A 108371-nucleotide genomic window follows, 5' to 3' on the forward strand; every position below is an offset into this window, starting at 1 on the left:
ACCTGGTCGGTGTTGCTTATAGTCAAATTTAATTTGAACCCATGAGCATTCTGGCATTTTCTTGTAAATAGGAAAAGATTGCTTCTATCCCTTTGATACAAATACAAATTAACACATTGTTTATGGTCATATTCACAATCAAATTTGAACAAATGTGGTAGCGAAACATGTTGATGATTTTGTTTCCCCAACAATGATGATGATTTATTGATGGCATTACAACCATTAAAAAAAAAAATGATAGGACCACCTGCAAAAAACTCAAAGGGTAAATTATACTTTACACCGCTGCATTTTACATTAAATCAATTTAATTTTGAAATCATGACAGTGAATTCCTGCATTTCTTATCAAATCTCACTTTGGTCCCTACACATGAAATCGTCATAGTTAACCCCCGGTACTTTTAGTCAAATCTCACTTTGATCACTATATAAGTGTCAATGTATCCTTTTTGTTACTCTATTATTTAAATCTTTAATAGAATGCAGTCATACAATAAAAATCTGACTACGAAAAGAGGATAAGGGAGAAAAATCATCTCTATTTCCTATCAATATACACTTTGTCTCAAAATTTATATCAAATTATGACTGTATTAGGTTAAAACAAAACGCATATTGTGAATGATTAAAAAGATGAATTAGGATTTTACATCAATGTTCATAAAAGTGACACCATTAATCCTTTTTTAGATTTCAAAACCGGGGGTATAGTTGTCCCATTATTAAAATAATTGTAGATATTTAATAATACAACATGGTAGAAAAATACTATGAACCCCAAATAATCTATCAAATATTTTACTAACAAAAATGTTAGAGGTCCCAAAAATTCTACTAAAAGTTTTACCAAATGTCTCACATGGGTGTGGGACCCACATGTGAGACATTTGGTAAAACTTTTAGTAGAATATTTAGGGTTCCTAGCATTACTCTTTTACTAAAACTCTCATATGGGTATAGGGCCCACACAAATCCATATGTGTGTGGGTCCCATACCCATATGAGAGATTTGGTAAAACATTTAGTACATTATTTGGAGTCTCTAGCATTACTCTTCCTACAAAAATAAGTAAAAGTTGATAATTAATGCATTTTTAACCAAACCCAATACTTCATCTCATTTTCATCTGTCATTTGTTGTCTTCTCATGAAAAATGATATTGTGATATTTTTTTATATTAAAATTTATCTTTTTTGGGTAAATTATTGATAAATCTCATTTAGAAGTGTTTTAACCTAAAAAGTCCATGAAAGAATTTTTTAACCCATTTAGTCCCATGTATGTATAGTTTTATTCCATAAAGTCATTTTTCTTGATTTACACTATTTTCTTAGATACTTATGCCCTTATATTTAATTTTGATACCCTTATAAATATTTTTTGAACGGTTAGCAATTTTATTATGTGAACATTCATATTTTAAAATTCACATTGGTAGGAATGTAAAATTGGTCTGTGGGCGGCCCGAAACCCGCCCGCGAGCTGGGGTGGGCCCGGTCCATTAACAATGTAAATATTTACATTGACATGTTAACATTCACATTAATAGGAATGTAAAATTGGCCCGCGTCCCGTGGCGGCGCAAAACCCGCCCTCGCCTCATGGGCGGCCCGGGCGCGGGCTCGGTTCGGCCCGTTGACAATGTGAATATTCACATTGACATGTTAACATTCACATTGATAAGAGTATAAAATTGGCCCGCGGCCCATGGGCGGCCAAAAGCCGGCTCAGCCCGGCCCGTTGGCAATGTGAATATTCACATTAACATGTTAACATTCACATTGATAGGAGTGTAAAATTAGCCCGCGCCCCGTGGCTGCTCGAAACCCGTCCACGGCCCGTGGCGCGGCCCGGGGCGGGCCCGACCCGACCTGTTAACAATGTGAATATTCACATTGACATGTTAACATTCACATTGATAAGAGGTATAAAACTAGCCAGCGGCCCGTTGACAATGTGAATATTCACATTGACATGTTAACATTCACATTGATAAGAGTGTAAAATTGGCCCGCAGTCCGATGCGGGCTTGGCCCGACCCGTGACATTGTGAATATTCACATTGACATGTTAACATTAACATTGATAGGAGTATAAAATTTGCCCGCTGCCCGAAACTTGTCCGCGGCCCGGGGTAGGCCTGGTCCAGCCCGTTGATAATGTGAATATTCACATTAACATGTTAACATGCACATTGATAGGAATGTAGAATTGGCCTGCGGCCCGTGGTCTGCCCGAAACTTGCCCACGGCCCGGGGCAGGCTCGTTTGGGTCCGGGCCCGAGCTGGTGGGTCGAGCCTCAAGTTGGACCGATGGGCCGGGGCCTAGCCTCAGGCTTGGGTCGAGCTTGGGCGGGCCTGGCCATTTTTTCTACCAAAATTTTATTATTTTCCGCAAAAAAAGACACCAGGCCTCGACGCAGGCCGGGCCTCGGACCGAGCCTTGAATGGGCCTTAACCGGGCCGATAGGCCGGGCCGGGCTTCAAAGTGATGGCCCAGGCCTTAGCCTAGGGTCTCGGACTAGGCTCGAGCCCGGGCCCAAACGAGCCTTTTCCGGGCCGCAGGCAGGCTTCGGGCAGCTCACGTTCTTTTTTACTATTCCATTAAGTCCTATTTGAGATAAGAAGACCAAAATACCATTTTCATCTACTTATATTCTATTTAGTCCACATTATTTTCTTATGTTTCAATAAGTCCTATGGGAGACATAATTACCAAAATACCCATAATGTGAATGTTCACATCGTCAATGTGAATGTTCATATCATCAATGCGTAGAGGCCCGGGCCAACCCATATCGAGCCTCGTGGGTGTCCGAAAAAATCCGGCCCGGCCCACGGGCCAAAAACATAGGCCCAGGCCCTAGCCCTGGCACAAGGGTATTCGGGCTTTGGACGAGCCGATGGATTGAGCCTCGGTTCGGGCCGGTGGGCTTGGGCCTAACCTCAAGCTTAGGTCGGGCTTGGGCGGGCCTGGCCATTTTTTTTAATTCTTTTTAATTTTTTCTACCAAAATTTCATTATTTTTCACAAAAAAAAACATTGCGCCTCGGGCGGGCTGGGGCTCGGACCGAGCCTTGAATGGACCTTAAGCAGGCTGATGGACCGGGCCGGGCTTCAACGTGATGGCCTAGGCCCTAGCCTAGGGTCTCGAACATGCTAGGGCCCGGACCCAAACGAGCCTGCCCCGGGCCATAGATGGGCTTCGGGCAGCCCACGGGCCACGGGCCAATTCTATATTCCTATCAATGTGAATGTTAACATGTCAATGTGAATATTCACATTGTGAACGGGCCGGGTCGGACCCGCCCTGGACCGCTGGCCAATTTTATACTCTTATCAATGTGAATGTTAACATGTCAATGTGAATATTCACATTGTCAACAGGCCGGGCTGGGCCCGCTCCGGGCTACCCACGGGCCGTGGGCGGGTTTCGGGCAGCCACGAGGCGCGGGCTAATTTTACGCTCCTATCAATGTGAATGTAACATGTCAATGTGAATATTCACATTGTCAACGGGCCAGGCTGGGCCCGCCCCGGGCTGCAGGCGGGCTTTTGGCCAACCATGAGCCGCATGCCAATTTTATACTTTTATCAATGTAAATGTTAACATGTCAATGTGAATATTCACATTGTCAACGGGCCGGACCGGGCCCGCCCCGAGCCGCCCATGGGTCGTGGTCGGGTTTCGCCCTGCCACGGGACGCGGGCCAATTTTACACTCCTACTAATGTGAATGTTAACATGTCAATGTGAATATTCACATTGTCAATGGGCCGGGCCCGCCCCAATCCGACTTGAATTTTTCCAGGCACCCATGAGGATCGACATGGGCCGGGCCCCTACACATTGACGATATGAACATTCACATTGACGGTGTAAACATTCACATTAAGAGTATTTTGGTAATTATGTCACCCATAGGACTTATTGAAATATAAGAAAATAATGTGAACTAAATGGAACATAAATAGATGAAAAGGGTATTTTGGTCTTCTTATCTCAAATAGGACCTAATAGAATAGTCAAAAAAAATATGAGTTAGATGAAATAAAACTCTTAAAAAGTAAATTTATCAAAAAAAACGCCCTTTATTTTTAATTATTCTTGTGTCTACATATACCTTCACTTGTTTTTGCTTTCTCATTAGTGGAATGATTTCAAATTTATAAGGCTTATTATATATATATATATATATTTTTATTTTTTTTCTAGCGTCAAAAGAGAAAAATGTAATTACACAAACAATTACTTTTCAGTATCACTTTTCTTTAATCTAATTTATTTTAAAATAGTGCTACGCTAATTCAAAAATTAATTTCAAAATATGGAACCTATTAATCTAATGCAATCTGCATATTAAAAACTATTAATGAAAGTTGACACAACTGACAGTCCTTGATAGTTTCTTATTTTGACAATTCTTTTGTAGAAATTTTCTTGAATGGAAAACCATTAGTTACTGTGGGGATATATTTTTGAGTATCAACACGTGGTAATGTGATGCCGACGTGTCAGCCGAGGTGCCACGTGTCCTGGTCGATATGCCGAGGTCATCTCGGTTAGGCCGAGGTTATCTCTGAAGATATCGGAATCCGAGATAATCGGATAAAAGATAAGGGACAAGAGTCCTAGCATGAGAAGAGACTTAGCCAAGATAAAGATAAAATTCTTAGGGGGTTTATTTTATCTCTAAAGGAGTCCAAAGTAAGTACTAAACAGGAATCCATAAAAGACAGGCTTCTATTGGAATTAGGATTGAGGTAATTATAAAAGAGAGGCACCCCATGGGTCTAAAGTACGCAATTTTGTGCTTTGAGCATTGAGTTTAGCATTATATTTGATAGATATACTGACTTGATCGTCGGAGTGCCCCCGGGTGGTCGAAATCACCGCCGAAATCTTCTCTTTCTGTTTCAGGTTAGCTAAGTGTCATCTATTCTGCTAGTGTTCTCTAGCTGAATACTGAGTTGAGCAGTGTGATCGGAAAATCACTCACACAGTTACCATGAAAAAATAAACATAGTATTACAAATACTCTTCATTTGTTTTCTGAAGTTAACAAAATGTTTGTCCTTATTTGTTGATCTGCAATCATAAAAAATATAATATAATATGGTATTCATCATCAAACTTTTTTGTTTCTAAAGGTGAAAAGTTTTGTTACAAAAAAATATTTAGGAATCAATTTATGTCATCACAAGAATAGTCACTAAAAAAATATTTCAGAAAATCAAAAAAGAAACTTATAGTGACAAACTTTTAAAAATGTCACTAATAAATACAAAATAATTGGTCTGAAAAAATTTGTTTTTTTGAGTTAAAATTTTTTGTCTCAAAAATTTACTTTTTGAGATACAAATTATAGTCTAAAAAAGATAATAATTTATCACTAAATATTCAATTTTATGGTTAAAAATATAAAAATAGCACTATTGACCATAATATTTAATTCTTATAAAATATGATTTTATTATTAAATTTTTGTTTCTAAAAATCCTAATTTGGTATAGTGTGTACATAATACATAGTATGAAAAATTATCACATAGGTCCGCCATATATCTTAAATGGTTTCGCCCTTACGATTTTATTAGTTATATACCCACTTTTTCTTTTTTCTTTTTTTCTCCTATATATTACATAAAACAACCACCATTATCTTTTAAACACACAACCTAATTGAAATTCCTAAGAGACAGAAGGGTAAATTACACTTTGCATCCCCGCACTTTATACCAAATCTCACTTTGGCCCTAATACATGAAATTATGATAGCCAACACCCTACACTTCTGGTCAAATCTCACTTTGGTCTCCGCACATGAAATTGTGACAGTCATCCCCTATACTTTTGGTCAAATCTCACTTTAATCCCTATACAAGTGTTAATGTCCCATTTCTGTTACTCAACTGTTTAAATCTTTAACAGAATCTAATCATGTGATAAGAATATGACTACGACATAAGGGTAAGAAAGAAAAATCATCTATATTTTTCACCAATACTCACTTTATCTCAAAATTTACATCAAAATGTGATTGTATTAGGCTAAAATAAAATGCATATTGTGAATAATTAAGAAGATGAATTAGCATTTTGTATAAATTGGAATCATGAAACTCTATTTTTCACGTAACTCTATTTTTTACGGTAACATAATCTTCAGTCTATTCATCTTTCTTTCTCTTTGATTTCTTTGTTGCATTTTTCTATTTCAATAGCTCTACTTTCTTACATTTTCGTCCCAATTTTTACCATACGAACATATATATATTGTATTATATAACTCTCATGTGCTTATCACGCAAGACAAAGTGTATTGATGGGAAACAAAGATGATTTTCCTCTCTTACTCTCATTTCGTAGTCACATTTTTATCACATGACTGGATTTTATTAAAGATTTAAAAATGAAATAACAGAAGAGGGACATTGACACTTGTGTAGGGACCAAAGTGAGATTTGAGTAAAAGTATTGGGGGTTAACTATCACGATTTCATATGTAAGGATTAAAGTAGGATTTGACTAGAAGTGCAGGGTGTTAACTGTCATGATTAGAGACTAAAGTAAGATTTAATACAAAATATAAAGATACAAAGTATAATTTACCCAAGACAAAATAATTCCTCAACTCTATGTGGAAAGTCATTCAAGGTGGTGGTGTTGTTTAAGAATAAGATTCTTAAATAAGAATAAGAATGAATGCATGTATGTATGTGTCTGAGTAATTTTCCGATCACACTGCCCAACTCAATATTCAGCTGGAGAGAACTGGCAGAATAGATGACACCTAGCTAACCTGCAACAGAAAGAGAAGATTCCGGCGGTGGTTCGTCCACCCGGGGGCACTCCGACGATCAAATCAGTATATCTCTTAAAGATAATCAATAGTTCTAGACTTACTGTTCAGAACATAAATTGCGTACCTTAAACCCATGGGAGTGCCTTTCTTTTATAGTTAACTCAATCCTTGTCCCACTAGAAGCCTAGCTTCAATGGACTCTTGCTCATTGCTTATCATGGACTCTCCAAGAGATAACGATAAACTCCCTAAGAGTGTTATCCTTATCCACACTAAAGTCCTTCATCATTCTAGGACTCTTGTCCCTTATCCGCTTATCTCGGATTCCGATATCTTCGGAGATAATCTCGGCCTTGTCGAGATTACCTCGGCGTCATGACCAGGACACGTGGCACGTCGGCGTCACCTTGGCCATGTGTTGGGACTTAGAAAATATATCCCTACAACTGCCCCCTAGGTTCTATTACCTCGGCAATCTGAGGTGATGGAACCTATATCGATACTTCCTGTCAGTACATCGGCGTAAGCCGAGATCATCATCATAGGCCGACATGTCTTCTTAAAGATCAAGATTTCCAAGAACTTTTTCACGCGCATGAGCTGTCATGCATAACAACTCAACTGTTTTAGCCACGCGTCTTTTTCTTACTGGATCGTACTTGATACGCGTCTGTAAATCGAATTTTTCTCACGTGCACCGTCTGGCGCATACATTCTTCTAAGCACATTTATGACTCTTTTGCCGCCGTTTCTGTTTTATCAAAATTTCTTTCCTTCTCCCGTCTTTTCACTTTTCATTGTTTCTGAAATTCTCTCTCTCTCTAGCTTTCCATCTCCTCCATTGTTCTAAGCTTTCAAGCTCTGCTACCACCGTTGTTCTCCTCTTCCGGCGAGACGTTTGCTATTCTTCTCCGCTGCTACCGTTCGTCTGACTTCGGCGAACTCAACACCAGCCTTCCTCTTTCTGGTAAGCCACTGTTTCTCTTGATTTCAGTTTCTTGCTACCTTACTGAAATTTGCCATTTTACCTGCTGTGTTTTGCAATCTTTGTTCATACTTGTGATATTTCATCTTGCATTTTGTATTCTACCATATATTTGAACTTGTTTGCTTCATAATTCTGTTTTTACCCAAATCATCTTTTTGAATATACACTGTTCACACACCAGTTGATTTCTGCCACTATTCCTGGCCTGATACCCTTTGTTCTCTCAATGTTCTTGACAATCCATTTTTGTTCTTGATTCTGAAGTGCGTCCCTATTTTTCTGTTTTCCAGATCTGTGCATCTAATCTTCGTTTCCGTAGATCTAGGTTTGGGATTTGCTTGTAGAACCCTTGATTACTTGGAAAAACTGAAACTATTTCCACAAACTCTTGCCCAACACATACTTTAGGTTGTTGCCGAGGTCCATAAAAACCTTTTAGAAAACACCCCTTCTGAAATCTAACCCCTTTAGTTTAAGTCGATATCATTGGTATGTGGAAACATAGGGTAGACACCCCGACAAAACTAGAATACTTTAGGCGAGAGTTTTCCATCCTTGCCGACATCCATCTGAGGTTGGCTGGGGATGACGACTCCATCATGCCCACTACTGATTCCATGCCCTTTCCTGTCGTAGCCTTCATTGAATGCGGACTTCGGCTTCCACTCAACATCCTTTTCCGCGAGATAATCCACTACAATAAGTTGAACCCAATGCAACTTGCCATCAACTCATACTAAGTTATTAATGGTATCATAGCCTTAGCAAAACAAGAAAACGTTAGGATCACCTTAGTCGATATCCAGTACTGCTACACCATGTATGGCCTCAAAAGAGATACGGGCTATGTTTACTACCTCAAGCCAAGATCTACAGAGTACAAAATCGTAGCCGACCTCCCAGACTCCAACAAGGGAGCTGGAGATGACTACTTTATTACCTCGGGGAACTGGGAGTTCACTCCAGATGAGGACCTCCATCTTTATCCTCTTCCTCGAACCATTTTTGTAGAGGGCAATGGTAAGAGCCCTGCGTCCACACTTATTTGTTTTTCAAAAATTCCAAAGTCTTTAATATTTTATCTGCTTCTAACGTCAGTTTTGCTTGCAGCTCTTCCTCAGCCACCAAAGGGTTTCCGTCAGTCTTTCTTTCCCAGTAAAGACTTAAGGAGACTCTTGGATCTGCCAGTTCTCAAGCAGAAAGCCCCTCTGCTTCTCAACTTTAACCCCACTTATAAGTTTGCTCTCCCCAACGTCCCAAAAAAGAAGAAGAAAAGCCTTTCTCCACCTTCTGCCACAACACCACAAGGCGAGTCCATATCTCGGACAAATCAAGAATTAACCTCTGATCCTGCCGAACAGCCGTCAACCTCGGCTCCATACCTGATCTCGATATCCCAGCGACAACGTCGGCGACGAACAGTTTTTGCTGCTGAAATGGGCCGCCAAAAAGCAGTTGCCAAAGATCTCTTAGCCAGCATCCCATCATCCATTAACGCTCCACCAGCACAGTCTTAGCCCCCTGTTAAACCGAAAAGAATAAAGAAGGCACAACCAAAGGCGAAGGTGACTCAGGTTGACATTGAGGACACGTTGCCGATCTCCAAACTAGCTGAAAGTGACAAGTCCCAGCCTACCATGGAGAAGAGGCGTGCCGAGGCCCAACCATCCGATTCTCCGAAATCAAAGAGGCCGAAGTCATCCTCTGCAACCACCTCGGGGTCCAAAAAACATGATGCCCCCTAGGCCTCCAAAATCACTCTGGAAGATAAGCCAGTTATGGCCAACGATAGCGCCGACGACATTAATGTCGGCGTAGCCCTCAGTACCGCTCCGCTTCTTCCCGGCGATCTCAACCGAAACGCTGAGTTGAGTGAGTATGAAAACTACGCCCTGATGCTACAACACTCCGTTCAAGTAAGTGTCTTTATCTGGAAACTTTTTCTTTCTTTCTGTTCCATACTTGTAATTTTTTCTAACAACTTCTGTTATGTTTTACTTTCAGGCCATCCAGCATGCCCATTCCTTCTCAATACAATCTTTTGAGAATCGGGAAAGGTTGGCTGAGAAGAAGAGGGAGGTCTCCACTCTTCAAAAGACTAATAAGAATTTGCAGTCAAAGATGAAGACCCTGGAAGATCAGGCTGAGGATGCTATCAAAGCTCAACAGGACGCCGAAAAGAAAGCAGGTGCTGTTGAGGCGATAAACAAAGTTCTTCAAGCCCAGCTGAAAGAGGCCGAGGACAAGATGGCCGAGGCCCAAAGGGAATTTCAAGATGCCCTGGCCACCAAAGAGGCAGAGGTCAAGGCCGCTAATGAGAAGGGCTACAATGAAGGAGTGGCCGATGTCACGGCGGATTATAAAAAGCAAGTGAAGCAGGCATGCAACAAGGGTTTTACCCTTGGTTGGATCTCTCTTCTAAAAAAGCTTAAAGTCCCTGCTGACTCGCCCCTTAGGAATGCCGACGCCATTCCTCTTCCATTCCCGCCAACTCCAACTCAAATTGATGACGACTCTGAATCTGAAGAGGAGGTTTTGGTGAGGAAGTCAAAAGATGTTGCTGGGGCCAAGTCTCTTTCTCAAACTGAGCAAGTCCTAGACTTGACTCAAGATGAGGTGGTTGAGGAGGTCCCCAAGGAAGCTGCCCCTGAGGAGGCATCATTGGACGTGCCTCTCGCCGACAAGAGCCTTGATCAGACCCTTCAGGAGATTGATGCTGAGCTTGCGGCCGAGAAGGTGACCGAGATATCCTCCCAGCAATCTTCCGAGATCCAGACCCAGCCTGCTGATGGTGCTGAGGAATCCTAGTTTTGATGTTTTTTCTTTTCCTTTCTTGTACTTTGTTTCTCCTTTCAAAGTAATGTAAACTCATTAAGTTGCCGATGTGCTTTTTAATGAATACAACTTCTTTCTTGAATGCTTGCATTGTTTGTCTTCTTTTTATTGCTTTTTGTATGTCCTTCATCCTTAGAATAATCTGCATATCTTTAATACATACTTTTATCTTGTGCAACCTTCTCGGGGTAACATACCTCGGTTATGACTATTTACTTCGGCAAGTATCCAAGTAGCTTTCTTGGCGTGACCTCGGTTTCAACTTGTAAATTTTTCTCAAATTTCAACAAGTGTGTAACATCTTCTCAGTTTAACTTTAATTTTTAACTTGTAAACTTTTTAAGTTTCAACAAGTGTAAAACATCATATCGGTTTAACTTCAACATGTAACCTTTTCTCAAGTTTCAACAAGTGTAAAACATCATATCGGTTTAACTTCAACATGTAACCTTTTCTCAAGTTTCAACAAGTGTAAAACATCATATCGGTTTAACTTCAACTTGTAAACTTTTCTCAAGGTTCAACAAGTGTTAAACATCATTTCGGTTTTAACTTGTAAACTTTTCTCAAGTTTCAACAAGTGTAAAGCATCATTTCGGTTTAACTTCAACTTGTAAACTTTTCTCAAGTTTCAACAAGTGTTAAACATCATATCGGTTTAACTTCAACTTGTAAACTTTTCTCAAGTTTCAACAAGTGTTAAACATCATTTCGGTTTTAACTTGTAAACTTTTCTCAAGTTTCAACAAGTGTAAAACATCATATCGGTTTAACTTCAACTTGTAAACTTTTCTCAAGTTTCAACAAGTGTTAAACATTATATCGGTTTAACTTCAACTTTTAAACTTTTCTCAAGTTTCAACAAGTGTTAAACATCATATCGGTTTAACTTCAACTTGTAAACTTTTCTTAAATTTCAACAAGTGTTAAACATCATATTTTCTCTCTGCCCCCTAATGTGAACCTAAGTTCCACTTGGGCTCTCATTATGCACGTATTCCGAAACAACGTTATGTATATTCATCAGTCACAAATATAGAAGAATTCTGCGAAAATTTTATTCATTACGTCGGCAAATAACAAGGACAATCTAATGATAGAAAAAACTTTAGATTACAAGTATTCCAGGGTCTTGGCAACTCTTTGCCCTCACTATCTTCTAGCCGATATGCCCCGTTGCCCAATACCGAAGTGATTCTATAGGGTCCTTCCCAGTTTGGGCCAAGCTTGCCCTCATTGGGATCCTTCTTGTTGCAGACAACTTTTCTCAGGACAAGGTCGCCAACTTGGAACTCCCTTCGGTAGACTCTTTTATTATAAGCTTTGGCAAGCTGTTGCTGGTAGGCTGCGAGCTGAATTACAGCTTTCTCTCTTCTTTCTTCTAGTAGGTCCAGATCTCGGGTTAAGAGTACATCATTAGTCCCATTCTCTACTCCCTGGGTTCTGATCCCAGGAATGCCGACTTCAAGCGGAATGACAGCTTTTGTGCCATAGGTCATGGCAAAGGGGGATTCCCCCGTTGATCTTCTCGGCGTAGTCCGATATGCCTAGAGCACATTTGGTAGTTCATCCACCCACTTTCCTTTTGCCGCTTGCAACCTCTTCTTTATCCCATCTAGGATAACTTTGTTGGATGCTTCTGCTTGTCCATTGCTTTGAGAAAAGTTTGGGGTTGAAAAGTAGTTCTTGATCTTGAACTTTGCGCAAAAATTCTTGATTAGCTTGCTGTCAAATTGTTTTCCATTATCGGCAACTATTGCTCTTGAAATTCCAAATCTGGTAATGATGTTCCTCCATAAGAAGTTCTTCACGTCTACTCTCAGATCTTGGCTAGGGGCTCAGTTTTTATCCACTTGGTGAAGTAGTCTGTTGCTACCAGCAGGTACTTCCTTTGTCCAGTTGTTTGGGGCAGTTGCCCAATGAGATCCATGCCCCCATTGGGCAAACAGCCAAGGACTAGATATTGGATCTAGGTCTGCTGCTGGTTGGTGTATCAGTGGTGCAAACCTTTGGCATTTTTTACATTTCTTCACATAGGCTTCTGCATCTTTCTGTATGTAGGGCGACCAATACCCCTGGGTAATGGCCCTGTGGGCAAGTGATCTGCCCCCAGTGTGGCTTCCATAGATTCCTTCATGTATTTCATATAAAAAATCTTCAACTTGTGATGGGTGTACACACCTTAAAAGGGGTCCAGTGAAAGATCTTCTGTAGAGATGTCCTTCTGCTGTTAGACTGAATCTTGCCGACTTCAATCTGATCTTGTGTGCCTCCTTGTGGTCATCTGGCAGCTTTCCTTCTTTTAGAAATACAACAATTGCATCCCTCCAGCTTGGTCCCATATCCACACACATTGCTTCACGCTTTGTGGTCAGTGGTTCAATGCTCGGGCCCGACAAGTATTCGACCATTATAGTCCTTGCTTTTCCAGGTTATATTGTGCTGGCCAGATTGGCTAAGGCATCGGCATGACTGTTATCATCTCGGCTGACCTGATGTAATCGACAATTATGAAACAAAGCTACTAACCTGTTGACTTCCTTTGCGTAGGCTGACATCATTTCATCTCGAGCTGCAAATTCGCCCGTTGTTTGGTTGACTATGAGCTGGGAGTCACAGAAGACTATCACTTCATCTACTTCTGCTGCTACCGCTAGCTTTAGTCCTGCAATCAATGCTTCATATTCTGCTTCATTGTTTGAGGCCTTGAACCCCAATCGAATGGACTGTTCCAACACTTCTCCATCTGGAGATACCAGTACTACTCATGCCCCCGCTCCTTGCCGGTTTGAGCTCCCATCGACAAATAGTCGAAAGGAGTCGCCGATGTAAATACTGCAGGGTCTAAGTTTTTCCTTTTTCCTTTGTTCTGTTGAATTTGGCTGAGCTTTTCTTTGCTTGCTTGGACATCGTTCACCTCGGCTTAATGGAGCCCGATGTTCGATGTATTCTGGTGCGAACTCGGCCACGAACTTGGCCAAAACTTGGCCTTTGATTGTTGTTCTAGGTCTGTACTCCAAGTCATACTGTCCCAAGGCCATTGCCCATTTGGCTATTCTTCCTGTCATGTCTCCTTGTTGTAGTAAAGACTTCAAGGGGTGTTCTGTTAGCACTACAATTTTGTGGGCCTGGAAGTAATGGTTCAGTTTCTTTGAAGCCATTACTAAAGCCAGTGCCAATTTTTCTAAGGGTAAATACCTTGTTTCTGCATCGGCCAAGGTTTTGCTTACATAGTAAACAGCCATTTGCTCTCATTTTTCTTCTTGGATTATCACTGTGCTTACTGCGTGTTCTGAGACTGCTAAGTACAAAAATAACTCCTCCTCAGGTTCTGGGTTTGAAAGAACTAGAGTTGTGGTCAAATACTTCTTCAGATCGGCCAAGGCGGCCTCGCATTTTTCTCTCCATAAGAAATCTGTGGCTTTCTTCACTGAGTTGAAGAAAGGTTTGCACTTGTCTGAGCTTCTACTTATGAACCTGTTCAGGGCTGCGGCCCTTCCAGTCAATATTTGTACCTGTTTTGCCGATATCGGGTTCTGCAATTCCAGGATGGCCTTAATCTGATCTAGGCTGGCCTCAATGCCCCTTCTAGTCACCAGGTATCCTAAAAACTTACCAGATCCCACTCCAAATGCACACTTCGCTGCATTGAGTCGAAGCCGATATGTTTTAAGGATGTCAAAGACTGTTGTAAGGTCGGCCAGATGATCTTTAGGTTCCTTGGTCTTCACGACTATGTCATCGATGTAAACTTCCACCTTTCTGCTAATCAGGTGTTTGAACATGTTGGTTACCAGTCTTTGGTAAGTTGCTCCTGCGGTTTTCAACCCAAAAGGCATCACTCTGTAACAGTACAAACCTTTTGGGATGATAAATGTAGTCTTCTCCTCATTTGGGGGATACATGGCTATCTGATAGTATCCCCTGTAGGCATCCAGGAAGCTCATTCTTCCATGCCCCGAAGTGGCGTCTACCAGCTGATCAATCTTGGGTAGAGGAAAACTGTCCTTGGGACAGGCCTTGTTCAGGCTGGTAAAGTCCATGCAGACCCTCCATTTACCGTTCTTCTTCTTCACCACCATTGTGTTTGATAGCCATGTCGGGTAATTTACCTCTTGAATGGCCCTGGCCTCGAGAAATTTGTCTACTTCTTCCTCCACTGCTTCGACGTGTATCAATGTCGGTCTTCTTGCTCGTTGGATCACTGGTTTTGCTGACCTATCAACATTCAGTTTATGGCAAGTGACCTCGGGGTCAATGCCAGGCATCTCATAAGGTGTCCAAGCAAACACCTCAATATTTGTTCTCAGAAAAGCTTCCAATTCTTTTTCTTCTTCTTCGGTTAAGCCTAAGCCAAGAAGAAAGAAGCATTCTTCATCTCCCTCCTAGACGAGGATTTTCTTCAGTGCTTCTTCACTCTTCTCGGCTAGCTCCTTGCCAACATCCTCTAAGACCTCTACGTCTTCGTCTTCGATCTCTGCCTTCTCTGGTTCTCTTATGTTGCAGGTGGATTTCATTGCTGCCATGGAGCAATTTTTTGCCTGCAGCTGATCTCCTCTGACTTCTTCAATCCCATATTCTATTGGGAACTGCAATAGTTGATGCAAAGTTGATGGAACAGCCCTCATTGTATGCAACCATGGCCTTCTTAAAATGATGTTGTAAGGGGAGGGTGTGTCAATTACGGTGAACTCTGTCGTTATCTTCCTGGTGCCTGCCTACACCTCCAAGCTGGTTATTCCTAGTGGCCATGTCGGCGTTCCATTGAACCCGACCATTGGGCTATTGGATTGCTCCATATCGTCTGGGTGAAGGCCAAGCTCCTTGTAACATCGGACGTACATGATGTCACAAGAGCTGCCTTGGTCAATCAGGATGCGCTTTAGTTGGCATTTCCCAACCTGGAGGGATACTACCAAGGCATCGTTATGCGGATGCTGCACCATCTCAAGGTCGGCTTCAGAAAAGGACACTACTGGTCCTTGGCACTCCTCTGCCCGATGTCTCTTCTCTCCGACTTGGTAGACATGCTGCAGGTCCTTTACCTTCTGGGTTTCCCCCCTAATTTCGTTTTCGTTGACCTTCGAGTGAATTACATTAATTACCCAAGGTCCTCCTGCTTGGGGTTGCTGTGTTAGGGGGAGGTGGAGCTGCTGTCGCCTGAGGCAATTTTGTCTGTTCTTCCCTTGTCCTAGCCTCATCGACAAGGTCTCTCAGATGGCCTTGCCTCACTAGGTCTTCCAAGTGTGTTTTCAGGGCTCTGCAACCCTGAGTCATGTGCTCGTTTTCATTGTGGTAAGCCCAATGCCTCCCGAGGTTTCTTCCTATGAATTCTCCTGGTGCCTTTGTTGGTGTTCTGAAATAGGGTTGATTTCGAATTTGATCCAGGACTTTGTGAATTGGGATTCGGAACACAGTTGTCACTGCCTGTGTAGTCCGCAGTTCTATCTCTTGTTTGCTTGATCCATTGTTACCTCGGCCTCGCTTCGGTGAGTCGTTTCCCTTTTTTTGCTTTCTCTCCTTAGTCCAAGACGTATCTTCTTCGGCTCTGGCATACTTCTCGATTCTTGCCATGAACTTTTCCATACTTTTTGGCAATGTTTTTGCCAAAGATTTTTGTAGTGGACAGTTGTTTTTTAGGCCGTTCTTGAAAGACACGACTGCCACCTCTTGGTTACACTCTGGTATTCGGTTGAACGCCTCATAGTACCTTTTTGCATAGGCCCTAAGGCCTTCTTCCTTACTGATCTTCAGAGCCATTAATGCGTCCACCCTTAATGGCTGCAACTTGTTTGTCACGAACCTGGCCACAAACATCTCAGCCAGGCCTTCCCAGGTCTTCACATTTCCCTTTGGTAGTTTGTGGAACCAATCTGATGCAATCTCTCCAAAAGATGAAGGGAACACTTTACAAAGCAACGGCTCGTTCCCACTATATAATGCCATCGAGTTCAAGTATAACGTGGAAGTTGGGGTCCAACTTACCATCGTAAATTTGGAACCTCGGCATACTGAATCTCTTTGGTGCCTCAAATTTGTCTAGTTCCACCGAGAATGGTGTTCTCGGCTTTTCAGGGGAAGTTACCTTGACATCGGCATTCTGCTGCCTCCTCTTGAGGTAATCTCTCAAGTCTTCTTTGCTCCGTCTAGGGGCTCGGCTGTCTCCTGACTTCTGTCTTTTTAGCATACTACTCTCAGCTTCGTGGTCGGTCCTCTTCGATCTTTCTCCGTGAGTTGTGTCGAAGCAGAGTGCATGTCTCTGAACATGCCGATGTTCTTTGGGGTCTGCCTCTTTGGCGCGGTGCGTCCTCCGCGACTCTTCTCTCATCGATTCTCCTCGTCCGACCTTCCTGGAAGGCCGGCGAGAGTGTTTTTCACTTCTGGTGTGCTAAGGGGCTATTGGGATTGTCTTCTGTCCTCCCTTCTGGGCATTGGCCGCTGGAATTGGTGTGTCCTGCAGCGGGTATGGTGGCTGCATGACATTGTTTTGCATCATAAAATTGACGACCGATTGCAGGTCTGCCAATTTGTTTGCCATCTCTTTTACCTCTTCGTCCCTCCCCAGGCATTTGTCCTTCCATACCTGGAGGTCATCCTCATGGTAGTACCCACTTCGGTCTGGCTGCTTTGGTACGTCGCCATCCTGGCCGACATCTTACCTGCTGTGATTCTGGTCACGAGTTTTTGTGTTGCGGTTGTCTTCTTCGACGTCAAGGTCGATAGGTCTGCCACTCCCAGCAGGAGTGTCGTCCCCAATCTTTTCCTTCTGTCCGTCACTGGCCATCTATTCTCCTTTCTTTCCCACAAACGGCACCAAATTGTGTGAGTGATTTTTCGATCACACTGCCCAACTCAGTATTCAATTGGAGAGAACTGGCAGAATAAATGACACCTAGCTAACCTGCAATAGAAAGAGAAGATTCCAGCGGTGGTTCGTCCACCTGGGGGCACTCCGACAATCAAGTTAGTATATCTCTCAAAGATAATCAATAGTGCTAGACTCACTATTCAGAACATAAATTGCGTACCTTAGACCCATGGGGGTGCCTTTCTTTTATAGTTAACTCAATCCTTGTCCCCACTAGAAGCCTAGCTTCGATGGACTCTTGCTCATTGCTTATCCTGGACTCTTCAAGAGATAAAGATAAACTCCCTAAGAGTGTTATCCTTATCCACACTAAAGTCCTTCGTCATTCTAGGACTCTTGTCCCTTATCCGCTTATTTCAGATTCCGATATCTTCGGAGATAACCTCGGCCTTGCCGAGATTACCTCAGCGTCATGACCAGGACACGTGGCACGTCGACGTCACCTTGGCCACGTGTTAGGACTCAGAAAATATATCCCCACAGTATGTATGTATGTATGTGTGTGTGTGTGATTTTCCGACCACACTGTCAACTCAGTATTCAGATGGAGAGCACCGGCAGAATAGATTAAGCCCGAATGAAGTGCAATAGAAAAAAGAGTTTCCGGCGGTGGCTTGTCCACCCGGGGGCACTCCAACGATCAAGACAGTACTCAATATCTCTCAAAGATAACCAGTAGTGCTTAACTCACTAGACTGAATATCAAAAGCATACCTTAGACCCATGGGGGTGCCTCTCTTTTATAGCCAACATAATCCTAGTCCCAATAGAAGCCTAGCTCTAATAGACTTAGGATTACTGCTAATCTTGGACTCCCAGTAGAATTAGGATAAACTCTCTAAGAGTCTCATCTTTTCCCAAACTGTAGTCTTCTCCCATTCTAGGACTCTTGTCCCTTACCCACTTTATCTCGGATTCTGGTATTGGCGCAGAATACCTCGGCAGTGCCCCAAATATCTCGGCAAACATGATCTGCCCACGTAGCACCTCGGCTAACAACCTCGGCCACGTGGACTACCCAAAAAATATGTCTCCACAATTGCCCCCTAGGTTCTATTACCTCGACAAACTGAGGTGATGAAACCTATATTATCTCTTTCATCTAGCACGTCAGCTAAGCTTGCTTCATCATTTATTGCCGAAGTCAGAACTCGTCGGCTCAATATGACCCAGACCTATAGTCTGTTTTCATCAAGGCTTTGGAACCAACAACCAAATTCGTTCAAGTTTCTCAGCCGAAACTGTTCTTCTAGCCGAGGTATTTGTTTCATTAGATCAAGAACTTCAAGAGTTTTCTTCAAGCTTATGAGCTGGCACGTACAATTTTTCAACCGTTTCTGCCACGCATCTTTCTTCTACTGAGCCGTGTCTGATACGCGTCATTAAGTCGCCTTGTATCTGTGTATTTTATCAAAATCTCTTCACTTTCTCCGTCTTTTTACTTCTGCATCTTCGTTTTTGTTTAAATTTTCTCTTTCAAATCCTCTTTTGCTGCTTTTGCAAAGCTTTCTGCAACCAGTTTCACTCTCCCCTCTAGCGAGGCTTCTGCTGCACTTCCTTACTTACGGCCACCGTCTGATCCCAGCGAACTTTACTTCGGCTTCATTGCTTACTCGTTCACGTCTTTTGATCATTTAACATGTATCTTGATTTTCACCATGTACTGATCATGTACTGTCTTTGTTCCTCGTACTTTTTTGTTACTCAAACAATTTATTCTTCAATGTCAGGCCGAAGTGCCTTCTTTCCTTATCTGCATTTTTTAACTTCTTCTTTCAAGTGCTTTGGATGTTTGACCTCTTCTTAATGCCTTGTATGTTTCCATACTTTGAATACAATTTGCAATGTCTTCAAAATGCACCTTAGTCTTGTGCAACCTTCTCGGGGTGAAACACCTCGGCTTACATCGGTAGGTGCTTAGCTTAATACAACTTTGGTTTTAACTTGTAAATTTTTCTCAAATTTCAACAAGTGTGTAACCTTGGTTTAACTTCAACTTGTAAATTCTCTCAGAATTTCAACAAGTGTTAAACATCATCTCAGTTTAACTTTAACTTGTAAACTTTTCTCAAGTTTCAACAAGTGTTAAACATCATCTCGGTTTAACTTCAACTTGCAAATTCTCTCAGAATTTCAACAAGTGTTAAACATCATCTTGGTTTAACTTCAACTTGCAAATTCTCTCAGAATTTCAACAAGTGTTAAATATCATCTCGGTTTAACTTCAACTTGTAAACTTTTCTCAAGTTTCAACAAGTGTTAAACATCATCTCGGTTTAACTTCAACTTGTAAATTCTCTCAGAATTTTAACAAGTGTTAAACATCATCTCGGTTTAACTTTAACTTGTAAACTTTTCTCAAGTTTCAACAAGTGTTAAACATCATCTCAGTTTAACTCAACTTGTAAATTCTCTCAGAATTTCAACAAGTGTTAAACATCATCTCGGTTTGTGAAATTCCAACTCCCAAGCATCATTCTTCAGTCCTTTGCCCCCTAATGTGAACTTAAGTTCCACTTGGGTTCTCATTAGGCACGTGGCTTTGATCTTGATATTGCTCTATGGGCAGGGGATTTGCCCCCTGCATGGCTTCCACATACTCCTTTGTGGAAAAAAATCTTTAACTTAGGCCAAGCTCTTCTCTTCTCGGACTTAATCATCTAAGCCGAGATCTTGTCTTCTGGGATCTGGGATTCTAGATCTAGAATCTGGGATCTACTCACTTAGGCTAAGCTCTCGTCTTCTCGTGTCCAATATTATCTCGGCTTTGCTTCGGCGAACCATTTCTCTTCTCTTGTTTGGACGCCTTTGTCCCTGGCGTGTCTTTCTCGGCTCTGGCATACTTTTCTATTCTGGCCATCAGCTCCTCCATGCTTTTCAGCAATGTCTTTGCCAGTGATTTTCGAAGCAGGTAGTCATCCTTCAAGTCGTTTTTAAACGACATGACTGCCACCTCTTGGTTGCATCCTAGTATTCGGTTGAATACCTCATAATACCTTTTGGCATATGCCCTAAGGCTTTCATCCTCGCCGATCTTCAAGGCCATTAGGGCGTCCACCCTCAATGGCTGTAGCTTGTTTGTCACGAACCTGGCCACAAACATCTCGGCCAGGCTTTCCTAGGTCTTCACGCTTCCCTTCGGTAGTTTACAAAACCAATCTGATGCAATCTCCCCGAACGATGAGGGGAACACTTTGCAGAGCAACGACTCTTTCCCACTATACAATGCCATTGAGTTTAAGTACAATCCAACGTGGAAGCTGGGGTCTGACTTACCATCGTATATTTGGAACCTCGGTATACTGAATCTCTTCGGCGCCTCAAATTTGTCCAATTCCACTGAGAAGGGTGTTCTCGGCTTATTAGGGGAGGTTACCTCGGTATCAGCATTTTGTCGCTTCCTCTTGAGGTAATCTCTTAAGTCCTCCTTTGTCCGCCTAGGAGCTCGGCTATCTCCTGATTTCAGTCTTTTAGGTGCACTGCTCTCAGCTTCGTTGTGAGCCCTCTTTGACCTTTCTCCATGAGTTGTGTCGAAACACAGCTCCTGCCGTTGAACATGTCGATGTTCTCTGGGGTCTGCTTCCTTGGTGCGATGCGTCCTCCGCGATCCTTTCCTTCTCGACTCTCCTCGCCCGATCTCCCTTGAAGGTCGGTGAGAGTGTCTTTCACTCCTGGTGTGCTGAGGGGCTATTGGGATTGGTTTCTGCCCTTCCTTCTGGGCATTGGCCGTTGAAATCGGCATGTCCTGCAATGACGTTGTTTTGCATCATAAAATTGACGACTGATTGCAGGTCTGCTAACTTGTTTTCCATCTCTTTCACCTCTTCGTCCCTCCGTAGGCATCTATCCTTCCATACCTGGAGGTCGCCCTCATTGTAGTATCCGCTTAGATCTGGTTTCTTTGGCACGTCGCCATCCTGACCGACGTCTTTCTTGCCGTGATTCTGGTTCTGAGTCTCCTCATTGCGACCATCTTCCTCTACGTTTGGGTGTGTTTTCCACTCCCAGCAGGGATTTCGTCCCCAACCTTATCCTTCTGTCCGTCGTTGGCCATCTATTATCCTTTCTTTCCCACAAACGGCGCCAAATTGTGTGTGTGATTTTCCGACCACACTGCCAACTCAGTATTCAGATGGAGAGCAATGGCAAAATAGATTAAGCCTGAACGACCTGCAACAGAAAGAAGAGTTTCCGGCGGTGGTTTGTCTACCCGGGGGCACTTCGACGATCAAGTCAGTACTCAATATCTCTCAAAGATAACCAATAGTGCTTAACTCACTAGACTGAATATCAAAGCATACCTTAGACCCATGGGGGTGCCTCTCTTTTATAGCCAACATAATCCTAGTCCCAATAGAAGCCTAGCTCAAATAGACTTAGGATTACTGGTAATCTTGGACTCCCAGTAGAATTAGGATAAACTCTCTAAGAGTCTCATCTTTTCCCAAACTGTAGTCTTCTCCCATTCTAGGACTCTTATCCCTTATCCGCTTTATCTCGGATTCTGGTATTGCCGCAGAATACCTCGGCAGTGCCCGAAATATCTCGGCAAACATGATCTACCCACGCAGCACCTCGGCTAACAACCTCGGCCACTTGGACTACCCAAAAAATATGTCCCCACAGTATGTGTAGAAACTAGAAAGCCATTTCTCTCTCTTTCTCTCATCAGCACTATAAATTACCATTGCATTTGTGTGTTGTTTGGTAAACAAACAAACCCCTGGTTTTTCATTTTGTATTTTCGTCGCTATCTCTTGTTTCTCATTCCATACTTCTTGGTATTAATTGTTAGATTTGATAGTTCATAAGGTATATTTACATCGCGTTTATTAATATGCGCTTGCAGGGTATATGTTAAGAAAATATTAAATAAATATATTTATATTAATTTATATAGAAAATAACACAATTTTAAAAGTTATCTTAATTAATTATTTTATATTTATAATGAGATCAAAATACTCCTTTTACTTTGCACCCTTCTCCTCCCTTATTTTTTTATGCCTCTTTATTTTCCTTTAAATTTGATGTTTTATACTATTTTTCTAAAAACAAATAAAATTTAGTTTGGTGAAAAAAAAATTAAAAAATCCAATACTAATTATTTTCATATGAATTTTTTTAGAACATAAAATAACATTTAAAAATTAAAATATATATTTATATTTATTTTTTCTAACTAATTTTTTATTTTTTAAAAATAAATTCAAAATACAAATTCTAAAAATTAAAGATTTTGTGTTATGAAAAAAGGGGTACTTATGTCCAAACCAAACCAAACCAACCAAGCCTTAAGTCCCATAATATGAGGTCGGTTACATATATTTTTCTTCTCCACTCGAATCTATTAAAAGCCATTGCGTTAGTCAAATTAAGGATATTCATACATCTATTTACTACACTAGCCCATGTCGCCGCTTCCCCTAACACTTCCATCTACCGTCACAACATTATATCTCTTCACCATTGTCTCTGTTGGTCTTTGTTGTATATGACCAAATCATCTCAATCTATTTTTTCTCAAATTATCTTCTATCGGTACTACTCCAACCCATTCCTGAATATAATCATTCTTAACTTTGTCTTTTTTTAATTTTGTTACACATCTACCTTAACATCCTCATTTCAGTAACACTCATCTTATTTACATGTTATTTCTTAATTGCCCAACATTCTGCTTCATACAACATTGCTGGTCTAATAGCCGTTCTATAAACTTTTCATTTTAGTCTAGTAGATACTCGTTTATTACACAATACCCCAGATGCACTCTTCCACTTAAGCCACCACTCATTAATTCTATAGACCATATCTGCATCAATCTCCCTAACCGTTGTGATAATTGATTCCAAATAGCGAAAATATTCACTCCTACTTAGTTTTTTATTCTCAATCTTCACTTTTCCTCTGCTTTCATTGTTACTGTAACTAAAATTACACTCCATATATTCTATCGTAATTATACTTATCCTAATTCCTTTAAATTAAAGTGTTTCTCTCTGAGTCTCCAATTTAGTGTTCACTATTTTGTATTCTCATCCACTAACATAATATCATCTGCAAAAAGCATACGCCATGGCAATTCATCCTGAATATTTCTCGTCAACTCATCCATAACTAAAGTAAAAAGATAAGGACTTAATATTGATCCTTGGTGTAGCCCTGCAGTAATTGGAAATTCATTTGTCTCTCTAGCCAGCGATCTAATAGTGGTCACAACACCATCATATATGTCCCTAATCACCTCAATGTAACCTTTTGTCACCCTTTCTTCTCTGACACCCACTAGATTATATCCCAAGTATGGCTGGCCATTTTAATCCAATCTATGAGGGCCCGGCCATAACTGCCTGAATGGGGCAGATTTTACCCACTCCAACACTTATGTAGGGCTGGGGCGGGAATCGTCTCCTCTGATCCAAACCCGACCTGATATAACTAATAATATATAAATAAATAATATATATAATTAAATATAAGAAAAGAATATTAAAAGTCTGTGGTTCTGTTTAAATATAAATAAATAATAATCCTAAAAGTCTCACTATTTATATATATGAAAACAAGGAAAATTATTTAGTGTGCAAAGAATTTAAATGGTTCTTAATTTTTTTGGCTATTTGAAATGTGTTTGGATATCCGCGGGCATCGAGTATACGCAGGTATCCACGGGAGCGGGGATGGGGTTGAAAAATTCCATCCATAGCGAGAATGGGGCGAGAACAGAGGTGGAGTTTGTTTGAGAGCGAAGAATGGCAAACTTGCTCCAAACCCGCCTCGTAGCCATCTCTAATCCCGAGGCACTCTATCATATGCCTTCTCAAGATCTATAAAAACCATATAAATGTCTCTTTTCTTTTCTCTATATTGTTCTATTACTCTCCTCAATAGATAGATCGTTTCATTTGTTGACCTACCAAGTACAAACCCAAATTGATTCTCTAACACCTCTGTTATATCTCACAGTCGACGTTCCATCATTTTCTACCACATTTTCATTATATGACACATTAGCTTGATTCCTATATAGTTGTTACAATTCTGTATATCTTCTTTATTTTTATAGATTAGCACTAAAATACTCTTCCTCCACTCCTCTGGCATTTTCTTAGTCAACAGAATCTTGCTAAATAACCTAGTCAACTAAGCAACCCCCTTTCTTACCCAAACATTTCCAATCTTCAACAGGGATATCATCAGGTCTTGAAGCCTTATTCGATTTCATCTTTTTAAGTGCAATCTCCACTTCAAAGTTCCTAATCTTGCGATAGAACATGTAGTCCTGGTTTTCCTTATTACTAGTTGCTCCCTCTCCTTTTGACCTACCTCTATGTTCTTCATTTAACAATTTCTCAAGATAGTTCTTTCATCTCTCCTTAATCTCTTCATCCTTCAGCAACATCTTAGAGTCCTCACTCTTGATGCACTTAACCTGATTAAAATCTCTTATTTTCCTCCCTCTTATCTTAGCAAGTTTGTATATTTTATTTTCTCTCTCCTTACTATCTAGTTTACTGTATAAGTCATCATAGGCATTCAACTTAGTCTCTCTCATTACTTTTTAACCTCCTTATTAGCCAATCTGTAACTCTTAAGGTTTTCCTCAATTGTAACATTCTGCCACTTTTTAAAGCACTCTTTTTTCATCTTTACTACTGCTTGAATCTCCTCCCTCCACTACCAAGAATTTCTCTAGAGTTTGGTCCATTTCCTTTCAACTCTTCAAGAACTTTCCTTGAGATTCTCCTAATACAATTAGCTATCAAATTTCACATAGTGTTAGCATCATCTTCCAAGTCCCAAATACCTTATTTATTTATTCTATTCTTAAATATTCCTAGCTTGGTATTGCCCTTTAAAGCATAAATCTAGTACCAAAATCCTATCTTGAGACATTACGCTCTCTCTAGGAATCACCTTACAGTCGCTACATTTTAGGCGGTCCACTTTTCTTACTAAAAGTAATCTATTTGGCTCTTAATTAACTCACTTTTAAAGGTTATCAAATGCTCTTCTCTCTTCTTATACATAGCATTGACCACTACTAGGTCAAAAACGAACACAAAATCTAAAATACTCTCTTCAGCCTCATTTCTATCACCAAAGCCATACCCACCATGCACCCTCTCATAACTTAGTTTATCTATTCCTATATGGCCGTTGAAGTCTCTACCTATAACTAGGTTCTCTCCTATGGGTATCTCTTGTAATATCTCATCCATTTGTTCCTAAAAATCTCTCTTGGTCTGATCATCTAATCCTACTTGAGGGTTGTATGCACTAATAATGTTCACTATATTCTCTCCAATAACTAGTTTAACTAACATAATCCTATCACCTTTCCTAATGACCGCAACTAACACAATCCTATCACCTTTCTTAATGACCACAACTATATTTTCTACAAGACCCTTAGCAACTATTATTCATAACCTATTCTTGTGTATATCCTTACCACTATAAATAGTTTAAAACAGGTATCCTCTATTTCTTTACGTTTCTCACCCGTCCACTTAGTTTCTTGTATGCAAGCTATATTAACTCTCCTCCTAATCACGACACATACTAACTCCATCGTCTTACCAATTAAAATTCCTACATTTCATGTAGCTAGCTACCCTAAACCTATAGTCTTTGACTAACTTTTTAATCCGCTATCATTCAGAAAAATGTGAAAACCTTTGCCCATTTTTCATCACACCCAAGTATTGATGTGACACCCCTTGCTCATTTTTCGAAACACTAGGAAACAGGTGCAACGTGCCACTTAAGGGGAACAATATAGTATTTAATTTATTCAAACTAGGATTCATTTTCATAAGGGATCTGAGAGGCATTTTTACGTGTTGGCATGCGCATATATATATATATATATATATATTTATCATATTTCTTTTATAGAAGAAGAGTAAATGTATAATTATTTTTCAAATATATGTAAATAAACTAACTCTTTATTGGAGATTTTGGTCATAAAATCAATATGTACAGTTGTAGACATCTCATTTTGACTGGCCTTAAGCCTTGAGTGTTTTATTCCAAGCACTCGATAATGAAAGTTGCAATGTGTAATCTCTTAAATTCCTCACCAAGAAAACCAAAATTCAAGCCTTAATCCCAATTATCCCAACCTATACCTGTTTTCGCCAAAACTATTTTTGACCCTCTTAAAGCCATTTTTCTAAATATTTTGGTTGCGTGGTTCCAAACATTTCTAGAATGTTTTGAGACTCGCATTTTCGAACTCCAAATATTGTCTTTTTCAGTGGACTAAGCAAAGGATAGAGTGAGAGTGAATGAAATGGTGGAATTCTTTGGAAATACTTGTTTTTCCTTTCAAGTTATGCTAGCCTTACGCTATTGATCCAGCGATACATTTTTCTCACTGGCCGTACAACTACTTATGGCTGGATGAAAATGTGGTCGGTTGAATTAATAATGGTATGACCGGCTTTATTATCTGGGTATAGAGTATTTTCAAGAGATTCAACTTCCTTTGCAAGTTTTACACAAATATCTTAGATATTTTTTTATCCAAAAGTCTATATATACACACTTTTTGTTCATTTTCAAGGGTTGACAAAAAAATTTCACGACTAAGAGACTTGTTAGAGAGCCATACACCCCTATCTCATCTTTAACCTCCATTTTACTAGATTATATCCTCCAAACACCACCAAACCTTGGATTTGAGTTTCATACTGAGGATTCTTACGCATACTCAAGAACTTTGCGAGTGCAAGGATATAGTTTGACAACCAAAAAGCTCAATCTCTCTTCAAGAGGTGAACTTTTGAATTATTCTCACATTTTCTCTCTATCTATTCCTTATTAGTCTTTATATTTTTTTGCTATTGTGTTGTAATCATGTGATGGGAACCTTGTGGATGTGGAGCAAGTTAGAAAGTAGCTACCCATCCACAAGTTTGTTTATGTAATCTAATTTCTTTTATTTTGATATACTTTCTCATTACCTTTCTCATCATCCAAGTATATTGGTTCATATGCTTCAATCCATACTCAACTCTGATGAGTAGTTGTAATTGTTACATGGAACTAGCTGGATGATTCTTGAGGTTTGGTGTTGAGAAGGTTGTCAGCTTTTATTTTTGTTGATATCTTCTTGGAAGCAAAGTAAGAGCTTTTGGGTCAAAGGTGTTGAAAGCTCTCTTCTCAATCCATTTTGAGCATGGAAAAGGGTGTAACACCTTTGTTCCATGAGTAAGAAGAGAAGTCTTCAATAACCTTTGATGAATCTCTTACTTTCAAAGCAAGGCTTCTGCCAAGAAATAGTGGCAATCCACTCTCTCAAATTAATAGCATGGATTTGAGTATTAATTTACCCTTATCCACAAAGAGATAAATGTAGGTTTCCATTTATTTCTTGAGCTTGATTTCTTCCAACCTCCATCTCTACTTCATTCAATAAACTATTGTAAATATCCTATTGTATATAGCTTCTTGTGTTGTTAAATGAGGGTTAAGGCTTATCTACCTTTTCCTTGAATGTCTATGTGAAAGGAAGAGGTAAAAAACATAAGCATTCTTTGGAAGGTGTATTGTTATTCTATTTTGGTTATGCTATATAAAACAGAGTTCCCTCGGATCTTTTATCCGGTCAGCCAGGAAAACAATACGGCCAACAAATCTTTCATTCAGCCGACTGACCTTTTCCAGTCAGAACAAAGCAGAACGTGCCAATTTTTAGAGGGTGATCTTCTAGGCATTTGTGGCTTCTGTATTTAGGACTGTGCAAAAATATTGCCCAATCCGCTAAAACCACACCGATCCGTATCAATCCTCACCGCTCTATCCACTAACCGCGCATTAAACTTTAAAATTTGGGTGAATTACACTAACGGTCTCTATAGTTTGGGACTTGTATCACTTTGGTCCCTGACTTTTCAATTGCGACATATTTGACCCTGAATTTTGAATCTTGCTCTAAATAAGGACAATTGAAAACATCATTGCTTAATTTTAAGGGCAAAATCGTCAATTTGATAAAATATAAACTAATTTGACAAAAAAATGTCAAAAAAATATTTTTGAATTTTTAAAAATTATTTCTACCCGTTAAAGATAAAATTATGTAAAATTGATAAATCTTTTAGATATTTATTTTTTTTGTCAAATTAATTTTTATTATGTGTTTGGATGATGATCATGTAATGGGTGGTTGTTTTATTTTCATTAAATTAGTTTGTATTTTTCCAAAAGTCAGATATGGCGTTAAATATATATATATATTATATTAAATATATCGATTACACATTAAAATCTTAACAACCACCCATTACATGATCATCATCCAAACATATAATAAAAATTAATTTGGTAAAAATAAATAAATAAATAAATAAATAAATGTCCAAAAAATTATCAATTTTACATTATTTTATCAAATTGATGATTTTTCCATTGAAATTAAGTAATGATATCTTCAATTGTCCTTATTTGGAACAAATTCAAAATACAGGGTCAAATGTGTTACAATTGAAAAGCGAAGGACCATAGTGATAAAAGCCCCAAACTATAGGAACTGTTAGTGTAATTTTCTTTTAAAATTTATAATCTGTCTTCCAAACCGCATCGCTCCACTATAGTTAATACATATATATTTTTAACTTCCAATGAAATATCAAAGTAAAAATAAGTGTGAGAGAGATTTAAGATGTGAAATTTATTACAAATTAGTAGTTATATATTTGAAACATATTATGTAAAATTAGTTTATGTTATATATATAAAAAAATATTATGCAATGCAAATGTTTGATAATTGATTAGAATATTCTTCAATTCGTCAATCTGCCTAAAACAGCTCAAACCGCAATTTTCACTAATCCACCAATTTGCTATTTGGTTTATAATTTTACTCTCAAACCGTTCGAACTGCACCGCACACACCCCTAGCTGTATTATACTTTACTTTATATTTTGTAATGATTTGTTAGATTCAGCTCAAATTTGGCTGAATCAATTCGTTGTTGTAATAACTTCCAACCCCATGTCTTTCTATTCAATTCATTGTAGTAATAATTTCCAACCCCATATTTTTTTATCCCTTTTATCTTTATGCTTTCCATATTTGATTGATAAACACCATGTTTTATTTATTATATCCATGCCTTGCATATATTTTTCATGCATGCGGATCTGATTCATCTGCATTTGTGGGATTTATCATTTAAAACATGGTTCTATGCATTATCTCATGCCTTGAGATGATTCACATGTCACGTATTAGTAGCTAAGCCTTTAGTTGCATTTTGTGTATGTATTGCATTAGCTATTTGCATATAGGATCATGCATATGTTTATAATATATTGTTTTTGGCTTACCATAGATGAGTACTAGGTAAGCATATCTAATTTTAGCATCCCGATTGTGTATGTCATTTTAGTAGGCACTATTTGACATAAACTAAATAAGTGCACTTATTTAGATAAAATGCACTTATTTGGGTCTATCATCTCTCTACTTTTCTGCACATCTTTTTGTAAAAAGTTAAAAAATATATTTATTTAGATCATTTCAAACAACCCCTATGTCAAGCATTGTACCATGTGGCTACTTGTCTACTTGGAATATCTTCATGAATGCTAGTGGATGAAGGTTGTGTTTCTTAAATTGGGATGATGCTGATTGTTATGTATGTGGGCTCAATTTTCTCCAAGTTGTACATTTATTCAAAATACATGAAATCAAAACATATCAAAATGAGTAATACAATCTAGACTTGGTTGCTTCACATAGTAATGTTAGAATTATTAAAATAATCGAAACATGAGCATATAGTGGTTATAAAACTCATATCATGACTTAGTAAAGGCTGATTCTTTGATCGGGTAAGCGGAGGTGCTCAATTCATTTTTCCCTTTTCATACCTAAGTTTCCAAACTAAGACAATTTGGTTATGACAGACAGTTGCCTTTAGCACGAGTCGCAGGTTTCCTAGTTTTTCCAAAAGATTAGGTGGCGACTTTGAGATCTGGTGATGTAGTCAATTTCTGAAAAATATTTTGCAATAAAATAGATTTTCTATAAAAGTTGCTAAATCTAGACTCTCATTTACGTTTTATATTGCACTTGTGAGACTAGATCAGGAGATTGAGAGTCTGAACCACCGGCCGCGCTCGGGTATCGCTCATAAACATCCTATAACAGTTTACGTACCATTTTTCTGTCTTCTTCATAAAAGAATGTCAACACCAGGTTGAAATTGAAACAAATTAAGGATCATGGGGTAAAATGTTGTAACAATTCTTAGTCGATGAGATAAAGTGATAATGACCAACAGTTAAGACAATAAAATGTAATTTTTCATTGTTAAAAATGATAATGCCACTTATCTTACACTTTTTGTTAATCATATTTGTGTCCATATCGAAAATTACAAACATTAACTACAAACATTAACAATTTAAACCTTAATTTTTCATTACAAATTAATTTTTCTATTACCTTCACCGATCTACAACCATTTTGTCGACTTGTTAAGCTCACCACTTGTGCTTTTTCCTCTTTACTACCCACTCATATCTGATGTCCCCTACGCCATTTTATATCATACTAAAACGTCTCACTCTTTTTCTTGTTTCTCTAATTCCCCACAACCATTTTTCTTATTTGGTGGCCTTTTATTTTTCTCACTACAATTTCTCTTCCTTAGTCCCATTTTTCCATCAGTGGCCCTTATTTTCCACTACAAACCCTTTTACCACTTTTTCATTTTTTCTTGACGTCACAATTTCTTTTCAATCATTCTATTCGATGGTTAATCTCCAAACAAATACTATCTATTCGATATAAAGAAACGGAACATAAGCCATTGACTCAACTTCGATTGTTTGGATCTGACCATTGGATATTGAATCGATGCTATGAAACTGCACATACACTATTGGTTTGGCTTTGATTGTTACGATTTCATTTTTCTGTACACCTTAGATCTAGATGGTTTGCGGTGGTGAGCGAAAAGAGTCACAATGAGAAATAAGGTTTCATGGTAGAGAAAAAGAGCATAAGAAAGGGGATTATAGCAAGAGTCTATTGGTGGAAGAGGATATTAGGAAAATATGTCATAGCGGGAACTTGTCTATAGATAGAAGAGTTGTGGAGAGAGGTGACAACAATGAAAATGAGTTGAGAGAGAAAGTTGCTATGGGAGAGAGACATTGCTAGTAGAAAATGAGGGGATCACTAGAGGTACATAAAGTAACAATAATGATACCTATAATAGCCAAATGTGGTGGTTGAGAATATAATTTGTGTTAAACTTTAAAAGGTTTGGAATCTAATGATAAAGGTATGTTTGGTATCATGGTGTGCATAAGAAGAGAAAATCAAAGTTCATATTTTTGTTAAGGGAGTAACTCAAAATAGGGTGTATAGGGACAAATTTGTGGTATAAATAGAATCACTTTAGGTGCCGTTTGGTAACACTTACGTTTTCAGTTTTCTGTTTATATTTACAAAAATTTAAAAAATTCAAATAAAAACTTGTTTGGTAAAATTTTTGATTTATAAATCAGTGGTCTCAGTTTATAAATTTGGCCAAAAAATGAAAACACAAAAAATGTGTTTCCATTTTGTGTTTTGAGTTTTTTTTTTTTTACCACCCAACACTAGCCACCACCCGCCACCATTTTCCACCACCGTCTTCCGCCACCACCACCCACCCCCACCACCACCTACCACCACCACTCACTACCCACCAGCCACCACCCGTCACCACCACCCACCTGCCACTCACTCGCCACCACCACCACCACCCACCATCCATTTATCATCTACCCGCCACCACCCGCCACCACCACTCACCACCCACCTGCCATTACTATCCACCACCTGCCACCCATCACCACCACCCACCTGCCACCCACCCATCACTACCACCCACCACCCACCTGCCACCACCACCTACCACCCATCACCACCACCCACCACCCACCACCTACCACCACCACCACTACCATCACCCACCACCCACTACCCATTTGCTACCACCCACCACCCGCCACTGTCACCCACCCACCCACTATCACCACCCGTCACCACCCACCGCCACCCACCTGCCACCACCACCCACCACCACCCACCACCCACTCGCTACCACCCTCCACCGTCACCCACCCACCCACCCACCACCACCACCACCACCCGCCAACACCACCACCGGCCACCACCCGCCATCCGCCACCCAACTGCCACCACCACCCGCCACCACCACCACCACCCACCTGTCACCATTACCAGCTATCCACCGCCCACTGTCACCACTTTCCACCACCGTCGTCCGCCGCCACTTGACATTTCTCACTCTTTTTTATATTTTTAAAATTTTTTAAACAATTTGTCAATTACCAAACGCGTTTGTAGTTTATGTTTTTTTAAAAACAAACAAAAAATAAACAAAAGCCAGTTTATAAAATTTTTGTAAATATAAACTGAAAACGTAAACGTTACCAAACACACATAATTTAGGGGCAAAGTGATAGAATTACACTAATTTGAAGGGGGTGAAGTGAATTTTTTTTAATTTTTTCAAAAAAAGGGGTGCAGTTGTCCGTAATCATGAGAACGGTATAGGCGGGACAGAGTGTACAAATATAAGTTCAAAGAGGCTTCACATTTTCTCATTTCCTCTCTCTCTCTCTCTCTCTCTCTCTTCTCCTTCTCTCTCTCTCTGCCGTTGGAGGATGTCGGAGATCCGGTGCTCTCGCGCTTAAAGTTTTCTCTGCATTTCCACCTCCGATCTTCCTCTCTCAGGCCCCAAATCCCCTGAGCTAGCTCTACTTTTCCCCAAAATACTTTCTTTCATTTCCAAATCCTCTCAATTCCCATTCCCAAACCCAGATTTCAAATCCAATCAAATTCTCAATTTTTTTCTCCTTCTTCAATTCCCTTATTAACCCTTTTTTCTTTTAAAGCTCTTTGTCTTTGTTCTGCAATTTCACAGCATTTTTTTTTGGGTGGGTTTGGTTATACAATCAGGGAAGAGGCAGACGAAGAGAGAATTTTGAGGGGGAATTTTTAACTTTTTATTTTTTAATATTTATTTTTCTGCCAGGATTTATAAAATGGGTGTGATTTCGCAAGGTATAATGCCGGTTTGCGATAACCTATGTTTCCTTTGTCCTTCAATTCGTACTAGGTCGCGACATCCTATTAAGCGGTACAAGAAGTTGCTGGCCGATATCTTTCCTCGGTCTCCGGTTAGCTTTTTGTTTAAATTCTCGATATTTTTATTTTATTTAAGAAGGTGTTTGTGTTCATTTGCTAAATTATGAATTGGTGGTGCACTGTGAGCTATCAGTCATCATAATGTGTTTTGCTTTGAATGGGAATTGACATTTACTTTACTTTGTTTTATCGATATAACCCCAAAATGATTTTGAATGTTGTACATTCTAGTGGAATAGATTGTGTAATTAGTTACTAATCCTTTTGGACTATTTTAGTTCTCACCTTGAACATTTTTTCTCTATAATTTGTTTTCAGTATGCCCGGATTGTCATAATGAGGCAAGTTAATTGTTTGGTTTTTTTTTTATTCCACATTTCTTACTCCAACAACAATTAAAATTAGTGTGCAAAATGTCAAATTTATATAGACACCTGTTAAAAGCAGAGTTGCTTTGTTTAGTTAGTTCTACTTTTGATAGCTTAATGTGAATGATAGTTGTAGGCTTGTAGCATAGGATGACAATTTCATGAGTTGTATTTGTATTCTTAGGTAGAAACCTAAACTTATGTCGTGAGGAAGCACATTGACAAATCTAGAAGCCTTTCGGAGCTTATTTTTGGTCGGCCAACATTTATATGGTTGACCAATTAGAAGTCCCGAGATCCAGTCCAGTAAGCTTGGTTCTACCTACCCAACGTTTGGTCGACCAACCTCGATCCGATTTCAAAAAGCTACATTAACTATCTGTTGGAGGTTCATCTGTTTTTACCTCATCACTCCCATTTAGGATTTTCTATTAAAAAAGGCCATTTGAGTGTCTAAACTATTGCTAGAAATCACCAAAAATAAAGATAACAAGATTACAATAAATATAAAATTTTGGTAACAAACAAATTAGGCCAAGACACGAAAATCTCTCTTCCTCTCTCTAAGGAGATTCAAGCCCTCTGCAATTGGCAAAACCCACAAACCAATGTAGTAGAAATTATCTTTTGGCTTGTTCCCTCTAGGATACAACAACCTGACTATTGTGTGGCTCGCACCAATTTTGTACATATGGTTGAGCCCGAAGTTCCACCAAATAAATACCCTTTTTCTTTGCCTAAAAACTCCCAAAATAATATTTTGGCAGTAAAATAGTAATGTAACAAGGACAAGTTTTTCCAGTACTCTCACACACTATCCTAAAGGATGAAAATGCAATATATATAAGGCTTTTAACCAACTCATCCTTTTTAATTGACTCACCCAACTTAATTGACTTATCCAACTGCCTCAAAAGATTTGATGGAAACTAGTTATTTTATTTATAAGGCAGCTTTACCTTCTTTATTCTTAGGCAGTTGGTTTTTTATAGACAAAAAACATTCTCCATGTGCTGGAGAAGTTTAACCCAACTTGGCTTCAAATAATTTTTCTAATTTTTTACTAGCTGCATTTATTACTTTTGTCCACTATTATTTATTGCATGCACACTTGTCAAGCCATCACTAAGAAAAATAATATATTTTATACGAAAGATCATTTTAACCTTAAAATTACACAACACTTCTCTAAAGGTTTAACCATCTTATGTGACTGAGTGAAGGCCTTCATTTCGTCAACACAAGTCTTGGAAGAGCTTGCTCCTTGGGAGTTGTGGAAGTTTTTTAATATACACCAATTTCTGTCACACTTACACTAGTCTCTTATAAAGATATTTTGGGCATAAGGGTTTTGGTATCCTTTTTCCAGTTCATTTTCTAGATTTGTGATAACCTAGTGAAGTGATAGGTTTGTGATTTAGAGGTTGAGGTTTTAGGTGAGCCTGTTGAAAATCTATTGTTGCATTTGTATGGTAGAGGTTGAGGGTGGAACTCTTGAAAATCCTCGAAGAAGTGTTTTAAAGGTTTTGGGTGAACCTATTGAAAACCTGATTTGATGTAGTGCCTGTTGAAAATCTATTGTTGCATTTGTATGGTAGAGGTTGAGGGTGGAACCTCTTGAAAATCCTTGAAGAAGTGTTTTAAAGGTTTTGGGTGAACCTATTGAATATCCGATTTGGTGTAGTGGACTGAAATCCACTAAGGGTCGCTGGTAATGGGTATGGATATAGGCAAGTAGTCAAACCACTATAAAAATTCTTTGTGTTCATCTCTTTACTTTTGCATATTTCATTTCTTGAATGTATATTTGATTTGAGATGATTGTGTTTTAAGGTCTGAATGTACTTAGTTTTGAATACTTATATGTCTTAATTGAATACCAAAGTTTTAATTTGATTGGATAAACGTATTTACCAAAGCAGCACATTAATTTATAGAATTGAATTGAAAAGATTCGAGTGGTGAAACTAAGAGTTGAACAAACTAAGCCACTCGACATAGGTTTAGTTGAAAGATTAAATTGTGAGATATAAAATCATAAGTGTATCTTAATTGTTGAAGGCTCAATTAAAGTTAATTTTAGTCAATTAGAGAAAAGAAATAGAACTCACGAGCAAATTTAAGAGTTGTCCTATTCTCTTCCATCCTTCTCTGGACACTTACACTTGAGAGAACTAATTTTTGGTGCTTTAGTTTTACTATCAAGTGTTTAAAAGGTTGAAGAGGAACTTGATCAGTGAAGTAGGAAAGTAGGTATCCAAAGCTGACCTTATCTTTTATTATGAATTAGGAAGTTCGTGGGTAACATTTCAATGATATGCATTTTTTTCATATCAAATGCTTTTTTCTCCCCTTCAAAACTTCATGTGCTGGACAATATACAGTGAGAAAGCAAAGATGGCAAAAGGTACAAGAAACATATATTAAAAAAACTCTACCACAGGTATACAAGACGAAAGCAACCCTTGACACTTAATTTGCTGATCAAGGAACTTTTTTGGCTGACAGTTCTATAGAAAGATGCATAGTATGTTATTTAGTATTGAGGGCTTATGTGAAAGACAGTTTCCTTAATTTTTTTTTTTAAAAAAAAAAAAAAGAAAAAAAGAAAAGAAAAGAAAGAAAGAAAAATGCATTCACAACATTCAGATCTTCACCTTCATACTCAACGGACTTCCATCTTTGATCAAGAGATGTAAACATAGCAATGTGAGCCACATAGCAACGGATGTGACTGAATTCATCATGTCTCAAAGTCCCTTTTTTCTTTGTGAAAATTTTAATCTGGTGAAGCAATCTCAGAGTCCCTTTTTCCCCCTATGTACTTAACAAAAGTAGTATACTTTGTTCTTATTATCACTACACTACATCAATTGTGCCCAACATTTTGTAGCATAGTTTCGACTAAGCGTATGAAAAATATAATTTGGTAATCTTGGATTCATTGGTCTATTTAAAAAAAAAAAAAATTCTTTCACTTTGTTTTTCAGTTGATTACTGATTCTCTCTTTATGAAGAAGCAATCCCATTATCAGTTCCATGTTTGTTTTTAAATGTAAGTTCATACTTAATGTCTTAGTTTTAGATAGTTTTATTATGATTTTTTTCCTCCTTAAAAGTAAACTTTTCATCTTACCCTGGGAACTGGATATTCACTGTATTAGATAGTTTTATTTTCATAAATTTTCCTCCTTTAATGGATATTCTTATCTTATACTTGAAACTGCATATTCAACATAATGGTGGATTTTTCTCAGTACTTAAATTACTTCATTTTGAGCATCATAACTACTAGGTCATATGTTGATTTAAACATTTAGTTATTATTTATTTATATATTCTAGAAACTTTATTTTTATGGTTTTCAAAAACGCATATTAAATTAATTTAGTTGCTCTATTATTGAATGTTCTCTCTTATATTTTGGCAGGAGGAGGAACCTAATGATCGAAAAATCAGTAAACTATGTGAATATGCTTCAAAAAATCCTCTCCGTATTCCTAAGGTATGAGCTTTTTCGTCTCATCTGATGTTTTGATACCGTAGATCTCTTGCTTGAAGTCATGTTTTACCGTAGAGCTTTTTCTATCATTTTTATTGTAGTTTTGTGCTATTTGAAAAAAATGGAGTCTAAACTCCATTCGGCTCTAGTTCGCCAAACAAATTAAGATCGTTCGGACTTTGGTAGCAGAGCATTTTAAGATTGTTTGGACTTCTAAGGTTGAACGTGACTAACTTAATCAATTTTGGCCCGTTCGGCCAACTAAAGTGGAACAAACTTGATTTGTTTGGGTGTGTCCGGCTGATCAAATAAAGTTCGTTTGGCCCTGGTTGGCTGAACAAAACTTGAAGGTAGAGAAAATAAAGTCCCAAAAGTGTCATTTTTATACTCCAATGGAATGGTTGGAGACTAGTTGCATTGGTGGGAGAGTAACAAAACCTGAACGTAGAAAAAATAAAGTCCCAAAAGTGTCATTTTTCATTCCAAAGGAATGGTTGGAGAGTTGTTGCAGTGGTGGGAGAGTAACAAAACTTGAACGTAGAAAAAATAAAGTCCCAAAAGCATCATTTTTCACTCCAATGGAATGGTTGGAGAGTTGTTGTGGTGGTGGGAGAGTGTGTGAGGGGTGGCAGAGGAGATAGAGAAGGGGCTAGGATGGTGGTTGGAGATGATGGTCGATGTTGGTTAGGGTTTAGAAGATTAGAAATGTAAAGAGAAGAAGAAGGTTAGGGATGAGGTTATTTTTGGAATTATAAGGGGTGTAAAGAGATGAAATAAATTTTTTAAATGTTTTTGAAATGAGTGTCAAAAGAAGAATGGTGTAAATAGAAGCTCCCAAGATTTACAATACCACAACTCCTCTGGTATCGTATATCTTGCCATTTTGGAGGATATGTTATCCATTTGTATATGATATCCAATATCAATTTTATTTTTATTTTTCTTTTTTGCAAACAAGGGATATGTAGCGAAAGGAAAGGAAAGGGACCCAACTCTAGGGAAACTTGGTGGTGGAGGGAAGAGGTCTATGTTACACGGACTCGGGTGCGGGTACGTATCTAGGGGTCGGGTACTTCAAAATTAAAAATTGAGAATACGTGGATATGGATCCAAACGAGGATACGAGTACGGGGATACGTTAAACATTTAATTTTTAAAATATATTTACTATATAAAGATAAGTTAAATAGTTATTTTTTAAATATATTTATTATTTTTATCTTATGTATTACTTTTATTGATAATTTTTTTGATTTATCTATATAATTTTTTTTTTTTACTTTTAATTGACATATATATTATAAATAACAAAAATATAATAAATAAGGAATAAATATTTTTTTTATAAATATTTTTATTTTAATACATATTAATTATTTAATTTATTTTTTAAATAATGTGTTTTTATTAATTTTTTTATTTTATTTTATATTATATATGTATTTTTTTTATTAATATGTATAAATATATAAAATACAAAATATGTGTTATAATATAAGTATTGTGTTATAATATAAGTATTATATATTATATATATTATAAGTATTAACTGGTTCGAGGCGAAAAGGACAGAGGCAGAGAGAGCGGAGGCGAGAAGGCGAGAAGGCGAGAGAGGCGATCTGGTCGAAGAGGCGATCAAGTGAGAGACGCGACTGGTTCGAAGGTCATCAACTGGTTCGACTGGTTCGAAGGTCATCGAAGTCGACTGCTGCGACTGGTTCAAAGGTCATCGAAGTCGACTGGTTTGAAGTCGCCGATCAGGATCCTCTTACCGACCAGGTTTCTTTCTCTTCTCCTTTACTCTTCGTCTTCTTTTCCATGTCGTATCCACTTCTTCCATGTCGTATCCCGTTCGTATCCCGTACCCGTACCTGTGTCGTGTCGTATCGACACGGGTACTTCGCCAAAACTGACGAGTCTGTGTAACGTAGGAAGAGGTTCAAGCAGTAGTGAATGCGAAAAAAGAGTGCTTTAAAAAGTAGTAGAACGATAGAATTGAGAAAAACCTTCAAAGCTATAGATTGGCTAATAAGGAGGTCAAGAAAGTAGTGAAAGAGGCGAAGTTGAAAGTTTATGATGACTTATACATTAGACTAGACAGTAAGGAGGGAGAGAAGAGGGTATACAAACTTGCTAAGATAAGGGAGAGGAAAACAAGAGATTTTAATCAAGTTAAGTGTACCAAGAGTGAGGATTCTAAGGTATTGGTAAAGGATGAAGAGATTAAGGAGAGATGGAAGAACTATTTTGAGAAACTGTTAAATGAGGAACATGGAGGTACATTAATAGGGGAGGAAATAGCCTGTAATAAGCAAAACTAAGACTATAGATTCTATCGTAGGATTAGGAACTTTAAAGTGGAGATTGCACTTAAGAAGATAAAATTAAATAAGGCTTTAGGACCCAATTAGATCCCTATTGAAGCTTGGAAGTGTTTGGGTAAGAAGGGAGTTGCTTGGTTGACTAGGTTGTTTAGCAAGATTTTGTTGACTAGGAACATGCTAGATGAATGGAGGAAGAGTATTTTAGTGCTAATCTGTAAGAATAAAGGAGATGTCCAGAATTGCAACAACTATAGAGGAATCAAGCTAACGTGTCATATAATGAAAGTGTAGGAGAGGGTGATGGAATGTCGATTACGAGATATGTAAGAATTTATGTATTATTGATTGATGTTTATTTGATATCTATTACAATGATTCATGATTCCTATATATAGAAGAGGGTGAGTGTGTAGTAGGTAAGGAGTAGGTGAAGTGGAGGTGGTAGTGGTGTAGTGGGTTAGGTTTAGTGGAGTAGGTGAGGTGGTAGTGGTGTAGTGGGTTAGGTTTAGTGGAGTAGGTTTAAGTGGGTGAAGGTTTAGTGGAGTAGGTGAGGTGGTAGTGGTGTAGTGGGTTAGGTTTAGTGGAGTAGGTTTAAGTGGGTGAAGTAGGTGGAGAGTAGGTGGATTTTAACAGCCCCCCGCAAACTCAAGGGGGATAGGAACTAACCAACTTGAGTTTGGAGAGAGTAACAAAACAAGAAAATACATAAAAATAAAAAAAGATAGGAGACACTGTATGGTCGTGTCAGACCATTGGTGAAGACACTGAAAGGTGGTGTCATAACGTTGTAGAGGACACTGTATGGGGGTGTCATAACGTTGTAGAGGACACTGTATGGTGGTGTCATAACGGTGTAGAGGACACTGGATGGCGGTGTCAGACCGATGTAGAAGACAGTTTATGGGGTCATGTCGGACCGTTGGAGCAGACACTGTTGTGACAGTTGTTGTGACAGTTTACGGAGTCTTGCTGGACCCTTGTAGAAACTAACCGGAATCAATGTCGGGACAGTTTACAGAGTCTTGTCGGACCCTTGTAGAAACTAACCGGAATCAATGTCGGGACAGTTTACAGAGGGGACATTTGCAACACGTGACATTGAAAATTGTATTCGAAAATGATGACATCTCCAACATGAAACGTCTTGGAAGCAGCCCAGGCCTTGTAATCAATATTCCCAATGATGGTTCAACCAGCGGAGTCCCCAACCTTGTACACTGCTGCCATTGAAACCTTCAAGCCAGCAAACATGGCTACCAACAACAGAGCCACAGCTCTACACCCCACACCCAAATCCATGGCTAAGAGAGAGAGAGCAAATCGGGAAAAAAAACAGCAGTGACGAGCAGAAAAGCAGCGCCAGAAACGCCAACGACGACGACGAGTAAGAGTACAACCACGGATATGTGAGAGGCAAGGTGAACGGCGATAGAGGCTAGACGATGATGCGGGTGCCGCCGCCGACATAGCGGAGGAGGGGTGTAAGAAAATGTTGAAGAAGTCAAGGTATGTGTAGAAAATAAGCGGAATAGGTTGAGGTCCGGCGGGCGGCCAAGGCGAGGTTGCCGCCCGCCGGTGAAGCGAGAAATACTAAGGTCTTAACCTTGCTCTGATACCATGTAAGAATTTATGTATTATTGATTGATGTTTATTTGATATCTATTACAATGATTCATGATTCCTATATATAGAAGAGGGTGAGTGTGTAGTAGGTAAGGAGTAGGTGAAGTGGAGGTGGTAGTGGTGTAGTGGGTTAGGTTTAGTGGAGTAGGTGAGGTGGTAGTGGTGTAGTGGGTTAGGTTTAGTGGAGTAGGTTTAAGTGGGTGAAGGTTTAGTGGAGTAGGTGAGGTGGTAGTGGTGTAGTGGGTTAGGTTTAGTGGAGTAGGTTTAAGTGGGTGAAGTAGGTGGAGAGTAGGTGGATTTTAACAAGATATAATAGAGGTGTCAGAAAATCAATTTGGGTTTATACCTGGTAGGTCAGCAATGGAAGCGATCTATCTTTTGAGGAGAGTAATAGAAAAGTATAGAGAAAAGAAAAGAGATATTCATATGGTGTTTATTGATCTTGAAGAAACATATGATAGAGTGTCTCGGGATATAATCTGGTAGGTGTTAGAGAAAAAATGGGTGACAAAAAGTTACATTGATGTGATTAGGGACATGTATGAAAGGGTGGTGACCACTATTAGATTGCTTACTGGAGAGTCAAATGAATTTTCAATTACTGTAGGGTTATTCCAAGGATCTACCTTAAGTTCTTATCTTTTTGCTTTAGTTATGGATAAGTTGACGAGAAATATTTACGATGATGTGTCATGGTGTATGCATTTTGCAGATGATATCGTGTTAGTGGATGAGACTAGAGAAGGAGTTAACACAAAGTTGGAGATTTAGAGAGAAATACATGAATCTAAAGGATTTCGGATAAGCAGAACTAAGACGACATACATGGAGTGTAAATTTAGTAAGAGCAATAATGAAAACAAAGGAGAAGTGAAGATTGTGAAGCAAGAACTATCTAAGAGTGAACATTTTCGTTATTTAGGGTCGATTATCATTACAGCGGGGGAGATTGATGCGGATGTGGTCCATAGAATTAAGGTGGGGTGGCTTAAGTGGCGAAGTGCGTTTGGAGTACTATGCGATAAATGAGTACCCACTAGACTAGAATGAAAGTTCTATAGAATGACTATTAGACGAGCGATATTATATGGGACGGAGTGTTGGGCAATCAAGAAACAACATGTAGATAAGATGAGTGTTGCTAAGATGGATGTGTGGCAAGACTAGAAAAGATAGAATTAAGAATGAGTATATTCGGGAATGGGTAGGAGTAGTATTGATCTACGTTACACGGATTCAAGTGTGGTATCGGGTGCGGGTGCGGGTGCGGGTGCGTTTCTGGGGGTCATAGATCCAAATGTGGATGAGTACGGGGATACGTTAAATAGTTATTTTAAAAATATATTTATTATATAAAGATGAGTTAAATAATTATTTTTTAAATATATTTATTATATGAAGGTGAGTTCAAAAAAGTTGACCCAACAATTTTTTTATAAATAGGATCAAACATATGGATAAGTCATAGAACAACCCATGTTATTGTTGAACAGAGTTTACAAATAGGCTGAAATATTTTATTTATTTATTTGGATCCAACCCATCAGGGTTTATTATGATACAAACCAGCTAATAGGCCTAAGCCTTTTATTTATTTTTTTGGGTCCAGCCCATTATGGTTTATAATATAAATTATTATGATACAAATCACTCAATAGGCCCAAGCTTTCTATTTAATTTTTTGGGTCCAGTCCATTAGGGTTTATAATATTAACTAGCCAATAGGCCTAAGCTTTTTATTTATTTATTTGGTCTAGCCCATTAGGGTTTGATACAAAACAAGCAGCAGCTAGTCAAACCTTCTCCTCTTCGCTTCTCTCTCAAATGCACAGCAGCACAAGATGGAGTCTGTCTCTTCTCTTCTCTCTCACATACACAGCACGATCGAGAAAGATATCGAGGGAGAGAAGGAGATTGTGATAGAGAGAGAAAAGAAGATTGAGAGAGAAAAGGAGATCGAGACAGAGAAGAAGATCGAAAGACACAGATCAAGATCTTGAACCCATACATCAATGTAAGTATCTCAACTTTGTTCCTTTTTGATTAGTTGTGTCTGAGAGAGAAGAGGCAAATTCGACATAGATCCCATACCCGCACCCATGTCGTGTCGTGTCGAAACGGGTACTTCGCCCCAAAGTGTCAAGTCCGTGTAACATAAGTACCGATAGAAGATAAGTTGTGAGAGAATAGATTGAGATGGTTTGGTCATATTCAACGGAGACCAACAGATGTAATAGTGAAGAGATGCGATGTAGTGATGGTGGATAGAAGTGTTAGGGGATGGGGTAGACCTAGATTAACGTTGGCTAGTGTAGTAAAGAGAGATATGAATTTACTTAATTTGACTAACGAAATGGCCTTTGATAGAGCCGCGTGGAGAAGAATGATTTATATAGCTGACCCCATTTGATGGGACTTAAGGCTTGGTTTGATTTGGTTTGGTAAGGGACATGTTGCGCCCAATAGATATCATCCCCAATCCCACTTTCTTTATATGGCTATCAAACAAAACCTATGGGAGACATATACATGTCTAGTACACCATTTGGCCATAATACATTTTACTCCCTTTCTTATGTAGCGCCCATGAGATACATATACATGTCCAGTACATCATTTGGCCATAATACAAAAGGCTATCAAAACTTACATACAATACACAATTGAAAAGTTCAGCCCACACTTTTCCTTAAAACTCAAGTATTAAGGAGAGGGAAACTGGAGCTTTATGACCAGTATAGATGGAGCAACTCCAGGTGATGTGGGACACATTCCAACACCCTCTTGGACCACAACATACAATAGCCGGACAAACGGCACATCAATCACAGGCTCAACCAAGCTCTGATATCAGATTGAAGAATATAATTGAATGGCTTAATCACAATGTATATATATATTGAATTGAGAATGTTACAATTTAGGAAGGTAGAATAACAATAAAATCAAATATAAGAAAACATGCCTAAAATCCTGTAATCACATAATATATGGGATTCACACAATATATGGGATTTCCATATTCCAACATACACTAAGAAGTTTTATGTACATCAAGTCTTGTTCTATGTACACAAAATCTATTCCACAACTTCACTTCCCATAACCTGAAAAGGCTAGCAAATATATGCTTGAGCAACATGCCCAGTGAATAACAAATTCCTCAGAGTAGGTTTGCTGTAGATGTGTCATCAATAGGACAAATATATAGAATACCAATAATACATAAAGCACGATGGTTGAATAGCATAATATTGTTCTCATCATATTAGTATTGAAGATCAGACGGGAACCCGGTGTCGTCCCGGACTCCTAAACATATAGGGTTTCCATTTACATGGTAGAATAGTCACTCAAGGTGAATGGGGAGATTTGTCTCATGTGTATAAGAGACTGATTGAGCTTGTAGTCCATTGGGGTTAAGGAATTCTACAGTGGATAGCATTAGCATATATTAGTTTTCCAAAATAGATTACAAATTGATTTACAATACTTGTTGATAGACATGGAGTTCTAAAGTGCATTGATCAAATAAATTGAGAAGATAACATATATCATTTGCAATTCAAAGAACGACATGGAGTTCTAAAGTGCATTTATCAAATAAATCATTGAGAAGATAACATATATCATTCGCAATTCAAAGAACTTATAAAACCAAGTGTAAATACTAAACTTGAGTGTTAGGTTACTCATCTTGCCTTCTTAATCCTTTTATTCCATCTTATGATCCTACATCAAGTAATGCACCATGCACTGTAATCACATTAAACAATAAAAGTAAGCATAACACAATTCCTACTTTATTATCTTAATTTGAATTTGTCAAATCTATTAAGTCAATGTTGATCCGTACGATGGCCTTTAGGTCCTCATTATAGGTAAATTGGTCCTCTTTCCACATAGTAGGTAAAGTGAAACATGATATAAAGTAAGCCAGTGCTAGAATAGAGCAGATTATTTTATTCTTCTCCAATATGGAGGTATATATAGCTATTCAAGGAAATACATTAAAGGAAAAGACTTACAATTAACTAATACAACTAATCTAATTAACAACTACTATAAATAAACTAAAAAGACAACTATTCCCTACCTGTACACATTTTATCACTCTCCCTCAAATTGGGGCATAGATAGGCATGCTGATAATCCCGTTAGTCAGTTTCTCCTTGATGAAGTGTCTATCCACTTCAACATGTTTAGTACGATCATGTTGAACCTGATTATGTGCAATACTAATAGCAGCCTTGTTGTCATAGTAAAGATTGATTGGTTTCTCAAGATTAAAACCCAATTCTCCCATCAAAGATCTTTAACCACAACAACTCACAAACATCGTGTGACATGGCCCTGTATTCTGCCTCAGCTCTTGACCTAGCCACAACTTTATATTTTTTACTACGCCATGTGACTAAGTTTCTTCCAACACATGTGAAGTATCTAGAAGTAGACTTTCGATCAGTAATTGACCCCGCCCAATCAGCATCTGTATATCCCTGAACATCTAGATGACCATGTTTAGAAAACATTAAACCCTTGCCAGGTGCGGATTTCAAATCCTTGAGGATCCGATGAACAACATCCATATGGGCTTCATTAGGTGAATGCATAAGCTAACTTACCACATTTACAGCATAAGCCAAATTGGGTCGTGTGCGAGATAAGTAAATCAATTTCCCAACTAACCTTTGGTACCTCTCTTTGTTAGCTGGAACTTGATCAGCACTATCATCCCCCAATCTGTGATTTTGCTCAATTGGAGTCTCAATAGGTTGGCAGGCTAGCATTCCAGTTCAGTCAATAGGTCCAAAACGTACTTTCTTTAAGATAGAAAAATACCCTGCTTAGATCGAGCAACTTCAATGCCCAAAAAATACCTTAGGGCACCAAGGTCCTTTATCTCAAACTCTTTTGCAAGATAATCTCGCAGCCTTCTTATTCCTTCTTCATCATTACCTGTAACTACCACATCATCAACATATACAATCAAAGTTGTAAGTTTACTTCTATCAAATTTGAGGAATAGAGTATGATCAGCTTGACTTTGTTTGAATCCATAATTCTTCATAGATTGACTGAACTTGCCGAACCATGCTCGTGGGGACTGTTTTAGCCCATATAAAGATTTGTTCAACTTACAAACCTTCCCAACATCAGAGGCCATAATCAACCCAGGAGGAAGGTCCATATATACTTCTTCCTCCAATTCCCCATGCAAAAAAGCATTCTTCACATCAAATTGCTGCAAGGGTCAATCTAGATTTTGTAACGCCCCCAAATTTGTAAACAATATATTAGATAAGATAAATATACCCATCACATGATCCTTCCTCGATCAACCAACTCCCTCAATTAGTATTTAATTTCATAGTAGTACACCAAAGTGTTCACATGTAATACATATTCAACCTCCTAAAAAGATGAATCCATAGCATGTGTAATTATATAAAAGTAAAAGAAATGAACAACAAAATAGATGCCTCGAGGCCACAAGTTCCAAGGCTTAAGCCTAGTTGCACAAAAAGGTTGTCAAACCCAAACATATTATGCCCTTGGCTTGCAAACAAAATCATACAAAAGGGAGAGCCTCTTGCTCTCAATACACTCCACAACTTCAACTAGGCGGGATCACCACATCTTTTTCTGCACAAATCCACTAGGGGTGAGCACAAAGCCCAGTAGAAATATTTTAACAAAGTATATATGTTTAAGCAATCTCATATACATGAATGCAATGCCATGCCATGTTCTAATGTCAAAGTTTTCCATTTCTTTCGAAATTCATGCAATATTTCATTCAAAGTTCATTTTCTTCATGAAAGTCAAATTTAGACAATGGGGTGGTAAATACAACTCAGGTAATCCCTAGGCTAATGTCTGCTAGTAGTTATAACAAGCACTACCAATTCCCTACTTAACCGGCTTCTAATCGAAAGGCACGTGGTACCTCCTCTGTGTGTGTTTTTGGTCTTTCACCCTGGACACTCAGGCTAACTTAAATAATACTAGTCACACCCCCTAACCAGACTTACCAAACGTATTTATTTCAAAACGTTTTCATTAATAACAGTTGTTTTCTCAAAACAATGAATTAATTTCTGAGTCAAGATCATAAGTGAACAATATACAAGATGATGCAAATGAATGAAATGAGAAATAATTACATATAAATATCTCCTTTGAACAATACCTCCATAACTCTCACATTTGTTCACATTAAGCTTTCATGGTTCAATAGTTCTCAAAATCATGGTAAGGCACGAATCCATGTGACATATGACATTTTCTCATATTCACAATCAACATCCATTTTCAATTTTTCCAAAATCCAAATATATATACACCACATATTACCACATTAGCTAGAGAAACCTGTTGAGTAGATTGATCTACCGGAGAAAGGACATAAGCTTGAGAGTTTGTAGAGGTGTGATGAGCCTGAGGTCCAAGATTGCTCCCTTTTTTTTTAGTTCCCTTCTTTTGAACAAACCACTTTGGATACCCATTCAATTTAAAACATGTTTCTCGCACATGATTGGTACCGTGACAGTAGGTGCACTTCCTATTGCTAGAATTTTTTGACCCAGAAAATACTGATGGAGACTGAGAATTACTAAAAGTCATGTCTGAGCCCATTAGCAGAGATCGAGGAGAAGCACCAGCCAACATAGTAGATCCATCATAAAATTTTCCAGCCATCATAGTAGTCTGATGAAGCTCTTCATGGCGTACAAGAGTGAAAGCATTACGGACATTGGGAAGAGGATCTTGAGCCAAGACTTGACTTTGAACCTGGTCCAAACTAGGATCAAGACCAGCCAAAAAATCATATAAACGATCCTCCTCAATCTCCTTTTCTGGGTGGCAGCATCTGTGGGACACTTCATTGCACTCGGATGAAGGTAGTCCAGTTCTCGCCAAATAAGTTGAAGAGCACCATAGTAATCAGCCACAGACTTACCATTCTGGCATGTCTCATGAGTCTGACATCAGAGTTCATACATGTGTGAAGGATCCTTGCCAACAAAATAGGATTGGGAAACCGCATCCTAAACATCATGAGCAGTAGGGAGATGAAGAAACACAACCCTAACGTTAGAGGTCATTGAATTAAGAAGCCAAGAATTAACCGTGGTATTATCGTCCAACCAAGTAGAGTAAGCAGCATCTGTTTCATCAAGTTTAGGTTTTTTTCCAGTTCAATACTGCATTTTTCCTCTTCCCGTCATATACATCTCCACACTCTGAGACCACGTGGAGTAATTTGAGCCATCCAATTTGTTTGGGGTGATTTGTATAGACATGTTGTCCTGCTGTACAGTCACAGTAGCCGGAGAAGGGGTAGCAACAGATTTTTCGTAGCCCATGTTCAGAGTGAATGGGAAGAATAGCAGTAATTGGCAGAAAGATTGCATAGTAGTGGAGGTAAAGCAATTTCCAGCAACAGTGACAGCGACAAACTTTTCAGACTAGATCGGAGTTGGTTGGGTAATATGTTAGGGTAAAAATCGCTGGAGAAAAAAATGGAGGAAAAGTTTTAGGACCAAAGCTTTGATACCAAGCTTTGATACCATGCTATATAAGGCAATACAGGACAGGAAAAGATTTACAATTAACTAATACAACGAATCTAATTAACAGCTACTATAAATAAACTAAAAGATGACTATTCCCTATCTGTACACATTTGAACAGCTAGGAATGCTTGTAAGATGATAGAATATTGAAATTTAGGGTTTAGCGACAACGGCCAACCTGACATCGGTACACTGTTTTGGTCATAACCCTCTGAATACTTTGAGATTTGTCGTGAGACCAATTCCATTGAAAATTAGACGTCTTAATCTTCAAAACTGTAGTTTGTGGGTTCACTATGGAGTTAATATGGAGTAATGAAATTTCAAAATTGAACCAACTGTTCAGGAAAACAGAATTGCAGATAGCCTTTTTGGGTTCACTTTGGACCAATATCTGTATCTGCTGGGAAATATCCAGACTGCAAGGCCTATACCATCATAATGCCCTATTTACACCTAAAAAATATCCAGACTGCAAGGCCTATACCATCATAATGCCCTATTTACACCTAAAAAATATTAAGTACTCCCAATTTCTCAGTACACTCTGTACAATTATTAGAGTTTTATGTTACTCTCAGTACACTCTATATTTTTTTCCAAATTACCCTTCAAGGTACACCCAAATAAGAACATAGTCACCATGTTTGGACTTACAATGCCAAACAATATTATTTGGTTCGGACTTTCAGATCCGAACATGTTGACCCGAACAACAATGACGTTAAACATGCTGAATATTTGTTTTTACGTAAAAAAAAAAACACAAAAATCAAGAATTGTACTTTGATATTTATGCGAATACTTACCTCCTTTTTGATGGGTTGCTTCAAAAAACAACTTTCATTATTATTCTTATCTATTGTTTGATTTTGTTCAAACTTTGTTCTATTCACAAGGATAAGAAACAATGATGTTGATGATAATGGTGAGTTTTGGTGGGGGTGTGGTTTGGAGTTTTGGAGTGAGGAAGAATATGAAGAGAAAACAATTGAAAGTTGAGGAAGAAGATGGAGAATATGTATATGTGATTAGGGTATACCATGGGGAAAAAATAATAATTTATTTTAGGATTTAATGTGTTGTCCTTATTAGTAAATTTACTTTAGGGTATAATAGGAATTACAATTTCAAAATTTGAGTTGGGTGTACTTAATGGCTTTTTTGGTGTAAATAGAATCCCCCATGAGCTGAGTTTCCAATGAGACAAACGGGCCATGATTTCGGATTTTCTGGTGGGAGTTATGGTCATTTTCCTACAACGTGTCTAAGCTGCCCGCATTATCGAAGTTGAACCCAAAACAAGTAAACATGCTCAAGTCCTATTCTATGGTGTCAAAATAAATATGAAACCCACATTAACAAGTCTCAATGGTCTTAATACACATCAGTACTCAACTTAACTTGGTGGTCAATATCCAATTTAATAAGGGAAATTTAGATCTCAAATTCATCAATTCTACCTAACTCACATCAATTTCAATTTACTTCAATTCATTGATCAAATGTTGTTAAAATTGATGTATAAAGAAATAGAGAATTGTATTATTGATTGATCTATGTTGTGTTTACAATGAGTCCTATATATAGAAGATTAAAGGAGGTAGGTATGTAGTAGGTGGAGTAGTAGGTGAAGTGGGTGGAGTAGGTGTAGTGGTAGGTTTTGATACATTTTAACAGCCCCCGCAAACTCAAGGGGGATAGGAACTAACCAACTTGAGTTTGGAGAGACTAACAAAACAAGAAAATAGACGAATACATAAAATAAAAAAGGATAGGAGACATTGTATGGTCGTGTCAGACCGTTGTAGAAGACACTGGATGGTGGTGTCATAACGGTGTAGAGGACACTGTATGGTGGTGTCATAACGTTGTAGAGGACACTGTATGGGGGTGTCATAACGTTGTAGAGGACACTGTATGGTGGTGTCATAACGGTGTAGAGGACACTGGATGGCGGTGTCAGACTGATGTAGAAGACAGTTTATGGGGTCATGTCGGACCGTTGTAGCAGACAATGTTGTGACAGTTGTTGTGACAGTTTACAGAGTCTTGCTGGACCCTTGTAGAAACTAACCGGAATCAATGTCGGGACAGTTTACTGAGTCTTGTCGGACCCATGAAGGAGCTAACCGGAATCAATGTCGGGACAGTTTACAGAGTCTTGTCGGACCCATGAAGGAGCTAACCGGAATCAATGTCGGGACAGTTTACTGAGTCTTGTCGGACCCATGAAGGAGCTAACCGGAATCAATGTCGGGACAGTTTACAGAGTCTTGTCGGACCCCTAAAAAGTCGCACCCTCAAAAGGTGTGCCCAATCTTTCAAAAGGCGTGCCATCAAAAGGCGTGCCCTAATCCATAAAAAGGCGTGCCATCAAAAGGCGAGCCCAAGTCATAAAAAGATGTGCCGGACATGATGGCGAGGCGCGTCACCACATTGGCTTGCGCACCCGTTTTGTCGTCTGGCGTCAAGTGGCGCATGATGCGCGTGTCTGCCTTTTCGTCATGGTCTTTATAAACCGAAGCGGAGGCTGAGGCTGAGGCAGAAAACCTGCTAAAAAACTCTGAAAAAACTTCTTCGTTGTCTGAGAGAGAAACTCTGTAATACTCTGTAACAACTGTTGCCCAGAAAATGGCCTCTTCTTCCCGTAGTCTGCTCACCCTCTTTCCAGACCTTAACGAGTCAACAAGAGAGACAACTGGTGTGGCGGCCCGTGAACCTCAACCAAACACCTCTGGTTTTGCTCCGTTGAACTTTTCGATGCGGTCGGTGGAGCAAAAAATGGCAGTACAAACAGATATTGAAGCCAATCAGTATACATTGAAGTCATGTGTGGAAACCATGACTGCGGTCACAAACTTGTCGCACCGGCTGCAGAGTAGGACAAATGAGGTGCAACAGTTAAACGCCCAACTGGCTCTGCTCCAACGCATGTATAAGGATGCGCGAGCAGAGATAAGTGTGCTAAAGGCAGAAAACAAGGAGCTGAAGCGGAAGGCCACCGTGATGTTTCGATTTGGAGGTCCGTCATATGCTGCAGTGGAGGAGCAGGGTGGAGTGATCGTGCCCAGTGGAGTGGGAAACACGGAGGCAACACCGTTAAGGGCCGCCCAGGACGGAGGTAAGAAGAAGAAACCGGCGGCAGAGTAGAGAAGAAAAATCCCGCCTGTGGATGTGGTTGTTTGGTTTGTTGTGTTTTGTGTGGTCGTTGTTTTTTGTTTTTTTTTTTGTTTTTTTTTTGTGTGTAAAATTGTGATCGGGGTTGATCCCTGAGATGAATAAAATATGGGTTGTTGTGCAAATTTGTAAATTGTGTTGGTTTTTTTTTTTTTTTTAACATGGTGATGATGAATATAGAAGGATGAATAAAAAGAATAAAGGTGGGAGTAGGGAACAGGGCGAATCAAGAGCACCAATGAAAAAAAAATAAAGTTTGGGCGGCGGATGGTTTTTTTTTTTTTTTTTTTTTCCGTGAAAGAGCGCTTGTTGTTTTTTGTTTTTTTTTTTTTTGTTGTGTATCCAGAAGTTGCAGATGTACATATGAATTATCTAATGGCTTTTATAATAAAAAATAAAGTTTGGTTTTAAAGTAAGGGAAATAGTAAAGTGGGGCTAGTGGAAAAAAAAAAAGGGACAAGAGAGAGAGAGTTTTTGTGATAAAATAAAAAAAGAAAGTTCGGTGGTGTGGATCTATGCAGACCTACTTACTGTGGGCGGTGGATTGGGTAGCTATAATAAAAGAAAGTTGAGTGGGGTTGGTAGGTGATAAAAAAAAGAAAAGCTGGGTCTGGTTGTGAGTTCTGTGTGCACTCCTACCACAGAAACCGTGCATATGGAGCTCTTGAGCTTTTCTCCCTGTAAAGTCTCCCTCAATGCAAAGAGTGCATCCTTGAGTAGATCTTCCCGTGTAGAGCTTATGAAGCTTTCAAACCTGCGTTCCAAGTATGTCTTAGCTGCTTGTGAGTGGGACCCAATGGCAAAAGCTTGGTATTCGAAATAGTTTCCACTTGGGCAATTGTAGTAGAGGTGAGCCCCAGATTCATCCAAGCCAGCGACCAGCAAACCAACCCCATACGGCCGTTTCCATGAGCGCTGGGTACAAACCTGGGCTTTGTCAGCGAGCTGAACGACGAGGCGGCCAACGGGGAGAGGAGACTCGTAAGTGTAGCTGTAATTGATGCACTCGGATCGCATATACCGGGACAGAACACGGCTGTCGGCGTCGTTTGAGTGGCAAGTAGTGGGTTCGGCCAAGTAGAGATCGTATGGGAGGTCGTGTTTGGGGGTCTTGGTTTGAAGGATGAGGCTCGGAGAGGAAGCTCGGGAGAGGTGCATTTTTGTGAACATGGGTTCGGTGGTTATGGTGCGCCAGAGCTAGCAGACGCAGCGGACTAGGTTGAGGTCCGGCGGGCAGCTAAGGTGAGGTTGCCGCCCGCCGGGGAAGCGAAAATATTTGGTTCTAAACCTGCTCTGATACCATGTTAAAATTGATGTATAAAGAAATAGAGAATTGTATTATTGATTGATCTATGTTGTGTTTACAATGAGTCCTATATATAGAAGATTAAAGGAGGTAGGTATGTAGTAGGTGGAGTAGTAGGTGGCTATGAAGTATATGCCAAGTAGAGAAGATTTGTGGAAAAGAAATGTAAGAAAAGGACTTGCAAAGTTTGAAGTCTGTTTGATAGCATTTTCCCTTTGATGGTTATTTATGTTGGAGATAAGATTATATTATTAAAGATATTAGAAGATATGGAAGATATCAGAATATATGGAGAGCCCTTTATTTGCACTTATCAAGATTGTTTGTATCTTTTACTTATTTCATTTCCTTAACTGAAGGGATTTGATTGTATTTCCCACTCTATATATATGGTGTATCATGTAAACAAGAGTATCAAGTTAAGTGAATGAAAATGTAGCCCATAGGGCTTTGTGTGTGTGGTGGACATAGGCCAAGATTGGTTGAACCATGTTAAACCTTTGTATTCTTTCTGTAATGCTCACAAATGATTTAATTTAAGTCATTACTTAAAACATGGTTAAACTAAAAGCTTGTCATAATCATAATGACATCATACCCAAAGGTCCTCTTTCTCATTGAACTAAGGTTTCAAAATATGTTCATCTATTAAATACATAGACCATTCCATAGTTCAAATAGCTAGAGGATAAATAAAAAAAATAAATGCCTTAATGGCTTACAATTAAACAAGGCATAGCCTTGTGCAACAAAATGGACTCTCGGTCCCAAAACATATACGCTCGGAGCTTCCACACATTACATTCAAGAGATATCTTGCTCCATCAACAAAAGAATGTATTCCCCTCCTTGTCACTGAGGTGGTGGCACCTCACCAATCCTTGAAAGTTGTCAGGTAAGAATGAGCTAGATGCGCAGTAGAAATACTTTTAACAGAGTATCTAATTATTCAAAGATCCATATAGCACCATCACAACCCAAAATATATTTAGTTCAACTCATAATATTACCCAAAAAGAGAAAACATGAATTCATAGGGCTTGTTTGGTTTGTTTTTGGGAGAGTTGTTTTTGAAAAAAAATTTGGAGAGAGAGTTTAGAAATTTTTTTGGTTTGTTTGGTTGTATATTTTGGGAGAGTTATTTTTTTGGGAGTTTGGGATGATTTGATATTTTGGGAGAATTTGAGTAGATGTGTGTGAGAGAAAAAGTGTTCTAGAAGGAGAGAGGAGAGAGAAAAAGTGATTGATTGATGTGTAAGAGAGAGAAAGTGATTTTGGAAATTTTTTGAGAAAAACTCAAACCAAACAATTTTTTAGAAATTTTTTTCTAAAACTCATCTCCCAAATGCAAACCAAACATACCCATAGTTTTTAGAAATTTCACAACTTCAACACTTGGGGGGTAAATACACAATGGAGTCCTAATCCTTGTAACTCAAACATTAAGTTATAGCATCAATGTCATAATAGCATCACATAAACATCCTCAAAATAAAGAGATAGAATATTAAAAATAATCCTACCTCAAGTTTCATGACTAAGAAGGCTAGATGATCAATTAACTCTTTGCGAAATCCCAATCCAATCGGTAGGAAGCTTGGTCCTAACTCAACCTTCAACTTTTGCAACCAATGGGTTTGTGAATCTAAGTAGAAATGGAGATTTCTAGAGAGAAAAAGCTAAGGTTTTCAGAGCTAGAGAGGGAGGGAGAAGAGAGAAAAGAAAAAAGTGGGAGAAATGATCTAAAAAGTGACTTTTTAAGTTGCTGAAATCGCGCAGACCGCTCGAGTAGTGATTGAGGTCTCTTAGTATCTCTGCCTATAAGACGAGATATTGGAACTCCTCATCTTCGCTCAAGTGACCACTTGTTCACTCGAGCGGTCCCTCGGCCTGCAAAACAACTACTGGGAGCACCTCATCTCTGATTGAGTGGTCACTTGAAACAAATTGTCACGCTTTCAATTCTCTTTTTTGTCTTTACTATCTCTCCATATTCAATCTTATTGCCTTATTAAAAAATTCAACTATTTACTTACAATTTAATGATTGGAGACAAGCATCATGTCATTATCTTGCAAAGTGATTTATTTGGTTAGTCAGATGACTTTAATGAAGTATATACATTTTTTTTTTGTTCCTTTCCTGTTTTGCTTGATTGCTATATTAATTGAGTTTCATAATCTTATTATCAGATCACAAGTTCTCTTGAGCAAAGGTGTTACAAAGACTTGAGAAGCGAGAACTTCCATTCTGTAAAAGTTGTTTTGTGTATATACAGGAAGTTGTTAATATCTTGTAGGGAGCAAATGTGAGTTCTTTCTTTTGGTATCAAACAAGTGTTTATGACCATTTTTGGGGTATTTTTCCTTATAATTTCCTGGAATATTGCAATTATAGTAAAAATTTCATACTTACATCATTAGCTGTCCTGTTATCTTTATAAGCCATTGAACACCAGCATTTTAGGAGATAATAATATGTTTGTCACAATGGTCTCTGCAGAAGCATTCTATTGAATACTTTCCTCTTCTTAAATTAACTTCAATAATCACAAATTTATAAGCTGCTGTGAACTGTTAGAGCTGAGTTGTATTCTAAACCTCAATGCTTGTTATATTTATTTTAGCACTGTACTTTAGCATGTTAGCTTTACTAAATTGAAATGCCTGCAAACTTTAAAAACTTCCCGCAGAGGAAACGATAGAACTAAAAGTCAAGTCACAATTCAATCTAAAACTTTCATACATAAGTGCATTGCTAGATCATTTATAAAACCCAATCAGGTTTCTGGTTGTGCAAATCGACCTGTTTTACTAGGAATCCAATTTATGCAGGTTGGATCGGGTAACTTGGGTTTTTAGTTTACCTAGAAGGGCCAGAACCCAAGGTATGACATACCTTACTCAAGCTGAAATAGCCAGGCCTCCAAGTCAACCCCACCAAACCTGAATTCCTTTTATTTTATTGTGCTGCTCAGATTAATCCATGGCTCAATTGGATTCAACCAGTTTGGGTCGGGTTGAATTATTTGGGTCCATTTATCTTCTCTATTGGACCTCAAAGAGTTGCGAACTCCAGATCCAACTAAAATTTTGCACTGGTGTAAGACAATCATTACCTACACTCATAAAAAAGAAATTGGAATAATACTATTGAGCAAGATACATACAGTTTAGAGTTTGACTTTGAGGGTTCCCCCATGGGTAACCTTTAGAATGTCCCAAGCATTCTTAGTAGTTTCACAATTAGAAATCTTCCTAAATCCACTTGGTGTGATAGTAGAATATTGCATTAAGTGCCATAGAGTTCCAACCAAAATTTTCAAAGTCAGTTTATCCCATTCATTAGCAAGTTTAGGTTTTTGTTCACCACTAAGGTCTGAATCCAAAGGAGGTCTATATCCAGTTTCAACAGAACACCAAATATGTTAATGAATATACATCAAGAAAGCTCTCATATGTTCAGAACACCAAATATGCCAGCTTTCCACTACGTATATTTACAACAATCAAATAAAGGGGGTCTCAACACAAAACCACCTTCTCTAGGCATGTCCATTTCCATTGACATGGTTAATAAGATATACTTAGGTTATTACACCAAAATGAGCAATAGAAGCTCCGATACCAATTTGAAAAGGTTGAGGTGGGCACGTTTTTGTGCCTAAAGGGTGATAATGTATCACTAGTAGAAGAAGAAGAATGAAGAAGGAACAAAGACTAAACTGGGGATCACAATTCTGTATCAAATATTTCAATCTCATATTTTGTAAGATCAATTCTCAAGAAGCATCATATGCTTCTTCCAAGAACATTAACTGGTTCAATTATTTTTACAATTCTCCCACTACGTTGAGATACTAGTGCATCATAAGATAAATCATTGACAGTTACAGGTGCATCATATATAGTGATAAGAACCTTTACGTGAAACTGCAACATTCATGAACAATAATGTAGATTACATATATCCTAGAGTTTCCGGTGCATCACGTAATCATAAATCAGAAAACAATATTTAAATACCATCTGTCTTGATGTATCAACTCTTATTCACTTTGAATATCCAATAGAATAATATACTTCCACTCGTGTCTCCGACCTATCCATTTTTTTCTTTTAGCACGAATGCTAGACACCTTCAATGTTGTGGACTAGGCTATCACCCAAATTACAACTCCCCAAGTGTCTTAGAGAGAGATTTAATTGGATACAAACTAGTATGTTAATAACTGTTTATAGGATATATAGACAAGACAAAATACATTATCCTCGACACTACTATTCCAAGTAATGTATTCCATCTCATAATTTCACCATAATTGGGATTATCCTAGTGCAGTCATTTAAGAAAGAATTTCATACGTTTCAAAATAGTCCAAGAACTCACAAGAGAGATATTCCACTCCTCGATCCAATTGAAGGTTCTTTAGGTTATTACTCAATTGTTTCTCCACATCCACCCATGTTATAACAAATAGGTATAACCATTTGAGTAGACACCACTAAAAGTAATGAAATACTCAAAACCATTGTTGTTAAATTGTGAATCGAATTGTGAATCATTTTGCTAAAATAGTGATCGTGAATCATAAGATTCACTTTATTTAGCATAATATATAATTTTATATCTGTATATGTACATATAAAAATACATATATAGTGTTTAAAATTATATAAATACGAGTATAACTAAATTTTATATAAATGTATACATATAAAAACATGTATATCAATATAATTAGTTGATCTCATTTTTTGTTTTGTTATAACGACTCTGTTTTATGCATTATGCAAATAGAATTGAATTGCTTGTATTGTAGTGAATAGTAATAAATCACAATGAATTGTAGTGAATTGCAATTGAATTGTAGTGAATTGCAATTGAATCGTAATATTCACTAATTTAAGATTCAATTGCACGAAACGTATCGTTTTGCTTGAAACTTGTATCCAATTGTATGAATCGAATCATGAATCATAAAATTCTAACAACCATTCTCAAATCGCCACTAACATGATGTTCAAAGAATCTAAGTACATCTCATTTACTAATTCTCTATGGCTCAATGGCTCTAATGCTCTTTAGTAAATAAAAGCCTATGTGTCATTGTACCCTCTAAACAGGATGCAAGCTTCTGGCCTTCTTTAGTATGGTGACCTTGCTCAGTGCTATCCAAAAAAAGATGAGACATTTATTGTTAGCAATCAATCCTATTTAGATAACAATGACTGATATTGTGATATATGGAAATCAGGACAGGAATATGTGACTGTATCAATGCTTATACTGGGATTTCAGGTTGCTTATCTTGATAGTGTGGAGTGATGTTTTAAAAAAAATATTGATAGCAACATTTGGCAATCTAAAACTTGATACACTACCCTCTTATGATTTGAGCAACTTTGGGTTTGTCCTGGATGTGCAATAATTGGAATTTTGAAATTAGAGGGATCAATTTCATGAAGTTACAGAATTCACTAGCAACAGTTTTCAGCCAGAATATAAGGAACAAATTGGAAAAATCTACCCAAAAATATATAAAAATAAAATTGCAAGAGATATAAGTAATTAATTGAAAAGATACCATGTGGTAATTTAAAATCATCAAGGATTTGTGAATCTCATCCCATTTATCTGAGCTTGTCAGGGATTTTTTGTTTGAATTATTTTCACATTGGGTCAGAAGCACTTGATGAAAAAGTCATGTTTATTGGGAAGAAAAATTGGATAATTTTGCTGCAAGACTGTCACTGGAACTTTGTATCTCCATTTTCCTTCTTTCAGTTTATTGTATTTTATTTTATAAAAATTATGTTAACAAGATTTTTTTTACTTAGGATTGAGCATAGTGTCCCAGTAACTTGAAAATGGATTTATTTTATTTTATTTTTTGCAAATTATATTGAGTATTCGACCACTAAATTATGTGGATATGTTACCACCAGAACAGTATCAGAAATGGCTTATTTATATTGAAGAACAAGGACTTGAAAGCTTGGGAAATTGTTACTTATTGAAGTTTTTCTGGTGCATTTTACGTATAGCAACATTTGTGAAGTATTCATTTCATTATTTACGTATGGAATTCCTCATCAGTAAGAATATGTGCCAGGCCATTGTTTGCAAGTAGCTTGCTCAGCATCATACAAATTATGTTGGACCAAACAAGGCATGATGAAATGCGCATTATTGGATGCGAAGCTCTTTTTGAGTTCGTAAATAATCAGGTGGGAGCTATTGGTTTCTTCTCTCCGTTCCTTTTGGATCATCAAATTTTTTTTTTTTTTTTTTTTTTTTTCGGTGGAAGCACTGCCTTGTAGTTAAGATGTTGTCAACCTTGCAAGATTATTTGCATCAACCAGTATGCTTATGTAGTATCATTGTACTGTGCAGCGGGATGGTACTTACATGTTTAACTTAGAAGGCTTGATTCCAAAACTTTGTCTTCTAGCTCAAGAAATGGGGGAGGAGGATGACAGGGTGAAGTATTTGCGTTCTGCTGGGCTTCAAGCTCTTTCCTCAATGGTGATGTGCCCTCATTGCTCGTTGTTATGTTTCGAATTGTTTGATATTTTATCTTTCCATGTCCCTCATTGCTCGTAGTTATGTTAAGTGAATTGTTTGATAGTTTGTCTTTCCATGTCAGTCTACATATTTATTGGATTTGGTTTTTGAATATTGACATGCACTTTAGGTGCTGCATCATTAGGCCTGCAAATAAGCCAAGCCACGCCGAGCTGTGCTTTGCTGTGCTCAAGCTTGACTTGTTTGCTTATCGAGCTCGAGCTCAACTCCATAACTAACTGGGCTCGAGCTCGACTCGGCTCATTAATATTAATGAAACTAGAGCTCGGCTCGGCTCGTTAAGATTTTTTAAATAAAAAATATTATTTATATTATTTAATATATAAATAATGTATTTATACTATTATTTATATATATTTATATTTATTGTACAATTTTAATAAAGATAAACAAGCCGAGCTTGACAAGCCAAGTTTATTCGAGCTCTAGCTTGGCTCGTTTACTAAACGAGCCTAATATTCTCGTGCTCGAACTCGAACTCGACTTGTTTAAACGAGCCGAGCTGAGCCGAAACCCTTAACAAGTCAAGCCAAGCCTGTTCGTGAACAGTTTGGTTCATTTGCAACCCTATGCATCATACATTATGCCAAGTTAGTGTTTCTTGAATTTGATCAAACATTGCCAGCTTCTTCTATGGGCATGTGCAGCTAGACTATTACTTGAAAACAATTTTATCAAAAAAATTGGTGGGAACATGATAGGATCTTGAGCTTTGATATCAATGGTTGCTTGAATCACTATTTGATTTGTGTTGTTGAATCATAAATTGAGTGAATCGTATAGTTTAGCTGTGATTCACTACAATTCATTGCGATTAACTATGATTTGCTACAATTCACTGCAATTCACTATGATTGAGTTTTATTTACATAATGCATGAAACAATGTTTTTTTTGCAAAATAAATAGACAGATCACGTAGTTATATTGATATACGTGGTTTTTTATTATATATATAAATTGATATTTAAACATATATATATTTATATATATATATACATATTTAATATTAAATATTATGATAAATGAAGTGAATCTTATGAATCACAATTCACTATTTTAGAAAAACGATTGACAATTCGATTCGTGATATGACAACAGTGTTGATACCAAACTGATGTAGGACATCTTTAGGAAACCTGCCCTAAGGTTGCCTACAATTGGAATTGTGGTGGGTTTTGGTTTGTAAAGCTTCTTGGGTTAGGGTTCTAAGAGAGAAGAAAGTTTCTAGGGTTTGGAGATGAGAAGTGTGAGATTTTGTTTGATTTTCAAAAGTGGTAGCTTGCTGAATTTTCAGAACATAGGCTATTTAAGGGCCTAAAGAGTGAGTATTTTATAGAAATGATAGAGAGCTCTAAACAATGAGCTCTAAAGCCAGCTCTAATGAGCTGGCAGTGAAGGAAAAAAAAAAAAAAAAAGGCCAAAACATTACATCAATGGGTGGGTTCCACTGATTAGAGCTCCCTCAGAGCTCATTGTTTAGAGCTCTGAAACATTTTTCTTTAGGATTGTAATGGTTAAATTGAAGGCCAACAGGAGAAGGGATTAGGGTTGATTTTTGCAAGATTTAGGGTTTTGAGGCTAAATAGTGCGCCTTTTGAAGGTTGTGAATAGTCGCCTGGAAATATTAACTTGAGTAAGAGGCCAAAGAAGAAAAAAATTAAGAAGAAAAGAGAAGGAAAGAGGTGCTTCACCCTTGCATGGGTTAGGCAAATTCACATAAACACAATCTTGAATTCTCATAATATCAACTCTATTGAATCATTGAGATTACACATATTTATAGGCTAAAGACGCTCCTACTTCTAGGACTATGACTCAAATTTAGAAACTAAGAATATTTGGGAATTTTTTTTTGGGTGAATAATATTTAGGAACTACAAATATTCTAGAGCAACTATGACTATGACTTCTAATTCTACTCCAACTACGCTATGAATTCAAATTAGGAAACTTTGTCCCTTTCAACCTCTAAGACTATTCTAGAAATAACAAAACTCATATATAATGACCCATTAAATAACTTGATCCAAAAAAAAAAAAAAAAACCTATGAGCAACTCCTATAGTTGATGGCCAACAAATTATGAAATTACTAAAACACCATTAAATACTAAAACTTGATTTAATGATTTTTTTTTTCAAGCAACATACTGAGTTAAAATAAAAACAAATAAATACTCAAAATTGTTCAAAAAATTCACTCCATCATGCCATAAACATTCTCTATGTGAAATTCTAGATTTGCCTTATTCTTTTTTCCATGCTCTTCATCACATTCTTGACATTCTAACTCTTTAGACTAGGCTCAAGTTTAATCAAATTTTTACTACGTACTTGATGGTAAGGGATTATTTTGCAATTAATAGCAAGAAATTAAGCTTAGAGTTCCTCTTTTTTTTCTTCTTGCCTCTCTTTTCTTCTTCCCATTTCTCTAGTTTCTCTCTCTCTCTCTCTAGGAATTTTGGTAAACCCCCAAATGGGAGACCTTTGTGTTTTTCTTTTACAATTTGTATAATTTTCCATGTAAAATTGGTCTGTGAAAAATTTACACTTGTCTTTGTATGATTATGTAGGAATTAGTTAGCATGAGAAGTATTTTAATAAGCATGAGGTGTCGTTGTCCTTAGTAGTTCACATATTTGCAACCATGTAATTCCTGACATGTCCTACACTTGCCAACATGTCTCACTGTAACGCCCTAAGTTTTATTACCCGAATAACATTAAAGTCCATATTAAAGTCCATTTTCAAAACATAAATGCGGAAGCAGAATAAAAATGAATAAACAATTCATATCCTCTCTTGTATATACAGTGATGAAACATTCGATACAATAAATTACAAATGCCTTTAGGCTTACATTGAAGAAAAATAAACAAAAGGGATTTACCCTCTATACATAACATTGGCATCCTGCCTACAAATAATAGGCCTTGTGGCCAACAATAAGAAGATCTCTACTCCAAAGACATCTCTCAAGCCTGCACTTGAAAAATATTCAACGTGTGATGAACATATAATCTAGTAGGAATCCCAATGACTCTAAGCAATAGTATCCTATAGATAGATATGATCATAAATGCTCCAAGTCATAGATACGTAAGTAGTGTTGACTTTTATATCCAAAATATACATACATACGTGTTAAAATTGATGTATTATTGATTGATATATTGATATATTTACATTGATTCCTATATATAGGAGAGGGTGAGTGTGTAGTAGGTGAGGAGTAGGTGGAGAGTAGGTGAGTGTGTGGTAGGTGTGTAGTAGGTGGATTTTAACAGCCCCCCTCAAACTCAAGGGGGATAGAAACTAACCAACTTGAGTTTGGAGAGAGTAACAAAACAAGAAATAGACTAATACATAAAATAAAAGAGGATAGGAGACACTGTATGGTCGTGTCAGACCGTTGGTGAAGACACTGTATGGTGGTGTCATAACGGCGTAGAGGACACTGTATGGTGGTGTCGTAACGGTGTAGAGGACACTGTATGGTGGTGTCAGACCGTTGTAGAGGATAAAGTCTGGACAGTTGACGAGGTCACACCGGACCGATGTAGAAGCTAACCAGAATCAATGTCGGGACAGTTTACAGAGTCTTGTCGGACCCATGAAGGAGCTAACCGGAATCAATGTCGGGACAGTTTACAGAGTCTTGTCGGACCCATGAAAGAGCTAACCGGAATCAATGTCGGGACAGTTTTACAGAGTCTTGTCGGACCCATGAAGGAGCTAACCGGAATCAATGTCGGGACAGTTTACAGAGTCTTGTCGGACCCATGAAGGAGCTAACCGGAATCAATGTCGGGACAGTTTACAGAGTCTTGTCGGACTCTTAAAAAGTCGCACCCTCAAAAGGTGTGCCCAATCTGTCAAAAAAGGCGTGCCATCAAAAGGCGTGCCCAATCCATAAAAAAGGCGTGCCATCAAAAGGCGTGCCCAATCCATTAAAAGGCGTGCCAGATATGATGGCGAGGCACGTGAGTGCCTTGGCTGGCGCGCCCGTTTGTCGTCTGGCGTCAAGTGGCGCGCGATACGCGTGGCTGCCTCGGCTATTTAACCAAGACGGAGGCTGAGGCTGAGGCTGAGGCAGAAGCTGAGACAGAAAAACTGAGAGAAACCTCTGAAAAATTCTTCGTTTTGCTGAGAAAGATACTCTGTAACACTCTGTTGCCCAGAAAAATGGCTTCGTCTTTCCGCGGTCTGCTCATTCTCTTTCCCGACCTCAACGAGTCAACAAGAGAGATAACTGGTGCGGTGGCACTGGAACCTCAACCAAGCGCCCCGGAGTTTGCTCCGTTGAACTTTCCTATGCGGTCTGTGGAGCAAAGAATGGCAGTGCAGTCGGATGTGGAGGCCAATCAGTATACGTTGAAGTCATGTGTGAAAACCATGACTGCGGTTACAAATTTGTCGAACCGGCTGCAGAGTAGGACAAATGAGGTGCAGCAGTTAAACGCCCAACTGGCTCTGCTCCAGCGCATGTATAAGGATGCGCGAGCAGAGATGAGTGTCCTAAAGGCGGAAAATAAAGAGCTGAAGCGGAAGGCCACCGTTATGTTCCGATTTGGAGGGCCGCCATATGCTGCAGTGGAGGAGTATGGGGGAGTGAACGTGCTTGGCGGATTAGGAAGCACGGAGACCGGACTGGCACGGGACACCCAAGAGAAAAGTAAGAAGAAGAGACCTGCAGTAGAGTAGAGAAGGGAAAAGAAAAATTCCACTGTGGGTGTGGTTGTTTTTGTGTGGTTTTTTTTTTTTTTTTTTTTTTTGGTGGTGTAAAATGGTGATCGGGGTGAGCCCCGACATGAATAAAATGAGTTTGGTGTGCAGTCCGTCTTCTTCTTTGGCTTTTTTTTTTTTTTTTTTTAAAAAAAATAATAATAATAATAAAAAATAAAATAAAGTGGTGAAAGCCAGGGGAATCCATGAAGGCTAGTATAATATTTTGTAGTGGGGAAAAGAATGATGGGTATGTGGAGTAGATAATAAAATAAAAGGAGGTTTAAATAAAGTGAGGGATGTGGGCGGTGGATGAACAAACAAATAAATAAATAAAGGAATGAAAAGAAAGAAATAAATAAAGAAAGAAAGAGAGAAATAAATAAAGAAAGAAATAAATAAATAAAGAAAGCAAGTGTAATGTGTGTTGCCCTTTTTTCTCTACTGCTGCAGCAGTGTGTTGATATGTTTTTAGTTTATTTTATGTTGCCTCTGCTGGGTGTGGTTAATAATAATAATAATAAAATGTAGAATAAAAACAAGCGCACATGGGTTGATAGTGTCAATCCATTAACCTGTCAAAAAGTAGAATAAAAACAAGTGCACATGGGTTGAAAAGTGAAAAAAGAGAGAGAGAACAGCGTGTGTAAATAATAATAGTAATACCCAAACCACGAAGAGCTGTCTTCCAACACCTCCTAGGCCAACATTAATGTTAGAGACAAAACCAAGCCCACAACCTGCTACAAGCAAGATAATATTACTAGTGGGTTGGACCATCTGGAATTGCTCACACTAACGTCAACAAGATCAGCAGTTCTAGCGAAAAAATATTTGAAACCAAGAAGTAGTGTTGCTGCTGATTCTGCTTCTGATGTGCCACGAAAGGACGACGACAGCCTCATGAGCTGCCCTGGTATTTTTTTTTTTTTTGGAGAGAAAACTCATCTCATAAACTCTCTATGAATCTATCTGAATCAACAGAACCAACAAAGCCCAGAGTACACAGCCAAATTCTACAAAATGGCACAGAGACAAAACACACAGAGAGAGGTATAGATACATGGAACTTGGAACTTTCTCCAGGCAAAATTAAAGGAATCTGGCGGTGTATATAGGGGAAGATGAGTACATGTGGTGGATTTGGGCAATGATGGGAAGGTATGTGTAGAAAATAAGCGGAATAGGTTGAGGTCCGGCGGGCGGCCAAGGCAAGGTTGCCGCCCGCCGGTGAAGCGAGAAATACGAAGGTCTTAACCTTGCTCTGATACCATGGAAGGGATGTCTATAGAAAGAAAAGGAAACCCGAAAGATTCCTTCTTTTACAATTTCAAGAACACAATTCTTATCTTCACAACTCCCGTTTTTTATTCAAAGAACTTACAACTTCATTTATTTTAGAAAACAAGTCCACACTATTACCATTCTAAACATGTACATCAATATTCTACCGGACATAGTCTCATAAATCATCTCACATTATACTATCATCACCGAACACTAAAGGTGAATTGGATATCCTGTGGTCTCGCCAAACCCCAAGCCACAACCCCATTTTGCCGGTTGCTAGTCGGAAGGAACGCAGTACCTACATATAGCACCGCCTGCTTTACCGGTTGCTAGTCGGAAGGAACACATTACCTTTATATAGGACTGTCTACTTTACCAGTTGCTAACTGAAAGAATCACATTACATCTATATAGGACATTCATTAAGCATCTTATCATGTAGCAAATCACTCTATAATTACACAATATAATCAACAACACATAACACGTATAATCTATTCAAGAACAATCATTGCCATCCTCCACCGATGGCCAAGGACAAAACCTCTAACAACGTAATTCTTGTAAAAACATACTCAACGACGACAACGTTTATCGCAATGTATAATCCCATTTCATTTCTCAATTTACAAAAGCCAACTCTTTAATTCCAAAAACTAAATCCCGTTATTCCTAATTTTCAACATTTACACAAACATTAACTAATTCCGTCTTTCAAAATCATTGATTAAAATTAGGGCTTTCTAAATTTAACATCCTAAACATGTTCAATAGCACGTAATTTCCATAATCAACCATAAGCATAAAATTAAACCCATAAGTTCAAACCCTAACTCTTATCCTTATGCTTTTAGAAATCTTATAACAAAATCATGTTGTTAATTTCATAAAAACTGCCACACATCTATCTATAGCGTTTTATTGAAAAGAAGCAAAACAATTCCTACCTCTTGAAGCGAAGAGGAGAAATCCAAAATTCCAACGTCAACGAAATCACGATCGAACCGGCTCAAAAGAAAGCCCTCGTCACACTCTACCTTTTGGTATAAAGAACCAGAGAGAGATTTTGACCCTAAGTTGACGGATCTAAGTATTTACAAGCTTGAGAACTCGGCTATGGCGGAAAGAGAGAGAAGAGAGAAGCAAACAGAAAAAGTGACTTTTAAAGCGCACTCAACACTTATATAGATGCATCATCACGGGCTTGAACAAGACCATTGCAGGCATGAATGACATGATCGCGAGCATGACCAAGATCACTGCGGGCGCGACCATGAGGGTCGCGGGCCAGCAAGCGGGTTCTAGGATTTTTTGTAGACAAAGTACTAGGAGGGTTTTATGGTCGTGGGCTCAACCTCCAAGATTGTGGGCGCGAAGAAGCCCATGCATGAATGCTGGATTGCTACCCAGAAGCTAACCCAAGGTGTTCCAAGGTCAAATCTCAATAGGGTAAGGTCAAAGGTCAACTGAAACAAACTCATACCCCAAACGGAAAGGCAAAAAGGGACGGATTTTGACCCAGGCCACTACACTCACCTTTATAACTCATCAACCAATAATCATCATGTTGAACTCAATTAATCTAGCTTTGGCTTAGTTTATTACATTTAGATTTAATTAATCATAATTCGTGCTTAGTGTAATGCGCTGCTAAAACATACAAGAACATGCCAATACAAACACCATAATATAAACCAAAGGTCATCTTTCTTGTTGAACTAGGAATTACGACATTACAATCCAACGTTTACAAAACATCTTGGTTTCACTTTCCAGTTCAATAATCTAGATGGCCTTACAAAATATTAAGCCTCAAGGGCGTACAAAATAACGAAACAAATTCAAACGTATAGTTACAATGTCTACTACATCAACAACATAATATTCTTGAACTAAACTTTCCCAAAATGAGCTACTGCTTGTCTTCTCCAACCCATCAAGAATGTGGTGTATCATTAATTCTTGAAAAATAAAATCGAGTTGAGCAATATGCCCAGTAGGAATACATTTAACCAAATATTTAATTATTCGAATAAGCATGTGACATCGTTGAAACAAAACACATTAAGGAGTTTAGATACACAGGTAATTATTGTACATCATGTAAACACTATAGCAATTGCACCATCACATTTACATCACACAACATTTATCATCACATCAAAGAGAATAACCCAGGAGTCCCATGCAAGAGTCCATGTCCAAACACAAGTGTCTTTTGTTTAAAAACCGCCCCCACATTTGTTGACTATTATACGGCAGGGAGTGGGCACCCAAAATCATCTATTTTTTCACTTTTGCCGACTACAATACGGCAGGACTAGTAGACCCCCAAAAATATTTTTCCCACATTCATCTAGCGATAAGCCTATTCATGGCATTTGGATATCTTTTTAAACTCCTCACACGGGTACCAACAACACCACATTTTCAAAACCGACTCTTTCCCGTACTCATGCACAATTAACAATTTTATCACACTTCCATTCCATTTACAAGCATTCAACATAACAAGTGATGAAACACAACATAATGTTCAAAGAAAGCCAATGTCCAAGACACAATTCCAGTACCCTAATCATATTCACATCATTCATCTCTCTATTATTCATAACACTCCAAGAATTTAAGGGAATTCCACTCTAATTAATATTTTCTATTCAAAATGGGAGTTAGGGTTTTGCCAAAATTTTGGGGTGTCTCTCTTTCATCATGGATATAGGGTCTAACAACATTTATATACATGTTTTGTAAAAGGAGTCAAGAAATTTCAAGCAAAAGTCAACTAAAACAATCTATTTATGTAAAACATGGGCTTAACCCAACTAAATCTTCAAATTGGCTCATAGGTCACAACAATATCACAAAAATTCTTCAAAATAAAGAAATACTAGGTTAAAGGTAACCCTACCTCAAGAACCAAGCAAGATATCAAAGATCCTAGAAGAATCCTTTACGAATCAAAATTCTAATCAGTCGGAAAGTGAGATTTTCCAAGAGAAATGGAGAGTATTTTAGAGTGAGAAACTAGGGTTTTCGGAAACGAGGAGAGAGAGGGGAAGATAGAAATGAAAAGTGTAAGGAATGATCTAGAATCGTAATTTTAAAGTTGCTGAATTTGCACAGTCCGCTCGAGCGCAACTTCCTACGCTCAAGCGTAAGATACAAACTCGAAGGCTCGCTCGAGCGACAACTTCTTCTCTCGAGCGTAAAATGACAAGCCTCAGAAGTTTTGCAGAGTTACAATGAAACAACTGGGAGCCAACATTCTCTGCTCGAGCGCAACTTTTTGCGCTCGTGCAACCCGCCTGTAAACTCGAAAGATACTGGGAGCTGAAATTCTCCGCTCGAGAGCAATATCCTTCGCTTGAGCTGACCCAGAAACAAAATGCCACACTTAGTATTTAGGATGACAATTAGCATTAAGTTAAATCACTTAAACTCTTCTATTAAGCCAATTAAGATTGGATTAAGCTAATCTTCCTGCATTGGGTTGTCCTAAGAAGCACGGACACGCGACACGACACAGATACGACACGAATACGCATGAAATATATAATTTTATATATTTATTATATGTTAAATATATGAATATATCATTTAAAGATAATAAAAAAATGCAATATGACACTAATTCTTAGAAATTTATATGATTTTTGTTTTATTATTGTAACTTAAGTTGCTTTGTTTAAACTTATAATTAGTTGCCTATGTGTCTAATCGATAGACACATGTGTTTAAGCGATAGACATGTGTGTCCTCCAAGTGTCCAAAGAGTGTCTGAGTCTTTAAAAAAAATTCAAAAATAGGACACGCTTTGAAGAGCGTTATACACGTGTCGGGGAAGTGTCCAAAGAGTGTCGGTATCTGACACAGACACGTCACCTTCTTAGAAGTGTCCTTGCTTCTTAGGGGTGTCTAACACATCGGAGAGCAACACATAAATATAACTAAAGTATGATCATCATATATTTAATCATCTTCATACAACATCATAGTACATTCTCACGTATAATTGATGGCATACCCTAGAGAATTACAATGGTGAAACATTTAAGAAACAGGGTTTGAAGCTAAATATTAAGGCATAACACATGGCATGTTACTTTAGTAGAACTGGGTTTATAGGAATTGTGATCTAAATATCTGGGGATACTAAAACTATAACGTTCTTTGGATAACGGGTAATGCTATACAAATAGAATTGCTATATAGATGTTTCATATAGAATGACATGGTCTTTTTATTTGAAGTCAAAACACCCATTATTTTGATTCATAATTGCAAGAATGTCATTGTTACATCAGTGTGACTTATACGAGTTCTGTAACGCCCTCAAAATAATAACATTAAACCCATCGGATAAGACATGCATTTACATATAAACTAACCGCATTCCTTTCATTCATTAGAATTCCAAGACATAAGTATTACATGTTAACCTCATAACAAAATGCCCTACGGGCTTACAGCTTTCCAAGTTAACACTTGGTTACAACAAAGAGTTCTAACTCGTTTACACATTAAGCCCTTGGCTTGAAATTACATGTAATACATCAAAAGTAAAACGACAAAACTATGCCCGCCACTAGCCTCCCAGCTATGTCCTTGGAGGTGGCATGCTTCCTGTACCTGAAAATGATATTCCCATATAGGGTGAGCCACAGCCCAGTAGAAATACACTAAACCAACCATGGACAATGACTAAAACATTAGCAATTGATAGTTGGTCAACACTGATACAATCACATAAATTACATATTTATGTCAATGACTTACAAGTCCCAATTACTTTTCATTTTCCCTTTTTCGACAGATAAGCATGCTAGCTCTATCATCATTTCCACAGATATGTATAAAAACTATATCTCACATTCAGATAAGCATAAAAGCTATATCCACATTCTCAACAGATATGTATATCAACAATATCCACAGATAAGCATACAAGCTGTATCCACACTCTACAACAGATATGTATATCAACAATATCCACAGATAAGCATACAAGCTGTATCCACACTTCACTTCACAAAGATAAGCATATGAGCTCTATCTTCACTTCTCTAGACAAGCATATGAGCTCTGTCTACGGAGTTCATCCCCTATCTCCTCTCAATACCTATCCGGTTTAGAGGTACATCCCCTATCTTCCCCTAAACCGCGGAGTACATCCCCTATCTCCTCCTCTACACATAACGTATATAAACACATTGGTTCTATATACAATCACACAATACACACAATTAATGTATTCTATCAACCGTCAAGTTCCATGACACATTCCATTGATTAGTTTCCGTTTACCTAATCATCATGCATTGTCTACAACAATCTCGACTATCCTCCACCGATAGCCCAAAGCAGTTATTTCTAAAACAGAAAATAAATGCACAAATGGATATTCAATCAACATTTCATTTCCTCATTTCTCACCAATTAATTATCCCAATTAATTAAACAATGTAATTAGGCCATTTTCCATAATTACCATTTCAACCCTTAGGTCCCATTTTCATCAATGATTCAACAATCATTCTATTTTTCTATGCCAAACATGCATCTAGGTTTATTATGAATAAAACCCCAACTTTTGTAAAATTACACAAAAGCCCCAAACTTTCACAAAATTACCAAACCAAGCCCAACATCTCAAAATACCAAAATTTAAAGACAAAACCCATAGAGAGGAGTAGGATATCCCTACCTTGAAGTTTAAGCCAAAAAGGAGATGAAGACTCCAAGATCAACTTGCTCCAAATCCAAACTTTTTCAGATTAAATCGAAGCTCTCAACGCCCTCTATCTTTTTAACAAAGGCCCTAGGCTAGATTAACACCCTAGGGAGATCAAACCTTAGAGAGAGTGCAAGTTTAGAGAGAGAGGGTGTCGGATTTAGGGTTTAATCAAAGAAAGGGACTGAAAAAGTGATGTTTTAGACGCTGCTGTCCGCTGATATAAAACACGCTCGCTCGAGCTAAGGATTGGTCGCTCGAGCGACCAGACACAGAAAACTCTCGCTCGAGCCAAGAAGTTCTCGATCGAGCGAAGAAAAACCCAGACCGCTCGAGCCACGAAAATCTCGCTCGAGCCAGAAACTACAACTCTCAGGTCCAGAACCGGGGCAACACTACTCTCGCTCGAGCGACAGACTCCTCGCTCGAGCGAAGGACCAAAAATCTGGGCAGCAACACTAGGCTCCCAAACACAACCAACCTGTAACAAACCTGCCCAACACATCCCATACTCAATATACAAAGTAAAAAGGATGCAAACAAGATAATAAACAACATCCAACATCCACGGACACATGTCCGGATCACTGTACAACAAGGGTAAACCCGGGATCGCTATAAGTTCTATTTGTAAATTTTCCTTAGATAATTATATGTAATGGTAGAGTAACTGTTGAGGAATTTGTCAAGTACCTTTGGAATTTTATAAGGTGTTGAGCATGTGTGAATGAGTAGTCCCACTTAAGCCATATTGAATAAAAGTAGAAAGAGAGGGTCTTAATGTACATTGGATGGACTCACTACTTAGAGGCTTATGCTTTTATGTGGGTATGAGTTTCAACAATGTGTTAGACACTTATATTGCACATGTGGACTCAGTTTCTCACAATGGATTGGGCCATGTTGTTGCTTTGCATTCATGGGCTCCTCAGATTCCTTAACAAGTGGTGTCATAGTCGATGATTGATGATCTATGGGTAGACTTTCCTAGTTGAATTGATGCAATGGGCTTGCATGACGACTCTCGATGGAGCAAGAAAAATCAATGAGTAACTCTCAATGGAGCAAAAAAAATCCAAGTGCACGCAATTAACAAGCCTGCAATATTACGACGGAGTGTGTGTGGTAGCTCCGGTTGGACAAGATATTAGGAGTAAGTAAAGATCAAAATTAAGGGGGAGCACATATACAATCTATGGTGAACCTGTAGATCAGATTCAAGGGGGAGTTTGGCTCGATTTATGGTTTACATGTGAGGGGGAGATTGGAAAATGCTACAGATCCCAAATAAATTACCAAATTTTCTACCAAACCTCATAGGTCCCACACCCATGTGAGAGGTTTGGTAGAAAATTTGGTAATTTATGTGGGGTCCCTAGCATAACTCGGGGAAGATTATTGGAGAATATGTGAATGAGTGAAGTCCCACATTGAATAAAAAGTAAAAAAAAGGGACTCTTGATATACATTGATGGAGTTACCACTTACAAACTTGAGCTTTTAAATAGGTATGAGTTCCAAACAATGGTTGTTGGACTTGGTGTTGGCACCTGTAGACTACTCAGTTTCTCCCCAACAGATTGGGCATTGTTGTTTCTATGCATTTGTTGGCTCCTAAATTCCTAAATAGATGGTGCTACCAAAGCTTTGGAGTAAGGTTTTTACCAATTGACTTCCATGGTTTTTCTGCTACATGACATAGTGTTTTGGTTTGTTTGTTTGTTTGTTTTTTAATTGGTGCATCACTCAATACTGCATTGACTCTCCTTTTTTTTTTTGAATCTGAATGGTTATCCTATTACATTAAAGCTTCATCTCAGTTATGTGCTCTTACGCACACTGTTTAGGACAAAAGTCATTACAAGGCTTACTCTTGTTGCCTTGCATGCCCTCCAAATACTAGACTTCCTGTCTTGCTTTCACCAATCATTTGTATAAAAAAAATTCAATACGAAATTGAAGTTCTGAGCAGGAAATCCTGTTTACCAGTAAATATAAAATAAAATGAAAAACATAGGATTGTTACTTTAGGGTTTGAAAAATTGACCTGACACTTTCTTTATGTTTATGCAATCAGTGTCTAAGTAATTTATTGGTTTCTAGTTTTGTTTCAGTTTTTAGGATATTTGAGATTTTTGTAGTATAAGGTTCCTCTATAAATCTATCATCCTCTCATGGTGTACATTTTAATTAATCATATGCTTTTTCTTGCTTCATCTTTGTTTCTTCATCATGTTGAGTCCCGTGTATAGTAATTTTATCTTATTCGGATTCTCAGATAGTTTTATTTTTTATCACAGATCTGGTTCATTGGTGAATTCTCTCATATGTCAGCTGAATTTGATAATGTAAGTTAATTAAGAATTATTTGTTGTATATTTTTTTTGAATGAGCTCACCCTTTTCCGTATTTAATCTTTGCAATTTTTTTGTTGTTGTTGTAAGTTGTATATTATATTTCTTTTCTTAAAGCAGTTTTTTGTGGTCATCCATGAGATTGGCAACTAAACACTAAACTGATTCTAAGAACTTTCCAGTGAAGTACTTTAGTCAACTTACTTTTTACATTTTATCCTACAATATGATTTAATCAATTCATCATGAATGGTGCAAAAGTGGAAGCTAAATTTTTTGTGTGTGGAAATGATATCGTGGTGGCACCCTGGCCTCTTTTTTTCTTCCCCCCCCCCCCCCCCCCCCCTTTTAATTTTTAAATGTAGTTTTCCATCTTTCCATCACATATTATCCATAACTAAATTTGGGATTAGCTTCTTGAATAGCTTGATATTCTTTGTTGGGCCCATTTTCTAATAGCTTAAGCTCTTGGACAATTGGTGAACTAACATGGTATCAGAGCTCAGGTTAGGGGAGGTCTTGGGTTCAAGTCTCTCCATTTGCATTTGGTCCCCATTTGCATTCTGTCTTTTGTTGACATTCCTTCTCTCTATGTATGAATGTTTGCATCTCCACGTTCGAGATGGGGTTGCAGGGAAGCTCTAGTTGCATATCAAAAGGTTGTAAATTCCCCTTGCAATAGCCATAACTGCTCTAGAAATAGGTCCACTGTTGTATTTGTTTTTGTTGGCATTTGATCTTTGCTAAAACAATGCTTGTGATGTATATATTTTTTCTTCTTGGCAAGACTACATGTTTACTATTCAATGACAGCATTTTATATTTTTAATCAACCAGGTTGTTTTAGTAGTCTTGGAAAACTGTGGAGGTCCTAAAGAGAAATCGGATGAACTTAATCAAGGTACCCCAAGTGAAGAGCCAAAAGTTGATGGTCATGTTTCTCCCTCATCAGGTGCCATGACAAGGGTTATGTCTTGGAAGAAAATTGTGAATGAGAGAGGCGAAGTTAATGTGACTGTGTAATTCCTCTTGTCATGGTATTTCATAAGTGTGATTAAATTTTCTTTATGTGCATTTTTCATATCTTGTCTAATATCTACTTTATTCTTTATCAGTGAAGATGCCAGGACCCCTCAATTTTGGTCCAGGGTTTGCCTGCATAACATGGTCAAGTTAGCTAAGGAGGCTACAACTATACGACGTGTACTAGAATCCTTATTCCGCTATTTTGACAAAGGAAATCTATGGTCGCCTGAACATGGGCTTGCCCTTTCTGTATTGATGGACATGCAATTATTAATGGAGTGTTCTGGTACTCAACTGCCTCTTATGATCTGTTTAGTTACGAATTATCCACTCACCTAAGCTGTTTTCAGTATCGTTTGTTTTTCCTCTTTTCTCATTTTATTGATACTTTGGTTGACCATTTATGCATTTTGTTTTACTTCAATTTGCAGGGCAGAACACACACTTCTTGTTGTCCACATTAATCAAGCATCTTGATCACAAGAATGTCTTAAAAGACCCTGACATGCAGGTACACATTGTTGATATTGCTACCTCCCTTGCTCGAGAAACAAAGGTTCAGCCTTCTGTGACAATACTTGGTGCATATAGTGATATGATGAGACACCTGAGAAAAAGCATACACTGCTCCCTCGATGACTCAAACCTTGGGGAAGAAATAATTCAATGGAACAAGAAATATGGAGCAGCTGTTGATCAGTGTCTTGTGCAATTATCACGTAAGGTGATCTTGTTCTCCTTCATCCCTTTATATGATGCTGAAAGTCAATTGGCATTGATGCCTTGTTTAATAAATAAATGAGCTGAGCAATCCTTTGAAAGGCAGGTTGGAGATGCTGGTCCTATTCTGGACATTATGTCAGTGATGTTGGAGAGCATCTCAAATATTACAGTTATGGCCAGAACCACAATTGCTGCTGTTTATCGTACTGCTCAAATTGTAGCATCAATACCAAATTTGTCATACCAAAATAAGGCAAGAGCATGCTAAACTCTTTTACTTGTAGTCTGAGGTTGTGTTAGTGCAAATTTTCCACACTTTCAAACTTAATCTGCTATTATTTTATAGGCTTTCCCTGAAGCATTGTTTCATCAACTACTTCTGGCTATGGTCTGTCTGGACTACGAAACAAGGCTGGGTGCACATCGTGTCTTTTCTGTTGTTCTTGTCCCATCTTCTGTTTGCCCTCGTCGTAGCTCAACAACTTCCTCAGCAAAGGCCGCTGACATTCAACGGACACTTTCAAGAACAGCGTCTGTCTTTTCTTCTTCAGCTGCTCTCTTTGAGAAGATGAAAAAGGAACAATCTTCCCCACAGGAAAACTTATGTCAAGAAAGTAAAGACAAAATTGTGGATGATGAGGATGAGAAGATCAATAACCAATCCATGTTGAACAGATTGAAGTCGAGTTACAGCCGAGCTTATAGCATGAAAAGGAATTCATTATCTGTAGACACAGACCAAGAGCCGGTATAAATTTACAATCCTGCCAATGAAACATTTTTGTACATAATTAATAATGCTTATAAAAATTATTTCATAACTATCTTGTATGACACTTTTGATTTAGCCACAGGAGGCGATTTCTCTTAGGTTGAGCACTAGACAGATCAATTTACTGTTCTCATCACTATGGGCACAAGCCATATCTCCTCTAAACACACCCGAAAACTATGAAGCAATTGCTCATACATATAGCCTGTTGGTCCTATTTTCACGAACCAAGGTAATGTTGCTATACTAGAATTCTGGTTCTCTCTTGAATTCTCCCTTGGGTGATTCTTGTCCTTCACTATTGTGGAAACTTACAGTTTTTTTTTGCCTTCGTATTTGACAGTTTTGCTATGCTTAATTTTTACATTTTAAGTTCTTCAGCTTTTCTTACGAACGATTAGGCCTTTAGTGCTTCTTAAATTATGAATTTATTTGCTTAAAATATTCCCGTAAAAATTTCAGCAAGAGATGAAATTCTTGAAATCACAATTAAACGGTATCAAATTTAAATGTCTTTTAGACAAACTTGAGTGCCTCACTATATCAGTAGACTATCAGCCATTCTTGTGCATTAAAGAAGGAATAGACTCAAATAATAATAATAATAATTATTAGTTTTATGCCTCAAAATGGAAATAGCATTTAGCTATAAACAAGATATGACTTGTATCATGCTTTACACACTTTCTTTTTTTAATAATTTAGTTAGACACAGTTCTAAACAATTTAAATATTTTTTCTAAAGGAATATTAGGCTTTTTCTTATAAGAACTTGTGCTGCGTAAACCTGTAGGAAATTTAAAAACTTATGTCTACATATTTTAACTTCATAGAAATTTGTTTCAACTTGATATAGATTATTGAAATATGAATTTCTAAGATTGATTTTCTGCTTATACAATTGACCTTGGGTTGCTACGAAAAGAAGGCAAATAAAGGTTTAATCATGCATCACTAAAAGATGATTGGATCTCTTTATTTTTTGAGATACCCTTTTGCTACATTATAGATTTACAATCATGTCCTTATTTGAACTTGATGCTCTATCAGATTTTTATTATTTCTATTTTTGTTGGCCTTAATACTGATGCTTCATTTATTCTCTTGTAGCTTCTCTTCCAAAGATTTCACACTGTTCTTTAATATGCATGACTTTGAAATATTAATATATTTGTTGATTGTTTTGTGTTCCTTGTTCATGGTAAACTATTATTTACTCATCATTAAGGTGCTCCTCTATTGTCATACCTTTTGTTTTCTTATTGTCCGTTGTCATGTAGAATTCCAGTCAAGAGGCTCTGATCCAAGGTTTCCAGCTAGCATTTTCCTTGAGGAGCATTTCTCTTGGTGCTGGTATGCTCTTGAAGTTAATTTTGAATTTCTACGACATTTCGACATGTATTAGCATTGATTGAACTACTATCCTATTTGCCTTGTTTACCAAACCGTTGCTTGAGTCTTTATTATGAAAGATTAGATGTATCAAAAGAGGATGAGTGTTTCTTTCTTTTTTCTTTTTCTTTTTTTTCTTGGGAGAAATAAGGAAACCTGTGTTAAAAGGTTTCGAAGCAGCAGAGGTACAAGCCCTGTACTTGCAAAATATACATGAGAAAGAGGGAAACAATAAGCATTCCTTTTGTAGATATCTCCTTTACCAACACGTGTTGTAGACACTTAGACCTTGATGTTTACTACTGTGCTATAGACCTACATGTGCCAACCTTCAAGGGACACGTGTCAGGCCCATGTTGAAAAGTGATTAGCATTCCTTTTGATCAGCAACAAAACAAATTTGGGGCAGATATGAGCCGGTCCTGTGGACCGGAATTATTTATCAAAGGGTCCTATTCAATTTTCAGTGATAAATTTATCACTATAAAAATATTTTAACAAAAATACAAATCAATTAGTTACACTTCTCACATCATATTCCAATACAAATTAACACAAATAAACTACAAATGAATTAAAACTCAAACAAAAGTCAAATGTGCCAATTGTTTATCACTTTGATAAATTTATCAGTATCATTATCAATACCAAATGATCATTCCACAAATACAAAACACATCTAAAAAATCTCAAAATTTTCACATCATCAAAAAAAAAAAAAAAAAACTACTTAGGATTTATGAGTAAATAAATTCAGTCAATAGGACCTGCTAGTAATTATACCTAGAAAATTTTTATAAAGGGAGAATAGCCTATTGCATAAGCTTTAGTCCTAAGAACAATGCTCAAACAAACGTCCTAGCGGTGTAGGAGTCCTGTATTGCAAGAGGCAAGTATTGAGTTAGTTGCATTGCTTGAGGTAATTACAACAAGAAGTTATGTCACACACGCTTCTATCAACAATATTGCACTGCACAACCCAAGTGCCTAGGTCAAGAGGCAGGACCTAGGTGCACTGATGTCTTCTATACACACCACAGGACTTTGGGGGATTTTATGGCTTGAGGGCTAGAGATGCAAGTTTTTATGTGGAGCAGGCCAGCTCTACCTAGAGAGAGACCATGCTGCTGGGTTCATGTACAGAATCTAGAGGATAGAGGATGTTATGATCCTATCCCACCCCAAACTTAGTGTTAGAATTTACCATCACCTACCACCACTACCACCTAACCTACTCCACTAAACCTAACCCACTACACCACTACCACCTCACCTACTCCACTAAACCTAACCCACTACACCACTACCACCTCCACTTCACCTACTCCTCACCTACTACACTCACCCTCTCCTATATAATGAGCCACTCACCATTTGTAATATCAAAAACATATCAATCAATAATAATACATACAATTTATTCTCTCTCTTTCTCTATACATTATTTCTTACATGGTATCAGAGCTGGTTTAAAACCTAGTATTTTCGCTTCCCCGGCGGGCGGCAACCTCACCTTAGCCGCCCGCCGGACCTCAACCTATTCCGCTGATAAAATCAACAAAGATTTGTGCAACTGTAGTCATGTGTGAGGCTGATGGAGAAGAATTCTTCACCTCATATGACGAGACAGTCTGGAACTGGAAACACTGCAACATTCTGCTCTGGAATTCTGCAGCAGCTAGATTATAGCTTGGTTGAGTGCCAAGCTTTGGTTCTTCCACCCACTCTTGAACTTGCCCAGCAAAGTGTGAAGGTTCATGCTTGTGTTGGAGGGACTAGTGTGCGCGAAGATCAGCGCATTCTCTCCAGTGGGGTTCATGTTGTTGTTGGTACTCCTGGTCGTGTGTTTGACATGTTGCGGAGACAATCACTTCGCCCTGTTTACATCAAAATGTTTGTCTTGGATGAAGCTGATGAAATGCTGTCACGAGGTTTTTTAAAAATCAGATCTATGATATTTTCCAGTTGCTGCCACCCAAAATCCAGGTTGGGGTGTTCTCAGTTGCTACCACCCAAAATCCAGGTTGGGGTGTTCTCTGCCACAATGCCACCAGAGGCTCTTGAAATCCCCACTAACAGTGTCCACTTTTGACCCAAACCATTTTCAATCCATCATTTCTCCTTCACCTTTTGCACCCCACTCACCGACTCTCTCTCCACTTTATCACATGGGTTTGTCCCTCTCTCTCCTCCATTTGATTTCAAAAATCACTTATTTTTATTTATTTTTTCCAAGTCACTTTTCCTCTTTTTTAAATACCCCACTTTATTTTGAAACAATCGCACTGATGTTTTTCATATAATCATATTTTTTATCTATTTTCTTTCTCCCTTGTTTTCTTTCATTTTATTTTTATTTTTTCAACAAAACACTCCAAAAAAAAAAAAAAAAAAAAAAAAAAAAAAAAAAAAAAAAAAAACAACAACAACATCATTTTACAAACTTGTCATTTCTTCATGCCGGGGATCAACCCCGATCAGCATTTTACACCATAAAAAAAAAATAAAAAATAAAAAATAAAAATAAAAATAAAAAAAAACACAAAACAAAACAAAACACAACCAACACAAATCGGAACAGTGGGATTTTTCTTCTCGCCTATTCTGCCGGTCTTTTCTTCTTGCCACCGTCTTGGGCGGCCCTTGCCGGTGTTGCCTCCGTGTTTCCCACTCCACTGGGCATGATCACTCCTCCCTGCCCCTCCACTGCAACATATGGCGGCCCTCCAAATCGGAACATAAAACTGGCCTTCCGCTTCAGCTCCTTGTTTTCCGCCTTTAGCACACTTATCTCTGCTCGCGCATCCTTATACATGCGTTGGAGCAGAGCCAGTTGGGCGTTTAACTGCTGCACCTCATTTGTCCTACTCTGCAGCCGGTTCGACAAATTTGTAACCGCAGTCATGGTTTCCACACATGACTTCAAGGTATACTGATTGGCCTCCACATCCGACTGCACCGCCATTTTTTGCTCCACCGACCGCATCGGAAAGTTCAACGGAGCAAAACCAGAGGTGTTTGGTTGAGGTTCACGGGCCACCGCACCTGTTATCTCTCCTGTTGACTCGTTGAGGTCGGGAAAGAGAGTGAGCAGACCACGGGAAGATGAGGCCATGTTCTGGGTAGCTGAACGGGAAGAAGAGGCCATGTTTTTTGGGTTGCTGAGTGTTTCCGAGAAGGGTTGGATACAGAGTATTTACAGATTGTTTCAGAATGACAAGTTCAGAGGTTTCAGTCTGGTTTGGTTTCCTCCGCCTTCGCATTGGTTTATATTGACACTGACGACGCGGCCGACACGCCGCTCTGTTGCTCACGTGCCTCGCCGCGTCTACCGGCTCACCTTTTGATAGCTCGACGCTTTCTGTCAGGCACGCCTTTTGATGAAGTGGGCGCGCCTTTTGAGGGCGCGACTTTTGAGGGCTCACTATATATATCCATATATATATATATTTGGGCAGCCTATATACACCATCATACAGTGTATTTTTTAAGGGTCCGACAAGACTCTGTAAACTGTCCCGACATTGATTCCGGTTAGCTCCTTTAAGGGTCCGACAAGACTCTGTAAACTGTCCCGACATTGATTCCGGTTAGCTCCTTTATGGGTCCGACAAGACTCTGTAAACTGTCCCGACATTGATTCCGGTTAATTTCTACAAGGGTCCAGCAAGACTCCGTAAACTGTCACAACAACTGTCACAACAGTGTCTGTTACAACGGTCCGACATGACCCCGTAAACTGTCTTCTACATCGGTCCGACATGACCCCATAAACTGTCTTCTACATCGGTCTGACACGACCACACAGTGTCTGCTACAACGGTCCGACATGACCCCATAAACTGTCTTCTACATCGGTCTGACACCGCCATCCAGTGTCCTCTACACCGTTATGACACCACCATACAGTGTCCTCTACATGGTTATGACACCCCCATACAGTGTCCTCTACAACGTTATGACACCACCATCCAGTGTCTTCACCAATGGTCTGACACGACCATACAATGTCTCCTATCCTTTTTTATTTTTATGTATTTTCTTGTTTTGTTCCTCTCTTCAAACTCAAGTTGGTTAGTTTCTATCCTCCTTGAGTTTGCGGGGGGCTGTTAGAATTTACCATCACCTACCACCACTACCACCTAACCTACTCCACTAAACCTAACCCACTACACCACTACCACCTCACCTACTCCACTAAACCTAACCCACTACACCACTACCACCTCCACTTCACCTACTCCTCACCTACTCCTCACCTACTACACTCACCCTCTCCTATATAATGAGCCACTCACCATTTGTAATATCAAAAACATATCAATCAATAATAATACATACAATTTATTCTCTCTCTTTCTCTATACATTATTTCTTACACTTAGATAGAGTAGTGACTGGCCTGTAGTCATAGACTACTACAGGCCTAACTAAACAAACATATAATACTCCTGTAAAATTTTGGGATAAAACTGCTTCAATTAGTGGAAGCCATTTAATTCTTAACTTTATTATCCCACAAACATCCATTTAGAACCGTGCATAAATAAATGAGAGGGGCACTTACCAATCAGTCTTATTAACTACACTTATTTACCTACAGGTCCTAACTGATAAATTTATCACTATAAATTTATTTATAAAAATAAGAAATACTGATAAATTTATCAATAGGACTTAATGGGTAATGAGTTCCAAAAGTAGGACCATTGGTAATTTACCCTAAATGAGGAAATGAAACATTTGTTGTTGTTTATTATACCTTCATAGGTTCAAACACGAAAGGAGTACAAATTTTACAAGAGCAGAACAGCTTGTTTTTTCCAAAACTAAATGTGTACAAAGTTTTCAAACTTCAGGTCTTTTCTAAAACAGGGCATGCAAACTTCCAAATGTCTATCCACATATACCCTTAGCTTCAAAAGTGAAACCTTCATGCTCTATCATCACCACCTACATATATAGGGAAGAGGGATGAGCCAAAGCCTAATGAATAGTAATATATCAAAGCTATTTTGAAAGGATATCTCCATTTCAAAAGATTATAAGTAGTTCAAAAATTGAAAAACTTAATTTGCATTTGAAACATAGCATATCTTATGTTTTTCCATTTCACAACACAATGATAATGCCCACCCAGAGGATACGAAACAAAACATAATTGGGTTGACTCCGATTATGTCAAATTCATAATCCAACTCACAATACCAAAACTACTAGTATATTTTGTGTACCCTAATAGCCACTGGACCCAATGCTATTAGTAGATTTATGTCCCCTAATAGCTGCTGAGACGAATACTACTAGTATATTTTACGTCCCCTAGTAGCCGCTTGGAGGAAAGCTTTAGATGATATCTTTATATTTTAAATATAACCAACATACAATATCGTTGAATAATCAAATATTTCATATTCGAAGAATATAAAATAGATTTAAGTTCCAAATAAGTCTTGCTGAAAATAAACTCTTTTCCTTTCGAAAGGTAGGTTGGTCCCACAAAGTAGTTCACCTATAGGCATGAAAAATACAGCGCAAATGATGATTCTTACTCTAAATGCATCAAAATTAAGTGTATATATATATTAGAGGTCTTTTCCTTTAAAACAAGTTATTTTGGAAAATCCATACTTCTCCGGAATCTCATTTTCTTGCATGTTTTCAGTTCAAAGTTTAGTTTTTAATGCTGAAAATAGACTGCAGGTCATAAGGTGTCTCAAAAGAGCAAAATAAAAATTTGCTAGTTGCTGCCATGAATCCATGATCCGCTCGAGTGGCCTGGTCCAGCCTCCTGCCCTTGTCTTGATTTTGGATTTTCTGCACTGCTTTTGCTGTCCTAATTCAAAACTAACATTCTACAGGTTTAAAATCATGTAATAAAGCATTCTAAAGCCATAGGAAATGGAGAAAACTTCATACTTCTCATTCTTCTTGCAAAAATTTAGAGCTTTTCTATACAAAAGCTTGGATTCGTTGAAAACAAGTTTCAAAATTTAAGTTCTTCAATTCTTTCTTGAAAAGATTGTTTTCAAGCAATTCATCCAATTAAAAGGTTATAACTAGGTGTAAAAGCTTGAATTTTACCTCAATTCAAGTTAGGAACAAGTTTAGGGGAAGAATCCAAGCTTTCCCCTTTTCTTTCTCTTCTCTTTTTTCTCCTCCTTTCTTTTCTTTTTTGACAAAATTTCTCTCTTTTCCTAATTTCTTTTGTTTTTATTACTACAGACTAGAGAGACATTCTCTCCTATATATTTATATATATACGCAAGTAGGAGGTGGCACACACCTAATTGAAGTGTTTACTTGGTTGTCACAACTAATTACATCATTAACTTAATTAATCAAAATTAAACTAATTAAGCTAGGTTAGTACTAATTAGTCAAGTTTATGCCACTAATTACACTTAATTAGTCATGTTCAAGTTTACTTAATCTTGATTAAATCCATTAATCCCACTAGATTACCACTAAACCTGATTAGGTTTTTCACACACTGCATAGAAATGATAAGCACATCAGACCAAGGCTATTAAGCACCTTGATTAGAAACATATAAACATGTATGAACATATCATATGGAAAGGAAAGCCTTTCATATTTGTATCTCTAAATTTCCTTTCCATTTCACAGCGAAAGACATAGAGAACTTCAAGACTATAAACATAGACATGTAGGACTTCAGTTTCATATTTATTGGACTCCATTGAATTACAATTATTATTCTCTGTTTTCCATTTTTCCAATAAACTCCCCTAAAAGACAAATAGAAAAAAAAGTATATCCAATTTAGGGCTGGTTTGGTATCACTTACAAAAGTTAAAAAATCAAAAAGTCACTAAAAAAGCAAGAAAGTTCATATTATTCACCTTATTTTGCGGGAAATCTATCCGGTCAACAAAAATGAAAAAGGAAAAGAATTAGTGCAGCCACAAATTCCCATAAAAAAAAATTGAAATGCATGGAAAGTCAACGCAGTGTTGCTGACTGTGTCAGGAAGGGCAATCCGGTAATTTTGATATTTGCAACAATATTTTATTACACATTTTTTTGTAACAAGTCAAAAAGTTTTCCAAACATACATCTTTTTTTTTTTTTTTGTCCTCTACTTTTGTAGTTAAAAAGTCAAAAAGTGCATTTATATAGATCATCCCAAATAACCACTTAGTCTCCCAAAAAGACAAATAATTTAGATTTATACCCATTTATTCCTTCTCGTTATTTCTTATTTTTCATTATATTTAAATGAAATATTCATATAATATAACTATATAAAACTATCTATTTTGCACGTCTCCCCACATGTCATGTCTTGCATCTTTTGAAAATTATCATGTCAGCATGCCCATGTCATGTCCCTGTCCGTGTTTATGCTTCTTAGCATCTTCTCACTTTTGCAGGGCCATTACAACCATCCCGGCGGAGATCCCTCTTTACTTTGGCAACATCAATGATAATTTTTGCAGCAAAAGCATACAATATCCTCCCTCTTGTTCCTTGTGCTAAGGCTGCAGTGACTGGTAATACGGTACGTGGAACAGTATTAGCTATTTCACATTGGCTTAATATGTATCTTGCTACCGCAATGGCTTTCTTACATTTCTGATTGATAAAAATGTTGAGTTGGTTCATCTTCTTTCTTTTAGTGCCAATCTGCATGGTTTAGTGCTAAACACAACAAATACAATGAGATAATATCAGATGAGATTATTGGAGTTGAGCTTACTTAATAATGCTAAACTGATATCCATTGTGCTTGTACAGGTTGATCCATTTCTGCAGTTGGTTGACGATTGCAAGTTGCAGGCTGTTAATAATGGATTAGACAGCTTGGGAAAAGTTTACGGATCAAAGGAAGATGATGATGATGCCTTGAAGTCACTTTCGGCAATAGTAATAAAGGATGACCAATCTAAAGAATCCTTTGCCTCCATGATAGTGAAGACATTGGGAATTTCCTCAAAAGTAAATGTGATATTGTCTTTGAAATTCATAGCTTGTAATTGTATTGGACCATGATAGTGATATTTAAAGATCTTTATGCAGCAAGAGATTTCCACTATGAAGGAGCAATTGCTTAAAGATTTTCTTCCCGATGATGCATGTCCACTGGGAACCCAGTTGTCCATGGAGACACCTGGCCAGATCTACCAGTATGATTCAAAAGATGATAAATCTTTTGATGAGGTATTTACTTTCCACATCCTTCCAAACTCTTCACCTTTTGAAATTTCGTTCACATGTATGTAAATCATCAATGTGCAGGATAAGCCTCCAATGTTTTCAATAGATGATGACGTGGCAGTAAATGCACTTGAAAACCAACCCAATCCTGATTTGCTGCTGCCCGTGGAAAATCCCAGCCTCCTGAGTGTCAACCAATTTCTAGATTCGGTAATATGTCAATTTATTGATCCATTATACTGTTGGTTTGTGCCAATCTACATTCAGTGGCAAATTAATCCAACTAGGAATAATCCGATTAATTTTAAAAGTGATTCTTCTACTGGTTTAGGCTAATTTTATGGCTAATGACCAAACTTCACTGATAATGCTTGTTCTGAATTTTATTTTATTTTTATAAAATAACATCTGTATATGAAAACAGCTGGGGCTTTATTATTTATTATCAACCACCAAAGAATTATCTTAAGAAAACTAATAGTACAGAGTGGGGGGAAGCTCCTACTGAAAATATATATTTATGTAAATGAACAAGATTAATGAGACGCCTAGTCAGAACTACCTAGACCCCTAATTTTTTTGAAAGAATATAATAATTAGGCCAGTGCTCCTTGTAGCTGACAGGCCCCAAAAGATAAAGCCCCGTATCCATGATACAAGGGAAAAAGATAGTCAAAATTGAGGGAAGTAATGGAATCAATTTAGCAATAGCAAGATTGATTAAGTAAACATGCTCTCCGAAATATACATTCCATACAAAACATGATTTTACAAAAGACAAATGCAACCTGTATTCATAATTTTAAATGACATGAATATATATCATATGTGTGTGTACATTTATCATCAAAATAAAGTAAAATTATCTCACCTCATGGCTTACACAAGTAAAAGAGGGCATTCCCTCTATCAAATATAAGTGGCCGGCTAATTACAAAAATTCACATATGGCCCTAGGCCTTACACAAAACAAACAAAAAGGACATTCTGATAATTTTAAAGAATACCAAGATTAGGGAATGATTGTGATATCATCCCCCTTTTATATTAATGAAGATTAATAATTACAAGGGAGTCCTAAAGCATAGAATAATTATAATTGAATAATAAAAGACTATTCTAACACTCCCCCTCAAGTTGGTGCGAAGATATCTCTCATGCCCAGCTTACTTAGGATGTCATGCAATGGTTTACTCCCAACTCCCTTGGTGAGGATGTCAGCGAGTTGTTCACCAGACTGCACAAATGGAGTACATATTGTGCCACTAGTGAGTTTCTCCTTAATGAAGTGGCGATCAATTTCAACGTGCTTTGTCCTGTCATGTTGAACCAGAATGTGAGCGATGTTGATGGCAACCTTATTATCACAGTATAACCGCATGGAGTCCGTCTGATCAATACTTAGATCACTAAACAATAACTTGATCCATAAGAGTTCACACACCTCTTGTGCCATAACTCTAAACTCAGCTTCTGCACTTAACCTAACAACCACATTCTATTTCTTACTCCTCTAAACAACTAGGTTGCTTCCAACAAAGATGCAGTAACCTGAAAGGCTTCCACACAAAGATGATCATGCCTTGAAAAATAAAGACCCTTACCAGGAGCAAACTTCAAGTACCTCAAAATTCTTATGACAACCTCAAAGTGAATATGATGAGGAGCATGCATAAACTGGCTAACCACACTAACAGCAACAGCATTATCAGGACAGGAGTGAGATAGGTAGATGAGGTTACCCACTAAACTCTGATAGTTCCCCCTATCAACAGCGGCTCCTCCTTCATCATCCCCCAATTTCTGATTGGGTTCCAGTAGAGTGTCACAAGTCTTGCAGCCAAGTATCCCAGTTTCCTTCAATAGGTCAAGCACATACTTCCTCTGTGAGATAAATATCCTAGCCTTGGAGCGAGCAACTTCAATTCCTAGAAAATACTTCAAACTCCCCAAGTCTTTGATTTCAAACTCACTTGCTAAATATTTCTTCAACAAAGGTATTTTGTCACTATCATCACCTGTAAGAACTATGCCATCTGCATAAATAATGAGCGCTGTAGTCTTACCACGTAAAGAATGTTTCACAAATAAGGTGTGATCTGCCTGACTCTGTTTGAAGTCATATTTAAGCATAGCTTGAGTGAATCTCTCAAACCAAGCCCTTGGAGACTGTTTGAGACTATATAATGACTTCCGAAGCCGACATACCTTACCCTCTGTCTGATGATCCTCAAAACCAGGAGGAATGTCTATATATAACTCTTATTCGAGGTCACGATGGAGAAATATATTCTTTACATCAAACTAATGAAGTGGCCAATCTAGATTAGCTACTAAGTACTTTGACTGAATTCATCTTAGCCATGGGTGTAAAGGTCTCCTGCTAGTCAATGCCATATGTTTGAGTGAACCCTTTTGCCACAAGTCTAGCCTTATAACGCTCAATAGAACCATCCGTTTTGTGTTTCACAGTATACATCCATTTGCATCCCGCAGGTCTTTGCCCTTAGGTAACTCAGTCAATTTCAAAGTACCATTCTTCCTAAGTGCTTTTATTTCCTCAATCATGAGTTTCCACTCAGAGGTAGCAAGAGCATCCTGGAAATGGTTAGGAATGCTAACAAATGAAATATTTGACACCCTTTCACAGTATATGAGGACGACAAATGAGAGTAGGACACAAAATTTGAGATAGGATGTTGAGTACAAGATCTTACACCCTTTCTCTTGGCAATAGGAACATCAAGATCAATAGGAGTATCAAGATCAATGGACTCGAGTTTCAAAGTTATCTGGACTCTCATGAGAAGCAGGAGGTGGCAATGGGTGAGTAGAAGTGGTCTCTTGTATCCAGTTAACTTTCTATCTGTCTTTGTCCCTGACATAAACTTGTCTGTCCCTATCTTGGGTGACATTGGGTTCTGTAGTCCCAGTAAGAGGTGGTGGTGCAAGAACAACTGGTTCCACCATAGGAATCACAGGAATCTTTTCACACCAAGGCTCCCATTGAAGGGAGGACTGTGACACCGGAGAGGACAAGAAATAGGACCGGGACTCAAAAAATGTGACATCCATGGACACAAACCACTTGCGAGGAAGGTGATAACACTTATACCACTTTTGAGTAGGAGAATACCCAAGGAAAACACATTTGAGGGAGCGAGGGTACAACTTACGACGAGTAGGAGAGTGTGTGGATAAAACAAACACAACCAATTATTTTGGGAGGAAGAGAACAAAGACTCGGAACTGAGGAGGACTTGAAGGAGAGCTTGTTTGTGCAAGATCTGGGTAGGAAGATGATTAATAAGATGGACAGCGGTGAGAACAACGTTGCCCGGTAGGACTGAGGCACACTCATAGAAAAACACATGCACCGAGCCATGTCAAGAAGATGACAATTCTTGCGTTCCGCCACCCCATTTTGTTGAGGGGTATCAGTGTAAGAGGTCTGATGGATAATGCCATGGACAGAAAAATATTGCCCTAATCCAAAATCTATGTATTCCCCCCCTTATTAAAATGAAAGATTTTGACAGTGGCCTCAATCTGAGTACAAATCATCTTATGAAAATTATGGAACACAGAGAAAACCTCACTCTTGTCTCTTATGAGATATACCCAAGTAGTACGAGAAAAATCCTTAATAAATGTAACAAACTAGCGATGACCTTTCACAGACATAACACGAGATGGACCCCAGACATCAGATTGTATTAATGAAAATGAAACTAAACTTTTATTAAAACCGGAAGCAAAAGAAGCTCTGTGTTGTTTTTCAAGTTGACAAGACTGACAAAGAAACTCAGACACATTATTGTTTGCAAAATCAGATGGAAATAAATGCTTAAGTAAATAAAAAAGGATGCCCAAGACGCCGATGCCACAATCATAAATCATCTTGGGTAGTGAGACTCGTGGTGGAAGAGTGAGCAAGCTGGTCCGGTTAATCCAGGAAGTAGAGATCATTTTCTGCACTACTATTACCAATCGTCCTCCTTGTGTTCTTGAAAAAAACAATGATCAGGAAAAAAAGTCACACTAGAATTCAAATCCTTTGTAATACAACTCAAGGATAACAGGTTAACAGAAAATTGGGAACATGGAGAACAGAAGATAGAGGTATGGTAGGAGTGACATGGACTAAACGTTTCCCAAAAATCGAAGAAACAATACCATCTGCAATCTTAACTTTGTCTTGACCTGAAGAGGGCTTAAAGGCAGAGAAAAGATCAGAGTATCCAGACATGATCTGAGACACCAGAATCAATAATTCAGGGCAAAGACTTATGAGAAAGGAAAACACGCGGATAAGAGGTTAAGTTACCTGAGCGTTCAAATGACGAGGAAGATGTAGATGTATTGAGAGCAGTAGAAGACTGGCGGTCCAGCAAGTGGCGCAGAACATCCTCAAGCTCATGAGTAGTCATGCTAGAGAGACCATCAGAAGTTTGGCCAACGGAAGTAGAAGTAGAATCAAGCGTATCAATTGCACTAGACTGATGAGCCCGTGTATGAGAGCCACGTCCTCTAGACTGAGTAGTCATGCTAGAGAGACCATCAGAAGCCTGACTAACGGAAGCGGAAGTAGAATCAAGCGTATCAATTGCACTAGACTGATGAGCCTGTGGATGAGAGCCATGCCGTCTAGACTGGCCTGAAACCGATCACCTCGACCCCCGGATGGAGGCCCATGAAGTGTCCCTTTTGATCTGAAAGCTTCATATATCGTATTTACTTATTTTTTCCTGTATAGCGTGAATGTTTCTGTTAGTTTTTTTCTGTTTGACATAGTAAGGAAACATTTATCAAATAAAAAATGCTCTGTGAAATGGCATGTGTTTAACCATTCTTTTGAAATGAAAGAGCACATGTCTAACTTACTCAGCCATGGTTAATTTATTTACTGCCTTTCTTCCATAAAATTGGACTCACCTATTAATAGAGCCAAACTGTATGTGTAATGGAAATTATTGGTGGAACTTAACTAATTTGAATAAAATTTAGTTAAACCGATCTAAGTTTGTATTGCAGTTAATCTACCTTTACAGAATCACTAATTGAAATGATGCAGGTTTTGGAGACAAGTAGTCAAGTCGGAAGGTTATCTGTTTCTACAGCATCTGACATGCCTTACAAGGAAATGGCTAGCCATTGTGAAGCCCTCCAAAAGGGAAAGCAACGGAAAATGTCTGATTTTATGGGTTCCCAGGAGATCCCGGACAATCTATTGAGCCAATATTGTCATGATTTTAACCAGGCAACGCATGTGCCATCTCATTCCCAGGTTGAGCCGGATTTCCCTATAGTACTTCCATACTACCTGAAATGTTATGATTTCACCTAGTCAGAAGAGGCAGAAAACAGAAATAAAAATTGAATAAAGAATATAAGGGGAAAAAAAAAAGAAAAAAAAAAGAAGAATAAGCTTTCCTTGTAGCTAGTTTTCATTTCTGTGCTACTGGTAAATACTATCACTTTACTGGATGGCTGGCAAATACAACCACGCATGCTTCTGTGAGAAGCTTTGATTTTATTGTTTCTGTAACAATAGAATACTTTGGATTGATTTAATGATAATTACAAGCACTAATATATAGTTTCCGAGACTAAACCCTAATTATAGTCCAAGTACTAAACTACCCTTATACTAGAGAAATATTTCCAAAACAGAATAATAATACAACTCTCACAATTCCTTGGTGTCAGGTAGTTTTGTATCACATGGGTTTAAATCAATCACATGGAAGTTTTAATATGGTTTGAAATTGGAAGATTAGATTTGTGGGTATCGTAGGAAATTTGCCCCTCTTTACACCGTGCATGCATGCGAATCTCAGTATGTGTGTTTATGCATGTTATGCTGACTTCTGATCACGGAATCATTTGAATTGCAGAGTGGGAATCCATTCCTTGACCAGAACTTCGGTGCTAACCCAGCTACAGGTATGACGCCAATGCTGTGCGCAACCGAGTACCAGCATCATCCCGACTTCTTTATGCTACCGGCAGCAAGCCCTTTTGATCACTTTCTGAAGGCTGCTGGTAGTTGAGATTCCAAATGGCCAAGAGAATGGATAAAGCATGTTTTAAACTCAAAGGGGTTGAAGGTCTAATAGTGTAGTAGAGGCTTAAAAGGAAGGACTTCTAGCACTGGCTGTTTTCTAAATTTGCACTGCTGGTTGCTATTGTTGTTGGCAGAGAAGTTTTATCTTCTTTTCTTTTCTTTTTTTTCGGTCATGAGCTTAGTGAATTTGTTGCCAATTCATTTAAGATGCCTTCATTCATTTGTTCTTTTTCTATATTGTGTAGGAGAGGGAATGCTTTTTTAATTAAGTTCCTCCCGATTGTTTTTCTCAGTCAATGAAATGTATATGGTGAATTTCAAGGGAATTTTTGACACATTCTCAAGCCTCGGGTTGTATATTAATATATCCATTGTATTATAATTTTGGGTTATGATAATTGCAATTCAATGGGTTGCCATTAAGCAAAGGTAATGAAAATGTTTTAAAAATATGAATTTCAAGGGAATTTTTGACACATTTTAAGTACTTCTACATGTTTTTAACATTTTGTTTTGCGAGGGAGGGAGGGGGGTGGAGAGGCAGGATTTACACATTCTTATGTAACTTTTCCATCATTGTGACAAAAGGGTACATTGATGTGATTGGAGACATGTACAAAGGTGTAGTGATCACTATTAGATAGTCTGCTGGAGAGACAAGTTAGGGGTGTGAAAATGGTCCGAGGCCTGAGGAGGGCCTAACCCGTTTCGGCCTGTTTAGGCCCGGGCTCGAGCCCACTCCAGTACCATGGGCTTGGTATTGGGCCTTCCATTTGAAGCTTAGCCCAAAAAAAATTTGGTCCTTGTGGGCCACCTGGCCCTTTCTTTGCCAACGGTCAAATTTAAAAAAAAAAAAAAAAAAACAAAAGGCAACTTGCAACGATTAAATAATTAAAAAAATAATAAAATAAAATAAAAACTTGATCTTGCAAAAATAAAAATAAACAAATAAAAAAAAAACAATGCAGCACAACAGTCATTTCCTTGCAATGAAAAAAAAAATATAATAATAATTTTAAACTGTTACCTGCCCCCACCCACCTACCCCTTGTCCTACCTCTCCCTTGCATGCATCATCACATCACTCACTCTTTTACTGACATCAACTTGAAAAATGTTTTTGGGTGTCCACAAGCCCACCGTTTATGAAGATGGCAAATGTGGAAGGGAAAATGTTTTTGGGTGCCCATCGCCCTGCAATTTATGGAGCCAGCAAATGTGGGATTATTTTTAGTATATTAAACTATAACTATATACAATTGTTTCGGCTTTCGGCTCTCACTTGGGATGTCATAGTATATTTACCACCCGTGGATATGTGAAAAGATGGGACAACTTCATGCGTTGCATCCTTGTCACTTATATACGTTGACACTTACTAGCATTTTCATTTCTATAATTCAAATATTGCATTGCATGATCATATGTTTTTCAATTGACTATATAACCTGTTAAATTCATCACCTACTGAGCTTATGCTCACCCCAAAGTTAACAATTTTGGGAAATGAAGATGACGTATCCATTAAATGATGGCATTCATATGAAATGACTCTTTTGGAGCTTGACGATATATCTATTGAAGTTTTGTCGGGTTTGGTTATGATGATTGTAATTAAATGTTGATTTTGTGTGTTAATGTAGTAAAAGGCGTATTTTGGAGGGAAGTCCATTTGGACTCGATTGTTGTATATGTTTCTTGTCTATTGAATTGTTTGGCTTGTCGGGGATGTAATGAAACAATATTGTAATTTTTGGGAAATAGTTCAGTGGAAAAGAATGCTATGATCTTGTTACTGTGTTTATTTTATTTTATTTTTTTGTGTGTTGTGTGTTGGTAATGCTTGGAAGAACAGGATTTGGAATGGTTCTTTTCAAGGCGTTACAAATTGGTATCAGAGCTAACTGTGTTGAATACCTGTAGCTCGTAGGAAGCAGCTTCGCTGCATAAGCCTATTATGTTAGAGGGGGATATTAGATTGTCTCGTATGCCTTAATTGTTTGTGTGATTATGTGGGTATGGAGTTAAGCTCTTAGGATATGACTTGTACCTATTGCAATCATTGAAATCCTTTTGGAGAGGCACTTGATCAATGCCTTTTCCACTAGGAAATCTTTAAGTGCCATGGAACTAGTCAGAGACCTGGGAGAGTAACTCGTGTGTGTTCTATGTGTTATGTGAACATGTGGTGTGCCTTATGTGATATAGGTAATTGCATGGGAGTGTGTTTAACTCTCGCGTGTGATATGAGGGTTGATATATATATAGTGTGTGGATTGTAAGTTAAATCTTTCTCCTTATTTCTATATAGGATGTCGGGACGAGGAAGAGGACATGGTAGGCCCCGTAGAGGTCACCGGGATATGCCGACACTCCAAGATCTCTCTCTCCCAGAGGAAGAGATGAGGCAAAATGATGCAGCCATTCCACTGGGCCAAGACGCAATGGGGGCATTAGCTTGGGAGATGCAGGGGCTCTTCGTGAGTCCTTGGAAATACTCCGAGCCAAGCAAGCAGCGAGGACAATAGAGGGGGAAACCTGAGTATCCTTCTTGAAAAATGAATTTTTCCGCTCTAATCCCGCAGAGTTTAGTGGTGGGCCTGACCCAATGAAGAATGGTTGGAGCAGATAATCAAGTCATTTGAGATTCTAGACATTCGTGACAAAGAACTTCAGGTGGCATTGGTGGCTTATCAGTTAAAGGGGGAGGCTGGTCAATGATGGAAATCTGTGAAACATAGAGTGAAGCATACCTGGGAGGTGTTCACCTACCCCTTCCAGGAGAAGTTCTTGCCTCCCACAGCAAGGGAAAGGTTGAGGAAGCAATTCGAAGACTTGAGGCAAATAGACACACCAATGGCGGAGGCCACATTTACTAGTCTAGCCCGTTTTGCGCCCGAGCTTGTAGCAACTGAGGAGTGTCGGTGTTTGGAATTTGAGAAGAGATTAAGGCCTAAAATCTTGATAAAAGTGATGGGAAATATGTACAGGGAGTATGATAGACTGGTGGAGGCTGCGGCTCATGTGAAGATTATGCTTGTGGCCGAAGAAGCAAGACAGAAGCACAAGAGACCAAGGAATGTTGAATCTAAGGGTGATACGGGATCTTTTAAGCGATTTAGAGGTTCATTTTCTTCATCTTCTTAGTCCACACCCCAACAAGTCAAATCATCGGGGTCCATTTCCATGAGGAGTTCGGGGGGTGGGGGTCCCTATCGTGTTACCTATTTCAGATGTGGTCAACAGGGTCACAAGGCATCCGATTGCAAACAGAATGCAAGTCACTATCAACCAACTCGTTCTCAAGGCCAAGCCCAAGGAAGGGGCCAATTGCCTACGTGCTACCATTGCGGGCAATCGGGTCATATGCAAAGATCTTGTCCACAATTGGTTGGAGCGGGGAGTACTTCAGGGTCTCAAAATTCTGGGGGGCATCAGTCTGGCCAAGGTCAAAGGCAGAGTTATCAACCTGTTCAATCCAGACAAACATTGAGGGCAGTGCAAGGGGCCACTATAGCACAGTCAACGCAACCGGCCAATACTTCGAGAGGTGATCAGGGTGATCAAAGACCCCAAGGACAAGTCTATGCCATTAGTGCTTCTGAACAATCATCCAGGCCATCAGTGATGAGAGGTACCTATCTTGTCTATAACACCTGGGCCCACGTATTGATAGATACCGGAGCATCACACTCATTCATAGAACGATTAGAGTCTCCACTTATGGTTGAATCACCACTTGGGGGTCGAGTTGTTTTGAATCGAGGGTGTCGTGAGTGTATAATCAGGGTAGCTGAACATCAACTCGTTTTTAATCTCGTGTTGATAGAGATGTCAGGCTTTGATGTCATTCTTGATATGGAGTGGTTGTCCTCTTATCGTGCTAACATAGATTGCTACCGTGGAAGGGTTACGGTGTGTACCGCAAGAGGGAACTATTTTTATTTTTCTGGGAGATAGAACTAATAGAGGGTTATCACCATTGTATGACTAGCGAACTTGGGGCAAGCTCAGTTTTCTTTTTGCAACCATCGTAGATGACAAAAATAATGGGATTCGAGGGATGTTTCCTAAGGTAGTTTGTGAATATACAGATGTTTTCCCTGAAGAGCTCACCGAATTACCGCCTCATCGTGAGATAGAATTTTCTATAGATTTAGTTCCTAGTACAACAGCTATCTCTATGTCACCATATAGGTTTGCCCTAATAGAACTACGTGTCCTAAAGGAGCAGTGACAAGAATTGTTAGACAAGGGTTTTATACGCCCTAGCACTTCGCCATAGGGAGCACCGGCCCTCTTTGCAAAGAAGAAAGATGGTTCGTTACGGTTATGCATCGATTATCGTAAGCTCAATAGGGTCACAATCAAGAACAAATATCCTTTACCCCAGATAGATGACCTTTTCGACCAACTTAATGGTTCTCGGTGTTTCTCAAAGATAGATTTACGATCGGGTTACCATTAATTGCGGGTGAAGGAGGAAGACATTCCTAAGATGGCCTTCCGTACTCGATATGGCCACTATGAATTTCTTATAATGTCGTTTGGCTTGACTAATGCACCTGCTACCTTCATGGACTTAATGAATCGAGTCTTTTGAGATTATCTTGATAAGTTCGTGGTAGTTTTTGTAGATGACATTCTTATTTTTTCACCTTCTGAAGAGGAGCACGAGAAGCACCTTCACATTGTCTTACAACTCCTTAGAGAACATTAGTTGTATGCCAAATACGAGAAGTGTGAGTTTTGGCTCTCGAAAGTGAAGTTTTTGGGTCATGTGGTCTCAAAGGAGGGAGTTACAGTAGATTCTTCTAAAATTGAAGTAGTACAAAAGTGGGAATGACCTAGAAATGTTTTTGAGATTCGTAGCTTCTTGGGTCTTGCCGGGTATTATAGGCGTTTTGTAAAGGATTCTTCCACTCTAGCGGCGTCTTTGACCAAATTAACCAAAATGGGTGAAGTTTGTTTGCAATGATGCATGTGAGAAATCCTTTCTAAAGTTGAAAAGCTAGATTAACTACTGCACCTATCCTGATTATCCCAGAAAGAGGAAGAGGTTATACCGTTTATTCTGATGCTTCTAGAAAGGGGTTGGGATGCGTTTTGATGCAAGAGGGAAATGTTGTAGCTTATGGTTCTTGTCAACTGAAAACTCATGAAAGAAATTACCCCACTCACAATCTTAAGTTGGCTGCAGTCATCTTCGCCTTGAAACTTTGGAGACACTATCTTTATGGAGAGAAATTTGATGTATTTTCTAATCATAAGAGCCTCAAGTATTTGTTTTCTCAAAAAGATTTAAACTTGCGTCCGAGGAGGTGGATGGAGTATATGGTTGACTATGATTTTGAATTGCACTACCACCCAGGAAAGGCAAACGTAGTTGTCGATGCCTTGAGTAGAAAGTCTATGAGTGAGGTTGCTAGCCTTGCCATAAGGAAATAGAGGATGTTAGGTGACCTAAACGATTTTGATGTACGACTTGGCAAACCACCTAGTCAAGCTACCTTGTTTTCAATTTTAACCCAGCCAACATTAATTACCCGAGTCTTAGAAGCACAACAAAATGATCCAAAAATAGAGGCTATTAGAGAGAAAATCTTGCAAGGAAAAGAGAAAAGGGATTAAGGGTGCATTCTGACTCAAGTATTCGGTATGTAGATCATCTATTTGCTCCACAATCTTGTAGAGATGATGTATTATGAGACTTTCATCACTCTCGCTTTGCTGTTCATCCTGGAGGTACAAAAATGTATTGTGACTTGAGCTGTCAATTTTGGTGGAGAGGCCTGAAGAAAGATGTGACCCAATTTGTGTCAAAATGTCTAACTTGTCAGTAAGTCAAGGCTGAACATCAAAGGCCAGCCGAGTTGTTGCAACCCTTACTTGTAGTAGAATGAAAATGGGAGCATATTACGATGGACTTTGTTCTGGGTCTCCCTAGAACTCAAAAAGGTAATGAGCTGTTTGGGTTGTAGTAAATCGACTGACCAAGTCGGTACATTTTCTTACAATGTGCATGGGTGACTCAGATGATTATTTAGCAGAATTGTATGTTAGGGAGATTGTTTGGCTTCATGGGGTTCCAGTGGGTATTGTCTCGGATAGAGATCCTTGCTTCATAGTATGGCTGTGGCAAAGTTTGCAAATCGTTATGGGAACTCAATTGACCTTTAGCACCGCTTACCATCCTCAAACCGACAGTCAGTCTGAGTGTACAACTCAAAGCTTAGAAGACATGTTGAGGGCCTGTGTACTAGACTTCAAAGGGTCATGGGAGAAATATCTACCATTAGCTGAGTTTGCCTATAACAATAGTTTTCAAGCTAGTATTGGGATGACACCTTTTGGGGCTTTGTATGGGCGTCCATGTAGATCCCCCGTGTGTTGGACCGAAGTAGGAGATTCACCCATGCTTGGCCTAGATTTAATTCGTGAGACCATAGAAAAGATAGCTCTCATTCGAAGGAGATTAGTCATAGCACAAAGCCGGCAAAAGAGCTACACAGATAGAAGGAGACGACCTTTATCCTTCAAAGTAGGTGACCATATATTTTTGAAGATATCTCCTTGGAAAGGTTTGGTGAGATTTGGCCGAAGTGGAAAGTTATCGCCTAGATTCATCGGTTTCTTGATATCATTGAACGAGTAGGAGAGGTTGCCTATCACCATGCTTTACCTCCACAGTTATCTGGGATACATGACATGTTCCACATCTCAATGCTTCACAAATATGAGCCAAATCCTTCTCCTGCTCTAGATTGGAAGAACTTAGAGGTAGATGAAAATGTTTCTTGTGAGGAAAAACCCATGAAGATCCTAGAGTCTTGAGAGCAGGTATTACGGGGCAAAACTATTCCCTTAGTCAAAGTATTATGGCACCATCATAGAGTAGAAGAAGCCACTTGGGAAAGATAAGTTGAAATTTGAGAAAGATACCCTGAGTTGTTTAGAAATATGTAATTTTATTGACTTATGATGTTGATGTTTGTAATGTGGCCAATATAATGTGAATAAACTTTTTGGTGGATATCATGTGTTGTAATTATGAGAAGTTCACGAGTTTTAGTTATTGATAATTTGAATTATTGTGTTGTGATAATGTTATGATGATTAGAGATATTACAAGAGTAGTAATTGTCTTCTTGGGAATTGTTGGAGTTGCTTTTGATAGGGATTATCGAAATTTCGGGGGGGTAAAATTCTTTAAGGAGGGTAGGCTGTGACACTTCGATTTTTCGAACAGCTCGAGCGACACTTTTGTCGTTCGAGCGTAGAATTTATGCTCCCAGTATTTTCACTGTAGCTCTGCAAAACTTCTGGGACCTCTCATTTTTCGCTAGAGCAGAGGAAGTGTCGCTCGAGCAATCCTTCCGCATTTGTGCTATTTGCTCGAGCGAAGGAAGTTGCGCTTGAGTAGTCAGTTGAGACAACAGATTTTTAAAAGTTGATCCTCACTCTTTTCTTTCCACTTTCACACTCTCTCTCTCTAACTCTATTTTTCTGAAAACCCTAGTCCATAAACCCTAGATTTCTCTAACTTCAACCCAAGATTCCCTCAAAATCATCCAAAGAAGGTTGAAAGGAAGTCTAGATCAACATTACTATCGATTATTTCGCTAGATCATTGAAGTTTCGAGTGTGATTCATGACCCTAGCTTCCAAATTCGAGGTAGAGGTGTCTTTAACTAGCTATATCTTCAATTTGAACTACTTATGTGGTAATTTCGTTAGCTATTCATGATATACATATATATGTATATATATAGATGATGTTGTTAGTAAATGATTTGGAAAGATGTGGATAATACTTTGTGATTGTGGTTGAGATTATGTTTATTATGGATGATAATTGTAATTAATGGTGTAATTTAACCTCCAAATTTTTGTAAAAGAAAACCCTCTAATTTTCTACAAACCCTAGTGTTGAACTTGTTCTATAAAAAGGGGTTCTTGCTTAATTAATCATCACAACATGAAATTGAGTGTATTTACATGATTTCGAAATAGAAGTGTTAAACCGAAGCTCTTCTTCACATAAACTTTGATAATGGTGATGGTTGTGCATGAGATATCCTTCATTATTGAAGTATGAGGTGGAGTTTTATTATGGTTTAGAATCATCTTAGGGAAAATTAAAGATTTTCCAAATGCATGCATCATGTGCATTTCAAATTCTCTTTTGACATTTTGTAGGAGTGAAGGTTAAAGGATTGAAACGGGGTAAATAGTCTATGAGTCCGGGTAGGGAGTCGGGGTAAGTTTGAGTTATGTATTGTAATTGGTACCCATGTGGGGAGTCAAGGTGCCCAATTGTCCTGTTTGCGCATATCGTTGGATGAATATGGGAAAATGTTTTTGGGTGTCCACAAACCCGCCGTTTATGAAGATGGCAAATGTGGAAGGGAAAATGTTTTTGGGTGCCCATCGCCCTGCAATTTATGGAGCCAGCAAATGTGGGATTATTTTCAGTATATTAAACTATAACTATATACAATTGTTTTGGCTTTCGGCTCTCACTTGGGATGTCATAGTATATTTACCACCCGTGGATATGTGAAAAGATGGGACAACTTCATGCGTTGCATCCTTGTCACTTATATACGTAGACACTTACTAGCATTTTCATTTCTACAATTCAAATATTGCATTGCATGATCATATGTTTTTCAATTGACTATATAACCTGTTAAATTCATCACCTACTGAGCTTATGCTCACCCCAAAGCTAACAATTTTGGGAAATGAAGATGACGTATCCATTAAATGATGGCATTCATAAGAAATGACTCTTTTGGAGCTTGATGATATATCTATTGAAGTTTTGTCGGGTTTGGTTATGATGATTGTAATTAAATGTTGATTTTGTGTGTTAATGTAGTAAAAGGCATATTTTGGAGGGAATTCCATTTGGACTCGATTGTTGTATATGTTTCCTGTCTACTGAACTGTTTGGCTTGTCGGGGATGTAATGAAACAATATTGTAACTTTTGGGAAATAGTTCAGTGGATAAGAATGCTATGATCTTGTTACTGTGTTTGTTTATTTTATTTTTTTATGCGTTGTGTGTTGGTAATGCTTGGGAGAACAGGATCTAGAATGGTTCTTTTCAGGGTGTTACATGGGTAATGAATATTATGTAACCATAATTACTTCAATGAAAGCAAAATTTGATAAATATTTTGATCATTTACCTCATCTTTTAGGTTTAGCCATAATAATTGATCCTAGGTGTAAAGAAATTGGTTTACAATAATTTTTAGAACGTATTTTCGTTGATCAAACACAGTTTGCTCCTATTATGCAAACATGCAATAGATTATTTGAAGAATACAAGGCAGCTGCATCTGAAAATACACCTACATACACTACACTAGCAGTCTCATCTCGAGGCAAGAGATTAAGTGTGTTTTTAGCCATAAAAAGTAGAAGAATATCTCAACATACAAGCGTAAGTAGTTCTGAACTACAATGTTATTTGGAAAGCTCGTCAGTGACTAATTTCAATGATTTTGACATTTTGGAATAGTGGAAACAAAATGAAACTATGTGGCCTATGGTTTCACAGATGGCCCGTGATATACTAATCGTTCCTATTTCTACAGTTGCTTCGCAAATAGTTTTTAGTTCAAGTGGATGGGTGTTGAGCGATTCTCACAGTAGGCTTTCACCCCAAATGGTTGAGGCACTGATGATATCCAGAGTAGGTGCCAACCTAGTTGGGATGTACTTTACCTATAGTGATGCAATTGATCTACCATCATCAATAATCTACACCTATTTTATTTAATGATATAATTTTTTTGTAATATTTTATTTCATTTTGAAATAAAAATTATTCATTCAATAAATGTTATATAATTAATTTAATATTGTAATATTGAAAGTTTCATTTTCATATACATAAAATTATTCATTTCGAAAGAAAAAAAAATTACATAATTGTATACTTTTTTCATTATAAGTTTATAAATAAAAAAGCATAAGTCATACATAATTAAGTTTAAGTACCACCACGAAACATAACCAAACAAAATATCTCATTAATCTTAACTAAAATACTTAAGTATAATTTTTCTTTTATTTTTTATCCCTAATAAATAATCTACATAGATAATGTATTTATTGTTCATTTTTCCAAAAAAAAAAAGAAAGGCCCGAATAGGCTCAGCCCTAGGCCCTATTATGAGTGGGCATGGCTAAAAACAGGAGCCCGCGAGGCTCGGATGGGCCAGGCCATTATTACATCCTTAAGACAAGCGAATTTTCAATTACTGTAGAGTTACACCAAAGATCAATATTAAATTCTTATCTTTTTTCTTTAGTTATGGATGAGTTGACGAGAAATATTCAAGATGATATGCCATGGTGTATGCTTTTTGCAGATGATATCGTGTTAGTAGATGATACTATAGAAGAAGTTAACTTTAAGTTGGAGACATTGAGAGAAACACTTGAATTTAAAGGATTTAGGATAAGCAAAACTAAAACAGAGTACATAGAGTGTAATTTTAGTTACATTAACAATGGAAACAAAGGAGAAGTGAAGATTGGGAATCAAAAATTACCTAAGAGTAAGCATTTTCGTTATTTAGAATCGATTATCACAACGGTTGGGGAGATTAGAGAGGATATGGTCCATTAAATAAGACAGGGTGACTTAAGTGGAAGAGTGCGTCTAGAGTATTGTGTGATAAATGGGTACACAGTAGACTAAAAGGAAATTCTATAGAACGGCTATTAGACTAGTGATGTTTATGGGACGAAATGTTGGACAAATAAAAAACATGTTGATAAGATGAGTGTTGTTGAGATGAGAATGCTAAGATGGATATGTGGCAAGACTCGAAAAGACAGAATTAAGAATGAGTATATTCATAAATGAATAGGAGTAGCACCGATAGAAGATAACTTTAGAGATAATAGATTGAGATGGTTTGGTCATATACAATGGAGGCCAACAGAGGCAGTAGTGAAGAGATGTGATACAATTACGGTAGATGGAAGTGTTTAAGGAAATGAGTAGACCTAGATTGACGTGGACGAGTGTAGTAAATAGAGAGATAAATTTCCTTAAGTTGACTAACTAAATGGTCATTGATAGAGTGGGTGTTTGGGAAGTTGCTATTTTAGTAGGCTATTTTAGTTTTAGGCTATTTTAGTAGGCTAAAATTTTTGTGTTTGGAAAGATGATTGGATTTTTTTTGTAGTTGGATATGATGTTTGTCAGAGAAAAAGTGAAATGATTATAGGTTTGACAGCCGACAAAAAGTACATTTGTAGAAAATTTCAAAATATGCAATACAAATGAAAGAGAAAAAGAGGAAGAACAATGTATGGAACTTAGTAGTAGGAATCGTCTCAGATGCCTACGAATCGGAGGAAGAAGTGCGATTTTGCGCTTCTTAAGAAGAATCGGAGAAGAATCGTGAGTCTGAGGAGGGAGAAATGTGAATCTGGACTGCTCTCTGTTTCTGAGGAAGAATTGAAGAAAATTCTAGGTTGCTGTCTATCGTTCTCTCTGTCTCTGTCTCTTTCTATTTATTTTGAGATCATTTATTATATCTTATTTAAAGATAATAACTTTATGTATTTTAGAAAATATCACTTCCCTATTTTTATTGGTCTTTGTGTTTTACAGATTCAAGAATATCACTTCATTATTTTTATTGGTCCTTGTGTTTTGAAGATTCAATAATCTCACTTCATTAAATTTTTGGTGTCTATAAATATTATTATAATGTTTGAATTTATTAAGAAAAATATTTTTTTATGTTGTATTTAATTAATTAAATATTACATAAAAATGAAAAAATTTAAACTCATTTATAACATATTTATATATCAATTAAAAATAAGAAAAAAAGGTTTATATAGATAAATTAAAAATATTTTCAATAAAAATAATATATAAACGCTCCCAAACTACGACTCTTCTAAGTGGTCACGATCTTGCGCTCCCTCTCCTGCTTTGTGCACTTAAGGTATGGAACCTTTCCAAGTCACCAAAGAAAGAGAATCATAGCTACTCTTATTTTATACTTATCAGAGCAAGGAGTGTGAGAACAAAACAGATTAGAGGAACTTGTGATATGATCAGTAGTAGCAGAATCTATAATCCAAGGACTGGAAGAAGAGACACTAAGTGCACTTTAGGAATACCTGTACGAGCAAAGGTAGAAGAAAAGGAAGGGTATGGAGCTGTGGTAGAGGAGGTATCAAGACAGGCCGCCAAATGCCTGAGAGTCTTTAACTCATCCTGAGAAAGAGAACCAGTATCATTAGAAGTGCTTGGCTGTATCAAACATATGGACATGGATCTCACAGCAGCACCTCTGTTACTTTCTCGCTTCCGACAAGGGTGGCCATGCAACTTCCAACAGTACTCTTTACCATGTTGATCCTTCCAACACTAATCACACTTCAGCTGATTCGAGTCATTTGTGTTACTCTTTCATATTTTGGGTTGGCTCAATTTGTCATCCCATAAAGTAGAGGTAACTGTCAAAACTGAGCAATCATGACTAGGAATATGGACCTTAGCACTATGCTTGCTCTCCTCCTTTAACATGCAAGCATAGGCCTCTTTATACTCCATACTAAGAGCGGCAAGAAACTCATAGACTTGCTCTCTTTCTTCACCATCTGATGAAATGTAGCTGCATCCTTGGGGCAAATAGCTAGAAAATTCTGATTGCAATCATGCTCCTCCCACAAACTACTCAAGTCAATGTAATACTTTGCAAGAGGCTTATCTTTCTAATCAAATCCTTGAATGTTCTTCCACAACACATTAGCATATGCATCATGACCCCTTTGGGAATACACTTGTGCTGCTCTTGTCCAAATATCATATGTTGTATCCATCAAGACAAAGGTATGACTAATGTTACATTGAATAGAATAAATCAGCCAAGTCATAGCAAGAGCATTCTCTTATTGCCATGTTTTATGTGCTGACCCATCAACCTTTGGATCCTTAATAGTCCTTGTAATGGTACCTCATGTCATGTCACAAGCAGTTATACCCAAGCTAAAGGCACAGGCCCAAACCAAATAGTTAAGTGTCATCCAACTTAATATACTTAGTTTGAAGAGAAGGATCCACTTTAGCAGAGGTAGTCAGGGAAGATGGGTTATCACCAAGAGACATCACAACTCAATTGCCTCTCATCACTTCCCATAGGAATTTTACCTTCTCTGTCATTTATGTAAGAATGAATAGCACAATATCACCACTCAAAATGGTACAAGAGCCCAAAAATCAACAAAACTAAACGAAGATTCATTCTTACGAAGGCAACTTACCCAACACAGAAAGTTCATAGCAGCAAAACAATCCTTAGTAGCTCAAAAATTGAGGATAAATTAACAAAGAAGACTTACTGAGGTGAGAAAAAGTCGTAGCTGCATGTCCTTAGCAAAATATGATTAAAAAAACATCAAAACTTCAAAAAGAAAACCTTTAAATGGTAGAACAAGTTTTTTAATGGTCTAGATTTTTGGTTGCCATGCCTTGGCTATTTCTCGCTCAGATTGTTTATCTAATTTGTTTGATTGCTATCTCTTCTTAATTTCCAGTTTATCGAGTTTACTCTGAAATATGTGAACCGCATATATAATATATATTTCATGTGTGAACACTAAAATGAGGCTATAATGGTTTTGGGAGATGGTGGTCTGTATCTGGAGAGGGATATGGATTATTAATTGTCTAGTCCTGCTTCTCAGATTGCCCTAAGAGATTCATTTTCTAATATGCTGTCAGGTTTACCAATATGATATATGCTTGCCCGAGGATGAGGGATTAGATCCTAGAGGGGAGTGTCCCTTATGATCTGAAAGCTTCATACATCGTATTTACTTATTTTTTCCTGTATAGCGTGAATGTTTTTGTTAGTATTTTTCTGTTTGACATAGTAAGGAGACATTTATCAAATAAAAAATGCTCTGTGAAATGGCATGTGTTTAACCATTCTTTTGAAATGAAAGAGCATATGTTTAACTTACTCAGCCATGGTTAATTTATTTACTGCCTTTCTTCCATAAAATTGGACTCACCTATTAATAGAGCCAAACTGTATGTGTAATGGAAATTATTGGTGGAACTTAACTAATTTGAATAAAATTTAGTTAAACCGATCTAAATTTGTATTGCAGTTAATCTACCTTTACAGAATCACTAATTGAAATGATGCAGGTTTTGGAGACAAGTAGTCAAGTCGGAAGGTTATCTGTTTCTACAGCATCTGACATGCCTTACAAGGAAATGGCTAGCCATTGTGAAGCCCTCCAAAAGGGAAAGCAACGGAAAATGTCTGATTTTATGGGTTCCCAGGAGATCCCGGACAATCTATTGAGCCAATATTGTCATGATTTTAACCAGGCAACGCATGTGCCATCTCATTCCCAGGTTGAGCCGGATTTCCCTATAGTACTTCCATACTACCTGAAATGTTATGATTTCACCTAGTCAGAAGAGGCAGAAAACAGAAATAAAAATTGAATAAAGAATATAAGGGGAAAAAAAAAAGAAGAAGAATAAGCTTTCCTTGTAGCTAGTTTTCATTTCTGTGCTACTGGTAAATACTGTCACTTTACTGGATGGCTGGCAAATACAACCACGCATGCTTCTGTGAGAAGCTTTGATTTTATTGTTTCTGTAACAATAGAATACTTTGGATTGATTTAATGATAATTACAAGCACTAATATATAGTTTCCGAGACTAAACCCTAATTATAGTCCAAGTACTAAACTACCCTTATACTGGAGAAATACTTCCAAAACAGAATAATAATACAACTCTCACAATTCCTTGGTGTCAGGTAGTTTTGTATCACATGGGTTTAAATTAATCACACGTAGATTTCTGGGTATCGTAGGAAATTTGCCCCTCTTACAGCATGCATGCATGCGAATCTCAGTATGTATGTTTATGCATGTTATGCTGACTTCTGATCATGGAATCATTTGAATTGCAGAGTGGGAATCCATTCCTTGACCAGAACTTCAGTGCTAACCCAGCTATAGGTATGACGCCAATGCTGTGCGCAACCAAGTACCAGCATCATCCCAACTTCTTTATGCTACCGGCAGCAAGCCCTTTTGATCACTTTCTGAAGGCTGCTGGTAGTTGAGATTCCAAATGGCCAAGAGAATGGATAAAGCATGTTTTAAACTCAAAGGGGTTGAAGGTCTAATAGTGTAGCAGAGGCTTAAAAGGAAGGACTTCTAGCACTGGCTGTTTTCTAAATTTGCACTGCTGGTTGCTATTGTTGTTGACAGAGAAGTTTTATCTTCTTTTCTTTTCTTTTTTTTTGGTCATGAGCTTAGTGAATTTGTTGCCAATTCATTTAAGATGCCTTCATTCATTTGTTCTTTTTCTATATTTTGTAGGAGAGGGAATGCTTTTTTAATTAAGTTCCTCCCGATTGTTTTTCTCAGTCAATGAAATGTATATGATGCCCTATTTCAAGCCTCGGGTTGTATATTAATATATCCATTGTATTATAATTTTGGGTTATGATAATTGCAATTCAATGGGTTGCCATTAAGCAAAGGTAATGAAAATGTTTTTAAAATGTGAATTTCAAGGGAATTTTTGACACATTTTTAAGTACTTCTACATGTTTTTAACGCTTTTTACGCATCGTTGTGACAGAAGAGTACATTGATGTGATTAGGGACATGTATAAAGATGTGGTGACCACTATTAGATAGCTTGCTAAAGAGACAAGTGAATTTTCAATTACTGTAGAGTTACACCAAATATCAATCTTAAATTCTTATCTTTTTGCTTTAGTTACGAATGAGTTGACCAGAAATATTCAGAATGATGTACTATGATGTATGTTTTCTGCAGATGATATCGTGTTAGTGGATGAGACTATATGAGTTAACTTTAAGTTGGAGACGTGGAAAGAAACAGTTGAATTTAAA

The 108371-nt window shown here is 38.0% G+C and overlaps 1 protein-coding gene and 2 long non-coding RNA genes across 6 annotated transcripts; all 3 read left to right on the plus strand.

The window, feature by feature from the left end:
- Positions 1-33117: 33117 nt before the first annotated feature.
- Positions 33118-92824, plus strand: LOC114324132 (protein SEMI-ROLLED LEAF 2). 3 transcript variants are annotated; one of them, XM_082915957.1, is made up of 19 exons: positions 33118-33722; positions 37489-37563; positions 55766-55881; positions 59689-59803; positions 59970-60101; positions 74212-74259; positions 75103-75284; positions 75381-75577; positions 75723-76015; positions 76118-76267; positions 76361-76762; positions 76869-77018; positions 78067-78139; positions 85576-85703; positions 85940-86140; positions 86222-86362; positions 86441-86569; positions 91434-91646; positions 92257-92824. In XM_082915957.1, exons 1-19 carry the CDS (start codon positions 33588-33590, stop codon positions 92410-92412), a joined length of 3036 nt encoding a protein of 1011 aa, XP_082772083.1. In that variant the 5' UTR covers positions 33118-33587; the 3' UTR covers positions 92413-92824. The 3 variants fall into 3 exon arrangements, with proteins under 3 accessions (XP_082772083.1, XP_082772082.1, XP_082772084.1); XM_082915956.1 differs by having other exon boundaries at positions 33119-33722; positions 76863-77018; XM_082915958.1 differs by having other exon boundaries at positions 33600-33715; positions 76863-77018.
- On the plus strand, positions 40263-41905 carry LOC145820412 (uncharacterized). Of its 2 annotated transcripts, none has more exons than XR_014361901.1 (2): positions 40263-40387; positions 40418-41905. It is a non-coding gene; the product is annotated as an uncharacterized LOC145820412 (long non-coding RNA). The 2 variants fall into 2 exon arrangements; XR_014361902.1 differs by having other exon boundaries at positions 40276-40345.
- Positions 92825-106508: 13684 nt separating the features above from the next.
- On the plus strand, positions 106509-108041 carry LOC114255759 (uncharacterized). Its single transcript, XR_014361903.1, has 2 exons — positions 106509-106843; positions 107414-108041. It is a non-coding gene; the product is annotated as an uncharacterized LOC114255759 (long non-coding RNA).
- Positions 108042-108371: the final 330 nt, after the last annotated feature.

Source organism: Camellia sinensis, chromosome 2 (genome assembly GCF_055761805.1).
Source record: "Camellia sinensis isolate YWXY chromosome 2, ASM5576180v1, whole genome shotgun sequence".
In the NCBI taxonomy this organism is placed as follows: domain Eukaryota; kingdom Viridiplantae; phylum Streptophyta; class Magnoliopsida; order Ericales; family Theaceae; genus Camellia; species Camellia sinensis.

Coding starts and splice junctions, on each gene's coding strand:
- LOC114324132 (XM_082915956.1), top strand. CDS start 33,588: ATGGGTGTGATTTCGCAAGGTATAATGCCGGTTTGCGATAACCTATGT. Junction 37,564..55,765: donor ATCCTCTCCGTATTCCTAAG/GTATGAGCTTTT, acceptor TCTTATTATCAG/ATCACAAGTTCTCTTGAGCA. Junction 76,763..76,862: donor TAGACACAGACCAAGAGCCG/GTATAAATTTAC, acceptor CTTTTGATTTAG/CCACAGGAGGCGATTTCTCT.